Below are 141,544 nucleotides of genomic sequence, written 5' to 3'. Positions count from 1 at the left end.
TGTTCTCGAGTCCGAAAACCTCTACCACGAATGGTTTAGTCCATCTTCAAAGTAACATAACACCTGAACACCTGTTAGTCCATTTACAAGCCATAATCTCGTGATATAAAGGAGGTAAATCGGGGTTTCCTCAAACTCTCGCGTGTGCACCCCTGCTGGTCCTAAAAGCCATGTACTAGTAATAATATTTTTTTGTTATTATTGCAATTTATTCGCACACAAAGTTGAATTTGTCCATGTATTGTTTTCAGTAGTTTATTACTCAGTTTCAATCAATAGGTACAGTAGCCCAACTCATCCACACTGTGTACTCCTCAGGACCACAGGTGTGTTTGTAACCTTTTAAAGATCAATTTGTATACAGATACAAGATACAAGTACAGATACAAGTTTAAAGTCTATCAATTTACCTATAGACAGTCAACAAAAGTCACATATCTTGAAAAACATGGTGTAAACGGAGAAGAAATGTTCAAATCGCAATTGTTATGGTTTTCACAAATCACTCAAATGTTTTGCATAGATGTAAACAAAGATTGAACTGCATAATTACACATTTGTTCAGGTTTGTCAGGCACATTTTGATGTAGACCATGTATTAGGCTTAGTGGGCCAGACAGACATAGTGCAGTAAAGATATATTTGTTACTGAAATCTTTTAAAACATTAATTAAGAACAGATCACGTGGTCCTAGTATCCCTGAATGGAGGCCGTTATCATCTTTGTCCTGTAATAAGCCATCCTGTAAGTTGGCTCTGCTCTCTGCCTCTGTGAGTCCATGCTTTTGCTGTGTGTGTGTGTTATACACCGTTAGTGTGAAGTGTTCCTGTATGTAATTAGCTGCTTGCTCGGAGACCAGGTCTTGCCGCAGTAGGCTACTAGCTCTGGCTTTGGCCGGAGCAGAGTCCCACACAAAGAGGCTCTGTGTGATTCAGGCACCGGCCTCCTGGGAGGAGTCCCTGCCTGTGAATAGGCTATACACACTGCCACGACGGCAAGAAACACACCTTTTGAATAGATATCTAGGTTTCACACTAAAGGTGTGTAAAACTCACCAGTGACAATAGCCGGCTGGTGTTTTTTCTAGTCTTTGTTAAGGGTGTTCTCGTTTTAGAATGGTTGCTGATAGGCTGGCGCCGCACTCCTTAATGCAGTTGCTTCTGTATTGGTTTGACGGCACTTTTGAAACTCAACACCTGTAGCGCGACTAATGATAGAGTTTGACATTTAATTCTGTTTGAAGAATGATACATAATCAACCCTGACGGCCGTTAGCTGTGTCACTCACATGAGCAACTGTAGTCGACTAAAATGGATGAAAGACTTCTGCCAGCGCCATTGAATCTAAAATCTAAAGTATGTGAGAATTTTGACGAAATTTAGACGTATTACGCACTCAATATGCAAACTCTGCTAAACCAAAGTGAAGTCGTAGAGAAACACAACAAACCTGGAGATCGTTTCTGTGTTGCACTTGGGGGGTAAATGGCCTGATGTCTCCCACCTCGTCTCTCCCTGCAGGGTTTGGTCCGGACTGGTGCTGCTTCTCTTCCCTTCCGCGGTGGCGACAGCAGATGAACCGGCGCTCCTGGACGGTTGGCGCGACTTCTGGCCCTTTCGCTTTCTTGTCAATATACTGGGCTACTCCTCCATCATCATCCCGGGCTATCTCCTCATTAGCTACTTTAAACGCATCAACTACCTAGACAGAGGTTTGGTTCTTATGATACTTTATAATCTGTTTTGAATATGAAAACAAGGATGGTTCTGCTGGTTAAAGAAATTGGGACAATGTAACTTAATACCTTTTGTCTTTAGCTGTCGTAAACATCTTTTTTTCTGGTGGTTCCTTACTTGTTGTTTTTGTTTTAGGTCAGGGGATTTGCTTCCCCGTCATCAAGGCTTGTGTGTTTGGCAGCGAGGCAAAGACAGGGCTGCTGGATGACGTGTCGGTCGCACCCAGGAACGATGGCGATTCAGGCTCATCGCTCCGACAAGCCATCAAGTTAGTGTTATGTGCTGCCGGACTTCAGGTGAGAATCCTGCCAGGAGACACACACACACACACACACATAATCCCACATATTGTGTCGAAAGGCTGCTTTATGTTTGCTTTATTTACTATACCTATCTAAGGCTGCCCTCTGTTTGTGAAATGATGTTTGTATAAAAGGAGAGGCCGGTTAAACAGATGAGGATGGGCATTGTGTAAAACGTTTTTTCAATATTTTGGAATGTTCTGGTTCGTTCTCATCAACTGCTAAGCAACAACATGCTACTTTCCACAGCAACAGCTTAACAGCACACTCAGTTCACTTCTTATCCATCAGCTGCATGCATCAAAGTTTTCATTAAAGCAGGCAACAAGAAAAATCGCACTATCACTGTTCCGAAAATGCAGAGGCAGCAAAACTCGCGCGCGCGCGCGCACACACACACACACACACACACACACACACACACACACACACACACACACACACACACACACACACACACACACACACACACACAACCCTTCACTGTGAAAATGCAACTTTTCGGCAGTGTGAACCATCGAAGATCTACCAAAGTCCTTTCTTTCCTTTCTTCCCAGGTGTCCTACCTGACATGGGGGGTCCTCCAGGAACGGGTGATGACGCGTTCCTACGGAGCCACGTCTAACGAAGACGGGGGCGAGAGGTTCGCGGACTCGCAGTTCTTAGTCTTCATGAACCGCATCCTCGCTCTGACGGTGTCGGGCCTGTGGTGCACCCTGTTCAAGCAGCCTCGGCACGGGGCGCCCATGTACAAGTACTCCTTCGCCTCGCTCTCCAACATCATGAGCAGCTGGTGCCAGTACGAAGCCCTCAAGTACATCAGCTTCCCCACTCAAGTCCTCGCCAAGGCCTCCAAGGTCATTCCCGTCATGCTCATGGGCAAGCTCGTCTCCCATAAGAGCTACGAATACTGGGAGTACTTAACCGCCGTGCTGATCTCCATGGGCGTCAGCATGTTCCTGCTGTCCAGCACGACCAGCAAGCATCCGTCCACAGTCACCACGTTCAGCGGCGTCCTCATCCTCGTCGGCTACATCGCGTTCGACAGCTTCACGTCCAACTGGCAGGACAACTTGTTCAAGTACAAGATGTCGTCGGTGCAGATGATGTTCGGGGTCAACCTGTTCTCCTGCCTCTTCACCGTGGGCTCCTTGCTGGAGCAGGGAGCCTTTTTCGACTCGCTAGCGTTTATGATGCGATACTCCGAGTTCGCCTTCCACGCCGTGTTATTGTCCGTCTGCTCAGCATGCGGCCAGCTCTTCATCTTCTACACCATCAACCAGTTCGGCGCGGCCGTCTTCACCATAATTATGACCCTGCGGCAGGCCATCGCCATCCTGCTGTCTTGTTTCCTTTACGGTCACGCCGTCACCATCGTGGGCGGATTTGGAATGGCTGTGGTTTTCCTCGCTCTCTTCCTACGAGTGTACGCGCGCAGCCGCATGAAGTCGGGCAGACGGTCAGCGCAGCCTCCGGTCCAGAAGGTGTAGGACTCAGTAGTGGCACTAAATCTGGAACTGGAGACCACGTTTTTGGTTGTGCTTTGTGTCTATTTGGGTGTTTTTTTTACCGTTCTTTTCCATTGGTTTTTATTTTTCTTAGCTAAGGTACTGAAAGGGATCAGACTCTTCTACCGGATGAGATTTTGTGTGCCTGTAGGAGGGTTTCATACTTGGGTGTTTTAGGAGGTAGTGGAACTCTCTAGGTTCCTACAGAGTTCCTTGCTCGCATTTGCAACAGTGATGGGAATCTACGCTGCTAAAGCCGTTTCTGTCACAAAACAAACCCAAACTTCCGTCCTCGTGACAACGCTTTGTTACTGAAGGCTGCCTGGTCGAAAAGTGGAGGAAAACCCACTTTCCGACCAGGCGGTTCAACTCTCCTGCTCTGAGCTTAGTTTAATCTGTGTAGCGTTCGTTCGCTTTGAAACGAAAACAAACCAAACAAACCATTAAGTCAGTTTTTCTTTTGTCAAGCTGAAATCAAAGTGACAATAAGCTGGAAAATGGTCCGGATTCTTCTGGTTTGGTGAGATGGAGAGTTGCTGGTATGTGGCGGTGATTGTGACAAACTTCTTCGTCTTTGTCGTTTTGCTGCCTCTTCTTGGTACTTCACTTCCAATTCATACCAAAACGAAATAACGAGAAAACCAAAGAGCGAATCCAGAATGGTTCCAATCCGTTTTTCGGTTTATTATCATTTTGATTTCAGCTTGACAAGAGAAAAAGAAAGGATAACTGCTCGTCTACAGATTTTCTCGTTTTCGTTTCAAAACGAAAAATCCAAACGCTACACAGATCAAATTTCTCTCTCACACTCTTTCCTTTTCTCTTTCCATCCCTGGGTCTGTGCTTTGCAGAGAAAAGTCAAACTGAACGTGTGTCCGGTTTTGCAGTTTTCCCTGTTGATAACGAAAAGCTTTGGGTTTACAAAGACACACACACACACACACACACACTCTGTATGACAAAGGATTTTATTCCGCCAGGTTCCAGTGTGGGGAAAACTCAGAAAAGGTATAAACGCTGTTACCGTCCCACCGAGTCTCTGAAGGAGTTGGACAGCTGTGCCGGCTCAAGCGCACTGCGTTTCACTCGCTCCTCCATCTGAGACACTTTGATCCATGCAATCATATTTTTAAATTTTATTTTTCTTCTCCCCCTTTGGCGCTGCCTCTTGTTACATATTTCACAGTGCTGATATAACCACCGTGCCCCGTATGTGGACGCTTAGGTCTGACCAATCAGTGATGTTTTGGTCTTGTTGGCTCCATGCGGGGGCACGCTGATGTTCCCAATAGGAACTAATATTATTATATATTATTCTTTTGGCCTGAAGTAGTTCCTGGTTGGTACAGTGCAAAAGTGCCTCAAGACACCCACACTAACTAAACTGACTGGAAACTAACTGCCCTTCAGCTCTTTACCCAATGATGGTACAGTACTTTTCTTGAACTACCATAAGTGGCTTACGCAGCCAATTGAAGGTGATCGTCACTCCAAAAAAAGTGATCTTTCAGGCAAATTGTTGTGATATTGGACTAAACATGACCGCGTTCAAACATTTCTGACCTTTAGCCTCTAAATGTTTGAACAATCACCATCTTACAGTCACGGTTAATCACGATCAGCCAGATGTTTATCTCACAGTCCTCCATGACGGAGGAACAAATTCCTTTATGTCTGTTAATGTGGGATTAAAATCTTGTAAAATGCTTATCTGTGACTTGTTCCCATGATGAAATGATTACTGTTTTAGTCTTTGTTAAAGGTATATTAACATTATTGAGACCACAAAAGTGCAATGATAGCTTACGATAGCTAAACTACCGACGAAAACAAACTCCATTTACCAGTTCTATCATTTGGCCATGAAATCAGTCAACCAGATGCTGCATTCGGTACCTTTGACTTCATGTTACGTTGTGGTCGTTTTTCTTATATTTTTAAAATCCGGCTAAACGTGTAAATATGTCACGGTTGATTAAACTTCAAGTGTCTGTTATGAGAAGTGCTCCAGCTGTTTGACTGTTTTGGTGTGAATGTTGAGGAGAATACAGCATGGATGATGTTTACGCTTTAGCCGTATCAAGGGTGTGTGAAAATGGAGAACAGACAGCATGTAGTAAATGCTACCTTGTTTTGTTTTTTTTTTAAATTGTTCTTGTACTTTCGCTGCCAACTGGATTAATAATAAAATACACTAAATTAATTTAAACTATAAAAAGAAGTGAAGTGGTTTTGAGTTATTTATGTATTTTCTACACGTGTCTTATCGGTGCTGTTTACTTTGGAGCTATAAAGATAGTGGTCCCAAATCAATGGATTCTAATGTTAGTATCCATTCTCATCACTTGGGGCCTGCCCGTCAGGAAGTCCAGGATCCAGTTACAAAGGGAGTTGTTGAGGCCCAGGATCCTGAGCTAGAGTATCTGGTATCTCCTCAAGGCCTCCAAGTCCCCTGAGTTGTAGGCAGACAACCATGCCAAGAGCTTAGCAAGTACTTTGCCATTCACCCAGGGTTTCTGGTTGGGGAAACACCTGACAGTGACCTTCGGAACGACATCATCGATGCACTTGGAGATCTAGGCAGAGAGAGAGAGAGAGTCTGTGTATTTGTCTATGTCTCCATCGGCTGCATCACAGAACATCTGCCAGTCTGTAGTTTCGAAGCAGTCCTGGAGGATTGGTTCTTCTTGTTTTGCGTTTGCGTTGTCTATAAGTAGGGAGGAGGAGAATGGAGATATGGTCCACTTTACCAAAGGCAGGGCGGGGGAGGGGTTTGTAGCTTTCCCGCAATTGGGAGTAGCAATGGTCCAGAGTCTGATCACCACGAGTAGGAAAGTTGATGTGCTGATAGTATTTGGGCAAAACTTTTCTCATCAGTTAATGATTTCTAAACTTCCTTAAGAAATACAGGTATTTGGAAATATATTTGGATACTTTGAAAACGAAGCTATTCCATCAAATAAAGCATTCATGAGCCTGCCTGATTTTATTGTGTATTTCTAACTAGGAACACTTGAATGCTTGGCCGGGAAATTTACGAGGAACACCTGAAAGCCGCACGGTTGCCTACGGTGGCCGGGGAGGACCAGTCTATCCCACGTGGTTTATAGTCTTAACTATACCTCAGTCGACTGCATTCGTTACAAATGAACACGTATAAATGATTTAATATTTATTTTTTTTACTACATACACACAACTTTTACACAACATGAACCACGACGCAAACGGAGTAGATGAAGACGGTCAGTTCCTTGACGATTTACTGGACAAACTGTATGACTTCGGTAAGTGCATCTTAGCTTAGCAGGCTAACAGCTGGAAACATCCACTCAGGAACAACCGGGCGAGAGCAAATCTGTCAACGTTTCTATGTCAGAAAGGGCAACTAATGTCAAGTAATTGAGCGAACATTAGTAGAAAATAAGCGAATTAGCGGTTAACTGAAGAGTATTTTGGCAACTTAATATCTATCTCGTTGTCGCTTGGCACCGTAAACGCAACACGTCGCCACAAAACAGTGAAAATACATCGAGAACAGGTAGAAAAGTAAATGGTTACACATTGTTTTTTAAATTAAATAGAATATAAAAAAGTGGGCTGGCGACAATGCAAGCCATTTGTACCATCTATGTTCTATTTTTATTTATTTTACCATTATTAAACAGAGAAAGCCTCTTTTAGGTTTAGCAACATGGTAAAGAGAGCGTAACAGTTTGACACCTTAGTAAAGAACACAAACAAGAAACGTCACCAACATTCATGCAAACAAACAAACAATGTCTATACATTGTAACTGGCTTAAGGGGTTGTCTGTTGATTGGTGTCGCAGGTGGTGGAGCTGCATCACAAAAGAAGAACAAGTCACAGAAGAAGCAAAAACGTAAACGATGTGAGGAAGAGGAGGAAGCAGAGGAAGGAGAGGACGCGAGGGACAACAATGTGATCAACCACACTGAAGTCGGCAGGACGAAGCATGTAGCTGCACTGAAGCAGCTGCAGACGGAGACACACACAGGTACAGCTGCACAACACAACAGGAGACACACAATCCAACAGAACAACATTTTTGAGATATTTTAGGGTTTTGTTTCCATTACACATTTTACAATTTGCACCTTTAAATGTCCATTTCCAATCTACTTCTTCAATCACTATGAGACAGTGCTGTGCACACTAAGTGACAACATAAACATTTGAGGTATTGTCACTTTAAAGCCCTGATTAGCTGGCTGTGTGGTGGGCGTGTCTCATCGGGGCTTATGGGGTTTGGCAACTTCATCCTCAAGTTTGTTTACATTCTCCTCCATTTATATCTGCTTCTTCTTCGTCTTTCTCTCGTCTGATTCAGCTCCTGGCTCTCAGACCAATCAGGTGCCAGTTGTTTCCTTCCAGGACCCCAGAAAGAAACTAAAGATCAAGCAGCCAACAACAGCCCCTGAGAGAACGAGTGTATGCACACACACACACACACACACACACACACACACACACATTGATTTGTGTACACCACAACATCTTAAAGTGACAGTGCACCATTTACTGCTCTGTCTTAAATGGCAAATACAATGGTGATATAAATACGTAAGCTGTCAACATTTACAGAATTATGATGTTAAAGATCGTCTTTGTCTCTTTCTGTCTCCTCACCACTCTTTTCCTTTTGTCTGTCCTCCAATCAGACGAAGGAGAAAACGCAAGAGGAGCAGCCGGAAGAACTCAGCTTGGAAAAGGTGAAGAAGAGTTTGTGTGTTGTTCTCACAAATCACTGCTTTATGTAAACCACAGCTTGTAGGCTTCACAATGTGTGTGTGCGTGCGCAGGCTCGCCTCGAGGTCCATCGCTTTGGGATCACCGGCTACAAGAAGGAGCAGCAGCGCGTGTTCGAGCAGGACCGAGCCGTCATGCTGGGCGCCAGAGTAGGATGAACTCTTACTCTCTCGGTTTCCCCCGTTTTTTTGAAAAGCGTTTCTCTAAAGACGTAACGGTTCTCTTTCCCCCCTGTCAAGCCTCCCAAGAAGAGTTACGTCAACTACAAGACGCTGCAGCAGCAAATCAAAGAGAAGAAGCAGAAAGCCAAGGAGGCGCCGCAGCCGGTGAGTCCTTCCAGCTTCTTACTGGTCACGGAGAACAAAGTGACTCTTCATTTGGATCGCATCATGCCGGTGCTTTTCTAGGCGTCTGCTGTGGTTCGATCACTTTCCCATGATATTCAACTTGTATCTTTACTGCAGGAACTGAAGAAGAAGAAAGGAAAGAAGCAGCAGCAGAGCAATCTAAGGTGGGCGACACAAACCTGCACACTGATGTACTAATGATGGAGGATGGAGTGATGAAATGCATTCACGCTGCGTCTTTGTTTTGCCTTTCCATCAGGGACAAGCAGAGGAAGAAGACCAAGGTGTCCTCCGGGTCCAGCTCGGGCCTCTCGGGACAAGTGGGACATTTCAAGAACGGGATGCTGATCCTGAGCTCTAAGGAGATCCAGAAAATCAAAGGCACAAGGAGAAGGAAATAGGTGTGTGTGTGTGTGTGTGTGTGAGAGGTTATGTTAGTGAAAGAGTGTGTGAGAGCGTGAACCTGACCTGTGATCAGGCTAAAGGGGTTTGATGGCGGAGCTGAAGGAAGAATCTGAACTCATTTGAAGATTTCTTTCATCAGAAATACAAATTATGGAGAAAAAATGGATCCAACATGGAACAGCCAACACTGTAAATGTGAAAACAGTCAGTCAGTCAGTCAGTGGACCACAGTCGGCTCAAGTAGAAAGAAAAATTGTCTTCACGTTCCTTAAAGCTCATTCTGATGTTTTAGTCAGATTGGATGTTTTTGTGTTGTCCACCTTTTTTGGTGTGTGTGTGTGTGTGTGTGTGTGTGTGTGTGTGTGTGTGTGTGTGTGTGTGTGTGTGTGTGTGTGTGTGTGTGTGTGTGTGTGTGTGTGTGTGTGTGTGTGTGTGTGTGTGTGTGTGTGTGTGTGTGTGTGTGTGTGTGTGTGTGTGTGTTGCAACTGTATTATCCACAATGAAACATCGATGCAGAACAAATCGAATAGGCCAGCGTACAACAGAACATCGATATTTATTGAAACATATTTACACTCTGCAGAATAAATAAACGTCTCCGTATTTTCTCCATGGAAACGGCACACAGCAGTGACGGGCTTCTCTGAGCACCAGGATTTTTTTCTCTTTACTTATTGAGCTGGTATTCATGAGTGGATGAATTAGAAGTGTGTGAAGCATCGTGCCATAGAAGCACTCCATCCATCAGCGTGTTCAAACGCCCATTAAATTGTCCAATATACTCTGATTAAAGGCAACCGGATTGAAATCGGCTTGAATCCACATACGTTTGCTCCCGGTAACAGCTGGATAATGTGATAGTGAGTGAATTTACTCCAGCTTGTAAACTGAATAATGAGAGTAAAACGCCTCTGCATGCATTTCCTTCATACTCCAATAAAGCAGAATCCCATTCAAAGTTCACGTCTACCCCTTTCTTGCGTTTTGTCCAGAATAACAGTCCAGACAGAAGTCGGGGTCTGATGTGTGCATGTAATCATAACGGATGATTCCAGCGTGAGGATACATGATATGATCTATAATGGTGTTCTATAATTAGTGTTCAGCCAGGTAAGCACACAGTCTTGACCAGTTGAACACACCTGATTGAGCTGAGTGTGTGTGTGTGGATGTAAGATTTGCAGTGTAGTTTGTCCCCAGGCAGCAGGATGGAGTACTTAAGTAAATGTAAATGTACAAATATGACCACATAAGACAAAGTTGATTCTAAATTATTCACAAAATGTAAACATATTCTGTATTATTACACAATAGTATACAGTTACTTTGAAATGAACAAATGCCACAGTATTTCTGTCAGTAAGATCCTCGAGGGAAACCAGGTGCAGGTAGAAATGTTGAAGTGCTGCCTGTGATGTTTTGTCTTGGTATAAGAACCTTAGTGGTAAAAGAGTTTCAATATCATGACATAGTGGATAGAACGCTTTGATTCTCTGATGGTAAAAAGTCAGTGAGTTCAGGTTTGAAATGCAGCTGAACTCTATTAAACCCTCAAGGAGCTGAAGTCATTGTTGCTTTTTATTTTATTTTAATCCGGCTTTTGTTTGCCACCTAAAAAGCTACATGATTAAGAAATGGCCTTGTTAGACAAAACATTTTGGCTTGTCAAAATCTGGACATTTTGGCTGAGTAACAGTTCACTGCTTGTCCATGAAGAGTTTTTGATTCTAGCTTAAATAACCAAAAAAAAGGTATTGTTTCTAGAAACGTCTTGGTTCCTTTGTAATTATGGAACTTTTTTTTCAAATCAAAAAAATATTTCAATTAATGTAAGTGTTGAATTAAAAAAATGCAAAATGTAGAATATGTAAATAATTTTCCCACTGATTTTTTTTCAGAAGAAAATGCGAAGAAATTGAAAGTCTACAAAAATGTGAAGAATATTCTGCATTCTAGAGTAAAAATGGAACCTCCTTATGTTTTTTTTCTTCTACACAATTTAAGTCCAAATGATTCCAAAAATGTGTTGTAAGTTTGATTGCGGTCTGTTTCTGATTGAGTCTCATAGGTTTCAATTTTGTACATCAGAATCAATCATCAATTCTTTTCTAGAATCTACAGACTAGGCAGAAAACCCTGATTATTTTGGTATTCAAGATTTACACATTTGTAGAATTTCTTTCCTCACAGATATTTTCCAATAAATCACCGATAAACCTGGCACCTTTGGCAGAAATGTCCAGTTTTCCACAGGCTAAAATTTACTTGCTGTATTTATTTTTACAACTCAACTTTTTTTGGCTATCTAATTAAATCCAAATTTAAATCCCAAAGAACAGATAATAAAATAGTAAAAATGGATTTGAAAAACCACAGATGCACTACTCCAGTTGTGCAGCAGAGGGCAGGCTTTCACAGCAGCAGCAGCAGTCACTCATTAGGACAATAATACAGCACACAATTTACAATACAGCTTCAGATATTTTGTAAACTTGTTCAAAGCTCAATCCATGCTTCATATCACACATCATAATCATAACTCACATATCAGTATGTACAAGTTGTGGATAATCATCACCATGCACATGTGACCTTATATGGCAGGTCCTTCTATACTTCTAAGAACTCCTCTCTCACACTCACAAGAATATAAATATTTAAAAACTGTGATAAAATCCAAGGTGTTGAATTAAATTAAATTAAATACATTTGCATGAAATCAAAACAAACATCTGCATTATTTTCTATATTCAGTTAACTTGATAAAATATACATGGGCATATGAAAACAATATTATATTCTTAGTCACAGTGGTTTGGTTGACATTTGAAGTTAATGATATATTGCCTTAATCAACTCCAGCTCAAAGGTTCTGACTCACGATGCAGCCGATCAGATTGACATGACGGTTAAATGCTTCCTGATGCTCTGATGGAGAAATGAGGATGTGATAAAACTACATTTAAACTACAGATGTTGATCTCTAATCCCGTTTTTTTTTAAGGGGGCCATGCTTGATGTTTGTATTTACACAGTTGAGCCCTAAAACAACCTGCATGTGCAAACAAGCATTTAGTTTCACACACACAGAGTCAAATAACAACAAATTGACACAAAGGAAGGAAGGAATAATTATACAAGCTTTTGCTTTTCTGAGGTATCTTTGAAGGTCTGCAATGAACGCATGAGAGTGCACACCTCAGCCAAGCCGAGTAGTCCTCTGTCATTGATGAAGTTTCACAGGTTATTGTCTAGAACATGATCACCCACTTCTGCAAACCCACACACCTTTGATCATACTATGTCCGGTTCCAAAGTTATTAATAAAAGTAAAACTGTAACTGTTGTTGTTACAGCGCCACCATTGGGTTGATTGGTGTCATTTTTTACACAAGTAATGAGCGCAGATGTCCGCCACATTTGCTGACAGCAGACTAATTCTTTCATGAGGTACAGCACATTTTGAAGAATGAGCAACGGCTACTTAGGCAGCAATTGTATCAAAACAGTTATAAGTATCAAAAAACAAAGGAAAAATGTGTCTGGTTTGGTCCAGACATTCTACATGTAAAATTTCAAAACAATTGAGCAAAACTCAAGGATTAACAGGATTAAAGACAAAACCTCCCTGCTACATCATTCATATGCAGACAATGCAGAAGAGTGTGTGTGTGTGTATATGTGTGTGTGTGTGTTTGTGTATGTTTGCATACTTAAGCTGGGCTACAAGTGAGAGGAAACAATTGGTGTTGGGTCTTGAGATTCTAATTCAATTGGGATCAATGTTATTGATCTCTCTCAACCCCGCCGACTGGATACTGAAAAATTATTTATTCTACACATAAATAAATACTTGATTTGGGAATTTCCAGCTCCAGTCTGAAAAATAACGAGACATTTTTTTCATTTTTTGGGGCGAAATTTCTTGGGGAATTTCTTAGTGTTTTTGCCTGAAAGAAAAAACCCCAAAGGTGGCGAATAAAAACCCAAATTTAAATAAAAAGGGAAATGTTCAAACCAATGTACAAGCATTAAAAACACAACCTGGTGAGCGTGATGCTAGGATGCTGGAGGTCACGGGGTCGAAGTGTCCCGGGTCCACATGGGAGTGACGGTGAGGCTGCAGGTTTGTATCAGAGGGAGATGATCTACTGTTTGCTGCTCTTTGGCAACTCCAGGCCCGTTAGTAAGGTGACCTGTAGAGGACAGAGCACCAGGGAGACCAGGGTTTAGACACAGAGACATATGAACTGTGTGTAAGGGAACATGATGCTAATTGGATTAAAGGGCCAGCGCACCCAATTATTAAAAAACATATATGAAAAAAGAGCATTTGATTTCTTCAGGACTGTTTTCTGTTATGTATTCTGTTACTCTGCTAGAATCCAATGCCTTAGTTTGGAATCTGAACCCAATTACAGCCCCACGGATTTCACTCTGGGTCTGATCTGGCCCTTGTTTAGGATCTGAACCCGACCCGGGGATCTGAAACACACACACGCACACACACACTGACCTGTACGTTTCTATTGAGGCTGACAGCCGGCACAAAGACCCCATCCAGGTTTTCAAAAGCAGTCGGTCCATGCTGCTCCTTGTTGATGTAGAAGGTCAGTGTGTGCTTGGTCAAATCCAGAAGGACCCCCACAGTGGAGCCCTTACTGATGCCCCCCTCTGCCCTGCACAGACACACACACACACACACACAAAGAGACATGATAGTCTATTTGTGGTATATTACACTAAACTTGAGTTGTTAGGTTCACCATTGTACTTTTACAACCGCAGCCCTGAAGCCGATTGTTTACCTGTTGGTGTGAGAGTTGTTGTGCATGAACCAGGAGCGATTGTTGTCCACATACATGGCCCAGGCCTTGTCGTCCTTCCCCAGCATCATGTCTTTCATGGTATTGATCCTCGCCACACCAAACGCCGGGTCTGGGTGGTTGTCATAGCGATCGACGATGATCTCCCAGTAGTGGATGCCCTTATGTTTAATGAAGAGTAAAATACAACTTTAATCAACTCTGGTGATGATCTATGTGAACAACTTAGACAGAACACGAAAAACACACACACTCACTCACCTTAGAGAAAGCAGCAGTCCCCAGCACCACTCGGTCATCGTAGCTGTTACAGCTGACTGTCAGGTTTTCATTGCATAGAGCAATGTCCCTGTGTGCTGAGGAGGGGTCAAAGGTGAACCAAGCCACTGTAGGAAGGAAACATGAGCACATATTCAGATTACTCAATAAAGACTAAATAAAGACCTTCAATTTCAAAACAGAGTCAGATTTGCTTTCTAGGACAACATAAAGAAGGTAAATAAGGGAAAAAGATGATTTAAACACCTCTATGCCAAGGGATCATAAATATACATAACAATTTAAGTCTCACAATAAAGGTTGCTTAAGGCCGAGCTAAGTAAGCTTGGATGTCTCACAGCATCAGTTTGATCTGCTGTGGAGGATCAATAATGTATGCAGTGGTAACCACATGTAAATCCCTGCAGTGAAAAATCAATCAGTAGATCAATAGTTGACCATGTGGTTGGTTGGGCACTTGTGTGGATCATGTTCACACCACAAATGAATTGTTTACATCCGCACAGACTTCGGCTGTTCTGATCCGCGCCAGAGTCAATGAGGGGGGAATTAACCCCTGTGTGACTGAATCAGACCAGATCACACAGATGTGAAAATGCCTGAGGAGAAGAGTGAGGAAGGGAAAAGAGGGCAGAGGACGCACACACAGTTCTTACCATCAGAGGTTTTGAGCACCACCGTCTTGCTGTACGGCCCCACACCGATGGAGTTGTAGGCTTTCACTCTGGCATTGTAAGAGCTGTTAAAATGGAGGCCGTCCACCGTGCACACAGTCTCCATCCCCACATATACCTCCTGGAGACACACACACACTTGATCACACACTTTAGGCACATTGTAACAAATATATATAGACACCTAAGGAGATATCCAAGAGCTGAGTTCCTACACTCACAGAGAACAAACAAGGCAGCCTTGTGTTTAGAAAGACTATAGCATGTAGGATTTACATTCAAATGGAGCATGATGTCATTTATACATGATGCCACTGACCCTGTACTGCCCTCCATTGCCATCATCCAGTTCCAGGATGTAACCCTCGACGAGGCTTCCTTGGGGCGCAGTTACCCTCCAAGCCAGGGTGGCGCTGTTGTTTCTGGTGCAGCACTTCTCCAGCTGCAGGAGAGGCGGCGCTGGCACCGACGGTCCGGATTCCACTGGGTGCGAAATGGATGTGTAAGAAATCAAATTGTAATTGTTGGAAGGGAAGGGAAGGGAACGGAGGAGATCAATTGAAAGAGGAAGACGTGTCAGGCAGTGAAATAAAGGGGGGATTTAAAGGAGGAGGTTGATAGTGGAGAAGAGTGGTGGCAGAGGATGGAATCAAGGAAACAAACACAAGGGAAAGAGATTATTTGGCTGGAGCTCTGTAAGCAAACTGGAGGGAGAAAGATGCAGTGTGTTGTGTTTTTGAGGGCCTGCTAGGACATTAAGGGGGCAACATCTTGAAATCGGAGCAAAAACAGGTGTGCTTCAGGTTTCAGTTGGAGTTTATCGTTCAATAACACGGATTCATTGCAGAAGAGCTTGTAAAGGAGTGCAAAGGAAAGAGAGCAGGTAAGATAACACCAGTGAGTCTCCAACAATAGTGGCTGTGAGGGCTGACAGGACCAAGGGAACAGGAAGGAGTGACAAAATAAAAGCACGGGCAGGAAATAAAAGAGGTTTACTGTGGAAATAGTGTCACCGAAATACCTCCTGGGCTCTCTGACTCCATCTCAGCCTCACCACCTGCTGTCTGTCTTTGTTTGAATAATGGAGCCTCCTGCACATCTGGAAATATGATTTAGATTGGGGTATTTCATTGGATAGGCACATGGAGAGAAAACGGCATATTAAAGCACTTGGTGGAGACCTGAGAAGAAATTTAGGCTGTTTTCAAAGCAAAGGTTGTGGTTCTTGTTGACATCAATGAAACTGTTCAAAATGAGGAACCAGAATGGGACCAGTTCCATGTTAGTGTGAATGAGGCAAAGTGAGGTTTGGGGGCCCTCTGGCTGTTATTTTTTTTTTTCTCTTGTCAACCTGAAATCGGAATTACAATAAACTGGAAAGCAGACTGGATCCATCTGGTGTCGTTATTTGGTTTTCTAGTGGTTTTGTTTTGGAACCTCTTTGAGACACAAGATGGACCATTTTAAGCTGCGATGGCCGAGTGGTTAAGGCGTTGGACTCGAAATCCAATGGGGTCTCCCCGCGCAGGTTCGAACCCTGCTCGCAGCGAAAAACATATTTCGGCAATTATTGTGAAGTTTCCCGGAATGGGACGAAGAAAGCATGGTCCTTTCTTATAGACTAAAGGTGTAGAAATGTCCAAATGGGTTTGATGTCCCAGCAGAAGTCATAAGATGTACATCTGCATTTACACAACTATGCATGCTGTTGACGACCATATTCCCATCTATATACATCTATGTAATATCAAGCAAGTGGAGTGGAATGAATATAAATACAAAGGAGGTTTTGTTTACTCATGCATTCCTGCTGGCTGCTGGGTAGTTTGGACGGATGAATAGATCATCAGTGGTGCATTTGGGTGGACATCTGAAAATCAATAGCTTGTGTGGGTACCTGTGTGTGTGTGTGTGTGTGTGTGTGTGTGTGTGTGTGTGTGTGTGTGTGTGTGTGTGTTCTCTACCTTTGCCCTGGCACAGGTCCAGCTGTAGGATGGTCTGGAGCAGGGTGTCGCTGTTGAGGGTGAGATCATACTCAGGGCCCACCTTTGGCTCCAGGGCCCCTTTCACCCACTGGTCCTGAGATGATGTCACCCGCTTGATTAGGGCATCTGAGATCTAAACACACACAACGCATACAGGGAAATGTTCTCAGTACTATCCTTGCATATGGAACAGCTTGTGCTTTCAATTTTTATATCTGACCTTTTACCTTTTGACCTGAACAGGCACAGATTGGTAACTATTGATCATCTATTGATCACTGGAGGCCGATAATTGAACATATCAGCTCAATTATATATTGATCAACAGCGGTTTTGGTCAAATGAATCACTTGTGTGCAGTGTTATTAGAAGCAGCAATGTGTGTATGTTTGTATCTTATTCTTCACACTTAACGGTAAATACTTCTTCCACTAAATGAGTTGTGGTGTTCCCTACTTCCTGTTCAGATCAGTAACTGAAGAGACATGTTGCATTTACACTGTAGAACCTTCAAGTCGTTCTGCAGATGCCATGAAGAAACACACACACACATGCTCATACACATACAGATGGTTACATACCTGCAGAAATCCACTGGGGTCGTTCTCTTTGAGGACCTCCAGACAGTATTCCATCATACCGGTGGTCTGACGGAGCTTCATGGTGCAGTGGGTGATTTGGTCACGAACCACCTGAGAAGACACAGAAACAATATGTATTTGTTGTTGTACATGGACAAAGTTACAAGGTTTAAAAGACAGAAGAGTTAACCAATGCTCTTCTAAATGAATCAGAGAGTTAATCAGATGGAGTTAGAATTAGATGGTGTAATTGGCTCTGTCATGGTGTTGATGGTTAATAAGATCACAATTAATTATTCGCCTGTCAACTGCTGTCTAATTGGAAAACTGAAGTCTGAATAATTGGCCAAACTTCACAAAATAACTGTCAAAGCAATCATTTGATAATTCTCCGCACTTCATTTCTCATTCCTTTATTTATTCAGAATGCAGGGCTGACTGCTGTTAAACTAAATCTAATATTCCTTTGTAATGTTGCTTCTTGAGTGTAAAATACATATTTTTGTGGATATAATATGCTGACCAAAAGTGGACCTCAAAGCACCTACAAGTAATAAATATTATGTAAATGACTCTGGATTCTGTTATCATCATTACTTTCAATATTATTATCATTATTTCAATATATCTATTGAAAATGTGTCATGAGTGAAGGATGATCTTTTATCTGGTACATTGTCAGCATCAGTTCTCAGGCATCAGACCAAAAGGCCTCAGGAACACTTATCAAACCTGTAGTGTGAGGCAATAAATAAGATGGCTTTTCACCTCCTCCACACATTTAAGACTGAAATCAAAAGAAAGTAAATCTGAAGTTACAGTTAGATGTGATGACAACTTCAGGTGTATTCAAAACCATGTGGTTACTAAGGGAATCTGGGTGAGCACTCACTAGCAGACCAGAGGATTAGAGAAAAGCTGTTAGTTGAGGGCTAGACTTAAAAGGTTCAAACAGGCATGGCAATGATTCCGTTCAGGCTCAGATAATCTGAGTCTGAATGAGTCAAAGATCCAAGAACATGTGACAATACACAAGACAAACTGGCAGGGAACAATGGGAAGATGGTTGGGGAACAATCTGAATTGATTAATAGAGTCTCTCACATCCAAAAAACTCTGAGCTATAGTAGTTTAGTTATCTTTGTGTGGCATAGGAAACCTGCCACATTACCAGAGCTGCAACATTCAGTGTTACCCTCTCAGTGTCTCACTCACTCCCCTCCGGCTGTCCACTCAGAAGTACAAAAAAAAATCACTCATCAACCACTGAAAAATCTTCCATCTAGGCTACATCACATCGATACTAACTGCATTCTGGACCAGCTGAAGAGTCTTTAATGAAGTTAATGTCTTTTTATGCATGTGTTGCTGATGTCTCTGCTGCAACAGGGGGAAACAAAGTTCAGGCCAACAGCCTCACAGAAGGACATAAAGATGCAGGAACCTCACCTTCAGTTTGTATTCCTTCTCCTTGGTGACTTTGGTAAGCAGTTTGGCTTTCTGTCTGGTCAGTGACTCGATCAGAGAGTCACACTGGGCCACAAGACAAGCTTCAAACTCTACACCATTCTCCTGCAGGACACAGACACATTTTATGGTCATACAATCATTGCCAAGACATTTCTTTACAGTCGTCCACTCTCTTTCAGATAAGATAAAGCCTTGGTTATCCCAAGTATAATGATAACACCGCTGCGAGCAGGGTTCGAACCTGCGCGGGGAGACCCCATTGGATTTCGAGTCCAACGCCTTAACCACTCGGCCATCACAGCTTGTTTCCACACTTCTGGAAATGGTAAGCAACGAAATAAATCCTCTGAGGAGTGAATGTTACCCCATTAACACATTACGTTTGTCCTTTCACTGACATGTAAATGAGGAAATACCGTAGCAACGCCTCTTTGAGGGCAAATGAAAAGGCTTTAAATCAAGCTTTCAATCTGGAGCTGTCCTTCATTTGCTTCCCTCTGTACCTGGCAGACCAAAAGGAGATGAATCTTAGATAGCAGTAATTTCCAATCAAGCTTTCTCCTCTGAGAGACACAGTTTAAATCTGTAAGAAGATAGACGTTACAGCTCCACTTTCACTTCATCTATCCCTCACTCTGCTCTCTAGGCTCTCAGAGGGATTTGCATGTGTGTTTGCTGTGTGACTGACAGGCAGATTCAAGTGGAGATCAGCTGTACAGTAATGCTATAATGCTGAACACAAACACCCACACTCATTCACTTTAGCTGATATGAACTCAGTTTAAGTGCCTCGCATGCTGCCTCTTGGACGTGACCCAAAACAGCAAAGAAGAAAACCAAACTCCAGCCAAACTCCATGTGCATAGAGACGACAGAAGAAGAAGCAAGTAAGTCAGAAGCAAATGGCAGAAAAAGCTGTGGCCTGTGCCGATTGTAGTCTATCTGTTGATCGAACGCGTTGATATAGTTTGTTTAGATAGGAGCCTTCCAATTTGCAAGTCATAAGCTATTACGTGTTTAATCCAATTATTTTCCATTATAGCGCCCCCTCATGCTTGTCAAGTCTGATTCTTCTCACTAGATCTTATGCTCCATCGCCCTCCACTCTCTCAGATTTCACATTTGCACATTGCACCGTGGCTGCACAATCTGTTTTAGGTCATGGTCACCAATTACACCCTCACCTCAAAAAATTAAATGACACACTTGATCTATTTGTAAAGAAAACCTTAAAAATAGCCCACACATGCCCTAATAGAGAGAGAATAACACATAATACCTTACAAGCGGCTGTGTTTATGTTTCGTTGCATTTCAAATGATCTACAAAAAACTATTTTGATCAATTATGTTTACAAATGTCAAATTCAGTTAATTCCTGCAAGCCAAATAAACCAATTCGTCCCTTATGTGGTGCGATGGCACAGTATATTGAACTACTTCTGTGCTTTCTCATGTAACCTGGCATTTGTCACCAGTAGTCACCTGTAGTTACCTGTATCTGCTGCAGCATGTTCCTTAGTTGAACCAGGAACTCTTTGGCATCTTTAGCTCGGTCGGAGACGCCGTTCAGGGCCTGGGAGAGTTGGCACTGCAGGGACAAACAGGAAATATATACTGTACATATGAGGACAAATGTTTGTATGTGTGGTTCAGATGCTTTTCAATGCCAACAGAAACAGATGTATTATACGGTAAAAAGCTGCAATCTAAAGCTTTTTATACAGGGTGACACATTGTGGCTTGTGGAAAATGTATCGAATGTTTAGGATTTTTATTTACAGAATTTATAGAATTTATAGAATTTCATTCCCCACATATATGCTGGAAATTCTTAAACAATGTTGGAAATAAATAAACACATTCTAAAAATTAAATCATTCGTTACAAAAATAACTCAAACTCAAAAAATAAACTTGGAAATAATCTCTCTGGCAATGAATATGTACTGGATGTATGTGTGTGTGTGTGTGTGTGTGTGTGTGTGTGTGTGTCTGTGTGTGTGTGTGTGTGTGTGTGTGTGTGTGTCTGTGTGTCTGTGTGTGTGTGTGTGTGTGTGTGTGTATGTGTGTGTCTGTGTGTGTGTGTGTGTGTGTGTGTGTGTGTGTGTGTGTGTGTGTGTGTTAGATAAGAAGACAGGACAAAGAAAATACACATATGTCGCACACATACCAAGCTGTGACGAATTTGCTCTGCTGCTGCCACTCCCACATTTCCACCTGCTCCCCTTCCTCTTCTTAAACACAAGCGCACCCACCCACACCCACACCCACCCATCAACACACGCACACACACACACATGCAGCGCCAGAAGGCAGGAAGAAATGGAGCTCCCTTTTTATTCCATAGTAAGAATAAACAGCTAAACATTCTAACAGTCAAAGTTGCGTGATCATAAAATCTAGATATTAATTTTTTTTTACAAAAAAGTTACACAAACGTGGGAAATCACTGTTACATCACAATACTGTGATTAAGGAAATCACCCAGCACATACAGTCAAACCGCTGTAAGCATAATCCTTTCTTACCACTCCACCCCCACATCACACACACACACACACACACACACAAGGAGTGACCAAATCTCTAAACCATCTCTCGTTCATGCATGTGTTGTCCAGAGTCCGGAGGAGGGATAGATGTGTGTGTTTGTCTGTGTTTATGCGCGTGTGTGTGCGTGTGTGTGTGTGTGTGTGTGTGTGCGTGTGTCAGAGTTCACAAATCAAGTCAGCCTTCTGTGGTAGTTCCCACTGCGCCACACCATGATGCCATCTGGCCCAGTAAGCTCTCTGGCCTGGCCTGTGTGTGTGTGTGTGTGTGTGTGTGTGTGTGTGTGTGTGTGTGTGTGTGTGTGTGTGTGTGTTTATTCCTAACAAGAGGATGATGAATGTGCCACCAGTTGTGACCTTGCATATCCCCTCCTCACTCCCTCATTTGATCTGTTCTTGTTTCTGGGGTTTTTTTGTGCTGCATACGAAAGCTTATGTCAATAGAGTGATGTCATGTGATATGCCAGCTGTTACAAAGTGAAAATATAGCAACGGATATACAAACTATGTACTATTTTAGGAAATAAACCACAATCTAACCCACATCACATTCTGATCCAACATAAACTCTTTGGTGTCTTTTCTTGTTTTATTACTGCTCCAAATGAGGGTGTCATCGTTCTTTTTTCCCTCTGTCAGCACACTTCAACCACTCCTCTCAAAGGCAAGTGCAATCATCTCATTATCATAATCATCTCACAGGAGGCCCATTTACTCAGTGACATTCAGAGAGAACGGTGACATTCATGCAGGCCCAGCTGTGTTGGTTCAGTGATGTTCCCCCTCAACAAATAGCAGAGTGCAGGAGGATGACGCTGCAACAAATTCGAAGTGGAGTTCATTCACATTTTGAATTTTGAATTTTGAATTTCCATACTTTCCCATGCTCAAATATCTTCTTCTCTCAATATTTAGGACAGTATTCCACATGATGCTTCCACATAATGCAGGCAACTCAGGGAAATGCCTGGAAGCTTAACACGATGACGTTACCGACTTTAAAGAAGTTTGCATTTTGCTCTCACATTGGAATCGTTTGCTAACCAGATGGAATATCTGGGACTCCTTCCAAGGCGGTCAGTGAGCTGGTAGATAGCGGAAATTCAATCTTCAATTCACAGGGGGTCCTGATTCTGGATTCACATGAGTAACACCTCTGAGTAACAGATCGGCAACAGCCACATTAGGCCCATGCCATATACTGAAAGTTTGTGTTAAAATAGGCATAAAAATAACTGTGCTCCTCTTTTAAAATGTATTTGTACATGTTTTAGCCCAAGGTGGCTTTGTTACAGTAATGGTGAGCACTTGCAGAAAGAAGTCAAGTTTACCCTGAGCTACAGTGGAACAATGAAAAGCTCTTATGTGTTTGGCTGTCAGTCTGGGAATATACATCTATATATTATTCTGTAGTATTCCTTACTCAGTAACCAGGCTCCTCTCTTGTGGAATCTTTTCAGATTTGGTCCAGTGGGCATACACCCTCTCTACGTTTAAGAGTAGGCTTAAAACTTTCCCTTTTGATAAAGCTCTTTGTTAGGGCCGGCCAGGATTGCCTTGGACCAGCCCCTAGTTATAGGCCTAGACTGCAGGGGGCCTTTAAATGATGCACTGAACTCTTACTATCTTGTCAGTTGGTCAGTGGTAATGTGAGTATGATCAGAGGATGGAACATAACAGCTGTGTCTCGTTTCCTTATCCTATTCTATTCTATTCTATTATCTGGTGTACACGCTCAGTCCTGTGCTTCTACTAATCTTCCCCCTGCACCCTGAGTGTGGTTTTCCTTTGTTTTCTAGTTCTCCTGGCTGCTGTGCTGTCTCCATGCTAGAAGTCTCCCCATGCCAGCAGGTTGTTAAATGGAATGGGTCCATCCGCCATCCTCCCACACTGCAACCCCTCCCCCAACCCCTACCCAAACACATGCATGTGCCCTAACCAGCTGCCTGGACTTCTTTCCTGGATTGGATGAATGCATTTAGGTCTACTCCCCTAGAGAAACATCCAATTGGTGCATAGAAGGTGAATCCTTTTTTTTTTTATTGCCAAATAAACAAGAATGAGCAACATAAAACCCAGTCTGTGTTTTGAGTATGTTGCAGACTGAGCAGACACAGGTCCTGCTCCGAAGAGAGAGGGAGCCAGACAATCATTGATCTTCCTCAAACCAAAGACACAATATTAACTAATTGGCAGCTATCCATTATTCATACACTGCTCATTACTTAACAGCTCAATCTCATTCCTGTACTCTGATGGGATTTTCACAGCCCATTTATGACACAGGATTATAAACTCCTCGCAATCAGGGGACAAGACAGGAAGGGTTGGGGGTGGGGGGAGAAAGAGAGGGAGGACAGAGTGTATATGAGGGAAAGCGATGAAGAGGAGCAAGGGATAAAGACACAGAGAAGGTGAATGATGATGGGGAAAGCCTGTAAAGAGGACGAAGAAGCAATGCCTGTTAAATGATAAATGGGATGAATACACACTTCCAGTTACAGATAAAGGAAGAGAGATTTGTCCCACTGACCCATTTAGACAGAAACAGATGAAAATAACTTAGTGATGATGGTGAAATGCTGTATTATTAATGACAGGGTATAATATGCTAAACCTGACTTGACATTGGTGCCTTGTTACGAAAATGATGGAGTATTCAACAAATATCAAAAAGGATTTTATTTATTTATCCTTTTTGGCAAATTGGGTTATTTTTCAGTGCAGAATCAGTAGAAACCATAAACCTGAGTCGCAACCATCCTGGGAAAAGGGTCCCACAAATTGGGGGGCCAACATTTAACAATGATGCAATCTACTTTGATTTGTTGCAATTTCAATCATATTAAGGCGCATACATGTCTGGGCCTGATATCCAATAACAATGACAGAGCTTACAGGGCGGAGGTCCAAACATTCTCTATGTGGTGCAGGTCGTCAACCAACGACCTGCACCTCAAAAGAAAGAAAACCAAAGCAATGATCAACTTTAGAAAAGCAAGGAACATCAGAAGGGACTCAACATCAATGGGGAGAAGGTGGAAGGTGTCACCAGCATATCAGAGGACCGGAGCTGGAGCACAAATACAATACTATACTAGTACTTATACTACTTGATAATCTTATCAAGAAAGCATTTCCTCTTCTTCACAAGGACCCTGAAATACAACAAACTGCCCCATGACCTGATAAAGTTTTACCGCTGCAATGGAGAGTAAACTGACGTACAGTTGTACAATCCAGTACTCTGTCCAGAATGACAGAAAACAAGAAACTGGAGAGAAGAACGAGGGGAACACGGGAGCGGACAAAGGTAACCAAATGAACAGCAAAACAAACTGAGAGCAACAAGACAGGGACAAGATCAGAACTAAATAGAATAACCTATGAACATGAAAAGAACAGTCAAGAACAGGACAAAACCAGGACAAAACCAGGACAGGAAACAGAGAAGAAGCAGAGTGAACCCACAAGAGGTGAACTCCCAGCCAAAGTTCACCAAAACACCCTGTAGTTCTCTTTAAAGATGTGGTATCAATTTAGGAAACACTTTAAATTAGCAAATGAATCCCCTAGGTCCACTCCACAACAACCACCTCTTCCCTCTCAATATGGTAGCACAAAGGCATACGATGTTTCCTTGGTTTGTATTTGGACAGTTGTAACAGCTTTTCTAGGCCGTCAACACAACACAGATTGCCTGCAAACCAATGATTTAAGTGCCTCCAAATCAGACACTTTTCTCCCTGTTTCTCCTAGAGAACAGTTAATCAGGGGTGATGTTGTTTCACCCATATTCCCCAGCAAAAACTGTTACTGTTCAGTTTATTAGAATAGATTAGATTAGATTAAATTACTTATCCAATTCTCAAAATTCTTTACCCTACTCGTCAGGACACAAAATATACATACTATCACCATTTGTACTTTCTACATTTTGTAATCGTGCTCAAAATATACAAACAATATTCACACGTATTTGTACTTTTGCAAGGTTATAGACCGTGTAACCATGGTATTTATGTATTTATAGATATCTGCAGAAAGGCCACAAGATGACATCAGTCAACATTATGGGTCTCAGTACTGTGAGCTCTGACAAGTTCACATCACACACAGATGTGCTATGCATGAAATGCCAAGTAAAAGGCATATGACCTATTCACATAAAGATTCAGAACACACACACACAGACGCACAAGGTTTGCATACTTGCAGTGATTACTCTATTTCTTTCTCTCTCTGAATTTACTTGCAACATTATTAGCGAAACACACATACAAATCCACACTGCATTCAGGCAAGGTGATGATGATAGACTCAACTTGCTCTATTAGATAGAGTTTAAAAACACACCGACTAGATGAATCACTAATATCTACATCTACATCATCATCATCATCATCACATAGAAAAGCAAAGGCGTGACTGATACAGATTATGGAATGGATAGTGTGTTTGTGTATGTGTCACCTTGTGTTGTTTCCACATCAGTGGCAGCGGTTTCACGTCGTGCTTGGCGTGCTTCCCTTCCTCCAGACACTTCATGCACACCGGAGCCTTGCAGCTGCAGCAGTGCATGCTGAAGTTTTCCGCTTCGTGGTCCACGCATGTCGCAGGTTTCCGCGCGGTAGCGGGTGGGTGCTGCCCGCCTCCTCCTCCGGTACTGCTCCCGCCGGTTGCCGCTCCTCTTGCCGTTTGGCTTGGCGGCGGCACCAGGCGGTGTTTTGCGAGCGGGCCGCGGGACGGATGGCAACGCTGCTGGCAGGCGTTGCAGTAGTAGACGTCGCACTGCTCACACATCACCGTCGCGTCTACCGGGTTGCGGTCGCAGAGCTGACACTTCACCGCACCGGAGGCGGAGGATGATGCGCCGCGGCTGTGTTGGTACCGCGCCACGATGGCCTCCAACAGCCGGTTCCGCGGAAAACCCCGGAGCCCCCGCTCGTCCAGGGAGACGCTCCGGTGGCACAGCGGGCAGGTGAGGGAGCAGTGTCGATGGGAGAGGGCCGACGGAAACACCCGCACACCGTTTGGAGACTTGAGCTGGCATGGCGTGTAGGAGCCGTAGCCGCTATCCGTCTCGCTGTACAGACTCATCTTGTCCATGTCCAGGTAGTCATAGTCAGAGCTGGCCGACGCTCGGCTCTGCACCGGAGTCTCTCCATCTGGGGTTTGGACGGTGATGTTTCGAGCACATGGCAAGCACACGTTGTGGGAGCACGGTAACCGGATAGGGTCCTTGAAGAGAGAACCGCAGACCGGGCATTTTAACTCTTCCTCCATCTCTCCCGTCAGATCTCGTCCACCGGACGTGAAGTAGCTTCAGTGAAAACACTCTCCAGCACCGTCTGACGCGGACAGCTCCCTGCTCGCTCTGCGCACGCGCCACTTTTCTGTAGGAATTGTGGGGCTTGTTGTTCGAGCTGAGCGGTTGCGTTCAAGATCACGGTCAAAAGTGTGTGTAAATGTATACATTTTTGCATAAATGTACAATTCGTGACAGTTAATGTATTAAATGTGTTGATGACTGTATGTATTTGTGCATAACAGTAAACATTTGTGTGTATTTACATTAGATTTATGGAATTCCTCTTATTTGAATTCTTCCTCACAAACACGGATTTCAAGTTTTTAAGAGTTGAAAACTGTGAAAAGGCAAAAATACATCTATAGCTGAGAGGCAGAGAGAACAATTGTCAAATCAACATTCGATTCATTGAATGAAGTATGTATTCATTCATACATACTTTTGTCAGTGATATTACTTCACTCCCCCCCCCCCCCCACACACACACACTTGCTGCTACTACGTACATGTAAGCCTTGTATATATGAATAAATCATCAAACATAGCGTGAGGTTTAATTCTTAATGAGCTGCCTACAGAGTCAGCTGCCTAAGAAGTCAGCATCATGCTTTCTACTTAGGCAGCTTATGGGACACCCTTCTACATATGAAGACATTTGTAAATCAGATTTTTTTGACATCTTAACACAGATTTGTCATTTTAATGAGCACACGGTTCTGGGACATTTCAGAGGTTGTGTTTTATACAGAAAGAGGCCGAAAAAAGAGAGAGAGGAAGAGAGAAGAAAGAGATGTTGACTGGGACCTAAGTTTTTTTTTTTATCCCCACATCTATTACTATAAATGATTTATGATATGCCATTTATAATTTCCCTTACAAGTCCCTTTTCCCTTACTTATTGAGATATCTTGTACAGATTTCCCTTTTGGATGCGTCATCCTATATTTGGCATCTTTGACAACACAGGGCATTTCATTTTAATCTAAAATAAAACCTGATAAAGCAGAAACCACTGATGTTCACCTCAGTTTAAGGAAGTTCCATTAATAATAATGACTTTATTTGTATAGCAGCTTCAAAAACATACCAAAGTGCGTTGAGATACAAGCCAAACAGGAACGGGGCAATTAGTAGTATTACCTATTATTATTATTACCTTAGTAAGTTATTGTCCATCCTCCTCCTTTCTCTCCTGAGTGTATCTGAGATGCTTCACCAGTCGCCCTGAACGTACCTTGACAGTTTGCATAGAAATAAATAGGTAGACGTTATTTAGAATATTTTCGAGACTGTCTGCAACTATCTAGTAGCGTCCACATTACCATCTGTTCCCTACTGTATACCATTCAACATCGCCTCTTACATACACAACTAATACCTGACACCAGCACCTCCTCTAAGCACGAGCTGAGAACGTGAGAAACAAAGAAACGCTAATTGGTTGGAATTTGCTCGAAAGCTTAGAATGCGTTCTATTGGATGAAAAACATACCAACACACAGCAGAGAGCAGGTTAAGACTCGGCCCATCCAAGGTCCCTGCAGGTCACTACGTCATGATAAAAAATTCTGTATTATACAGAGAAATGTACTCCACTTTTACAAAAACATTCAGATGGAAAGATTGAAAAGAACATCCTATGCTGTTCAGTTCAATTTACAACTTCCTGCCTATAAAGAAACAAAGACATAACCTGTTGATCATAGTCATATTTAATTGTGTGTTGTGTTAAACACTCATATATATACATATATACACATTTCAGTCATCCCTTTATATATCAGTCATTCTTTTTCTAAATTTTCTTTCTTACTTGAATCACTTTCCTTGTCCACAACGAAAATATTAGATTACTTTCAAATTGTGCCAATCCATAAATGACATCAGCCCCTCTGTCATTCATAATATAGCTCATCAATGTATCACACACAACTCTCTCTGTATGCTTGATCATAACACGCCACCTCAGACTGCAGCTGGATTATTGGAGACGTGTTCTACAGATTTACGTGTTGTTATTTTCCAAACATCAGAATTAAACAGAATTAGACGGATTTTAATAATCCAGAGTCCACTTCAAATATTGTGACAATTCATGGTGACTCTACTGCATTCAGTCTCACACAGCAGCTGAAACGTTTAGTCCTTAAAGTCCTAAAAGAAGGGATTTACAAAGCCATGCATTTCTTTTTTCCGCCTTTTTCTGTCTTTTGCATCATAGCACTTTGTTCCGGTCAGTCTTAGACCATAGAAGTGGTGCTCTCTGGGTTGACCCGAACAGGTCTGGTGCTTTTCCTCAGATCCTGCAGCTGTTTGGCCGGCTTGCCCACACCCTCCTCGAACCTCTTCTCCACCACTGGCAGCACGGTGTCATGGAGGAAAGTGGCGTTCTGCATGATGAAGATCTTCTTCTCCGGCTCCTGCTCACAGCGGAGGCTGTAGTCTACGTGTTGGACGGCCACTAGGATGATCTCGCGCAAGCTCTCCAGCAGAACCATGTGCAGCTCAGGGAAATAGAGCTTCAGGCCTTCCTCCAAGAAGTTCATCATCTGCTTGGTGAACGCCACGATGGTGTAGCTCAGGTTGACCCAGCAGTCATCACCAGTGTACTGCTCAAAGGTCCCCATGCCACAGCTGCGCATCTCCTCCTTCAGAAGAAAATACACAACTGTTATAGAGCATTCCTATCCTTATTTGCAGATTGCAGATTGATTTCAAGAACTTTTCGATCCCTTCCATTTTCTGCAGTGTAATAACAATAATGATACTGCACACCAAACTTCATACAAAAGCGTCGGTGACTCCTGCAGCTGTCAAGTCGTTTCCTAATAACGACCCATCAAACTTGACAACAGCCCAGAGTGTTTGCTGCTGCTGCTTTGTATCATTTGTTAGCGTTCTTAGAAACGGACATGTTTTCAATTGAAAAGCGTCCAGACGTCAACATCGACGTCAACATCAACTTCCCGAAAGACTTGAGCTTGTAATAAACTCATTTAAAATTAATATGCTGTGTGAAATGACCTATTTCTTTGTTGAGGAGTGTTATAATAAGTGTGTGACATGAAATAAATCTTATTAGTGCAAGACAAGAAAAGTGTCACCTTGAGTTTGTCCAGAGCCTCGGGCGTCATTAGATTCATCCTCCTCCACATCTCCTCAGAGTTGCGGTGCTTCGTGGCCTCGATGATGATCTCCTTGTAGCTCTGCAGTCCTGCTTTGATGTCTTTCACCAGCAGGGACTGCAGGGTGAAAGTCAAGTCCAGGCCGATCTCAGTCAGCTGCTGACAGTGTTCCTTGGCCACTTTAACACACTCTGCTGCTGTGGACAGACTCTCCTTGCTGTCAAACACCTGACAAACAACAACAACAATCACAAATGTCACATCTTACTTCTTATATCTCTCCTTACTGACACCTTCTATCTGTCTCCCTCCTTTCACCTGTTTGCTGAAGGCATCCACAAACATCCTCATGGCCGACCTGGACCATACCACGAAGGCAGAGTAGCACCCTGTGTTCCCCGCAAAGTCCATCTCAAACTCCTTGGCCGTCTCCAGTAGGCTGGTGAAGAAGATGTTACAGAGTTTGTGGATGTAGAGCAGCGTCGCTCCTTCGATGCGAAGCTGCCGTATGGCCGTCTGCACGGCCGCAGCACGATTCTTCAGGAACAACTCGCAGGCTTTGGTGGACTGACCTGAAACGCAGTCAAACAATTTACTCATATTCTCTGTAATCCAGCTATCTTTTTACTTTAAACATTATTAGTATTCATAGTTTTCATTCCTTTTCATGCATTCTAACTTTATAAGCTCCACCACTGAAGCTGTGTTGTGATCAAAACCCATTTCTTTGTTAAATGTCATTATTTAATACTACAATTGCAGCGTTTCATCTCAGTTATTATTATGATTACAATCTATGCTCTTCTTTCTGTGAATATTGTTTTATTGGTTTAAAATGTCTATAATTGGCTTCATATAGAGATGTAGAAATGTAAAAAAAAATACACTGCACTGTTTTGTAAAATGAGAACATACACTGACTTTGTTATAAAAATCCAGTTTTTGGGAACTTGAGGGGACATGAATGTTTGTATTTCATAAGATACTGAAATATAAAATAAGCTAAAGTGCAGCACTGCAGTTTTGAGAACAAAGTATCTAATTATTCAACATTGTAAACAAAATGTGCAACTCTGATTTATCTAATAACTACTTTCTGAAGTCTTACTGCTTTTACTGGTTGAAAGATGGCGTACCGAGTCTGATCAGCTGGGACACAGCTCGCCGGGTGGCTTTGGGACCCCCGCGAAGTGACCGGTCGGGGGACAGCTCAAACATCAGGACCTCCGTCAGCTGCCGTATGCGCTCGGCCACCTTCACCCTCAGCTCTTTGATCTTCGGGGTGCCCGGCTGGTCTTTCAGGTACTCGTTCAGTTTGTCCAGGAGGTCCACGGCACCTTCAAAGTCTCTCTGCGCGATGCAGACGTCCAGATCCTCCGGCAACTCCTGGATCCACTCCAGGCTCAGATCTACATTATCTTCAGCTTCAAGCGGCTCTTCGTCATCTACATCAAAGGGGTTGGTGGACACCTCGGGCCTCACGGGAGAGTTAGGGATCTCTTCCTCTTTCTTGTACTTGTCCTTGGTGACTTTGTTCTTTTTGGTTTCATCCAGGATCTCCAGCCATTCCTTCTTGATTTTGCTGTTCTCCGCCTGGAAGATGCGACTGTCCGGGAACATGAGGATCTTGAACATGTCCTTCATTGGAGGGTTGTCCTTTACGTTAACTACAGCAAAGCTCTCCAGATCATACAAGGCGTTGTATTTGTACTTCACCGCTCCCCGGCGGTTGGGCAGCCAGGTGGCTATCAACAGGCAGTCATTCATCAGGAAAGCATGGACCTTCTGGATGGGGGACATGTTGTCCACATCGTATTCAGCTAAGTCCCCATTGTAGACCAAGTGTCTCCCTGGGGTGTCCATGATGTTTTTGCCCCCTTCCACCTTCTCCAGCAGTGACGTCAGTGTCCTCTGTTTCAGCTCCTCGGTTTCTTTGGGGAAAGCCCCCTGCATCTCTTTGGACGTCTCATCTTTGTCCGTGGAGAGCAAAGCTTGAGTGATGCTCTCCATGATGCTCTTCTGCTCCGTCAGGATGTGACTCAGCTGGTACATTTCGCTCTCCAAGTAGGAAATCTCTTTGGCCGTTTCGATGAACTGCCTGTAGTTCTTGTAGACATTTTTCTTCAGGTTTTGCGCAGTTTCGTCGGCTAAATTCTGGATTTTTTGACGATGCTCCTGCAAATCTCGGTCGCCGTCAGACTGCTGCGACAGCTGCTTGACGTAATTTTGTGGATCGAAATTGGGCGATTCCAACAATTTCCGAAGTCGATTCCCCGTTTCTGACATATTCTACCTTATGGGTTTTTACCTACTTAGAAAAAATCTGAACAAACTATAAGGATATGCCGTTAAAGAAATTAATAACTGAGAGAGTTCATGGCCGCTAGAAACCCAAACAGGAAGTCAGATACTGGTTGACACCCTGAACGTCACGGGGTTACACAAAAATGGTTGGCCAACAAATTGCTAATCAAATAAGGAAACATAACGCACTTTCGTTCATTTGTAAAGATACATGTTACTCACAATTAGACATTGGAATAATATGTTATACGCGCATACTACGAAATGCTAACGTATAAGACATTTTAAATGCTTAAATCGCCTGCTATGAAAACTCCGGTAATATTTTCACTGCCCAGTACTTGGAGTGAGGCGGCTACATATCCCAGAATTCCTTCTTCTGATGTCTACAAAAGTAATAGTTTTGAAATGCTGGAGAGAAATACTCAAACCTACAACGAAATATAGACAATGTTATTTATCGATAAGTGCCGTGTTTGTTAGAATTGGGGTTTATTTTGAAATGATTGGAGGAAGTAATATTTACAGTCTCAAAAAATAAAAAGTACGATATGATTTCAAAGATATTTTACTTTTAAGAAAGCCCAAGAGGTACGAATTAATTAAACTCACATTTTTCAAATTTTCTTGGATCAACTAAATTGATTGAGAGGCTATAAGGGATTTGTATGTTTTTGTTATTAATTGCATATTCCAATCCACACTCCATACCAGTTGGTGGCAGTAATGCACTAATACGTTGTTTACCAACTGCCAACACACAAGAGGAAAAGGAAGAAGAGGAAACAGGCGCTTTCTTCTGTAATCGTTGTCATGGACGATGATTTTCTTCTCGCTATTCAGCTGCAGGAACAGTTTAACAATGAATACCAAACGCCCAGCACGTCAGAAGATAACAACCTCGTACAAAGCAGTAAGAAAAGGAAAGTTGAGGTAGCTGGGAATGACATCGTCGCCGTCCCTTCATGGAAGACCGTCAACCGGCCTGAGAAACCGCTGTCTATCGTTGACGCGTCCTGGGAGACCCTGGACCCCAGTCCCGATGTGAGGGCCATGTTCCTGGAGTTCAACGACACGTTCTTCTGGGGGAAACTCAGCGGAGTCGAAGTGAAATGGAGCCCCAGAATGACACTGTACGTATTATGCGTTATTCTTCACTCTCATGTGCTCTTTCAAGTGTAATTAGAAGTGTCTATACTGAAAGTCAAAGCCTCCTTAATTGTTAGATGTTTTTATGTGGTTGTGTAGAAATAGAAAAAGATGTCAACCAGTCTCAGGGGTGTTGTCATGATCTGGATTGTCATAGTTGATGGCAGGTAAGCAGGCAGGGGTAGATCATGATGATGGAGGCACCGAAATCCACCAAACTATAGTAAACTGGGCAGTTTGTGTGTGCAAATAACATCAGAAACCGACTTGGAATATCCAGCGTCTTCCCTGATGGCAGCTTTGTGTCCTGATTCCAATGTTGTTCCTCTGTAGGTGTGCTGGTGTGTGTTCTTACGAGGGCCGTGGTGGACTGTGTTCAATCAGACTCAGTGAGCCTCTGCTGAAGCTGAGACCAAGAAAAGACCTGGTGGAGGTGAGAGACTCTGTTTGTTGGTGTGACAAAACACTTTCTCCTCTGATCCGATGTCCCTGCTGAGAGAAGTCCATGTCTTGTGCCTTACTCATAAATATAGAAGTCATAAATTGTTATTATGACTCCTTTTTTAAAATCTTACTATTTATTATTTATCAATAATGCAAACTGCACAAAAGTCTTCTCTTTCTACAGGTCTGACTCCCACCTGTGAATGTGTGTTTCGGAAATGAAAAAACAATAAAGAAACTCAATTAAATGTTCCTATTCCTTTGTTCTTTTCACCATCAGACCCTCCTGCATGAAATGATTCACGCGCTGCTGTTTGTGACTCAAAACAACCGAGACCGAGATGGCCATGGACCTGAGTTCTGTAAACATATGAACCGGATCAACACGGCCACTGGAACCAAGATAAGTGTAAGTATATCACACTCTGTCTCTTCAAACAATAGAAACAGCTTAAATTGTGGTTTTATGAAAGTTACAAACAACTGCAGAACGCCTGAATACACATTATTTCCTATAGAACGAGCATGTGAGGGTAGAGAACACATCTCAATTTCTCAAAGTATCTTCTGAACCATCTGTCTTCCGTCTGTCCTCCTATCAGATCTACCACACTTTCCATGATGAGGTTGATGCGTATCGGCAGCACTGGTGGCGATGCAACGGGCCCTGCCAGAATCGCAAGCCCTACTTTGGTTACGTGAAGAGGGCCATGAACCGGGCGCCCTCATCTCTCGACCCATGGTGGGCGGACCACCAGAGGACATGCGGGGGCACCTACACCAAGGTGAAGGAACCTGAAGGATACGGAAAGAAAGGCAAGACGGGTGGTAACAAAGGCAAGGCGGTCTCCGAGAAGAAGCCATCGGCTAATGGAAAACCAGCCAGTGCGACTGCAGGTGATGAGCCATCTTCTGTTTATTCAGCTGTGTAAGTCATATATGTCAACATGGTAGTTGACATACAAAAAGCTTAAACAATAGGACACAGTTATTCCATTTCTGCACAGTTCCAGGCAGAGGAGTTCCTAAGTTAGTTTAGATATTTTGATGTGTAAGATCTGTGAAGAGAGAACATTTCTGCCTAGTGTTAACCTCCATTTCTCCCTTTCTCAGGTTCTGGATTACAGGACATAAGAAACATTATCCCATTCAGCGGGAAAGGCTTCCTACTTGGAGGGAAAGCTCAGTCTTCCACATCTTCCCCTACGAACACGTCCTTGTCAACTTCTGCTTCTTCTCCTGTTAAACTTCTCTCCCCTTTTTCTGCGACCAAGAGCCTCGCCTCTTCTCCTCCCTCAGGTCTGGATCACCCAACCAAAGGAATCTCTAGCACCTTACCTTCCATCAGCGCAGGGTTCTCAGGACAGAAAACCCCAAAAAAGCGATCCGTGGGTAACACAAGGTTTTTTGTCAATATCAACGGCTCTCCAGTAAAAATCCCAAAACCTCATAGCAGCAGTGGGACAAAGGGGAACACCAATCAGAAGGGATTACAAAAATCCATTGAAGACCTCTTCAGCAGGACTAACAAGACTAAGGATAACAGAGAGGCGACATCACCACCCAGTAGTGCTTCCACTTCCCTCTTTTCTAAACATCCTACTTCCCTTCCCAGGACATCTGAGCCAAGTCCAAGCAAAGACAACCATTCCACGGACACGTCTGTAGTTCTGACAGGAACCAAAACTAAACCCATACAGTCCAAATACTTTAATGGTTCTGTTACTAATGGTAACAGTACGTCAGGGGCTGTTGGTGTGAATCCAGCATCGAGGAAGAGGCCGTTGAACGATATGGGAAACCCAATAATCTTAGACTACTTCCAGAAGACATTGGGCAGCCAATCAGCAGCAACCAGGGACTCAATGAAGTCAAAATCACCCGCAATGCAGCACAAAACTGCCACCACCTCCTCACCCTCTTCCTCCTCCATGCAGTCCTCTGCTGGACTGCACAGCGTACCTTCACCTTCCCCTTCTTCCTCCTCCTCTGTGCTGGTCAGCTGTCCTGTCTGCCAGACGAAGGTGCAGGACTCAAAAATCAATGAGCATCTTGATTCCTGCCTCTCTTGATTTTGAGTAGAATATGTAACTATTAGCGTTTTCTGGCCTTTTATCAGGAACAACTTTTACCTCAGATGTACTGCTGATATTAAATCACTGTGCAACAAATGGATAGATGGAGGCTAAGAAGGATAATCGGGCTTTTACTTGCAACAACTCTATTTGAGTTGGCCTGTCAGCGTAGTTTGTGGGTCTCCTGTCTTAAACTTTTTAGGGCTTTTTCAGCCCCATAACATTTTTTGGAGACTTAATTGTTCGAATGTTACATTTACCACTGTGTTCGGTCTGGTTTTACATTTGAAAAGGGCAATCGTCTTAAAAACACCATTTCTGCTGGTAGTTGTCAGTACAAACAGCAAACAAACTTTACCACATAGTTTTGAAAAATTACAGTTCTTGACCATATAGATTTTATGCATTTTTATCAATTACTGTTAAATTTGCAGTTGAAATGTTTTATTCAAATTGATTTGTATGATGTAAGCTGTGTTTGGAAAATGGCTGATTCAGGTTTTATTTCAAAAGCTGCTGTGTCGTGTGCACCTGCAGTTTATTTCTGGCTCATCTGAGGCGGATCGAGTGACTCTGTTGACATCCTTTCACTTTGCACTTTGTCCTCTGTGGGTCAGTGGGAATCAGATTGAACTTTTCCCAGCTATTCATTGCTGCATTGCAGAGGAATCTGAGAGGCCTTATGCAAAGTCATTCTCTAGTTTCATCAGTCAGATGTAAAATGAAGGAATATTTAAGATGATTTACATGTTTTTTAAATTATTTTATTGACTTCTGGATTTTAATCATGTATGTTCTGCTGTTCTCAAGCAATATTTTAATCTGTTTGGATCTTGTCAATAAATAAAGCATTGTTACATTCTTTCTATTTAACTGGATGCTTGTATGTTTTGCTCTCAGTTTAATTCCACCGTTTCTTCAAATCCTGCACAATTGGTGCGTTTTGAAAATGTGTTTTCCAGCCCTGGCCAATAATTAGATAAACTGAATGCTTTGTAAAAGTCGTGGCAATGTATTTCATTTTGTCTTGACAAATCAACATATTTGATTTGAGTGAGTAGAAAGCGAGGGAGGAGAGTAAAGTGCAAAGGTCAGATGGTCAGCTGGGATTTGGGACTAAGCCCCACTCTGCCTGCAGGACAAACTATGACTATGAGTTGAAACATGTCAGCACATACACCAGTCACTCTGCTGCTGAGGCATTCGGCTGTCAGAAATCTTTGACCATTGCATGAGAGGTAGACATGTGGGGAACAGGCCCTAGTCAATCCCTTCAAACATCAAACCCAAGACCACATCAGACTATAACTGAACCAACATAACATTTTTATTTTTTATTTTTTACAGATGTAAACAAAATGTTCTAGTTTTGTCAATATGGATGTTAATTTAATATACAATATAACTCAAAGGCATGTATTGTCTTTATTGTGGAACCAATCGTATGTTTTACTTAAAAGTCCTGGAACAGCTGAGCAGCCAATTGTTCACTTACTTTTGAGCTTCTAAAATTGGGTTGCTCAGTCTAATAATGGATGTGATTCCTGCCCTGGTCAGTAGGTCTCAGTCCCTGCAGCTTCAGTTCATTTCAGGCAGGCACACAGCAGCAGCAGCTCCCACCCCCACAGTCCTGTCTGTGGCTCCAAAGGCCTCAACAGCAGCTATATCAGTTCCTGCCTTCAGCAGCAGCAGAAGAACCGAAGAAGACAACCTTTCAGGAGGAAGCTGCCTCATCCTCATGTTCTCTGGAGGCCCTGAGCAGAGAAAAACCAGTGACAAAGCCGGGGAGAGCAGCTGCTCTTACCGGCCTCTGCCTCTCTTGACCTGCTGTCCTACGATGCACTCGGAAACTGACCCTCACAAAACACATTACCACACCCGCCCCTCCCTCTTCAGACCTTTTGTCTCTCTCTGACAGTGATACATCCCAGACAAGCTCCAAGTTCAAAGCAATATCATTTTGTATGCCTGTCGCAACGGTTACATCACACCATTTCTACCAGGGTGTCACTTTTTCAAACTTTGAGATGACGTAAACTCCTTAAAGTATCGTGACTTGATTTGATTCAGCTCAGTTTGGTTTAGTTCCATTCAATTCAATGGGACCGGTGGAGTGGGTTTGGATTAAACTGTAGACTCAACTGGATGGGAAGGCTTTGTATTGAATTGAATATGTTATTAAACGGTGTGGACCTTTTTCACTGTTTTGAGTGGGTGATGGTGGATCATGGCTGTATCACTGCTCACTCTGGTATTAAGGGCAATGTCACCTTTTCCAACAGCCACAAAGCCACTGAAGCACTCTTTAAAACAAATACTCTTTTAAACTGGCAGGTGTGGACTGTCAGACAATAGATAATAGAGTGGGATTAAACCTGTATGGTGAGTATGTGATGCATTTCAAGGGTGACTCATGACATATATGTCATATAATACTTTGCTTATGTAGATGCATGTCATTGTTGTAACACAGTGGTAGTACAAAAGCAGGAGTCAAAGGAATAAAAAGCCTGCAGAACCTTTATGTCTCTTTTCAACAAAACACCAATTTAACAATAATAATTTATGATATGAATTAAGATATAATAATCTGTCACAAGGATATGACACACTTATAGCTTTACCATTATTGATGAATGAGGCAGGCTTACTTCATTCATTAGATCGCTTAGGGATACAGTTTTCATTATGTGACATCTGCCTGATATGTGTACTTGTGTGTGTGGGGTACACCACATGTCCCTCTCTTGCTGAGGAGCATGTGTGATGCCTTTGTGTGCGGGTTTCATGGCTATTGTTGTGATATTGTTGTGACGGCACTGGAAGCTGGGGGTGGGACGTAAAACCCACCATCTGTCCCTTAAACTAACACTATTGTCCATCACACACATTGTTGCCAGGACCTGACACACACTCCTGTGTCGTGTGGGCAAATTGTTTGTCATTTAGGAGCTTAAAGACACATTTTAGTCGAATACTATTGGGTCGCTATTGACTGACATAATACGAATGAGCAATACCTTATTTATTTGCAGTCTTATCAAGGACAAAACATTATTGGCTATCACAAAACATGTTACATTCCTACGACAATAAAATGTTTCTCTTTTGATATTAATGTGTAAAAGTACTAATGACTTGATAACAATAACTTGATAACCAAAATTCACTATATTTAAATTTGCATTGATTGAATGACTTTTCCTGTTTGTCAGAGCCGGCAGGGAGACGCCCAGCAGTCTCGATTCCAAAGAACAGGAAGCGGACTTTACCACGCCAGTATTTTACAGTGTAAAAGTCCCGACGATTAATAACAACAATACCGAATACAGTTAAGATTAAAAATGAAATCTGACTATTTGAAAATTCTTAATGGCCAAAGTGTCTGCTTTTAAAATATACTAGATATTTATGGTTAAACTATAATCCAGAAACCACAAATATAATTTCTCTTTTGTTGTTATAAGTAATTGTTGGGATGTCATTGTTATCATTAGTTGTAGAAGGTGTAGTAGTAGTAGTGGTAATCACTTATTCATGTTACTATGAATCAGCAACAATCATTACTTTAATATGCAATAAAATGTCCAGATACGATACATAGAACATCCAAAATCTGTTAAAAAAAAAGAAAAACAAAGAAAAAACAACAGCACCCAATTATTATTATTTTATTTAGAATGTTGTTTGTATATTTAGTAAACTATATTTTACATACGCGAATTATTCTTTTACTTTGGTTATTATCTTACCGGAAAATGAGTCATTCAATTCCGGCAGCTTGACCTGAGGTCCACTCCTGAGTTCCTCAAAGCTAAGCGGGTGTTGCCTGTTGTAGCTTGGCGTGTCTGCCCTGCGTGTTCGGTCTTCGTGCTACTCGAATGATTAAACTTCACCTTAAATATTAACATTTCCACGCACAACAACAGTTTCAGACGATGAACGGTAAGTCAGCGAACGGCACGGCGGGAGGAATGGCCTGTATCGAAGGTCTACCGCCGCTACCTAAGAGCCTAAGCGGCTTGCTGAACTCGAGCGGCGGCTCCTGGAGAGAAATGGAGAGGATGTACGTGAAGAAGACTATGATCCAGGACGACCTGAGCCGAGGAAGGAACAACACCGACAACCTTCTGGCAAACAAGCCGGCCAACCTCGACGCGGCTCTGGCTCTTCTCCGGAAAGAAATGGTAATTAGTTTGACTAAACCCCCTCCCAAAACATTGCGATTTTTCTTGCACCTATGTGACGAAGAACAACTTAATCCCGTGTTGTTGACGTTTAAAGAGCCAAATCCCCTTTAAAACCCTCCATTAACTCACTCTTGTCTGGTTTAAAGGCACCTTCAAACCTCTTAACGCCCAATTTAATACAATTACAAAAAATATACAATTTTTTGCTGAATTAATCAAAAGATCCCATTTATCGTAATGATGTCTGAAATTAGGTAAGCGTCTATCTTTAATGTAAAAGATCAGCTGTTTTCATTACAACCAACAACAAAATTCCAGAATTAGGATATCTATGGTTATGTAAATACAGGGAACCCCCAAAACAATCATCTAAACGTATTTAAGTAAAGAGGATCCATTTATTTGTTTTTCCTTGAAAGCCACATTCTTATCATCTTGGGAAAGCAAGCTGGCGATGGTTGCTATGAGATGATGTCTTGTCGTGATTCTGTATTCTGGCCTGATTACTAATTTTGTTACTTTGGCTCGACTACTGTAGAATAATTTGGCAGTTACCGTTCCAAGTCCTTGTCACAATGTCAGGCGAATGTAGTATTATTAGTACTTTATATTATAAATAATTGCCCTAGAATCACGGCCATGTAGTCTCACAGGGCAGCTGATTCCCTTCAAAACCAGTTGTGTTGTGGCTTATGCGTTTGATTTTGTTTCTTCACCTAAGAGGTTTGTGATTCATGTGACCTCTGCGTTGCTCCACTGGCTTTGTGTGTGGACATGTGCTCATATGTGTCCGGAATCACGTCCGTTTGCTCAATTGACCACAATTGAAAGAAATACCGGGAGGAGTCCAGACTTCCTGTTTTGGGCGTGAAGCTAATCTAACACGCATGCACACTTGTTTTGACTCACGCAAACACCTGGGAAGCCTGGACAAATTGAGATGTAATCCCCGCATTCAAATTCATCCAGCTGCACTTGGTCGTAATATGGTGGAAAAGCTTTTTGTTGTTATTAACTTGCTGAAAGCGACTTGTCATGTACGAATACTCATCTTAAATCTGTCTGTCCAGGTGGGTCTCCGTCAGCAGGACATGTCCCTGCTGTGCCAGCTGTGGTCTCTCCACGAGTCCATACAGGAGTACAAGGGGAGCTGCCACGACCTGAGCGCCGCCTCCAGCCTCAGCATGATGGAGAACGGCTACTTCGACGAGGATGACGAGTATTATCCCGATCCCGGTGCCACGCCCACCGGGGAGCAGCCGGACGGAGAGGTCGGAGACGGGATGGCATCCGCATCTAAGAACGGGAGCGGCAAGGGCGACACCTGGGACTCCTTCCATATTTGAGGCCGCGTTTCCAGGGGTTTTCCTGCGGATGACTTTGGGGATAAATGTTCGAGGAAACGGGAAGCGGCTCTGGAACTGATTTTGAAACCTTTGGTCTTCAAGAGAGTGCTCGATCATTACAGGACACCGTCTCTTGCGGTATCTCAGTATCTTAGTTGACTACAGAAGTGTGACGCACCAAACCCTCCTCAGGTGAAACAGTGTGAGGAAGGCGCTTCGTTCATCAGAGCCCAGCATGGATGTGACACACTCAGGAGTGGAGGTGGATTGTTATTCTTATACTGGACACCATATACTTAAATACAAGACAATACATTGTTTTTCTTTTAATCAACAGCAACAACTCATTTTAATAGCCAGCCAATCTTCTTTATTTTCTTGTTTTCCCCAGAACTTTTTTTCTTTACACATAACTATATGAACAAACATTTATTTATTATATAATATAAATAACATTATTTTTCATTTTCCCGTTACGCTCCAAAGTGAAAGTTTTGCGAGCTGCGTAGCATATTACTGCATTTAAAGGTTGGAAACCCCAGAAATTGAGACTTTCTAATTGAAGACAGAGGAGGAGCTTTCTCTACTCTGCAGTCCAACTTTGTCCAAATACATCATTGACTTTTTTGGGTGGTTGGGTGGTTGGTTGGGCGTGTTTAACCTTTCCTTCAAGAGGCAGAGTCCTACATTCATACGGCTCGTGACGATCCGCACAGAATGTGTCTGATCCTCATTATAGAGAAAGAAGTCCTCATGCACACTTTAGGCTGCAAAGTGTTCTACCCTAAAGCTTCGGCTCAATACTAAGTGCTTATTCACACTGTGGACGACTCTGACAGGGCAATCTATAGGGTTATATCGAGGAGTTAATGGAGGCATGTATGGTGCAAAGACTAACTAGGTAGCATCAGTTAAAAATGAACATATCATTTATACTTGGTGATCAAATCTTGCTGACAGGTTGAATTGAACTTCACACGTTAAATTCAAACAGCCCTGCACTTTCAGTTGACCTACTCTATTATTACACTGCCTCGCCAGTTCCACAGTTAACCCTTAACTGATAACTGATGTTAAATGATGGTAGAATGTTGGGAGGAGCAGCAGCCATTGCTTCTCCGCAAATTTCCCCCTTTCCTTGCAAACTTTCCAACCCATACTGGTTGGAAACTGGTTTATGCTTCCTCAAGGGGCTTCGATAAACTTCACCACCACCAGATGTCTGTAAAACTATATCGGGGTCAAGGCCAGAGATTTGTTTCGAAATTAACACACCCCAGCCTTTTCGTACTACAGCCAATGGACAGGTTTGTCACTAAAAAAGATTGTTCTAGAATGCAGGTTTGTTCATTTTCCCAGTATCAGTGTCAGGAGATGCACCCGCCGAGACAAACCCGTAGGTGCCAAACTGGCCGTAAAGCTTCATTTCTGATAGGTCCTTTAATTCTGTATCATGTTTAGATCAACATGTAACTGTTTGGATGAGAGGACAATCCAAAGGTGTGTTAAAGGATAGTGAGTACATGTTTGACCAGCATCTATATCTGTATCCTGTATCCATTAGCTATCCAATGTTTTGGACCGGCTTTGAATCCCAGAAGCTGGTTTTGAGTTTTTTTGATCGTCTCTTGAACAATCAGAACTGGGCACGTGTTTGAGGTGTAATAACTTCAAATGACGCGTGTTTGCTCAGTGTGCACACTGGTGCGGTTGTCTAGGGAGAGTTGAAGTGAATCGATTGGTTTCTTTGCAAGTTAAATCATTGCAAAGGTCTCAGAGTGAATGGAAATAAGAACAAATCTGCATACAACCCTTTTCCTTAAGGAGAACTTGTCTTTATTTGAATGTTTTGGAGAAAGACGGGAACTACTCTATTGTGTTTTTCCATTTGTAACCTACACAGAGCGTTAGGTTCTAGGTACGTTACCTCCATTGTCCAGTTACTCCGCATCATGTATAACCTGCAGCTAACTAAGACGTTTGGATGTGCAAATATTCCTACTTTACTCCGTATAAAGATGGTCTGTGTGGTCTTCCTTCATATCTAAACACTACTGCTGACCCTGTAGCATGTAACACTGCAGCCCAATGCAAACCTGTTCTATCTCCTCAACTACAGAAGAATTGTAATCTGCCATTGGCTTATGGAAATACCAACCATCACCATGACATTGTATTGAAAGTGGATTTTTTATAAGTTGTGTCATTGCCCTGTATGGATCCTGATTCGTTTGTTTCGTAGAGGGATCCATTGTTTGTGTGTTTGTAGAATACAAACCAAAGAAAGTACGCCAGTCAAAATTAAATGTATTTGGTATAACATCCTAAACAAGTCTGTCTTCTGCTCCAACAAATTTGTATTACATATATAAAGATTCCTGAAATGATACATTTTTAAGAATGTCTTTATACACATTTATCAGGAACTTTATCCTTTTGTGATGCGACCATTCTTTGTATCGCACTGCTGGAGTCATGATTATGCCTTTATGACCACTCAAGGAACCTTAAGTTTAGATGCAGTGACTCATTTCTAATCAAACAGGGAAAATGATGTCGTAATTGCCTCGGCTGCAGCGCTTGACTGGTATCAATATTAACGTTACAGAAAAAGAAAAGTCTGATAATGGTTTCACCTGATATTTGATTTTTAATAAAGACATAATCGTGTTTACTGTTTAGTTGGGTTTTTTTTCACATTTAAACACTTGATTACTCTATATTCTCTTGACAGTAATCAAATTCACTGGAGTATTAAATGAGAAATATACATAAAACAATACAATTAAATTAATCATATGCAGCCTATTTACAAATCTAGTATAAATGTAGAGACCTATCTGTGGTTAAAATTAATCAAACTCATTTGTATAAAAAAAAAAAAAAAAAGTTCCAATTACATCAAAAACTATATTGGCACTCACTAGAGCTTATATGTATATTTTGATTTAAACTGCCACCTCAGGTTCATGACATCAATCCATCGCCCCTTGATTCTTTCCCACAACAAACAATACAGAAATGTGGAAAATTGGTCATTGCTGTTACAATTGATCTTTCTATATCAATCTATATGGTTTTAATTTCAAAACAGTACAACCACAGAGCTGACTTTAAGGCAGAATGTGTATTCCCTACAATGTTACACTATCAAAAAGAAGGAAAATAATAAAAGCAAAATTCCCCTTTCAAAGATGAGACAACATAAAAAAGCCATACAACAACTGTGACCTTTTCAACCATTGTGAGCAAAATAAGAGCATTGTTAAAATGTCCCCACACTTCATACGTTAGAAATGTCCAGTTGGGATCAGAGGTTGGCTTTACCGTCCTCATTCACTTGTCCATCCCTGAGATATTTAACATTCTGTGTGTGTGTGTCATTCCAACGCTACAATATCCTGGATTCTCCATGGAAGTCTCTGGAAGGCCTGGGCCACGCAGGTCTCTGTGAAAAGGCCAACGCACACAGCCGTCAGCGACAGACGTCTACTGCTGTTCAGGATAACTGGAGAGGAGAGAAAAACAACTTCAGTCAGCCTCTCTACAATTTGTTAATTTGTTCATCTTCATAGTGTGCGAGTTCCTGTGTGTTTCCGAAGTGAAAATGGCATTGGAATGCTTCAAAAGCTCCAAATTTAACAAACCCCTCCTGCTAATTGTCACTGAACTGATGTGTGCTACTACCTCTGATGGCCTGCGAGTTGGAGGTGAGGACAAACAGCTTGATGAGGCCTAAACAAAGTGGGGAGTAGTCATGTTCCCAGATGACAGCAGGGATGAAGAGGATTTTTCCATAGCAGGACAGCAGCAGGGCTCTGAGAAGCAGCCTGAGCTCCAGGATTCCACCTTGACATTGACTCACTACCACCCAAAGGAACCATAGAACTCCACCACAGAAGGCTGACAGCTCTGAGGGAACAACAGTTCAATGACTCACTAACAACAGTAGTAGTGAGGACTACAGCTGGGATTCACAACATTATCAAACAGATGAAGAAGTTAAGAAGTGGTCTTATGTTCTTACCAAGGGCAGCCAAACTAAACATGCCGTAGAACTCCCATTCTTTGGTGTATCTAATGATGTCAGCAGGGTCACTACTCTGTTCGGAGCCATGGAGCAAAGACCACCTGAGGTAGGACTCACACAGCAGGCAGAACACACACAGCTTCCAATGGATCTGGAGGGGTGAAAGCAAAAAAAAACATTCTCACCTTCTACACAATAGCATGTGTAGGAACAAGAGTATAGATGACATCGCACACAAAGGCAAAGAAGGTAAGGTATCAATACTGATTATAGGATATGAATTTACCAATGGTAGCAACAACATGGATATCAATTATTTATGTTACTCACGTTCAGTGTTTCGTTGAACAAAATGTGTCTGAAAGCCTGGGTCTTGCACAAAATGGCATCGATCAGGATGATAACTGGGTCATATTCAATATACTTGTCTACAGGTTTCTGGCAGGACTCCTGGAAAAAACAAGACAGGGTCAACATTAAATAACCTCAGGAGTTTTTCCTTGTCTTCCTAGAGAGCTTTGAGCTATTGGATGTGATATTGGGCTCTATAAACAAATACATATAATTGATTATATAGTTATCATAAAATGTAATTTCTAAAAGGAGGACTTCAATTGTTGGGAGCTTTTGAACTGTATTCTATCGCTGTTTTGTTGCAAATGAAGTATTTATTAAAAACATATTTTGAATCTAGCCGCACGGTTAGCTCTATTTTAACATCATTTCGAATTTTGAATAGGAGTACCTGGGCTAGCTTGCGAAACTCGTTCCCTACGTACGACTTTCAGGTGTGACGTACTAACAACATACCGTGTGTGCTGTATAGGAATAAATGCCCAATCATTTCACAATGCTTTTATAGTTTTTCATCAATGAAGTACTTTCACGCAGTCCCGTTCATTCCGTTTTCAGAAGACTAAAGTCACCAGTTAACGTGGTCACTCGTTAATACAAAACACCGGCAGTTAGCTGCATCTTTTATCCTCAGGACTCGGGATTGACACTAAACCAAACAAGCCCAAACTAGAATGTCATCTATCTAATACCTTACGTACACATATGGTTATCTTCAGGATCCCATTTCTGTAATCCCTGTGCAGCTCCGTTGCTTTTGTGTTACATTCAATACACCTAAAGTCATCTTTCTCCATTCTCTTCACGACTGAGTGACAACGATCGAGTTAGCTTGCGTGCAGGAAACTAACACGGATGTCGTGTTTAACCTTCAAAATAAAAGCCGAGACGGAAGTATGAGAGGCAAAACATATTCACAATTGTACATCGGAGTGTTGAGTATGTGTCTGTGTATGTATGGTGTGACACCCTCTCAAATTTATTTCTGATGACCAATGTCCCGAAAAAAGAGATAAAGACATAAAAAATAAATAGATAAATGCAAAATGATGATAAAAAGTATATTAATTGATGTGCAAATCAAAGCCTCTAATATAAAACCATAATCATGGGTCTGCCCGTACATTAGACAATAAAGGCCCTCCACCTGTGTCATTAAAGGCCCCTGTGTGTAAACACATAAAATAAATAGTAAATTAATAAATAGGTCATTTTGAATTGAAGGTATCATCATTCCCCATGTGCCTGTGGGCAACAACATTTGAATGGTTTCACTTGACTATCCATAATAATACTTTAGACTGACTCATTGTATTAATATATGTTTGTTCAGAGATACGTCACATTAGACTTCATACATTCAAACATTCAACTTCCGGTCTGTGACGTCACACATGTAGAGCAATATGGCCCCTGTTAGCCGGGATGTTGTTGTTGTGGCTCTCTCTCTCATCTACCTCTGCCGGGCAGTCTTTTCAACCGAGTATTTCTCCACCCTAACTTTCTTCAACAATGAGCTCCGCAAACAAGGATGCAGCTCGCTGTCCGAGTGGGAAGAATACGCTGCCGACTGCGGTAAAGTATCTTATTCGGTGTTACTTTGCCACGTCCTCCCGATACAAACTGTCAGTTACCCGGCTAGCTTAACCTGTTCGTAAGCTACGAGGCTGCGCTTTGACAGTACGGAAGATACCAAGATAAGAACCGCAGAGGTTAGTTAGAACTTATAAGACACACCTAGGTAACATATTTATAGGTGAACGTGATAAAGTATGGCATGCACAACATTTGAAGTAGACTCAATGAGGAAAGTCACTCTTTAATTCAATGTTTTAGCTCGTAAATGTCAACGCCCAACACAACTCTATAAACACACCTACTTTTGGTGCTTACCTGCCAGCGAAGTACTGAACTAACTAAACTAAAATAAACATGCTTTGTTTTTGTTTGTGCGGGTTTCTACTGGCACAGATGTGAATGAGTTGTTAGTGTCAGGTGCATAGATGATGAAACTATTTGGACATTGTTACATTTTGTAGGCCATTTATGAAGAATTGCATGCATCTGATGTTTGAAAATGATACAGATAGTGACACAGACCTGAAACTTTCCTGGTGTGGACATGTCGTATTTATTAAAGCTTTATTATTGTGTAGTGTAGTGTGTAGACTGGCAGAGTGAATGCGTGGTAGAAGGTCTTCGGTGTGAATCTGGCTGAGTGAGTGAGTGAGTGTGCGTGTTCACCCCTTTGTCTCCAATGGTTACCCCTCACAACACCTGTACATTTCTCACCATAATAGGTGATCAGTATGTTGTTACTGGTGCAGATTCATCAAACAAATATATGCAAATGCCTCTTTCAGAATCATCCATCTTACAGTTGGACTTTCCTGGTGTGGATATTTATTAAAGCTTTATTATTGTGTAGTGTAGTGTGTAGACTGGCAGGGTGAATGCGTGGTAGAAGGTCTTCGGTGTGAATCTGGCTGAGTGAGTGAGTGAGTGAGTGAGTGAGTGAGTGTGCGTGTTCGCCCCTTTGTTTCCAATGGTTACCCCTCACAACACCTGTACATTTCTCACCATAATAGGTGATCAGCATGTTGTTACTGGTGCAGATTCATCAAACAAATATATGCAAATGCATCTTTCAGAATCATCCATCTTACAGTTGGAAGAACCAGACTGTGAAGAGGGAAGCAGTCCGCCTTGTGAGTCAGTCATCTCACTTAATGCAGAGAGAATCCTGGTGAGATCACACACACACACACACACATACACACACATTTCCATATACAGGTTATTTATTATTATTTAAGGGAAGAGAGGCAGAGAGTTTGAGAGAAAGGAGAGCTGGAACCCTGAAGAGAACCAGGCAATGTAACGTTCAAGTGAATTAAGACAGTAGGGTGACACGGCCGCCGAATGTTGTGGAGAAATGTCACCGTAGTTAGACTTCTGGATGACATCAGTGTTGTTGATTCGGTGACCTCGTAGGTACAGCTTTTTACAGGATGACGTCATACAGCAGTGCAGGGCAGCTACAGATGGCATCATAGGTCTTTATTGTCATGGTAACTGTACAACCAAATTGACAGAGCCGTCACTGTGCAAATGATTCAGTAAAACAGCCTCTAAAATAAAAATCATAAAAATACACTAAGACTGTAATGTTGTTTTTCCTCTGTAATACTTGGCTCCTCCCACCTTGCATATGTTACGCTGTTAAGTTGTTAACATTTTACCAGCAAATTCTCACAGCATTATCTTTGTCTGTTTAGTTCATATTTCACACAGGAAGCTTTTTTTTCTTCCTGTATTCGCGTCTTTGTCGTCTCTTTCTGTAAATGTGTGTTTTCTAATTTGTGTTTCCTGTCTCTGTCCCTCACAGAACCAGGCCAAGTTGTTTTCAAAACAGAAAAAAATTCCTTTCCTTGTAGATGACCACAACACAAATGAAGAACTTGGTAAGTTGATGTGTTATCTTAATTCAAACCCTTACCTTAAGAGGACATAACTTATTTTAACTACCATTTATTTTCCCATGTCATCATTTTGCTCTGTGTCATTGCAGCTATAGGCTACGTTCTGGTAGGCAACGGTCTTTACGATGAAGCTATCAAACACTTCTCGCTCTTATTACAGGTCTGTTTGCATCTGGTTGTATCTTAAACTGCCGTCGACAGGAGATGCACTTTCAGTAAATCAACATACTCTTACATTCCATGAGATGTTGTTGTTTTATACTACAGGGTGACCCGGAGCTGATCAGCGCAATCTATGGGAGAGGGATAGCTTATGGAAAGAAAAGTCTACAGGTGAGTAGAAGTCACTCTAGTAGGACTCTAGGCCGTCTGCCTTGTTGTGACTGTGCACACTGCAGAGACGTTTGACAGCAGGTTTCATGTTTTGCATGTTTGTACCTACGTCCCTTCTTATGTGTGCAGTAGGTCACCACTAACATTATGTAAGGTACTTAACTGCCTTTTGTTCTCGTGTCTGCATCCCAGGACATAAAGAACGCAGACCTGGCGTTGTATGAGCTGAACAGAGTCATCACCCTGGAGCCAAACTGGCCAGAAGTCTACGAACAGAGAGCAGAGGTGAGGCCGAACACTGTCGACAGTGTGTGTCAATTGTTTAGAACCATCCACAGATTCTGAAATAGTATTTTTTGCGCGTGCCTGTGTGTGTAGATCCTCTCTCCTCTTGGTCGTATCAGTGAGGCTCTCAGCGACCTGACCAAAGCCATCCAGCTGCAGCCATCGGCTCGCCTGTACAGACACAGGGGAACTCTCCTCTTCATATCAGAGGTTTGTCTCTGAAAAGTTGTTAGTTAGTTAGTTTGTTTCCATATGTTGATGCCATCCTATTCCTTCCCACCAGGATTATGTTGCAGCAATGGAGGACTTCCAGCAGTCCTTGGACCTGAAGAAGAACCAGCCTATCGCAATGCTGTATAAAGGTCTCACCTTCTTCCACCGAGGCATGCTCAAGGTACAGATCTGATATTGTCTTACGATGTATCTGGCACACGATTCAAGGGCAGAACCATCGGCTGAGACAGCATTTGGACAGCACTTTGCTGCTGACTGTGCTGTCCATCCCTGTGGGTAATGGTTTTGTTTTCCCTCCTCAGGAAGCCATTGAAACATTCAAAGAAGCACTAAAGTTGAAATCTGACTTCATAGATGCCTATAAAAGCCTCGGGCAGGCCTACAGGTACAGCAACACTGCAGTATATCTGATTTTCTTATTACCTTTGTATAGGAATACAGCCAGTCATTTTTGTGTTTTTCTTCTTTCTGCCTTTGTTGATTGTTTGATCCCGATGTCTTCTTCCTCTCACCAGAGAGCTGGGTGATTTTGAATCGGCAATGGAGAGCTTCCAGAAAGCTCTCATGTTAAACCAGAACCACATTCAGTCCCTCCAGCTTCGGGGCATGATGCTCTATCACCATGGCTCGCTGCAAGAGGCCATTGGCAACTTCAAGGTAGAGCATTGAGTCACTTCTGTTTCCTCTGTAAGTACGAGTATAACATGGAATCCTGTCTTCATTGATCCTAACTCTGCATTGAGCAGTATAACAGTCCATCCTCACTATGTCGTGTTTCATTCCCATTTCTCCCATGTTCTCATTTCCTCTTGTTGCCGTGTGTCCCACAGCATTGTCTTCAGTTGGAACCCTACAATGAGGTGTGTCAGTATATGAAAGGGTTAAGTCACGTGGCCATGGGACAGTTCTACGAAGGCATCAAGGCTCAGACTAAGGTCATGTTGAACGACCCCCTGCTGGGCCAGAAGGCCAGCTCTGAATACCTCAAAGTGAAATACCTCAGAGGTGTGTATGACCACACACACACACGCACACACACACGCACACGCAAGTGCAGAGAAGGCAGCATCTTTGATTTATTCCGTTGCTTGTTTTCCTCTCCCCATGCTTCTCTCTCAGAATACTCTCGTTACTTGCACTCCCTCTTGGACGTGGCTGTAGCAGAGTACAATGTGGATCAGGACTTACCTGGGAACTTCAAGAATCACTGGGCAAAGAACCTGCCTTTCCTGATAGAGGACTATGATGAACAGCCAGGACTGCAGCCACACATCAAGTGAGTTTATCAGCCACCTGACCTGGCCAATATGTGGAGGATCTGCAACAAAGAGTCATGCACACTGGCCACTTTCCCCTCCTGTAAACTGTTTGCCTCCTAGTGGACTAAGTTGCTTTTCTGAATCTTCCTCTCCGTGTGCTTCGCAGGGATGTGCTGCCGCAGAACTTTGACAGCTACAGCAACGAAGTTCAGAAACTGATCTGTACTGCCGACTATCTGGGCTCACTGATGCAATATGACACACCGGGTTTCCTACCAAACAGGAGAATACACAGAGGTGCCATTAATACAAAGTGTAATTCAATAAATAAGACAATAAATAGTTAAATAAGTCACATAACAGTTTCCTGTCCTTTCCAGCGATGGGATTGGCCGCCCTAGAGGTGATGCAGGCCATGCATAAAACATGGAGCAACTCTAAAGTACGAGTCAATGGCAAAACCAGGCAAATGCAGTGGAGAGACATGTTTGACATCGCCGTCAAATGGAGGAGGTGAGGGTATTTCCTGTTTGATAAACAAAACAAATCAATACTGCTGCTACCTATAGTACATCCCAACATGGACCTGTGCTTGTAGGATTGCAGATCCAGATCAGCCAGTTCTGTGGTTGGACCAAATGCCTGCTAGGAGTCTCAGTCGAGGCTTCAACAATCACATCAACCTCATCAGGTAATAAGCTGACACCCTACATGTCACAACTTAGGGGTTTATTACTCTGAAATGCCATCAAATTAAATTCCAGCCAGTAATTCTTCTTTTTTCTGTGTAGAGAATTATGTACAGTTTGTTCACTTCAAACCATTTCTCTTCATTCAGGGGTCAGATAGTCAACATAAGATACCTGGCTTACTTTGACAACATCCTGGACTTCATCAAAGACAGAATACTGGTGTACCACGGGTAAACCAACATTCCATGTCACATTATGCTATTATACTATTCCTCCCTGTTCTGGAATATCACTCATACTCAGAATTCACAGCAGAGCAGACTTGATGTTGCATTCCCCTTTGATCTGTCTCATCTAATTTTGTTGTTGTATCACTGCTTCTTCTCTGACCTGTTGTCTCTCAGGGCCTACAACCCCAGAGGCCTACAAGAGGTCAGCCAGGCCCTCGAAAATGTGAATAAAGTGGAAGATCTACTACCTATAATGAAGGTAAGTAGGAAGACAGGGAAAAAGAAGTTATGGTTCATAATGAGATGGAAATCAGGCGCTTCATGCTTCGCAGTGTGAAAACCCAGGATGGTGTGTGTGTGTGTGTGTGTGTGTCTTTCTGTGTCTGTCTGTGTGTGCGCGTGCGTGTGTGTATGTATTTATTTCATGAAGCAGTTCAACAGTAAAACCAGGGATGGATTTACAGTCAACTCCAAGGTGCCAAGTATGAAGGAACCTGGGAAAGAGTATGACGGCTTCACGATCACCATCACTGGAGACAGGTGAGCTCTTATGTTCCCACACAGATATTATTGGTAATATAAAACACTGATTACGGATGTTTGTGGCAGATTTTAACATGTAGTAAATATGAGAGACGTTGTGTAAAATGTACAACAACACAGTACTTGAAGTTTAATGTTTGTAATTCCACACCAACATGGATGTTTGGGTCCTTACAGTAAATTTACTTGCTGTCTTTCAGGGTGGGGAACATGTTGTTCTCAGTAGAAACTCAGACCACAGAGGAGCGGACACAACAGTACCAGTCTGAGATCGAGTCCCTTTACAAGGATCTCACTGCCAAAGGAAAGACGTTGACACTCTCAACAGAACTAGGGGTGCGTCCGTCTTTTCCTCATTTCAATTCCTTGGAAGCCTTTTAATAATCAACTAATGATAATGGCCTGGACAAAATTATTGGTACCGCTTAGAAGTGCTAATATATAATTGGATTGTAGTGATGTTTCAAACAGACGAGAGGAGGAGTTCTTTCAAATGATAAGGAAGCAAATACTTACCAATCATGGTGAAGGAAAAGGCTACAAATGTGGGTGTTTGTGATTCCTCCACTTGTCCTTGTGCTGAGTTAAGTCTACAATGGCACAATGGTGTAGAAACTCTATTTAGAAGATTGTAGCAGAATGTTTCACACTCTCATTCATCACAGTGTTTTTGCTTTAACTGTAGGAACCAGACTCTTCTTCTTTTCTTCTTCTTTTCTCTCATCTCTTCTTTCCCTTTGTCCAGATATAATAGCAAATCCAGACCATAGACAATGAAAAAAACAAAGCTAATCCGTCTGAAGCTTCTGGCTGAATTTGTGGTGATCTCTCTCTTTCAGGATGCAGATGCTGTGTGTAATCTAATCCTCTCATTGGTTTACTACTTCTGCAACCTCATGCCTCTTTCCAGAGGATCCAGGTAATTTCACCTGAAACAGCCTGCAGGTGTAATGATGAACTCCCCGATAACTGCTTTCAATGCAGGGTTAAGCTGTTTGCCAAGACACAGGAATTAGAAAGATAGATAAAACAAAAACAAATTGAAACAAATGGAAGACCAAATATCTAATGTGGATGGTACAGCGGGTGAAACAAGTATTAAATACGTCACCATTTTTAATCCATACATGCAATGAAACCAAAACAAATAAGTTCAGAAATTGAGTTATAAGTAATAATGTGAAATGACATAGGGAACAGGAATAAGTTAATCTTGTAGAGTGTTCAATTTTGAGTTAGACATTCCATCACAGTGACCATTTTATCACATTTATTTGCTTATTTATTGTTGAAATGAAACCATAGTGTGATTATGCTGCTGTAAGGAGGGACATTTCAAGTTCACAGTTATCAGTGGGAAGCGTTGATGCCCTCATATGTTTCTCCCCTTCTTGTCTTTCTTGCAGTGTGGTGGCATATTCTGTCATGATGGGGGCCCTGATGGCCAGTGGGAAAGAAGTTGTCGGTAGGATCCCAAAAGGAAAGGTAAAGTCACTGTCAATGCCCCTGAGCTCAGTGCTTTAAATGAGGAAGTCTCTCCGTGTTTGGAGCGGAGAGGCTCAGGCTTTATGAAGCCACTACAATGCCAGAGATTGACTCAAAATATGTTATTTAAATAAAGTGATTAATCAATTCCAGGGCTTAGATGTTTTTTATTCAGCACTAACATAAGGAAGCCAAATCTTTCAGGCAAACGCTAAGAAAACTGGCATTTATGAGTGAGGCAACATGGTTAAGTGACCTAATTTGAGATTAAGGACACGTTGAATCTGGGACTGTACTTAATGAATTAACCCCAGAACCCTGACCTGATTTGACTATTGACTATAATTTGGACCCACCATGCCTTAGACGACTTAAGTATACTAGGATCCTTTATTTTCTAGCTGCTTTTAGATTAGGAGCAGTGGATTTATCTAATTTGAGTTTGTTGTGTTGTGTTGAATTCATTTAGCTGGTGGATTTTGAAGCCATGACCACACCGAGTTCAGAAAGCTTCAGTAAAACAGCCAAGAATTGGATGAATCTCAAGAGGTGAGGAAATTAAAATATTCTTTGTGAGTAACCTCGGGACAGCTTTTGCGATATCAGTTTTTCTGTTGATTGTTGTTTGATCTGTTTTTTCTTCTTCCCCAGTTTGCCAAATTGGTACCAGAGTCTTCCGTCAGTAGCAGAGACCTTCCCATCTACCAGAACAATGATAGAGGTTCTCAATACAGACTCTTCTTCACATTGTCCAAAAAAGTCCTAATACAACTTTTATGCAGTGGAACAGTCTATTGAATAGTCTTAATAGAGCTTCGACACCAGGCAGAACCAAAGGACCATTTTCCTCTGCAAACCAACCTGGATTGTGTTTCCAAACACATCTTGACAGATTACATCTTTGAACATCATCAGCATCATAATTCTCCAACATCCTTCCTCACACATGACCCAAAGATCGGAGGGCTTTACACCCTGTTGTTCCCAAAACCCCATTGATTACATTGATAGTAACAAGAAAGTTAATTTCTGAAAAAACATTTTTTTTAATGCTGCTTCAGCACAAACGAAGGCACTTTTATTCAAAGTATGTTTACATACATATTAAAACAAATTCGAATCTAATTGAGGCAATCGGGGGACGTATGGGGGGGGCGCGAAAATGTTCTAATCTGTAGAAGAATACAGAAAAAGTTTGGGAACCACTACTTTAATCAATATTCTCTATTCAATGTCCTCAAACAATTTTGCAATTTATTATATTGTTTTGTTTGTTGGGGATGCAGAAGTTTTTAGGTAAAACTTTTTTCCCCCTAGAGCTCAGAACAACAGGAATCTCATTTGTTTGACGCCATCAATTTAAACATTTTTTTAAACTATATTTTGTAACATAAAACTGTAACTGACACTCTAGACTTTCTTTTTCTTTGAACCCTGCTGCCATGCATCCTTTCTGTTAGCAGAGAAATTAATTTACAAGATATAACATAAAACCTGGCCCGTTCACTTGGGATACTTGGAACATATTTAAGAAAAGGCTCTTTTATTTGATGGGGAACATGAATGAAAGAGTAAACAAACATTGGTCACAGTTGCACTGTATAAGATTCTACCTGAGCCATTTTGATGTTCTGAAATGGATTGTACTCATCACTTTCCAGTTTGTTTGCTTTTCGGTTTCCCTGATCTCTCTTAGCTCTGACTGATGGATCTCAGAGACGGTTCCTTACAGGATGACAAAGGTCCATCATTATTCTGTCATTACCATTCCTTTAACTTGCTTTGGATGCCAACTGTGAATTCATCTTTAACAATCTACGTTCACATTCCAGGTCTCGATACTCTAGTCCATTTTTAGTGTTCTGATTGGATCTGATCTTGTTGATTTGACGGTTCTGAACATAGCTCACTCCAAAAGGCCATGTAGTGTGTGCCCATTGAACAAAAAACACGATGAACTCGGTGATCCCCCATAATTCATCTGGAAACCTCAGGCCTTTAATGAAAAACTGCTGCAGTAGTAATTAAGCCATGATCACACATTGAAAGCAGACTTCTCCAAAGGCATATGTCATTCATTAACTATTTCACACTGCAATTCTTCATTTGTATCCCTTTACTTTCCCCACTCACCATATCAACATGTGTGTTGACTGGTAGTCATCATTTTCTGTTTTGCACTGGTTGATCGAAGCACTGATCCAAGTACTGAGGAGTGAACAGTCTGCGTTGAAGCTTAAAACTTGAAAGAGGACATTTTAATTGTGTCAATAAAACTGGTTGACCATTTTAAAAGGATTCTGGTGTCCGTTTCTTTACAGGGAATGTGGAAACAATTACATCATGTTCCATGTCTTCTGTCGCTGCTATTTTGCATAATCTTTTGTCCTCTTAAATACTTTTGACTAAGTTTTGAATTCCTATTCCTTGACTACACGCCATCAGACAAATTCCTTTCACTAGATGTCTTTCTGATAGTGCTGTAGCTAAATTGTAACCTAAACCACATGTTTTTGTCTCTGCCCCAGGCTGCACAATCACTGGTCCAGTTGCTTCAACACATTGTCTAGCATATTCAGGTCCTTCCTGATGGATATGGAAATCAAAGACACTATGAGGGGACACACTGATAAGTTCTATCAGAAATGGCAACCATTTCTTACCTACTTCACAGATCTACAGGCTATGCCAGAGCAATGACTGAACACCTGAACAGTTTCTTTATCGCAGGAAGGCCAGGACCGGGTTGTATGAATGTTGGGGTGGGATGTCTTCTCTTTTTGTTTCTCTCCTCTCTCTGACTCTGTCCACACTACTGTTTCATGTTTACACGACTTGGGGGGCCGTGGCTTTCTGCTGTTGCCCTGTCTGTCACCCTACTGTTTCAATTTACTTGAACTTTACATTGCCTATTTTGCCTCAGGTCACAGGGGTCGCCAACATGTAGCTCGCAAGCTATCAGTCGCTCGCTGAAAGGTTCAATGAATACGTACATTTTACAACACATCGTCACTTGGTAAAGCTGTTTCAATTTCTATCCAATCAAATTCACAAACATCCCGCCTCCTTCGTCACAAAACGATTATAAGCCAATCAGCTGTCAGTCCAACAAATGACGCTGCTGTCACGTGACACCGTAACATCCGGCCAGCAAGCGCACGCCGGACTTGACCATGACCGCCCCGATACAGCTCCGACCGACAAAAGGCAACACATTACGAATATGAATGGCAAGTGTGTGCTTATCTCATTTGCGGTGCGGACGCGTCTGTGGAGCGCCACTTCACCAAAGTCCAGTTTCACAGGACTTCCGGCTGCCAGCACGGCGTCATGTGTCGTTAGCGAACGCACCGGCTCGAAGGATTCCCTGTAGTTCCCATATCATCTCTTTTAGCTCTTTTAGGTGAACGATGGGAGCCGGCTCCCGTCCGAGAGCCGTTTTCATTTATTACAACTTAATACAAGATGAGTGACAGCAGGGGGAAAAAGCAGCATTTGGATGCATTTTAACAATTGTGACAACATAAAGGCAGAATGCAGAATAAAGCTGTCATGTCGAGCAGGGTTCTCAAAAAACCTTCACAGACATGAGAACTGTGCATCCAACAGTCCAGCTGGAGGAAAAAAGAAGCTCAGGCTCTCAGGCTCTCAATCCAGTGTATGTTCTTCCAGACAGGACAACACTGACAGAGAACGTGCTTCACTGCAAGAACATTCCAAAAATATTATAATTCCTCATGAAAATAGTACCACACTCTCTGTCATCTCATTAACTGTCAGAACAGACTGAATGCATGTGAAGTACAGATGATATGGGAACTACAGGGAATTCCCTAAATTACAGGGAATGTGAAGGGAAATTGTGACAGTGATATGTGGACTGACCGAAAATGAGAAATATGAAAGGTATAGAATTAGTTAAATAGTAAAATAAGTAATAACATTGTTTTGTTTTCTATGATATTAGTATGATGTGAATTTATTGGTGTGAGCTTGACACTGAAAATGTATACAGAAAAAAACAAGCTCATGTTGTTGAATTGAAGGGCATTTTGAGTGTTGGATATCAACATTTTGTAAATGTTTACACAAAATACGCTTATTCAGCTGGTTTGGGTGGAGAATCAGCCAAGTGGATAAATGTTACGAATAATGTAAAACATGAGTAGCTCTCGGACACTTTTGTCAAAGTAGCACGAGGCAAAAAGGTTGGAGACCTCTGCCTCAGGATCTCAGTTCTCCTCTCTCTCTCTTTCAATTACATCATCTTTTAATTCATTTATTGATGTACAACATCTCTCTGGCTCTCTGCCACAGAAAGCCAGAGAGATGTGTTCACCACTGGGTGTGACAGAAAAATTTTGTGCAATAAACCTCTTCCACTCGCATGTTCACACACTGTCTGTCACTTCTCCCTTCGGGTGACAGGGAATCTGGTGAGCATGGCTGAGGATGTGAGTGTATCTGAGGAGGCCGTTACAAACAGTCTGACCCTGCTGATCCATTCAGGCCAAGTTCTTCTGCAGGCTGCGAAACGGGAAGCTGAGGGTAACAAAATGCTTCTTTCTTTATTACAGGGGTTGGGAACATTTTTCCTATCGCGAGCCATTTTGAGTTGACAGGGGGGGGTCAAAATTGTCTCGCGGGCCAGAGGTTCCCCATCCCTGCTTTATTACCTCACTTTGTTTAAATCAGGGGTGGGGAACCTTTTCCCTATGCAGAAAAACATAACATACATCTTGAGGTGAAGTTTTCATTCATTGTTTTTATATGAAACATTGTTTTATATTACTTCCTGCTTCCTTACTGTACAGACGCTTTGCTGCTTGCTCTCCCCCTCTTTTTGCATTTTTCTGCCGATATTCTTGCTTTCCTTTCATGAGAAACTAGAAGCAGCGACTCGTGGATACTTATAAATCACCGGGGAAATCTTTTGTGGATATTGTAGGACATTGTGATATCGCAACTTTTTATGACCACCTCAGGAGTTCCTGAGTGTGGCCTACCAACAGCACAAGCCTTTAGCCTGCTACTGTGCTTAGCTAAAGCTAACTAGCATCAAGATGCCTCCCTTCTCCACAGATGACTACCACAAACTTCTACAGAAGATTGCAGTGCTGGAAACAAAAATTCACGGGGTAGAAGTGAACATGGAAGTAAATGGGCTGTGTGGGAACGAGACCACTTTACCAATGTCTCAAAGCAGTGGACAGGAGCATGCTAACACACAGCTAACTAGCAACAACTTGACCAATAAGAAACAGGAGGGCTGTGTGGGTAATAAATCTTCAGGTGGTAGTCCTCCCTGGAATGCTCTTGGTGCAAAGGCTAAGAGTAAATCATAATTTAACAGGCAGAGACCAACGCCCTGACATTTGTGATGCAACCGGCTGGCCTGCATCCAGGCAGAGCGCCTCTTCAACCCCTGTGTTTGGTAGGGCAAAGCCGTGGACAGCTACGAAACAAACCTCCCCAACGACCAAGCCTGCGTGTGTGCAGTAAAAAACACGACAAACAAACAATACTTCTCCGATATGGTCTCTGACTTGGAAGACATAACCCTGCATACTGTGGCTGAACACCAAACCGTGAAGAACATCATACTGCACATTGGGTCTTATGATGTTGTAACGCAACAGTCTGAAGTTCTGAAACGGGACTTTACTGATCTGTTGAACACTGTCAGCTCTCTGAATGCTAAGGTGTTTATCAGTGCATCAGCTGACTTCCTCCTCTCGAGCCGTGTTCCTAAATATTTACAGGCCACCGAAATACTGTGCAACCTTTTCTGACAACTTCACTGAACTGCTGTCTATAACCTGTGTTGACTTTGACTGTGTAGTTATTGTTGGTGATTTTAACATCCATGTGGACAACCCCCAGGACAGATGGACCGAAGAACTGTGCTGTGTCCTTGATAACTATGGACTGATTCAGCATGTGACAGAGCCCAAACACAATAAGGGACACATCCTGGGTCTCCAAGGGTCTGAACATTTCTAAGGTTGTGGTGACCGATGTTGCTCTTTCTGATCATTCCTGTGTTTTCTTTGAGGGAATTATCTCCATGCACACAAATATTCAAACAGAGGTAATCACAAAACGGTACATCACTGATAACACCAGTGAAATATTTATAATACGCCAAAAACAATAATAATGCACATGCACTCTTTGCTACTGTGGACAGACTAACAAATCCTCCTGTCTCAGTAGCCACTGAACTTCTATCCAGGGCCTGCAATGAATTTGCCTCCTTCTTCACTGACAAAACCCAGAAAATTAGACAAGCAATCAACTCCATACCATGACACAATTTTATCCAGTAAACCATAAAAACCTAGAGGACATCATACAACGTCTGAAATCCTCCTGCTGCCTGGATATTCTAGCAACAGACTTTTTCAAAAATGTCTCAAACTGCATGGCCCCAGACCTTCTACTACTTTGTATCGTTAGGCAACTACACATCTGAACAGACAAATATAACGTGCGGAGTTCCCCAAGGTTCCATTCTGGGGCCTCTACTGTTTAACATCTACATGCTTCCACAGGCTCTGATTATGGAAAACAACAAAATAAGTTACCATAATTGTCACCAGGAGACTATGGTCCAATACAAGCAATAGGTAAATGCATTGAACAGATCAGTGACTGCATGTGCCAGAATTGTCTTCAATTAAACAAAGACAAAATTGAGGTGGTTGTTTTTGGAGCCAAGGAGGAGCAATTAAAAGTCAGCTTCAATCATTAATGTTAACAACCGCAGACCAAGCCAGCAACCTTGGTGTAGTCATGGACTCAGACCTGAATTTCAACAGCCACATTAAGACAGTTACAGAGTCAGCCTACTATCACTTTAAGAATATATCAAGGATTAAAGGATTTATGTCTCAGCAGGATTTAGAAAAACTCATCCATGCAGTTATCTTCAGTAGACTCGACTACTGTAATGGGGTCTTTACAGGTCTAAAGTCCATCAGACAGCTGCAGCTGTTCCAGAACGCTGCTGCTCGAGTCCTCACTAAGACCAAGAAAGTGGATCAATCACTCCAGTTCTGAGGTCCTTACACTGGCTTCTTATTCAAAACAGAGATAAAAAGGGAATCCTTTGAAAGAAAAGGTCACCCATCTTATTCAAATAGAAATAAAATAGAAATCCTTTGAAAGAGAAGGTCACCTGTTTTATTCAAAATAAGCAAGCAACTGGGACTTAAAGGTGTATAACAAAACAACTTACGAGTCATAAATCAAAGTTAAACAACTACGGGGGAAGCTAGTTTTTATTTTCTTTACATTTTTCTGTTTTTAATTGTATTTGAGTGTCCCTTTTAGTTTTAATTTTCTTTCCATTTTCTAATCGTATTTAAGTGTCCTTTTCTTCTCCTCATGCTTTTATTTTATTTTATTGTAAAGCACTTTGAATTGCCTTGCTGCTGAAATGTGCTATATAAATAAAATTGCCTTGCCTTGCCTTAAAACTGTTGTTGACAGGGGGGGAAATTTGCGCTGCCATTGAACACAGAACTTTTATTGATGAGGCTGCCCGCTTCCAAATTTGCGCTGAGATCTGCGGGATCTCGGGCTGGATCTCGGGCCGGATCACGGAACGGCTCGCAGGCCGGATCAGCTATGGATTAAATGGCAGAGGTATTACCCTCTCACACTTGCTCAAAATAACTGTGTCCTTTTGTTCTCTGACAGCCTCCTTGGAAAGTTTTGTCCCCATACCTTTATTGGGCCTGATGACTGCGGGGGCAAATTTCTATAAAAGGTGAATTATCCCAATTTAACAGATTTATTTCCACTTTAATCTGATATTCTATGATGTATCTTTATATTTTTTCTCGTCATTTATGTTCATGTTCATGTTGTCGATCAGCCTTGGAGTGAAAAAGAAGAGTGAAGCAGAGACCATCTGGCAAAAGCTCTACCAGTAAGTCAAATCAACCGAGGTCGACACCATTTATAATACATTTCAAACATTATCTCTGCTGTCTACAGAATTGTAAATAGAAAAAATTTCACCTGTGACATTGCAAGTCACAGGTGATGACAAGTGATAATAAAAATAGATAAGAAAGAAACATTATAACACATAAGATATTTCCGTGTTCTAGAATTGCATTTTGTTTGTTATTACAGTTATTACAACTATTTATAGCAGCATATTTTCCCCCCTACGTCTTACACAGATGTGATTTTTTTTTTGCTGTCATATTAGTAATGGACATTGGAGGTTCAGTGTTGATTCCCTCGCTTCTTTTTTGCAGCCATGCAGCAGTGAGAGAGCAGGTGGATGAGCTCCTGCAGCTGGAGGTCTGTACATAGAGGCACTGCATTTCAGATATGGATGTAAACAGCAGAAAAAAATAAACATCAATACTATACTAGTATAAAAATAAACATCATACTAGAATCGTGTGTTTGTGTGTGTGTGTACAGACTGAGTGGGACTCCTTTCTGGAGTATGTGGATAGAGAGCTGCAAACTCCGGATGGACAGCTGCCAGGAGGACAGACAGCAGACCGGCTGAGTCCTGATACTCTCCTCACTGATGGAAGGAGTGGACAGTGAGTTTGGGTTAAATGATGAAGAGTAAGAAGTCTGGACAGAGTACGAGTGGCCTCATGTACCATCTCAACCAGAATAAGAAAAATTAGCAAAAATAAAATCTAGAATATTTAAATATCTCCATAATCATAAAGATGACAATTTGTTAACAATTATTTTAGTTTGTGTTGAGTGAATGTGTGAAACATTGAGGCTGTGTTGTGTTGTAGGAGTGTGACTCTGGGTCAGTACCTGGGTCAGGGCCAGAAGCTCCTGCTGGTTCTCATTAGACATCACGGATGACTGCCGTGACGAGACCACGTGGCCGACCTGGAGGCCAATCAAGTCAGTCTATCTTCAGTCTCACAATCTTTTATTTTGATCTTTTAATTTGCACATTTGGCATATACATATTCTATAGTGTAATATATATTGTATAAATGTAGTGTATGCCTGACTCAGCTGGCCAATCGGCACTGAAAGGGCTTTTTGGGAGGGGCCTTAAAAAGACAACATCTTAAATAGTTTCACTCAAGAGTTAAAACAAAATAGAAGAGGTCTTACCATCAATGTTCATTATTAATTTTCTGTCATTTTGTTTGGATGCAGCCGGCCCTCCAGGCTCGGTCAGCGCGGGTCTTGGTGGTTTCCTTTGGTTGCTATGAGGGGGCTCAGCTGTGGCTGGAACAGACTGGATGTACCTTTGATTTGCTGCTGGATCCACAGAGAAAGGTCTCCTAAATTAATGATGCATGAAAAATAATAAGGCGAAAAAGGCCTGAAAGGTCAACTAGCAGGTGTGGTTTGAAAGGAACAAAGGCACTGGAAGACCGGCACCGGAAACTAAAGTGTACAGGCAAGGGCAGAACCCTGGGCGGGAGAAACATTTCTGAAACAATATCTCTTAGTGGTGACTTGAAAGTAAGTAAAGCATCCCATAATTGTTGAAGAGGTGGAGAGGGAAAGTTGGAAAAACATTTAGAAACAAATCATCCGACTTGCAAGTACTTAAAAATAGTTCGCAGACAATCCAATACAGTGAAGACAAATGAGTAAAACTGTTTAGAAACCTCTCTGCTCTGTCGGACCGGGCCAGACTTGGACATGACTTCATCAGACTTTGATGGTTCATATTTAAGACATTATGGTTTGGTATTTGGGCGAGTCAGACTCAGACAGCACTCTTGGGTTACATATTTGGTTTGGGTTCAAAACCTCAGGCGTAATTCTCTCAGCTCTAGAAGCCAGTAGGGGAACACGGAGCTTTGGAGAGTCCAAATTAGAACAAAGGGTTATCATAAAAAAAGTTAAGAATATGCGTGTTGGGTGACCTAAAAGACACCTCAAATTAAGACCTTATGTCAGTCTTGTGTTCTGTTTGACTCGCATGTTCACGCATTCATCAGTTCATCACTTCTGTAGGGACGAGGCCTCTTCCTTAAGCATTAACCTCTGTGCTCTGCCTGCACAGGAGAAGCTCGGGGTAAATCATCTTATGGTCAACTAAAATGTCTCTAAAGTCTCTTCAATGTCACTGTTATCAACATAAGAATCATCTTCATATCCACGTTTATTCAATGTCATTTCCACCAAGGTTGTGGATGTGACTTTCATTGATAGTTGACCAAAATTACAACTGTCTTGGATGTGGTTTGTAACAGATGTGTGTTTTTGTGTCTAAAGCTCTACAGAGAGTTTGGCCTTGTTTCATCGTACTCCAAGGTGATGAAGTTTGATTGTCTGTTGCAATATTCCGAGTTCATCGCATCCAACAGAGGCTTCCCTGACATCCCACCTAGCCTGCTGGAAGATCTCTATCAGGTACAACCCACAATGGAAGTATGGATATTTTGTCATCCTACACTCAGTTTCTCTGGGGTTTGCAATGTTTTGCTCAAATGCAAAAACGCATGCTCACATTCCTCTTTTCAGCAAGTGTAAAGTAGTAGGAAATTCATTCGGCTCCACTTCATTCGTCACAGATTCACAGTTCTCATCTGAAAACATTAAAAATAATGGTAATTAGTCATTGTGTCTCTTTTTAACTTAATCGTTAAAATTCCAACCACTTAGTAAAAATTTGGGTCAGAAATTATTCTACAAGCTATTTTCTTTGAGTATCTTTAAAAAATAATATATTTTTACAATGGAGGATAAGGATAAGAGTATTTGTTGCAGTTTGGTCATGCTGCTTCGGTTCACAGGGAGGCCTGGAACCTGGACTTGTTTTGCATAGATTGTTTAGAATTATACTGTAAGGACAAAGAGAAGAGTCCTATTTTTTTTATGTTTTTCCCTTCAGTAAATGGTGTTGATTTGTGGTTTGCTTTATGTTTTCAGATGGGAGGGGACTTTTTGCTAGACGAGGGAGGGAAGGTCCTCCTCTCTCACAAACCCCAAACCCCCCTGCAAAGGCTGACCGTGAAACAACTAATGGACTTCTTGGACAGTGAAAATAACTCTTCTAACCACATCAATCCCTCAAAGCTCTGAGAGTAAATACATGGTTTAGGAATAAGGATCTTGAATGCTAGAAATGTACGACTGTAGACCTCCATACAAGAAACACGACATAAAGGAGTGATCAGAAAGTGATATTAGTCTGAACACTGACACTAAACAGGAACAGCATTTGTTTGGCTAACAACAATGATGTCACATCTTACACTCATGATGTCATGAAGAGGTGTGACTGATACAAAACTGTTAGGCAAATACAACTGATCTTCTTTGGTGTGCCACTGTTGTCATGGTAGTATTTCTAAACGAGCATATAAGGAACAAAATAAAACTTAATAATCAATACATATATCTGACCTATTTGTGTTTTTGAACTGATATTGTTTTTGAACTACATTTTGGGATATAGGGCTTTAAAGTTGATTTAACTACTAAACCCATAGATTTGAAAAGGACAAAAATAACCGCAGAAGAACATAAAGCATCCTCCAATTATGAAGTTTATGTCTCATTTTCAAAACAACCGAGGTGAGGTCATGATTTGTCATCCTATGGATACTTAATCAGGCCTTTCTGGTCAATACTGCATGTTAGAGAAAGCAGGATTAAAGGTACACTTGTTGTTAGTGTAAGAGCACACACAGATCCAAGTCGGCTACTTTTTTTTATATAAATAGCAGGTATTGAGGGTAGAGTTAGGGCACTGGGCTGACGGGGAAATGCCTCATACAAGTGGTGAGGCTTCAAATAGCGATTTAGCTCTCTTGCGACCAAATGCCTATGATAAAATTCCGAAATTTAGGACCAAATTCACCCAGCGTGACACAGGTGGCTGCATCGCTAGAATCAGGAAATTGAACATTAAGTCCAAACAAAATTGGGGACAAGGCCCAAAGCAAAGCCAGACTTGGGTGAGGCCAGTATAGAGCTATCAAATCTCTTACAGACAGATCTGTCACTCCGCATTCATAGACGACTGAGGAAGTTGAAACGCAAAACTTGGTTAGAAAGAATCTTTTGGCTGATTAAGCTCAGGAGGACATTTCTCACCAGCTCGCCGACTCAATCCTTTCTTTAAAAATAGTTCATTTTAAAGTGCAACCCTATCATCAAACTCGCAGAGATAGTTCATGGTCCGATCGCAGTAGTGGTCCCACCAGTCCCCATCATCTGAAGACATGGCCACACAGTTCTCCCGCCGCCCTCCGTCCGGCTGGCTGGACAAGAAGTGCCTGCGCCACTGGAAATATGAGACTCTTGTCCCGTCGTCAAAGAGGTACATGCCCTCGGATCTCAGGTCATTGACGCCGAGCCAGACGGGCCAGTTCCCCGGATGAAAGAAGGTCCTGACGTAGTCGGCCAGGGCCTCCTGCTCCCTGCGGTCCCGGGGCATCGCCATGCGTCCGCCTCGCTCCAGGCACTTCCTGGATGCTCCTGCGTAGTCTTCGTTGCTGTTGTATGCAAGATAACATTTGTACCCCAACCTGCGGCCCTTCATGCAACCTGAGAGAAACACAACAGATGAGTCATGGGTGGCCCAGCACAAACTGTCACATGTGTTTGAATTGTCACAAAAGATAGTAATTATAACTTTGGAACTTGTCAGGGTAGATTTAAAGTGGAAAGGGTGGAGTGGGGTCTACTCCATAACCTGTTACATTTTATCATGAGAGACTGTTTATACAGACATTCCACATTGATGTCTGCGATAGTTCACTGTCACGGTCCTGGTTTCCAAGGAAAGTACAGCTGAGGCAACTGGACATCTTGGTAATGGCTTGAAGATGTTTCACCTCTCACCCGAAAGGCTGTTTCAGTTCTCGAAATGAAGAAGTCTTTCGGATGGATACTTTCCTTGGGATTCCACATTGCATTTGACTTTTACATCAACCAGTGAGAGGCATGGAAACAGTACAGGGCTTCAGACAGTCACATTGCAAAGAAGCTGCACTGTGTGAAAGCAGAAACTTGGAGCGCATGCACAAACGAGAGAGTAGAGACAAGGAGTTAAGAAATGAATTATCTATTGACTAAATGATTGTTACCTTCCAGTCTTCCGATATCCTTCCGGTTGTCCTTGCTGTGCTGATAGCTCTCCCGGATGTTGTCTTCCAACTCTCCCACTCTTCCTGTCATGTCAGTGATGATGAACACACAAGCATTAGTCATGGGAACTTACTTCAAAATCTATTGTCACATGAAATTCGTTCCATTTCAACTTTTTAATGTCATTGCATCACAACAGGTTATCACTTTTGAAATCAAGCCATCCATGATTCAACACACAAGATCAACATCTCATCTGAAGAAAACTGCCCTCCACGGTTCCTTTGTCCATCTGCACCAATATCCTAGGTTCAATATATAGAGATTCAAATGGAATGAGGCAGAACAGGAGGTGTGATCCATCATTCAAGCCCTGCTGCTACAATTACAGATCAAAAGAAGTACCGTACCATCCATCCTGGACAGACGATCTACCAGCTGGCTGAGTTTCACATCCAGGGTGTAGTGACCAGTATTCAGCTTGTGGATGGCCTGGTCCATAGTAGCTAGTCTGGACACTGGAGAAGAAGAAGAAAACATTCTGGTTTAGTTGATTACTTTTATGAAAACAGATTTAATTCTTACTTCTCACACAAAATAAATCCTAAAATCAGGATTTGTGTCGGGTCTGGGTAGAAGAAGTGTTTCCTTTCCTCAGTTTTGGCTTCCAGGTATTGGGAACAATGAAGAATAGATGTGTGTCTTGCATTTAGGAGACAGAAGTAACTATGATCAGTACCTCAGCACACTGTTGATGACATTAAGAGGCATTCCACTCTAACCCTGACTTGTGTATGAATATGAATACATACAGACGTAGTTGTATGAATTTTCAAAGTCTGACACAGCGTTTGTTGGTTCTGGTTCTGGATCGGGAAGACTCTGAGGAACATCCCCTCTTTCCATCTTCTCCTTCAGATGCGATGCCTGACACACATCGACAACATGACATGACAATACATTGCATAAACATTCTTTTGTCTGTCCTGCAGATGTGTGTGTAACAACACAAATGCAGTCATCATGGTTAAGAACATAAGAATCTGAATAGTAAACAGCAGAACTTTACACCCACAGGTAGCAGAGAGGAAGCACAGCTGTGGACTTAACGGTCCGTTTGTAATGTAAGCATGTCTTACACGTGATACTTCAACGGTAAACATGAACAAGAACATATCACACAGCTCTCACCTGTGTTGGGTGAGCGTTGGTCATCGCTGCAGGAACACAAAGACTCAAAGAACACAAACACACACACAGGCTAGCCAGTGAGGTGGCAGCTGCTCCCATTTTCTGCTTCATAACTCTGCTTCTCCCTCAGCAGCAGCTCTCTCTCTCTCTCTCTCTCTCTCTCTGCCGGCCTCTCACTTCAAGCTCCTATTCCTCTCACAAACTCAGAGACCGACTGGAACAGAGCTGCAGCGCGAATCTCTTATTAGAAATGTCAATGGGAACTGGTGAGGTCACTAGTAAATGCCATGACACACACTTTCTGCTCGCTGGCTGCTCACTGGTCCACCTTCTTGCCAAACAGGAAAGCTCTTTGTTTTTGCACCCAACTCCCATTTCCACTCTTTGTGTGGACACTGCAGTTTTACACAGGGGGGCCAGGCACACTTGTATGTACTCCGTATTGTAGTTAAAAGTTGGCTAAATCCTGACCTCCATTTGATGAAGATCAGAAGGCATGTACAAAAATGTTCAGCATCTGTAGCTGAAAGGGTAAAATCCCAAACATTATACTTCAAATGGTACAATTCTGCTCTTGGGAATGTAGGTGGGCTACCGACCACTGGATCCATGTCCACAAGAGCATACTGTGCTCAGACACACACACGTTTTGGCTAAATATCAAGTTTGTGTGTGTATGCGGCCTGTTGGAGGCAATATGCCCGCTAAAATGCCACAGCTGAGTTTCCATGGGAAGCGCCTGAGGTACGTCTCTGGTCCCTGGAGACTGGGAGGAGACTGGAGTCCTGCTTTTCAGTCTGCAGCTGTCAGACAGTTACAGTAACAACCTTCAGAACAAGCCCAACACCAGATCAAAGCCTGTGAACACCAATAAAACATGGAGATAGACAGAATTGCTTTGAAATCATATTTTCAACACGATAGCATAGATTCATGTTGATTAAATGAATGTAGGCCCCATAACTTACTGTTCCTCCAACTCAATCAATAATTTACATTTCCCATCGTTTCCATCTATGAGGCCAGATCCAGAACAGGTGACAAAGGGAGCGCGTTGCTTTATTTAATGGTTGAAGTGAAGTTGCAGAGTTGTAAAGCCAGGACTTCTGCTTCTGTGTAGTGTAACTTTAATACTGTGAAATCATTTTCACCCACTCAAACATCTGTTAAAGAAATAGCTGAATAAAGACACAAAGCAGCCATTGAGTGTGAAGGACTGATGGCAGCAGGGACACGGCTGGACGGGACAGGGGCGTCTCAGTCTAGCAAGGGATGTAAACATGCTAATAGGAAGATATTTGAATGTGTGTAAACAAATTACCAATAATGAATTGATGTTAAAAATCTTAAAATCTGACTGTAAAGATCAAAACATTTTAAGATGAGCTGAGTGGATCTTAAAGTGGATACACCCAGATCTGAACGTCCTCATCTTCATTTGCAACATTTGCAATAATTGAATGTGTAACTAGAAGACACTCAAAGAATACATACCTCTGTCAAGACTGAGTAGTCCTCCGATGATGAAATCAACAGGTTATTAAATGTTTATTGACCTGACAGCTTTTGATTCTACCTTGATGTGCTCACAACATAAGTATTGTTGATTACATTACATTGATAAGTGAATGAGATGATAGAAAGACACAACAACTAGGCAACTACACTGCTGATGTTCCATTTTTGATTCTTTTGTGGTTTTGTATAAGCAAAAAAGGAAACTTTGTCCGGTTCAACGTCTCGGAATGCAGAATGAGGCACTCCCGCTCACCCTAGACAGCCAATTATCGCTAAATGTTTCATTTCTGTCCAGCAAAATGTAAAATTTGAAACAATGGACTCAAAATCAAAGGAGAAAACATACAAAAAAGTGGATTTCCCTTTAAACCTTACAGTTGTGTCAAAGTTGCATAATTTTGATGTTTAAGATGAGAAAACACATAGATTACATTCCTTCGTCCTTTTAACTTGATTACTTACCAAAATTCGAATTCTGTCAATGTTTTTTTGTACGGCTACTACAAACGTTTGTACACCGGAGCTGTTTTGGGTCAAATTCCTCCCCAAATACAAAGTAACGCCTCCATTACTGCACCTGGACAGTGGATGGAGGACACATGATCCTGAAGTGAGCAAACAGACGGCACAAAGTTTCCTCTGAGCTCTCCAAGCAGACGACTTCCTTTCCTCCTGCTTTCCTAAATTGCGTGTTGGATCTGGTAGAGATTCTAACTGGAGGAATTTGATGTCACAGAGCTTTGAGGGATGTGAAAATACAAACAAGGACGGTAGCAATCCAACTATTCAACATATGCATCAGTAATGTCAAAAAATAACTTCAAATGATCTATTATAACCTTTAACCAAACCTGGATTAAAGTGCAGCTCCTCTTCCTCCCTGGAGATATTATGATATGATAAACAATGTGTTCAAGCAGCCTTCAATAGATTTGTCTGGGGAGAAATTCACAGCTGTGATCAAGAACAAAAAAGGCTAAAGCCGGTAATCAAATCACCATGGAATGAAATCGGTGAAAATTGAGAGCAAGGAGAAGCACAAGTTTTGAAATTGTTTTTTAATTTACTTACTTCCAGTCTGTGAGCTCAAAATGCATAAGTGTCATATATAGAATAAGATACAATCAATGGATATATGTTTACATACAAAATGTGGTAAACGTCATGTAAACTGGATTTTCTATCTGTAACACAAGCGGTACAAAGGACTACATGTCTTACTGTCATTATAAATGGAGCGCTAGTGTGAGGTCAAAGGTTACAGGAGGTGTGAGGATGACGAGTGTTAGTGAGGAGCTAAAGGTCCGGAGAAGACAGAAGAAAAGAGAACCCAAGGCCCGGTACCGTCCTGAAGAAGAGTCTATACTTCAGATTCCCCCCTCGCCTGCTCTAATCACCTGTGAGGGACCAGGGGGCGAAGCTCAACCAGCAATCTGATGTCTGGACCAATAAGAACCAGGTCCAGGTATCAGAAGATAAAAAAGTCTTTTGCACTGAAGTTCTACTTCTCATGAAGTATACTGGACCTTGAATCCAGTCCAGAAGTATTTCCTATGTGTTTGAGAACTTCTATGGCCTATCAGCTGTTCTCTGCTCTGATTGGTTTTTCCAAAGGGGGCAGCAGGACTGGAAACCACCAGTTGATCCAATGAATGTATAAAAGTTGGAAAATACTGATATATTAAGAGACACTGACACTGATAAAAGTGATGTCCACCCTCTGAGCTTCATGTCCAGAGACCTTTCTGCTCATATTAAATGGCACTGTGTGCCAGCACAGCACTGAGCGCTACTTTAACTCTAAATATAGCAAGTTAACATGTCTGTAGTGTAAAGTTAAGAATAAATAAGCCACAGCGAACAACATATTTATAACATATCTAAGCAGTAGCTCAGTGGCCTCATAGCAAGAAGGTCCTGGGTTCGATTCTGTACTGTAAAGTTAGGGGCGAACAGGTGAAGGTCTGTCTGTGTGTGTTTGGCCTGGATAGACCGACCCTGCCTCTGGCCCAATGGCAGGGCCCGGGGCTGGGATAGAGGCCCCGGGCCATGAGAGGATAAGCAGCTAGAGAGTGTGAATGAAGGAAATTCAAACTGTGGGAGCTTCGTAATCTAGTACGCAAATATTCATGCTCATAGAAACACGTGTGCATTCACGCTGAAGTCTTTACAAAAAGACCAACGAGTGGACTAACTCACTAAAAACACACACAGCTGGGGTGAATGCAACCTTAAACTTCCATGCAACCGTGTCCCTCTAATAAGACACAAGGAAGAAATCTAATGTAGGATTCTGATTCATCATTTACAATTTACAACAAAAACTAAGATATTTAACAATCATGTTTTTATCTTGGGGTATTTAACGAGGGCACTGTAGCTACTTTTAAAGACTTTTAAAGCAAGTGACTCTATAATGAACTAACTGAGAAGTTCCAAATGGGTTCATGGTACAAATTGATCTGTTCAAGTCAAGGGAACTTTTTATTTCTCTAAACTGTATGAAGGAATTAACTAATCCAACTAAACCTTAAATATCATTTCCACCTTATGTCCTCTGTGCTGCTCTGTGCCCTAAAGGCCTCAGTGGGAAGCTGCTCACCACGCCCATATAAGGCACAAAGTCCCATCAGAGGACACAAACTGTCTTTGGAATCGCATTGTGATCAATCAAATAATTTAATAATAATAATAATAATAATAATAATAATAATAATAATTTGAGAAGTCAAAACAACCAAACGTGTGTGTGTGTGTGTGTTGTAAGCTCTGGGTTCATTTCTAAGTACGATAAGAAAAAAGCAAAAGCAAGGAAAACAAAAACTTAGTGCACAATATCTATGGACTTCTATCCCAGGTGAAGTGTGTCGGGAAGCGGACGTTTGGCAAAACATTCTAAGAATTCCGACGTGGGTTCCACACCACAGGTGATGAAGTAAACCTTAACAAGCCACGTGACATAAAGATGAAGACATACTGTGGTCGTGTCAGCAGTGGTTGCTTAAATGTAATGATGGAATGCTACGGTCATGTGATGCCGTTCTTCATGGGAGTGCAGAGCTGCTGCCGGTTACCAGTTATCAAGGAAGTCAAATCCAGTCTTCAAGATGTTGTTGCTTGTATTGAACTAAGGAGGGAACGGTAGAAAGAGAGAGAGGTGAAACACTGGAATGACATCATAGTAGAATCGCATATAACAAACAATTTTAAGACTTAAGATATATCTGGTGTTATAGGTCAAATGTAAGATGTCATTTCCTCCAGACAGATTTCTCCATGAGTGATTGATGATTACACGGCTGATGCACTGCTGCACTGCTACACTGCCCCCTGTGGGTTGAAGCCTTCATGCATGTTAAATTGCTGTCCATTTCCTTCCCACTCTCCAAAATATGGAGGCATTTTAGTCAAAAACAAATATCTTAACATCTCAACCATCAGAGAAACTCCTGCTCACCTTGGCGAAGGCGTCCATATCAGAGGTGGGGGGCGCCTCTGCCACTCTCTGCCTCTCCTGGCCGGCGGGCGGGTTGGAGGGCTTGGGGACGTCCAACACCACAGAGGGGAACATTTCCTCCATTGTGTTGCTGACTGACGGTAAGGTGCTCTGAGATCTCTCCCAGCCCGCTACTGTGGACGACACGCTGATGGGTGGGGTCGGACTCGAGCTGGAGATGGACGCCGGCGTGGCGGCCACGGTGACGGTGACGGGAGTGGGAGGTTGTGGGGCCGGAGGTCTGGGCGTTCGCTGTTTGTTGAACTTGACGGGAGCCGGAAGAGGGGGGCAGTCCACTGCCTCGGGCTCTTTGGAGGGGGCATTGATCACAGAGCTCTCCTGGTGGTAAACATGCAGATTAGTGCCTTGCTCAGTAAGGAGTCACACCTCAGTGCGTGTCTCAAATGGAGGATTGTGTCAATATTCCCGCTGCTGTACTACTATTACCTGTCGGAGGTAGGAGGGGAGGGATTTCTCTCCTTTCTCCAGGGATTTGATCTGGCTGGGGGTCAGGGATTGGGCCTGCTCTCCCTCCAGCCTGGACCTCTCAGCGCTGATCTTCCAGAAGGAAGACTCTTCCTCCGTCCTTCGGCCTTCGCTGATGGTCACCTGCTACGCAACAACCACAGGACTCGGTTTAGAGCACATCAGGGCTCATATGCATTCAAACATGACACCTTCAAAGAATGGCCCCCCTTTGCAAACTCTGGATCACAATGTAAAGTAAACCTACTGAACAGAGGAACTGAACATCTCACACCAACATTCCAGTCGTCTCATGCTTCTAATTTGCAGTTTGGCTCTTAAATATCTAACAGCTCACCAATAACACCACTTTGATTGGTGTTTACCTGAGACGGCAAAATCAATGGGTCACCAGTGAGCTTTAGGTCTTAGTATTGGAATTCAGAATGAATCAAACCTTGTTTGCTGGTGCAGTCTTGGCAAGCTGGCTGGGATTAGGAACCTTCAGAGCCTTGGACTCTGTCTGGGCCGGTAAACTCTGGTCTACAGAGCTCACTGTCAAGGTGAACTCTATCTGACTCTGGAAGACGAGAGACGTTAATGGATTATAAAACTCAAAAGTAAATAAAAATGGAATGTTATAACAATTGTAAGAGAGCTTCTGTAACCCTGATGAGGCTCAAACTGTGTGTCTGACTCTTTACCTTGGTTTCCCAGGAGAAGGGGGCAGAATGCTCGTCCTGCCAGGTAATGTCCTATACACACACACACACACACACACACACACACACACACACATTACTGTCAAGTCACACAACAAAAAGTATTTACGGTTGAATCTACTATACCCGCTCTATCTACTGTATGCCCTTCTTTCCGGGTTGCTTGTTCTGTCATTCATTCCTTCCTTCCTACCTGATCCCTTCATTCACTTCCTTTTCTCCGTCACACCTTCTCTCTTTCATCTCTGCTCATTCCTTGTTTACACCCACTTTCATTCTAACTTGGTTGCTTACTTTAGTTCATTCTGCGTTATTCTCAGTTTTTCCTCCTTCCTTTTATGTCTAAACTGAGTAAGTGAAAATTAAACACAACTAAAAAAAGACTGCGTTCCAGATTTGAGTCTCTTGTGTGACGTCACCACCGCTAAACGGCGACATTACCGCGACAGAGCGAATTAGTTTCTCTTCTAAACAGTTCTGGTACCTCTTCGCCGAAGTGTACAATCTTCTGTCCCGTCTGTAGGAGCAGTTTGGGGTAACACACCATTTCTTCCCGGTCCACTCTGTGCATAGCGTATCGAGCTCGGATATGGGGCTCCATCATGCCGTTGTCGATGGCGCTATCTTGCTCCTGCGCCGACATTTTCTCCCAGGCCGGGCCGTGTTTGACCTTGATGGTTTCCCTCTCCTGCATTATTTTCCTTGCCATGGAGTTGATGGAGGAGAAATACTCGAACTTCTTCTCTTCCATCCTGTGAGGCTCGAGCCCCACCACAGTCGCGGCGGCCATGTTTACCTTCCCCCAACTGTTGTTGTTGTGAGGAACAGGAAGCTGGCGGAGGGAGGAACGCTGTGCTGAAACAGCGTGTCTGGCGTGGTACCGCCATCTATCGGTAGTGGAAGGTACTAGCATTATTCCGGAGCCCACATTATTACTTATTTTATACAATAAAAAAAATCAGTTTGGCTTCTATTTCATTGATTTGTGACCTGGCGAAGAAAATTGAGCTGGGCAGTGTAACTCAGTTGTACACACTTCAGTAAGCGTCTCCAAATACTGTAAATCTGAATTCAGTCAGAAAAAAAAAAAAAAAGTTAAACCAAAACACTGTGTTAAATGTTTTTTTTTTTTAAATCAGTGAATAGGTGTGTATGAAATGGTTAATGTGAGGTATTGTAAATATGGCTAAAGTTCATTTACCATCTAATTCTGTAATGGAACATAGAATTAGATTAATGATACATATAACGTATAGAGAAATGCTGTAATGTACTTTCACGTCACAGATTGATAGATATTAGCAAACTCCAGCGAACATCAATCTACATTTAATTAAAACCCCTAAAATGACAAACATATGAATAAAATTTCAGACACTGATTAAACAAAAAACCGAACCACTTATTAAAAGATTTATTTTATTCACAATAGAAGTGTAACAAATATAGTTTATTAAAAAGTTTGCTGCTCATTAATATCATTTTAATCCATAAACTCAGATTTGTATATAAATGTAGAGCGGCTTCTCTGCCAGAATGGAATATTTACATTTTCCAATAATAATATTCACACAAAAACTAAATTTCCCCACAAAATTAAAGTATTGCATATAAACGCAAAGTAAACTATGTGCAATGGAATGATTATCAGCAATATTTTGAACAGAAACATTTCTGAGGTTGGTTTCACAAACACTTATACTTTTAAAAGGGAAATGCCAACAATTTCTAAGAATTTACAAAATTCCCCCTCCCAGGATGTCGGAGTTTATGGAGTATTGATCACTGTCGAGGTCACTGAGATGTGATTTAAAGAGGAAATGTTGTCAGAAATGTCCTGAGATGCAAAAAACAAACAAGTAAATTTCCGAAAGTGGGTGGCATTCCCCTTAAAATGGACTAATAGAAAGGCATTGGAACGCAAATAGATCTTCAACACAATATTTAGATAGTCACCAAAGACAACGCAACATTTTTCTGGAAAGTAAAACTCATTTGAAAACGGGCAAAATCAACAAAAGAGACTGGGTTCTGTCATAATGGCGTCAGGGGTCTAACACTGGATTTTGGATGAAAAACCGAATACATTCTGGATTCCCTCGTGTTCGGGGAGTAAAGAGACCAGATCGACATGAAAACAAGAGGAAAAACCAGAAACACAATGGCACCTACACACATCGTCCCCACCAGATTCCCAGAAGCTTGGAAATTCAGATTACTTGGGAAATGTAGTAAAGTAGCCTTATAGGACTGAATTACAATGAAAATAACCTGAGGGACACAACCAAGATATACTTTAGCTACATTCACGTTTCAGATCTTATGCTCAATTAGGATTTTAGTGAGATTCAATCTATTAAAAAATGATTAAAAATAAAGGATCTCAGTGTGCTCATGAACAAAACAAAATGTAATTTGTGTGGCAACTTGCTGGGTTGTGTTGTTCCCTCCAGCTGGGCTCAGATGGAAACTATGACACATTTATAATCCCGTCTCTCCACCGACAACCATTATTGTTGAGATGCTCAGTGATGTTGATAACAATGATGATGATGATGATATGAAGACTGACAGATGAGTGAGCTGAGCGATCCCACAGCGGCTGCACATCCAGAGAGCAGATTTGAATCAGATTTCTCTTTTGTTTTGTTCACACTAATCAGAAAAAAAGCAATTAAATGTCATTTCTAATGGCCAAATTCTGAAGAGTCTCCTTATGCACTTCAATCAAAGGCTTTTGGAATGTATAAATGTGTTGTCGATAGGCTTTTTATGTTTGTATTTACTGTATACAGATGTCTGTGGTGCTATCAAGCCAAGAGTTTTAGCAGTGGAACTTTTTCTTAGACTACAAAGAGGTTAAATGTCAGTCTGGGTTCCAATAAAGGCCACAAACCAACACACCCAACTACTGTGGAATCAATCTCTGTACTGTGAGTAAACCATATGTATATTTGCAATCCGGAACACAGTCAGAATGCTCACGTTTCTCATCTACATGCCTTCGCTTTAAAGAACAGCTTCAGTTTCTCAACACAAACACGGATCACAATGAAGAATCATGTTTGAAAGTAATAATATGCTACCAAACATTTCCTCAAACCAAAAATAATCAATGTTTACGCAGCGTTCACTGTGTTGCTTGTGTGTGAAGAAACAAAAAGGCTCCTCACTTCTGCTAAAGACATTTTCGTCTGCTTCGAAATGTTGTGCTTTCCGAGAAAAGGATGAACTAATTAAAACACATTATGAACACAAACATATGAACAAAGACAAAGGCATATCAAAAAAATCTTCACATTGATGGTACATTCATACAGTTCCTATCCTCCAAAAAAGGTTTGACCCCCACGTGCTTTCTTTGGTCTGTTTTTCAACCACTGACACACATATTTTCTGCTATATGTTACTTTCCCTCATTGTTTATTATGGGATGTATCAGAAGGTTTGTGTTGAACATTGTCAAGTTTAACACCTATAAAAATGCACCCAGTAAGACAAACTCATTGGCCCTGAGCTGCCCTGAAAGCTTCAATTGATCCTTTGGTCCTATTTTTACACACCTGTTAGCAGGTGTGTATGTGTGTGTGTGTGTGTAATACAGTATATGGCCCACTCTGTACTTATGCTACCTGGGGGTCAACTCCTGAATCCTCAACGCTATAATTGTACTACTACAGAATAAATTAACACATCACCAAAATCAACCATTGTAACATATTATCACATTATCACATGGATAATAAATGTCACTAAACCATCTCAAACTAAAGCAAACAGATAAACACACAGACGTGATTATGCGTACAGTGATACATAGAAACTCACAGAAAGGATTAAAGCCTGAATCTGCATCTTTTTTTTCAGCTGAAATCGAGTCACCATAATTCCTTAATCATTACATCCAGATTCAATAGACTCTTGAGACTAAACAGCACAATCATCACAGCCGTGAGTGTTAGCTCATCCACATCGTGAATGTGTTTCTACAGTATATTTATTCATCATTAATCAGATGTACGATACTGGAGGGAGAGTGTGATATTTTGGAAAAAGCAATCATTATCAGTATCATTTTCACCTCCATCATCCATAAAGGGAAGCCCAGGATGTGTTTAGACCATAAACCTGCAGCATATGAAAGCTGCTAGTGAAGCTGAGAGTCTCAATCCCCAATACGCAGCTAGTAAGGCCTGAACTATGGAAATGCATGATGGCTGCCATGTGTAATGTAGCCGACAGAAATTGAGAAGGCAACAGTGACAACCAAAACAAATGATTTGTCACACAAGGAAACATGTCATCGTCGTCTAAATTGGAGTGAAATGTTTTAGCGTGAAGATAAAAATAATGACTGCAAATTTTTAAGATGTTCCGGAGCAAAACAGGATTGAGGTTTTGGCTCTCACTTTGCCCTCTAGTGGTAAGGTAGTGGTAAACATTAAGTGTGTGTTTTTGTGTATATTGTCAAAATGGAATATAATCATGGCCTTAATCTTAGTCTCTCTCTTTTGCATCTACTGTATTTGTCAACAAATTTGCTTTGAGACAGGTGGAGGATGTTCTTGTCCACTCTTGAGCAAGTTACTGCCGGCTAGCTTGTTCCCCACTGCTTCCAGTCTGTGTGCTAACTCAGGCAAAACACATCTGGGACCAATATCTGTGTCAAACTCTCAGCAAAGAAAGTGAAAGTGTGTCTCCTTACACCTGCCATACCAAAGCATACCGGTCTGCTACACAAACTGTTGGATTGTCCCTTTAAAGATGATGCTTTTAAGTTGCAACTAAATGAACGAATCCTAACATTGGTGCCATGTTTCAAGCCCAGTCATTGTAAACAGGATTGTTAGGTGATCTGGTCCGCAGACGTCTTACTGTGTTATACAGTTTCATTTCCATTCAAGTAATCTATCAACATCACCGTCACATGAATCAAGAGCTGAGCTATAACACCAAAAACTGATTGAGAATGATTGCAGCTCACTTTGAACAACCATCTTCGATGTGTGTAAAAAAGGATAAACCTTGTTATTCGTCTTTAAGTGATTTTAATTTTGAAACACATATTAAAAATCAAATATCCATATATTAAAATTAGACATATATTTATAAGGAGATTCTTGGTCTTAGTCAGAAATACCCAACCTATGAAAGGATAGAATTTGTAAGCGTTAAACTAAAAACCAAGGCTTCTGTACCATTGGACATTGGTTCTCACCAAATGTCTGATATGGAAGTAAGTAGAAACTGTCACCACTAGATGTCAATGTGGTATAACTGGTCTCAGCTCAATGTGACGGCAACATGATGATGCTCAAACTGGGACAGAACAGCAACAACTAATACCAGTAACAACGAGTAGGTTCTACCTTTGAAAAATATTCATAGACAATGTTAAGTTTGGTGTTGAAGGGTTTGAAACATCAGCCGGCCCATCGGCCTGTGGCGTCGATGATCTGGTCCCTTGGTAATTAACAACAGGAGTTGATTTTCACCAACTCTTCAAATCACAAGAAATAAGGAACTGTCTTTAAATCATGTCTAGTTTTGGTGTATTCCTCATCTTTAGTTAAAGCTTTAAGACTACGACTCTACTCTTTTGTTTGTGTGAGCTGCTTCTCCCTTGGATTCGTGTTTGTCAACAGTGAAGGCACTAGATAGAAGACTAAAGTTGATTTCCACCGGATACACTACTGTGTGGCATCAGACAGATTAACTGTAAAATCCATGTGGAGTTGATTACTCCTATTGAGATAGACCCCAACAACACAAACAGGAATGCCAAGTACCTTTACTCATACAACCACACACACTTACAACCCTATGTGTAGTGGATAGAAAGAACTCTGAACAACACAATGGTAAAGCTGTATTGAAATCACTATGGCTTCTTGTGTGTGTGTGTGTGTATGTGTGTGTACGCAGGTGTGTGAAGGTGAAATATTACAGCTGAAGCTGAGCGTCCACATCTCCTCACGGAGGAGAAGATCCTACAGCCCTACGCGGGAACTGAAGGACAGACGGACATGGCAAGCCAGAGACAGAACAGAAAGACTGAAGAAGCAACAACATAAAGAGTTAGACCAATGAAAGACTTTGCTGACATACACAACTTAAATAGATCCTACATTTTGCATGAGCAGAATAAATAAATATCCTCCTAAGGTTGGATTTTGGTTAAAAATCAAGGCTCTAATAAACAGTTTTAGTTGCAGGATTCCCTTAATTTACTTAAAGCAGGCCAAGAACAAACTCTGAAGATAATTACTGCAAAATTAAATCTAGTGGAAAACTATCGGTCAAAACCAATAAATATCTGTGCCCATGTGAGTAAGAGGATAGAAGGTAGGAAAAGGCTTGACAAACAAACAAATGAATCAAGGAACAAGGATCGGGAGGAGGAGGTGGAGGAACAGCCAGGATTGAAGGTAATGAGGAGGGAATGAAGGTATTAGCAGGTAAAGAGTTTTGTGGCTCATAATCCTGTGTCACTCCTAACCTGATGGAAGGAAAAGAGGAAGTGAGGTGAAAGCAGCGGCTGGATCAAGGGTTTATAAAAAAAGAAGCCTGTGTTGTGCCGTATCTTTCCTTCCCCACTACAGCATTTGTCTGAAGACGGTTTTGAAGTCTGGTAGCGGTGGCACCAGTTCTTAGTCACATCGAAGAGGTACAACAGAGAGTAGAAGCAACATGGGTGAAGTGAACGAAGCGTCGTGTAGATCAGACTTATTATCCCCAGATGAGAGTTCCTGGGTATGTCACCCGTGGCTGTGGGTCAAAATCGCCACATTACGGTGTTGCAGCATTTCTCATCACAAAAAAAACAACTGACAACAGACAAGCAACTGACAACGAAATAACTGATGAATAATGTGATAACTGATTGAAATGACCCTCTGAATGAGCTGAAAATGTAACAAAACCTGACATATAATGAAGGAACATCTTCAGGACATATTCCCCTATTTAAAATCCGGGGCGTACAAAAAAAGAAAAAAAGAAAAAAAAAAAAAAACCCATACCAGTCTGAAGATAGTACCACATTATGATGTCATTTATCTCACCAAAGTTTGTGTTTTTGTGTTGTTACATTATTCGGCAGTAATCTTATCTGTAGTTGCGAAAGGTGTTCAGGCCAGCGTCAAGACAAATGGAGCCGAACTCTTTTCACTTCCTGGACTAAATTCAACAAGTGCAATTCAGAGGAGACAAGCCTGAATTCAGTTTTGACCTCATGGGAAATGAAAATCAATATGAATGAAATCGAGAGGCATCAGAAACCACTGGGAGCTCCAAATGCTCAACTCTTTAGACAGGTCGAGGCTCAGGTGTACAGGATCAGAGGAGGTTGTACTTGTCAAGGGGAGCAGTTGCAGAAAGGTCCACTACTCCACTTCATTGGGCCTGTCTGTTTTGTCCTTCTTAATAACAGGCAGAGGATGAGCCTCAGTGTTGAAGACCCAATGATCAAGCGGTAGGTGGTCGTCGTCAGAGAAGAGGAGATACAAATACCTAGGAGAACACACAAGAGAGGAAGGATTCATTTAGTTATTCAAAAACTCCACAGGAAAGCTTCCAAACAGATTAAGGGGGACGAAAGTACAGCCCTGGACTGATGACTGAGGCCAAAAGTCCACTTCTCACACCAATGATGTTCGGTCTGGTTCAATGAAGGTTTCGTCCCCTGGTACAAGTCATTTGGACAAGTCTGATCACAGGAATCAAAACAACTGCACCAAGGCAGGTTTGAGGAGGTGGGGGAACATAATCTGTGTGATCTATTGCTCTACAGACTGATCTAGAACCAGAGACGGTTGTGTGTTGATACTAAATGTTCTTCACACATGACAAGCCACTTTTCTACACATCTCCTGCTGACTGAGTTCTAGGCTTCTTTTATACCTGCAGTCCACCTTTTGTCAGATTGTACCTCATTTTATTTGGTTTGGTTGGTTTCACATGGCATTGAAGGAAGTGCACCAAACTGTTAGGAGTTCAAAGTGTGTGTTATCTGTCTGGTTGGGGCTACAAGTGCTCTTTCATTTAAACAAGCTGATGACAATGGAACAACTATAATATGAACCTCTGTACTGTGTCATCATATTAATCCTGAGATCCCTCAACAGTAGACACCTTCGCATCCCCAACTAACTCCCCACAATCCACATTGTCAAGCTGGATTTGGTTGTAAAAGCTTGAAGACGTTTCTCCTCTCATCTGAAGGGCCTCTGCACTTGTGACTGACTGACAGGGATTGTCAGGATTTAATCTCTATGGAGTTGTTATCACGGTCATTGATACTCCTTCTGACTCATTATCAGTACTCCTGATCAGTGCTCCTGGCTGCTGTAACAATCGTCCCTTGAGTCGTTGGAGTCCCCTGTGGGCAGGTGTGGACAGTTGGGGTTATCCTTTCTGTTGTAAGGTTGTTTGTTAGAGGGTAAATGGTTGTTTAGTGTTCTGGAGAGGGATGAAACAACAGCATTGCATGTGGGCGATAAGTGTTGTCATAGACTTCATCCTCTGTTCAATGATGGTCTCTCTATCTACCTTATGTTTCATGAATTACCCCCAGGGTGTACAATAACCTCCAAAACATAGTCATCCACCTGCTTTCTGCCAAGAAAGTACTAGACCCAATGAGGGCCTGAGGGCAGACAAAGATGTGAAGTACAGCAGTGTCCTTGGCAGCATGAGGATGATGCATACTGAAACTGCTTTGCATAATGCCAAGAAATAAGTGAGTAACATTAGGAAGATTAGGCAAATATATCAGGTTTGCTGGTAAATGAGGCTGACGATGCCCGTGTCCAGTCAGCTCAACTTCTGATATGATGGCTAATTTATTGTGTTACCCTCCACAGTGATGCTCAGTTACACTGACTGTCTGTGAGCAGCCGTCAACCTGAAAAGTTGATGTTAATGAGACATTTTTCTTAACCCCTCTGGTCTCGGCATGGGGAACCTGTAACAGTTTGTTGTGTGTGTGTGTGGATTAACCAGGGGCAGAGGTGATGCTTGTTAAATTTTACAGCCAATAAAAATGCTGGACTGGACAGCACTACACTCCCATCAGGCTCTGGTGAGCTTGACTTCCTGTCAAAAGCTGCCGGGTGCCCGGACAGAACGATGTAAGAAGAGAAGACAATATGGTGGTGGAGGTCATATCATTTCGGATGGGAGCAAAAGAAAAATAGGTCACAATAAATTTGCAGATAAAGTGGGACAAAGAAGATTGCTGAAAAATTTAGAACAGACATCACAAAATCTGTCCACCATTACAGACACAGATACAGATTCAAGTCAGCAGTGAGTCCAGCTTGACTTGGTACAGAAATAAATAAAAATGGGACAATCAAGAGGACTTAATGAACCCTGGTGAATTCATTATACTGCATGTCACTGACTGCAAGAATGAGTTCATACGTATAAATAGTCTGTGTATATGTGTATAAATCAAATGGATATGGGTAGCTGCTAATTTGCCTGATTTGTCTGGTCAGATGTAAGAAGTGGAAGTTTCCTTACTTCTCTTATGGACAGCAAAGATACGTACAGTATGTCTAAGCCAAGCAAATGTATTTCTGGCTTTAGTTTTCTCACTAGAAAACATGGTGTGTGAGGAATGTACAACATTTGGGGTAATTTTACATGTGCATGCGTGTGTGTGTGTGTGTGTGTGCATGCGTCTTACTTGAGTGTCTCCGCCAAGAAGAAGCTCTGTTGCACGTCGTCATGGTTAGGAGATAAAGCATAGACGTCTCTGATGCCGCTGTAGCCTGCGCCTACCTTACAATGCTTCTCCAAGGCCTGAGATAGAGATAGAGAGAGAGAGAGAGAGAGAGAGAGAGAGAAAGAGAGAAAGAGAGAGAGAGAGAGAGAGAGAGAGAGAAAGAGAGAAAGAGAGAGAGAGGCGGAAAGAGAGAGAGACTTGTACTTTAAATATTTCAACTGAACTGAGGATTAGGAAATGAAAATCTCAAACTTGCTATAATTATTTAGAAAGGTTAAAGTTAAATAAAGCTTAGAGCTTACCATTACCAATATGATTTATTAATAGTCTTTCAAAGAACTATAGATACTTTACATTAGGTAAGATTGTTTTTTGCTTTCAAATTCACCATTAGTTTAAAGTGAGTTCTGCATGATGAGACCATTTCTGCTTTTATCATAGGCAGTGTATCGGCAGCTTTCATCTAGGTTAAAAAGTAACTTACCTGTACAGCTTCCCAGCCCCACTCTCTGTATTTGGGGTCGTGGGTGAACCTCCACAAGTACATGTAGGTCTCGATGACCTCTGGACGGAGGATGAAGTACTTCTCATTCTGACGTGTGGCGATGGCCTCCACCCCGCCATCAAATCGAAAGGCCTCTGGACCCAGCTTCAAAGCTGTGGACAACACAGCATGGGAACATGTGTAAAGCAAGCTAATGTTGAAACCAGTAAGACGAAATGCAAACTTTATTTCAAGAGATTCACCTGCTTTCACACGAATTTCAGGATATTTTATTTATGGTCATGATTGACTTGAGTGCAGTGTCGCAGTCAATCACACTGAACATGTTCATGAGGTAAAACATATTCAACAGCATGTTTGAAAGGCAGAGAGGAAGTAGTGGGGAATAATAACACACTGTTTGATGGAAATGCAGCAACAGTAAAACAAAGGAAAATTTGGGTAACAATTGCAGAACATGTCAATGAGGTTCTATGAACTGTGACATTTCTAATTAGTGAAATGTGCAGAGAGGGGCAGAAGAGCCACAGTTCACACAAAATGGAAAAACAGCCAAAAAAAGGCAGACAAACATTTTTGAATGAGAGAGAGCATTAGTGTGATGGTATTCCTCTATAATGTGATGTTAAAGTTGACGGCAGCCCTACAGGCCTGTACTACAATGCACTATTAAAGGGGTCCGCTATGTTGAAGCTCAAGTCTAATTTTACGAAGCTGACTCACTTCAGATTGCAGTCTGTCGCCATGGCAACTTAAGCTCCATGGCCATTGCGGTCCAGAACAGCATTTGTTGGGTGAAATATAAAGCACCACCTCTTCCAATCACCTCGCTTGAAAAATAGCTTCACCGTTCCTGAAGGATCCCCATGACGTATGTTTATGGAGTCTCCCCATATAAGGCAGAGCCAGGATATTTAGATGCAGGCAAAATCCAGTTATTAATCCAAAAATCAAGTTCAGCTCAAACTTATAATTTTCCCAATTAAAATTGGAATGGCCAATAAGGAACGGATTAAACAGTGTGAGTGTGTGCTTGCACATGTTTATTACCAGTTCTGCTGTAGGACTCGTGACATGTTCGGGTGATCTCTGCTGCTTGCTCCATCTGGTGGCCAGTCTTGTCATTGGGTGCCCCGTCGGCTCCCAGAGCAATCATACCACCTGCAAAACAGGTCAAGTGACCCATCTTGTGCTCCAGCAGTCCACCCTTCCACTCTGCTATGTAGGTCAGTCCACTGCTGGACTTCCTCATCAGGTTGGTTTCGATTGCCTGAAACACACAAAGAGACAGAGAACATTTTTAAAGTTTGAGTTGAGCTTGAATTATTCTTTAGAACAGAAACAATAATGTGGTTTTCCCTCAAATCAAAAGATTGGCCTTCAAATTGGAATAAACTGGAAGTAATCACAAATGAAGGAAAGTGACTCAATGCACTTACATCAGCGTACTGTAATTACACTTAGAAATGTGTGAGATATTCTAATTGATTGAAAAATGGTCAGGGTTACTATCATTATTCTACATATTATTATTAATAGAAGCAGCGGCAGTTGCAGAAGCAGTTATAGCATTTGGAGTCCTTGCACCATATATTGTTTTTTTGCTTGGGATATTATTATTAGGGGTTCAAGTACAGGCAGTGCTGACACCAAACATCAGAACCTGTTCTAAATCTGGTGCCAAAACGCAATAATGGCTCCATCGGCTAAAGCTGTCACAGATCATGAAGTGAAATTTACAGTGAAATGCAGATCTAGCCATACACAAATATTATATGTCAACCATAAGGGGGCGCCATCATAAAGGCAAATGCATTTTGGTTTTTAACTTCATGGTATTTGTATTTTTATGTTCCTTGAATTATGATGCAGTGGTATTTGACATGTCCGTAAAAGTAACTTCTCCATGTATATCAAAAATGTTTAAATCTCCAATGCTGACATGAACTTCTCTCTGGATTTTTGACTTGATTGATTTTGATTTTTAATACTGAATGAGTGCCAAACGGTTATTTAGATTCTCATTATGGATCATTTCCAATACATGTTGGAAATTCACTTTGTATGCTGGAAACTTGAGAGCAGTTATCGTGGTCTTGGTAAATCTGTTAACTGAGAGACAGAGGGTAAGACATACTAGTTTTGTGGCCTTTTACAGGCAGTAACATGACAAACACTGTCTGTCCATGTTTACTAACATGGCACAGCGAGGCCTCATCCATAAGATATGCATGTTTGGGGTAATGCATAAACATTGTGTTGTGAAGCAGCAAAAATGGGAGGAGAATGGAAATGTATGCATATGGATTTGGTGGGGCTGATTTATCACGGGTGGTCACCGTTGCGGAAAAGGGAATTGCAGCAATTAGGAGGAGAGAGTGTTTCTCAATAGAAAATCAATCAATCTTCTTATATGCAATCTTTTGCTTGACTATCATTATTAGCATTTCTGTTTTTTTGGTTTACATTTTACAAGAAGTCTTCAGAACAGTGTTGGGGAAGAAGGAATGGCACTTAAAGTCCAAGTTTCTTTGGCGTCAGTCAAAACGGCAACACCCGTGCAATCAAATAAACCAAAAAGAACAAACTTGAAATGAGGATTTTACTTAAATATTTATATATGATCCAATAGGTTATGTCCAAAACACATAATTACAGATGGTATTGTGAAGTGGACCGATGTAAAATGAAAATGAGAGAGAGATTCTAGTGAAATTGAATTCACATCTATCATTTGCCGTGACCTGAATACATTCATGAAGAGAAGCGACGCCAGCCTTTAATAGTGACAGTGTATTCAAATGAACTCTCTGCGTCTGTGCTTATTTACATAATCACTCTTAGTAAATAAGCTGCTAAATTGAAAACATCTGGTGCCACATAAGTTTTCATCCTGGATGGTAATTTGCATCATGTTAAGAAAATTTGTCCCGAGAGTCATAATTGGAGGACTGTTGGGACTTGGTGGAGGTATGCATGCTAATGATGGTGCTTAATGTATCCATCCCTTCACCACCGAGATTCCACAATGATACAATGCATTTCAAACAGAAATCAGTGGAAATAAGTTGAGGTGTTAAACAATTCTGTATAGTAAACACCAGAGAGCTCCCCGGTCTAAAGCAAATAAAAGGTTAAATGTTCCTGCAGTTGATTCTTAGTTGCCACAGAAAATATTTTCTACCCAGTGGAATTCATGGAGACAAACAGCAAACATTGCTTGTCACCATGACTTAACTAGGCTATTTGTTTAACAGAGTTGGCTGTCTGCATGGGTGTGTGTGTACTGCATATCTTATGTAGTACACTGCTGTTACTGTTGATAGTGTTCAAATTCATCTGTCTCCTTTGCCTTGCCTTCATATGAATGAATGAATGAACCATCAAATTTAAAAGGGCCATAAATTACAGATTGATCCTTTACAAACCAGGAAAAGACAACATTTAAGCTATATTGTGTTACAATAACCAACCATTGAAGTGACTTGAGATAATGTTTGTTGTGATTTGGCGATTTGGCAATATAAATCAAGTTGAATTTCAATTGATTTCCATCCTAAAGACTGAGCTGATTGGCTGATTCTTCCAGCACTGCTATTTGGTCTGTGAAGGTATGTTTGTGTGTGTGTGTGTGTTACCTGCAAGGCATCATAGTACATCTTCTTGCCTTCCTCATCAGTCTTGTCAGACATCAGCCAGGCCTTGAGCAGGTACTCATAGAAACTGTCGCCTAAACCACCCACAGATACGTGATCTAGAAGATGGAGATTAAACACAGAGGCATCACACACACATATACATATTCCTGGTTTAGACATGACACAATGTGCATGAAACTTCCCAAATCTACAGGTAAATGTTGCTACCGCCTATATTGTTTTTGCTAATGACAAACTAAATACATAGGTACAAAATGAGTTAAATGTGTGCAGCGCTAGAATCTACACTGAGTGACAATGATGAATGTGTTTGGGGGATTGGTATCCTAGGTAGGGTTCCAGCTGGCTTAGCAATAGCTGTGCATTTGCCCGACTGATCCATCACCGAAGGCTCATCCATATGCATGTGTCATTAGTTAAGTCCAGCCTTGTTTGTGGGGCGCAGAGATTAAATATCCATTGTGATCATTTTCAAGTGAGGATGACCACTGGCATGTGAAGGTGGTCTGGTTTTGGACTGATAACTAAAAGTCATGCAATGTGTTATTATAATAGCTTGAGGGGGATTTTGTGGCAAGAGATAATTTGCAAAACTGTAATGAAAACAGACTCTGTGACTAAGTGCTTACGAAGGACACGATGTCTAATTGGGGGTGTAACATATTTACAGAAGCATGTCACATTTTGAATGGACTGCCATTATCTTAAATTTAATCAGAGAAAAATAAGTTATTGCTGTTCAAGATGGAAAGCCACAGCACAAAACCGCAATTTATTGAAAGGTGGAAAAGGATATGCGTGACACACTGTGGTTAGATTTATTTTCCCAAATAGATTGTTCTCAAACAAAGCTAACGTGGCAAATGGACGGAATATTGTGGCAAGGGACCATAGCTACCCCAATCACCTTATCATCTGGGTTGATATGATTATATTTTGGCTAAACATGATATCACCTTGAACCTGCTGATAGCCATTTCTCTCATTATAGCCGAAGCATTTGGTCAGCATGAAACGTGACAACTACAGATCTTGGCAAGCCTGTTCCATGTTTGGTTGTGGCAGGATGAAAACATTAAAAACATTGCCAAAGTCACAATAAAAATATTGAAGTGCCTTTTCAAAAACTGTCAATAGAAACACGGCTAATGACAGCTAACGAAACTAAGGTTTTGCTTGATCGGGATTTGCTTGATTGTTTATCAGCAGGATATCTAACAGATTTTAGTATGTAGGTGGTGCTTGTGCCAAGGAGGAGTTGATACAGGATTATATAACATTGCAAGATAGGGCATTTGTTGACATTTTCGTAAATTTCTGTAAATCTCCAATCTTCATGAGAAAAAAAGAAACCTATAATGAACAATCAACAGGTACAATATAGACCAAACCTAGTTATCGATCCAAAAAAACACATTAGAGTTTGTAACTTTATTTGCCAATTAAGTTCCAAAACCTTTGGTGTAATAGAATTAGTAAAGCAGACCTTACAACTGCTACGGCATTGTGAACCAAGTTTTCTCATTAGAATTTCCATTTCCGACATGTATTGATTTCCATTATTCTTTATTGTTCGTAGGGAGATGAGATGAGATTTCCTGGAAAGGAACTCTCTCAATATCCCATAACTTTTCCAAAACCTTTGGGATATTCCATCTATTTCCAAAACATTTCAATTTTCCAGGATGATGAGCTGTCAGTGCTGTGACTAAAACACCACCATCACAATCAAGTCCTGAACAGACACAGCAATGTAGGAGACAAGAGAATGAAAGAAAGAAAATAATAACATGAAAAAACTGTAAGGATGGGTTCGATGACTTACGTTGCCCCCACTGGCCACTGTTGGGGTTTAGGTAGTTAGGATAAAGCCCTTGGGGTTTGTCTAGACGATTTAGGACTTTCCGTATATTCATCACCTAATGACAAAACAAATACAACACACACACTATAAATGACACAACCCTTCAATCATCTAACATTTTGTCGAAACAAACTAAAAGCTTCCGGTTGATACATTTTTCAACTTTTAAGAATTACAATGCTGAGGTTGCAAACACATATAATACAAGTTGTGTTATGATAAAAAGATTCTCCTTATATGTTGCTGGCCATGCAGTGAGTCAACACTATTACCTTCTGAGCAAACTCTGGGTTTCCGGAGAGTTCGCTGAGGTGCATGAATTCCAGATGCAGGGTGCCGTACTCTGCCAGGATGCTGCTGCCGCCTGATGCCCAAGGCCAGTTTCTGCCAATACCACTGCACCAAGACAGAAAGGTAGGGAGACATTAAAGTCCAATCACCTAAGTATATGCTGAACTACTGCTGGCATTTTATTGAATAGAAAAACGTTCACTCAGATCCAACAGTTGTGGAGTAAATTTAGCTGACATTTATATTTTCCAAGAAAGCCTGAAAGTGATCATCATTTGTAACTTCATTAACCAACATAATTACAATCATTACACAAAGGTTATTAATATATGAATCTGATCTGTAAGAGTCTTAAAGATCTGAGTAGAACGGACTTCTTAATGATTCACCTTTACCAACCCTTGCATTCCTAACCAGCACAGAAAAGTGTGTGTGATTACGGACAGATCACCTCCACAGACCTGCTATAAGCAGAGGGAAGTCTAAGGAAACTATGAAGCGCCGTTTAGCGCACTAGTGAAACCAAACACGTGCACCTAGAAAACACACACATGACAAACCTCCCACATATACACTTGTGAAAAAGCACACACATACTGGTAAAAGCGCACAATCACACAGGGGTGAAGTGTAGAGACCACACACACACACACACACACACACACACACACACACACACACACACACACACACACACACACACACACACACACACACACACACACACACACACACACACACACACACACACACACACACACACACACACACACACACCCCTTTGATGCAGAAGAGCATACAAGAAGGTCAACGACATCCGATCCTCCTTCCATCATCCGCCAGCAGTCCTGTCTCTACCACCCTCTCCATCATCTCCCTCTCTGTCCCAATTCTCTCCCCTCTCTGCCCAGGAGGTCCTCCAGCTCATCACATCTAGCCGCCCCACCACCTGCTCTCTTGACCCTGTCCCCTCCTCTCTCCTTCAGTCTGCTGCACCGGATCTTCTTCCCTACCTGACCCACGTCATCAACACGTCTCTGGCCTCTGGCTCTTTCCCCTCTGCTTTCAAGACTGCTAGAGTCACTCCGCTTCTAAAGAAACCAACTCTTGACCCTTCAGACATCAAGAACTACAGACCGGTATCCCTTCTACCCTTCCTATCTAAAACTCTTGAACGTGCTGTCTTCAATCAACTGTCCCTGTACCTCCACCAGAACAACCTTTTGGACCCCCACCAGTCCGGCTTCAAGGTGGGCCACTCGACTGAGACGGCCCTCCTGGCAGTGACCGAGTCACTCCAAACTGCCAGAGCGAACTCTCTCTCCTCTGTCCTGATTCTCCTGGACCTGTCTGCAGCATTCGACACGGTGAACCACCAGATCCTTCTCTCTACCCTTGAGGGAATGGGTGTCTCTGGCTCTGCGCTCTCCATGTTCGCGTCCTACCTGACAGGTCGCTCCTACCAGGTAACACTGAGAGGTTCTGTTTCGAAGCCACGTAGGCTCACCACTGGGGTTCCGCAAGGTTCGGTCTTGGGCCCTCTTCTTTTCTCCCTCTACACAACATCTCTTGGTTCGGTTATCCACTCCCATAACTTCTCCTACCACTGCTATGCTGATGACACCCAGCTGATTCTGTCGTTTCCTCCTTCTGACGCCCAAGTGGAGACGCGCATCGCTGCTTGCCTGGCAGACATCTCGGGGTGGATGTCGAAGCACCACCTGAAGCTCAACCTGGACAAGACTGAGATGGTGTTTCTCCCAGGGAAGGGCTGCCCGCACCGAGACCTGGCCATCACCATAGATGACTCCGTGGTGACGTCTACTCGGACCGCGAGGAATCTGGGTGTGACCCTGGACGACCAACTGTCGTTCGCGGCAAACATCGCTTCGGTGACGCGTTCCTGCAGATTCCTCCTCTACAACATCCGGAGGATCCGTCCCTTCCTCACCGACAAGGCAGCGCAGGTGCTGATCCAGGCTCTTGTCATCTCCCGCCTGGACTACTGCAACTCCCTCCTTGCTGGCGCCCCGGCTTCCGCCATCAGACCTCTGGAGCTCGTCCAGAAAGCTGCTGCTCGTCTGGTGTTCAACCTTCCCAAGTTCTCCCACACAACTTGCCTTCTCCGTTCTCTACACTGGCTCCCCGTAGCTGCTCGCATCCAGTTTAAAACTCTGGTGCTAGCCTACAGGGCAGTGAAAGGAACAGCTCCTTCATACCTCCAGGCTATGGTCAAGCCCTACACCCCCGGCCGACCACTTCGCTCTGCTGCCTCCAGGCGACTGGCTGCCCCGGCGCTCAGCGGCCCCTGCTTGCGATCGATGCGGTCACGGCTTTTCTCTGTTCTGGCACCTCAGTGGTGGAATGCTCTCCCGACTGATGTCAGGACAGCGGAGTCGCTACCCATCTTTCGCCGCAGGCTGAAGACCCATCTCTTCAAGAAACACTACCCGGATCCTCCCTCTTAGGACATCACCTACTCTGTCCTAGCTCTTCTGATGCTCTTGTTTTCTAATCTTTCATTTCTAATCTGTCCTTTTGTTTTTTGTTTTTTCTCATTCATCATAGTACCTAACTTATTGCACTTCTACTCTAGCTCTAGTTATGCTCTTAGCTGTTGGTTTAGGAAGGAAATGCGCTTACGATTTCTTGTGACCTGAAGTTCTTTTATCTACCTTTGTTGAACACACTTATTGTAAGTCGCTTTGGATAAAAGCGTCTGCTAAATGACCGTAATGTAATGTAATACTAATTACTCCCCTTCAAGCCATCATGCAGCACCAGCTACAATTTCTTTCCCATTACAACATAGATTTAATCAAGCGAACCAAACAGTATGGATCACCAGCACATCATTCAGGGAGCGGACACAGATCAGGGTCAGGAACATAATTAGTGATGGCTCTCAAGGCCTGGACTCCTTCCTTAGAACAAGATAAATCCCACAGCTATAAACGTTGATTAGATTTGGAGCTGTGCATGTTCAACCTGGTATGACAGCGGTTCAACTGTCAGACGCACAAGAATCTTGCAAGTTCCTCCACAACCTCATTTGTGAAGGCAAATCCGTACTCTGAGTGGGTTGTGAACAAACACACCTGAATCCCAAATGCTCTGCTTTGAGAAAAAAAATAAATCTCTGTAAAACACAGTTGGTACAAGATGTTGTGTAAACAAAGCAGGCCCGGACCAGTGGCATAGAGCAGCGGGAGAGGAAAATGGAGCTCATCATGAGTAAAGATATATGTATTATATAAGCTTGATATGTTGCAACCTTTTGACAGTATCCATTTGATCCCCAATGAGCAGAACATTCTAACACTGCTGATGATCACAACATTAGTTAAGTGATGGGTAGTCACGTAGGCCAGATTATTACTAAACCAGAATTAGGTTTGTTCTGTTTTTGAATCCTTTTCACTTTGTTTTGTCCTAGAGGTTAAAATTATTGCAAAACTGACATCGACACATTCGGAGCATAACGATGATTTCATTTGCTTTCTTATCTTTTTCTGCTAACACTCCCTGAATATGCCAAGAATACAAAACACTGAAAACCACAGGGATGGAGATGGAGTGTGATCCAAATGGACACAAACAACCAAACGTGTCTAGATTCTGAGCAATCAGGGTGTATTTGTTGTAATATCCCTTCAGCAGTTCAGTCCCTGGCTGCTTGTCTAACATCCAACAAGGAGTTAACCGTGATTGGAATAATGCATCAATGCTGGTAAAGTGAACAAAACAACCACTTCAGAGACATGCTCCAATTCCATTTTCGACTAAATGAGCTGTTTCAACAGTAGCTTCCATCACTCAGGCCATTCATGCTGAAATTATTGTTGTTCTGGCACTGAGATTTGAGACTGAGATCTGACCATTAGCATACAGAACAATACATAATGTATAAGAACATTTGATGGCTCCACCGGTTTTGTTTTGAGAATGGATGCAAATGTCCTGGTGACACATTTGTCAGAGCATGTTTGACATAGCTCTTCTTAAGTTCTCCATGAAAAAAAGGGATATGTTATGTACTACGAGTCTTAATGGATTTATGTTGTAAATCGTTTCTCAGGGGTATGACAAGAGATTACATTTTCAAAGCTGGCACACACAGACACAGAGATTTGTCTATGTAGAGATTTGTGGCATTCCCCTATCAGGTCTGTAGGACTTTGGATGGACCCTTTAAGATCCACAATGACATTTCTTCTAAAGTGCAAAAAGCGTATCCATGCCGTAATAAAAGATAACCGTATCTTGCGGATTACTTAACTTCAACTTTCAAGTCTGTTTATTTATACAGCGCCAAATTACAACAAACGTTATCTCGAGGCACGTCACATTCTGAGCATTTAAGGAAGCCCAGCGTTCCCCCATGAGCAAGCACTTGGCAACAGCGGCAAGGAAAAACTCCTTTACCAGGAAGAAGCCTAAGGCAGAACCAGGCTCCAGGTGGGCGGCCATCTGCCTTGACTGGTTGTGTGTGAGTGAGTGAGTGAGAGAGAGAGAGACATGGACAGAGATGAAGCAGGTGTTGTTTGATGCTCCCACAAGAGAAGGAGCTGTAACATTCCTAATACATAAAGTAACATTCCTCAGTTGTCTCATATGACCCTGAAACAGAAAATCTGCTAGGCCTGACGGTGATCATGGATGGACTGATCAGAATGTATGTTAAAAGCTATTCTCCATTGCGAGTAACCAGCATGGAGATGTATAGATCTATATTATCAAGTAAGTTGAATCTTGGTGATCTCCATTAGGATTGGTTCCTACCGCGTAAGTATTCAAAGACTTGTTTTTCATGCTGGTTCATTATATTCCTAATTTCTTGTCGATACAGTAGTTTGATCTGCAACTGCAAGAAGTACTGTATGTAGAAGTGACACATCCACATTGTCCAATCAGTGTGTGGTTGGCGGAAGTGACATGGAAGCAGAAAGAATACACTCCGCCCCCATTTCCTCCCGTCTTCAGTCACTCCCATTTCAGTGATTATAAAACACTTTTCTGTCACTCATTTTAGATTGTTATATTTCATGACATAAGTTAAGGAAAATTAGTAAACACTTGATCCTTAAAATGGGACTAGCACTTTTCTCATCGCTGAGCTTTCAAGGCATTTCAGTAACTGCATTTGTTTCGTGAGGTGTTTTCAAAATCCGACATAAAATCTAATTTTCTCTACATGCTGCACTTAAAGTGTGAAGCCACAGAACCAAAACCTGAGGGCTGAAGAGGGACATGCAACAAATATGGATCCAAAGCACTGACCTAAAAAAGAAAAAATAGGCCATTACAGAGGGATGAGGGAATATGTGGGCTTTTTGAGGACAAATTACCGTCTTCTTGGTGTCTTGTCTATATTATTTGTCCTTTTGAAGTGGCCCAATTTCCTTTTTATTCAAGCTTCAAACTATTGGTATTAGAATTATTATTATTTCTATGACATGCTTGTTATTGTTAACATTATTCGTCACTGGTGAAATGACAAATCATAGCCTCTACTCCATGAACATGAGGGATTTTAAATTCTGTGGAGTCAATCAGTAGTTCGGAAAAACACAATAGGCATCTCTATAAATTAGCATGTCACAACAGGATGTTCCCTCTCAAGCTCTAGTGTTTTGTTGAGTTTTCAGGACGCCCTTCTCTCCAAATCATTTGTGATGTGTCACTCCATGAAGCCTAGATATTGGCCTACTTTCTTGTTTCCTATTCCTACTCCTTGTCCCTCATGCGGTGCCTGAGTGTGTACCTTTTAAAAAAAACCTTGTGTTTCTGCCCAGTGTGTGTGTGTGTGTGTGTGCCTGTGTGTGTGTAAACATGTGCTTTTCTGGAATTAAAGTTGTCCCTCCCACTGTCCACCCCATGAGAAACAGCATGTCTTCCATTCCACCAAACACCCAACATGTTGAGTTTAGAGTGACAAATTCTCAACTTAGACCACTTCAATGAAGACAACACTACAGATGGAAGTAACTGCTAAAACGAAGAACATATCTACTCTATATATGAACATATATAATCTAATAGTGGGGAGAAGAGGACTCAGGCTCAGCTCAGTCATAGGATCCTATCTAAATGAAAAGAGCCAACTCACTGTAAATGCTTGTGCAGAAATCTCTCTTGACTGTAGTAAGAGAGATGTTCTCCTTTCATTAATCAAACACAAGGACCCAACAGTTCAGGATCGATTGCTTTAGCCTAAGGAGTTACCTTAAACTTAAGAAAGCATTTTAGAAACAGTTCAGCAAGGCAACAGATACTATCGCCTCAAGTCTGTGTATTTAATAATGTATGGGAAGGGAGAGAGAACTAACGCTAGTAAAATCTCAATTACACTTGATAAAAATGTCTGCCGTAATACAAAGCAGATTGAAGTCCACCAATTACATTTTTTCATTATTTCTTCATATTATTCAATCCCATCAAACATCTTGTCTTGATATGGTGTCTGAAAGTTTCATCAAAACACATTTAAGTAGATTAAAGACCTTGGAAGGAAAAATTAGAGGCAAGATAAGCTCATAATCACCATACAGTTAAACAACTGGATAAGTGAGCACAGATCCAGAAACTCATACATATGAGGCTGCTTCTCCATCATTTCCTGGATAACTTATCCAGATACTGAGATCAGATCACAAGCATGTATACCGCCATAAATATGCATCTGGTCACTGTCTGCTGGTCCAATGAAGCACATCGAGACCTGAAGTGTTGGACTGAATGAATGGAAAGAATTTAAATAACAATGCTTTCTCTGAGGAATTGTGACCAATTTTCAAGGTGAAAAGCATCCAAGTTGCTGGAATTTCAAAGAGTTTACGGAAGCAGCCTGAAAATCTGACAATACTTTTTTTTCTGGTGGATTAATTTAGTTTTCCATGGAAATGCACAGTTTAAGTATAATGGACAACACATTCTTCATTTAATACAAACTCTTCTCACTGTCAAGAAATGTGAGATGCCTATGAATCTGAAAACTGCAGTGATAGGACTCAACGACCAGCCTGATGTAATCACTAAACACAGTTATATAAGAAATGACATGCTGAAATAATAATGATTAAATGTTATAATGATCTGAAGAAGAAATGTAACCTAATCAAAATAAGAATACTTTAATCAAGTGAAATGTCATGATAATTAAATTTTGAGAGGAAAAAATATACCGTATGTAAGCTGAGCTATGAATGTAATACTGCGGACAGGTTTGGACTTGTTTGGGCATGTTGCAATACTGCACAGCCCTAGGAGGGAGGGGGCAGAGAGAGGATGTGTAAGTATTAAGTAAAACACTACAAGTGTGTGTGTGCACACCTTTTCCCTCCCAGGAGAGGCAGAGAGACAGCAGAGTCCATTCACCCATACAGAGAAAGAAAATTAATTTGTTACAGAATGTTTATCGCCATGACAACCTGCCTTTTAATGAACCGCTAACGAACAGGAGAGGGTTACATCTCTCTCTAGGGCGAAGGGACAAAGCACCCTTCACCCTGTTTGATTGACAGGCTTTGGACTACAACAGAGAGGCACACTACTGATTTTGCGATTGTTTGTCTTTGAAAGGCAGATGCTCCAAATTACCGTTCTGTATAACTGCGGGGCTCCCACAGGACCCATTGCAATAGAGTGCAACATCAGAGACTGTGTGAGAACATGAGACATTCAGTAGTATTTTATACTCAGAAGTATTGTGGAATTTTGCCCTGTACTAAAAATGAAGCAGGATTTGCTTTCCCTCTTTCAAAACAAAGCTGTTTCTCTTCTATGTCTCTTCTTGTCAAATAACAAGTAGCACACTTAGCATGTTAGAAGAAAAGCCTGTAGACAGCATGGATGAGTTCTTTATCAGATATCCACATGTGTGTAAAGCAGCCAAAGCCAGTAGCAGCCCATGACAGATGTGAAACCATGTATTCATTAAGACTGTGGCCTACGTCTTTGATTTTTAGTTTGTGTTATGAGCTCAGTTCAGTTTCAGAGCCAGCTGCCGATGTGTCATTCTGTCCTAGATTTGATGAGATGCCAAGCAATTTTTGCCCTGTCAAACATAAAGACTACAACATTTCCCATTCTATGTAACAAATAGAAATCGAGAGCAGTTCTGTTCCTCATGCTGACACAACATCTCAAATCATAAAGCTCTTTAAGTATCAAACCACCAAAAAACAAGGCTGAGCTAGGGAGACGGAGTGTGTGTTTGAGTGTGTGACTAACCTCTTGAGGTTAAGCAGAGCCCAGGGGATGCCGGTGGGCGTTTTGAAGGCTGGCAGCAGCTTTTCACCCAGCTCCACCGCCTTCCTGCGAAATACCTGTCAACACACAGATCAACATCTCAGTACAAAAGGTTTCTCCTTACAGTGATGTGGTTTCTTATTTTTTCAGTTAAATTCTATTCAACTTTGTGTATATACTGCCAAATCACAAAAAAACATTATCTTAAGGCCCCTTTCACATAAAGCATTTGAAGAGGCCTTACATTTCCTCATGAGCAGGCACTTATCAACAGCGGCAAGGAAAACCACACCTTTAACAGGAAGAAACCTCAAGCAGAACCGGGCTGTAGGTGGGCGGCCAAAAGCTTTATTAAAAAGGAAAGCTTTAAAGCTACTCTTAGGTAGAGGTAGAGAGGGTGTCTGTCCCCTCGGACTGAATCGGATAACCTGATAACTGAAGGCCTGCTATCCATTCTACTTTTGGAAATACAAGGAACCACAAGTAAGCTTGCATTCTGGGAGCGCAGCGCTCTAGTAGCCTATGAGCTCTTTAAGATATGATGGAGCCAGACCATTAAGAGCTTTGAAAGTGAGGAGAAGGATTTAACAGGAAGCCAGTACAGTGAAACTAAAATGGCATCAATATCATATCTTTTTCTAGTTTTCGTCAATACACAAGCAGCTGCATTCTGGACCAGCTGGAGATAAATAGATATGGGTTTTGTGTTTGGGGATCCTGGATGTACTGTATGTAGTACTTTGTAAGGACAAACGTAAGAATGGAAAAGCTTCATCATGGACACTCAAATGCCAGCAACCAGCATCTGATCTTTCCATACTGCAACTGACTCCAACACATGCTGCAACATATCCATTATCTCTTGACATTAACTTATTTAATATTACATTTTCGTGCTGAAAGGCAATTAGCTTTGTGTTGCTGAATTTGCTTTTTTGCTTCCATAAGCATTTTTGACTGAACAGCATTGTAGCATTGTTAGCCTGGGGGTGATGGGGTCTGATGATATCTTTCTTTGTGGGCTGTAAAAATGAAGAAAATCCATATTTGTCTCCAGGCATCGGTTCAGTCGAGCAGTTTAGACAGAGTGGGCTTTAGTTAAAGCCCAAGTTTAGCTGCAGCCATTTCTGCAGCTAAACTCAAACTGCTGCTTTGTACCGACTCTGTGAGCCCTGGCTGCAAAATCTTCCACCACTGTGAATGTCTTGTATTGATTTGCCAGAAATAACGAAATAGATTTGACATTGTAGGAGCTAGTCAACATCGCTGGATAGATCTTAAAAGACAGCAATAGTCTATTGTAAAACCATTTTCTCCCAGAAATATGCTTGGGAAATCTTCTTTCAGGTCTCCAGCAAAACATAACATCCTTGGCAACAGCAATTTACAATGGCATCTGTTATTCAGAGTAAGATTACATACATTTATGCTTCAACTTGCATGCAAACATACTGATCGAGTTTCTCGCCACTGTATGTACCGTACACACACACAATATGATGCTAGCAGCTCTTTCCCCCAGGGGCAAACAGTCAACAGTGTGCTAGAGATGGGGGAGGGGTGGAGGGAAAAACAGTGAAGAGGGAAAGCTCTAGGGGCAGCTTGTCAAAACAATAATAAAACAGCCTCTCAGCTATTTTTTGGCCTTATGTGTGAGGCTGAAAAATAGCTTTGGTCAGACATGTAAGTCAGTCCCCCAAGGATTTCACATTTATTAAAATTGTTTCTGAATTTAGCATTTTTCCCCAAACATCAGAACTTTTACACTTTTTGTAGGAGCCATGTGTATAATTTATTATGTTTGTTTATAGATGATGTGGGCTGAACCCTCAATAACCATTGTGTATTCTTTCACCTGTTCACCTGCATGGCAGATGACAAATAGATGGTGTGAGCCTTGGGTTCCCACATTTTGTGTTGGCCACATATTCTACAGTAAACTTCACGCATTCATTTTGAGTACTGGATTTTCGTTCAAATCTTTTCTTTCAAATGGAAAATAAATCTTTAAATCGCATTTCTGGAGTGGAACTGGATCATTGAAACGGCACATCATACAAATGTTGCTTTCCCCTGTCTCAGCCTCTCAGCGGCTCATGGTAGGTAGAAGAAGTCCTTACACTTTTTATTTGTATTCACAAAATTGCACCCGTTGCTGAGCGTGCACACTTTTGCTCTCCACTTCACTCTCCCGGTATGTAATAAGAAAAGAAAGAAAGAAAGAAAGAAAGAAAGAAAGAAAGAAAGAATTGTGATGATTTACTTGAGAACAGCCGCAATGCAGGAAACACAAATAATGTTCTGCTAATAACAACAGAATGGCTATAGTGACCGTCCCGCTGAGCAAAATATGTTCCCTTCCAAAATAAAGACACCCCAGACACCAACATTCAGCTGGACGGCCTAACCCTTCAAAGACCAGAAAGAGTAGCATCACTAACTAATAAGACTGCCAGGGTGGCATTTGTGTTCACATCCACAAAGCATGCTGTAAAGATATTGTGTTAGTCTCCAAACACTGCTGATCTCTAGTGGAGTTTATGGTCATGAAGTGCCGGCCATAATAATATATTATGTTCAAGCCAAGACAGTTGGTGGCACTGCTGAAACTGTAACGACTCCAATGTGTGTGTATCTGTGTGTGTGTTTTGTCCGGCTGCACCTTGGGAGCAGGGTTGTGTTGTAACAAGGCTTCATGTTGCTATGATTAATGCCTTTAATAACACCAGGAACACACAGAGGGGAAGGATAACACTTTCATGTATGCAGAGAAGAATACATTAAAAACACCCTCTGTCCAAAGCCATCAAGCAAAGTAATAAGTAGAGAAACATTAAGGTGTAAACAAAGGTTGAGGATGATGATATTCTTACACTGGGTCACATTTCACACCTGGGTGGTAAAATAACAGGAAAGTGTGTCTGTGTGCGGATCATTGATGATTTTCTTGACAAACTGATTTCCACTTTTAATAACAATGCATGCAAGTTAAGCTAAAAGTTTTTTAGACATCTCTGCCATTATTTTGAAGTAAGATATAGCCAAACAAATCCACCAGGGGGCCCTGTGGTGCAAGTGGACAGGTACACGTTTGCGCTCAGCAGGCAGCTGCAGAAGTACTTCCGCGTGACTTTGTGGGGAATTATTCACTCAATGTTTGTTCAAAAACTGTAAGGCCAGCCCAAAACCAAGACAAAGTTTGACATTTCTAATGACTAAATCTATTTTTTACAAGGATAACTAATGCATGTTTTTACGTTGATCATTCCTTTATGTAAGCATTAAAACGTTGAGTGAAAAAGTGGATGTCAGTGATTTGCATATTATGACCAATTCACCGATGAAGTCTTCAGTTGAGACCAATCTGGACTGGCTAGGTCAGCTGAAGCATATTTATCATAATTACACGTGACATAATGTCTCAATTATTGTGTCTTTGTAATCTTGTCATTTGCTGTTTTAAAAAGATATTTTCTAAGAACTATTTTACATTATTTAATGAAGTTCTGATAAATGTAGCAATTTCATTTTGTGTGGATCGCGCAAGGTTTCCGATCTCATCACGGTAATGCGACAATTCAGGTCAGTGAATATAGACAGGAAGACAGGACAGGACTGATTTGAATTCTTGACATGACAAATAAAAATGGAAAGGAGGAGAAAGAAAAAAAAAAGAGGAGGGAGGAAGGAGAAGGTGTCACAGTTTATATCCTCTGGAGCTTCAACCATTATGTTTGCCCTTCACAAAGTCCTTTAAACAACACGGTAAAGTCGGGAGATGAGGAGAGAGAGAGAACAATAATGGGAGCGAGAGAGAAGGCAATGGAGTCTATTTCAGGGCTCAACAGTGTGAACATTTTACGCATTCGCAACTTAAAGTAGACGTGTGCGAACTGTAGAATGTATTTAGCAAATAAAAAGTATAATAATTCAAGTCGGGCAGCTTTTTTTTTATAAATCAAAAATGTTGATAACGCAAGGCCTGTTTGTCTCTGAAAGTTTGGTTTCAGAAATTGCTCCAAAATGTTTTGAAAAACTTTTAAAAAGTTTGCGAGTCATCCAGCCAACGACAGCCTGGACCACTTTTAGCCAGACAAAGCTTGGAATGGTTAAGATCTTAGTCAGACCAAGAAATGATTATGTAAATGTATGCAGTTGTCTGACTAATGGTTTTGGCTGACTGATAAGAGGCAATCGCTGTGCATGTAAATGTGGCTAATTATACGGGTAGAAATCCATCTTAGAAAGTCTAATTTCTGCAACAGAAGCTTTATACTGGGCACAATTGTCACATTTATACAATGATGACTTGTTCTCTAGCTTTGACTGCACTCTGACACTACATCTTAAACAACTCAAGTTTACTGCTAAGTTCACAAATCAAAACTGATTTTTTAAATTTACATTTGGGCCACTTGTATGTGTGGTGGTAGGGATGATCTAATCTCCTGCTATGTGTGCTGTGGGATTGCTCAGATGGGAATTGTAAGACTGTAAGAGTGTAGAAGAGGAGGATTTTAAATGTCCCACTTTGAAATGTCATGGTCATTCAGTCTAGGTGCCTCACAGACCAGTAAATATGAACATTGATGACAGATACAACAGTGATAGGAATCAGTGATGAGGAAAGAATGAAAGAAAGAAAGAAAGAAAGAAAGAAAGAAAAGACATTTTGTTGGATCTTTATGGAGAAGCTTCCAACCAAACAAAGCTGGAGGAATATATCACAACTGAGCAGTATTCTATGAAATTGGCTACAATATCAATATTACCTTTACTGTATCGATAAATATTAACGGTTAAATTAATTACATAAATAAAATCAATTATTGTTACATTTGTTTTCTATTTGCATTTTCAAAATACAAATAGCCTCGAGTGTCATTACTGTATGTATCATCTGTGATAAATACCTTATACTAAGCATCTTCCAATCATTGTTTTAGTTGCTATCCCGGCAGTGTGAAAAGCATAACAAAGCAAGTAAGAAGCACATAAATTACCATGGCAACACCCCAAAACTAAAAGCGAGGCAGGGTCCTGACGTAAAAAACTCAAACTTAAGGCTAAACTTATCTAGCAAACCCCCTAATCTGGCTTTGTAGGACAACCCTTTGGCTCTAGGTCGCATGAACCAACCACAAACGCACACAAAGCTCTGATCTGTGTTTGTGTGTATCATTTGTGTTGCAGTCTGACTAGAGTGGCCTGGACAGCTTTCTAAATAAGATGAATCACACAGCTGAATCACACTCGGGATGACCAGCAGGCCTGGTGGGATGCATGGCCCAGATGCAGCGTCTGTGGGGAGTAAGTTGGCTTTGCATGCCGACACATCCCCAATACACTGCCATCTCATCCCCTCTGTCCTTCATCAACCCCTCTCTTCAGTTATCACCTAACATACCCCACACATTCACTTAGGAAGCCCTTCCTTTAACTCCATTTATTACCTTTCCTTTCCTCTTTTCTGACTACCAGTCTACCATCAGCAAAACACTTCTTCTCCTGTGAAACACTTGAGGAAGGCAGGTAAAAATGTGGCAGAAAGTTAACAATAATGTCCAATGTTAGATTATGCTTTTAGACACCTGTTGGTTTGCCACTTGCCAATTGCTGTAGTTTCAACATAGGAGGAGCCTGGATGGACTGTTCCACTTCACAGTCCACAGCATGGACTATCTAGATTGGCCACCTTTTCCCATCGTCTAGCTCCATCTGATTCCCTCCATAAACCTCAATATCTATTATCTGTTCACTAGATTTCCTCCCTGTTCATGCAAGCTGTGAAGCGATGCTTCTGGGTAATGCGTGCTTGATACTCCCTCTACCAAGTGCCACCAGCTTTCATGTCAAAGGAACAGTACTTCCTCTTGGTTAGCACAGTAACTACCCACCTTCCTATATCCCTTCACATTGCCCAGGGCTACAACACCCCTCAGTGGACAGTATGGGTTATGGGCGTTACTTCAGAGAACCTGGAAGCCCCCTGAATGATCGGGGTTTTTTGTGTTTATTTTTTCATTGAGTTTGTTCATATATTTTTTTGGATGCGTCTAAATCTTGTAGGACAGTTTGACAAAGGAAGAGTTAGACAAATGCTTTGGCTTTGTCCTTCATCACCAAATATTCCCCCTTTCTGGCATTCACACACACACACACACACAATCCCACATCCACAGAAAAACTCCTCATATTTCCTCTCCTCTCTTGTGACATCGTGGGTGTTGACTCAGCATACATTTGACAGTCAGCTCTTTTGACGGAGCTATGGAAATGAAGAAGATGAGGCAGTGAATTTACATAGAAAATTGCAGCCTCGGTAAGAAAGTAAGGGCGGAGGAGTGAGCATTTGGATGCGTTTAGGGGGGAAAAAACTGCAAGGTGAGCAACAGGAAAGATAGAGCAGTTACATTTAATGCTTGCAACAAGATGTGTGTTTGTCAGAATACAAATTACCGCATCTATGAGCATCAACTGAAAGCACAAGTACAACTTTACACAATCTTTTCTCTTACTATTCTATTTTTGATGTTTTCTACACCAGTCACACTGCTGGCAGAAGCACAATGCACCACAGTTAATATGCAGCAGCTGTTAACAATTTTCTCCCCAGTGATTATGACACATAACGTGGATCTACCATGGATCTATCTGGGTATTAGACCTCAGACTGATTTGCAACAGCAAAGGCCCCTACTGAATCTGATTAGACTGAAGAGAAGTTGGACCAAGCCATATTTGGGTTCAGGGTCGGGTCTTTCAAGTAACTGACTGGACCTGTGGAGACCTCGTCGAAGTTCATGGCTCCCCAGCAGCAAACACAGCATAGAGATATTACCACTACTGGGGATCACATCCTGGCTATCCCATGACTGCAGTGCACAATGGATAAAAGTACAGGTAAAACTATAATGGCTAAAAACTAAATCATCCAGTACCAAATATCTAAAAGCAAAGAACTAAAAGAAGACAGAAAGACACACAAAGAGAATAAAAACCAGACAGTGGAAAGCAAAACAGAGAGCGAATGATCACGAAGATGAAGAGAGAGAGCAAGCAATGTGCCATTGAAGTGTCCCAGTGGAGAGTTAGTGTTGTCAGAGGAGCAGCCTGAACTGCGAAGTGAAAGGCTCTGATCCGACAGAAAATGTCAGATATTCAGAAAAAGAGTTCAAAAGGCCAATGACTGTAAGAGCCTGATCCGACTCCCACTGGCCCCCGGCAACACTTAAAAGGCCAAACCCATGTTAACCACCCACAGCACTGATTCACCATATGCTGAAAAAAGCTTTTGACATTTGTCTGAAAAGTAACCTCACAATGTCTGAGTGAGCCGACTAAAAATATTATCAACACACTTAAGGGTTAATCTTTAAGTGTTTGCATTAGGCCTTACTATAGTGTTTCCATGCTAAGAACGACTTTTACATTCACACCTACGGGCAATTTGGAGTCAAAGAAATGAACCCAGAGAGAACACACGCAAGATGTGTTACGTGTCTGGAATTCCATCCTGACAAATACCAACTGGTGACAAAAGTTGAAGTTCTTGGTTGGAAAAGAATGGTGTGTGTCCTTTAGGAGGTGTAGTTACAGCATGCAGCTCTGGGGCATATTAAACAGTTTTCAGGTTGTAGCCACATGGTTTTCTCACTTGGCTTAGCCTTTAGAGTCACTCTTGTAAGAGAATCTTTTGGAAAGAAATAAGCTATAAATTGAAATTAAGCACTAAGGACTGAAGTCTGAATGTATCCTTAGTGTTAGTTAACAATGCAGTCTCCAAACAACTCACAGCTCTACCTTTGGTAAGAACAACTGAGGTTTTATACATTTAGGCTTAGGCTAGAACATCCACAAAGTTTCATTAACTGGCAAAAAAGGGGGGAACGGGAAAAATGACCTGATTATGAAGAAAAATGTATGCCGTCCATGACATGATGATCCGAGTTTGATCAAGTGGTAATTTACACACCCTGAATGACATTCTCAAAAATTAACCCGACCCAACAGGTGGTCTAGCCCATCTTTGTAGTGCATGTGATAAAATTCGTTCAGCGGGCCCCAAAACAGTCTCTCTAAACTAGGGGATTCTCTGAGATGTGTGTTTAGAGTCGTTCCTGTTTTCCTCACACAGGCCACTCAAAGCAACTGGAACAAACAGCAATCTGGAACAAATAGGCAGCAGTAACATTGGCAAGGCATCCTGTTGTTAAAGGAATTTGAGTGCCATATTTGGTTACTAGAGAGTCAGATGAGAGCCAAAGTGCCACATGATTACTGGTAGGAGAGAGGAAAACCACTGTAGGAAACATTTCTGGGAATATTTACGTAATGTGCTGATGAATATGACGTAGTTTGAAGGCATAAAAGCCTGTGTAAAGCTGATCATGTTGATTGTATACATCCTGGTTTATCCTGTACAATAAACCACTGAAAGAATCCCTGCTCATCCTTTCTCTGCATCAGTCTGAATGTATTACTCCAAAATTATGGAGAGAGATGAACTGACGATGTGGAAGGAGTGATGGTAAAGTCAGTTCTCATTTAAATCATGTATTGGGGTAACATCAAGAGTTTGAGTTGATGAAAAGTACTTTGCATCTAATGCAGAACTATAAGAGACTAAAATTTCCCCGTTTGTTATTTAATGTCATTCTTTCTCATCTTTTGTCTCATACTTACTAGAACGAGTCTTATAATCTTCACCTCTTTCAAGCACATACAGCACCTTTATTATGCGGCCTGTTTTTTTTGCTTGTCCGTATCATATTTACTTTTTTCTTTTTTCTCTATCCCTGTCTTCAATGGGCAGATGTCAGGTTATCAGTATTCAGGCAGGGGCGTTAAAAGCCTGCTGGTGCGGTGCATGCATCCAGTAGCAGCTCTACTTTTACTGATCAAATTTTCATCAAAGGCTCCGGTCTCTTTGAGTCATACCCAGACTAGGACTGTGCACACACACATATATATACAGATCGAGAGAGTGAGTGAAAGGGAGAAGACAAAGCGTTAAACTCTCTCCCCTACCTTCCTTACCGCCTTTCCATTTTTGGGGTATTTTGTGTCGGCACGCTTCACACATTTTATGTAATAACTGATTAAGTAAAGAAAGAAAGAAATTTGAGAGGTGAGGTGTTACCCAGTTTCTCTTTGGGTTTGGAGGTTGAACATCCTCTCAGCATGTCAGGTGTGGTCTCTTCTAACAGATTCATATAGTGCCAGACCTATATTGAAATGATTCTATTGTGTAAGAATATTAGTCACCTCTGGCCCTCTCTGTAGTAACTCACCTGTAACTGTCTTAATGATCAAAAATATAAAATTATGATCAAATACATTTTACATCACTGATCACATTTGCTAAATATTCCATCCCTGATCTCTACCCACAGATTTATAGGTGTTTTGTCGGGTGAACATGCAGGAGAAGGTTTTGAAAGAAATGAGGAATTACACTGAAGAAGGCTATAGCGCTTTTGCTGGTGGGAATATAAAACGATCCATGACTATTTTCAGAGAAGGACAAACAAGACATCTCTCGGAATCCAAGAAATTGATTGTGATTGTTGTTAACCGTATCTTTCATTTGCAAGTATTTCCAGTGCTATCTTTTGTGTTTAATCAGGTGCTGCTGGAAACTCAATCATTTTGCATAATCAAAGCTTCATGGGACTTGAAGAATGTCCTGCTTTCCGTGGAACCTATTTGACAATAGTCGTCCAGCTCCATACCAATATTTGTCTCACAAATCCACCCATATTTAGTAACATCGTCTATCGGCAGCTTTCCATCCTCCAAGGTTAACCCCATTATCCCTTCATCTACCTCATTCGTCATTCTAGGGACCCTGACCTGGAGGGGGAGGATGTCTCTGATGAAATATTAAAGAGACAAGAATGGACCGACTCTCATAAAGAGGTGAAACAATCAAGGAAACTGACAAATGATGATGACTCACATGTTTTACACTTGTTGAATTGATTACAATATACCGATTAACTATTCACTATATGAATGTGATGGTCATCATTTCTAATCACTGCTAGTTCTATGTGATGGCTACTAGTATTTTTCCAGAACTCCCCATGTTACAAAATAACAAACCTTTAGATTGTGTGTGTGTGTGTGTGCAGTGAAATACTCACTGAGCTCGGAAATTGGTATTGCTCACAGAGAACTCTGTCTGATGACAGCCTACACTATCTCTCCCTAGTAATAAAGAAGCACTTACACCTGCAACTCCAGTTCACTCATCTCTTGACTGACAATGTAGCTTGTCTGTGTGCGTGTGCGTGTGCGTGTGTGTATTATGGAAGAGGTTACAGCTGAAGAGTCAACAGCAGTAAAAGTCACTCACTCAGTAAACTCTCACTCCCACTTGTGATGTCAGTCCAGAATGCAAATTAACTATCTTTATGTGTTAAAGATGCAGGCAGCAGGTTTTAGCATTTTTAAAGCTTTCCCGTCTGTGCTTGAAGATTGATTAGGAGTTTCAAGCGTGTAATTAAAGGAGAGAAAGGGAAAGAATGTGGTGGAAAGGTGAATTTAATATGCTGTATATCCTAGTGTTGCCAAGCAGAACCAGGTTTGAGAGTAGAATCCCTGCTGATGAGAAATTTCAAATATTCTCACACCCGCCCGCCTTCTGTGTATACAAAACAAATCTCCAAAATGTCTCATAACTGCATGCTCATTGTCATGTCAGATGCTTTCTTCAAAAAAGAAATATTGGACAAACAATAGATGCTCCCTGAAAGTACAAGGGTGACATAAATACAGCTCCAAGAGCTAAAGAGGTATCTATGATGCATGGCCAAAACTGACAAGGAAATAAGAATTCCACAGTTTGAGGAAACCACTTTGAATTATATAAAGGGTAGGTGATAAATAACTTGCCATAAATTGGATCTCATCTGTACCAGTTAATTATGGGTATGTTAATAAGGTTTCTAGGCATATTAAGGTTGCCATTTATCACAAAGTCTAAAGTCAGTAAGATTCTAAGAGTCAGTCGAGTCTCTTCCCATGCTTGAGAAAGAATGTTTCAGTGCATCCCTTACCTCTTTCCCAGACAGGTAGTAGGCAGACAGCAGACCTCCAACGAATCGGATGTTCACTTCAAACACAGACACCTCCCCGTTCTGTGGTCAGGGAGAAAAACAAACACAGGAAGTTAAAAATAAAATAATATTTATATAAATTAAATATTTTTTCAATTGATCAAACACCTCTGGGATGAAATTTGACCGTATTTGTCAATCTGGTCTGGATCATACTATTTTAATAGATGAAATGACAGGCTCATCACACTACAGATGTCACTTGATCTAATTTTAATAATCTTCACTGCCCTTGAAACATATTGGAAAAGCAGCAAGGAATTCAGGAACTTCGGAGGCATCATTGAACACCTTGCAAATGTAGTTGTTCCACTCAACATGTACATGTACAGTGTATGTGGAAAAACTGATGTTAAACATTGGAAACAATGCAAAATATTTACACTGTCTGCTATGTCTTCATCATGCAACCCGAGTCAGATGAAGACTTTGTCTTGACTGGCAGATCTCATAACTCATCCTCACTGTCCACAGGAAATAGGACATCTTACTGTGTCCTGCAGAAAAACTAATTACTGTATGTCAGCCCAAATGTATCTTGTCATTTATCACCCAGTCCGAGTGCCTAATTGAGTAGCAAAGCCACCCAAATTAAAATGGATTTCTTTCCTCCTAGACTCACAGGCGGCTGAAATGTAAAAGGGCAGGACTATTTATCCCCACTGTCTACTGTGCATTAGAAGTAGAGAAATAATAAGATAAAAGATTCTAAATACCGAATGATAAAAAGGTGAAAGAGAAGCCTTTTGACACACATAAACTAGAAGCCACTCAGGAAATGCATCCATCAAAGCCAAGTAATCCTCCAATAATGACTCAGTCTCTTGATGAAATTTATTTAACAGGTTATTGACCCCACCATGGCCCTGCCACCACTCTTATCACTGCCAAACCAACAACCTTTAAAGAGGGGAGTCAAAAGTGGAGACATAGGCGGATTTGTGCTATTTGTAATAAAACTTATCGCTGTGTCCCCTCATAGTATACTTGACTTTCTCAAGTGTAAGAAAAAACATTGTGTCCTTCAGCCATTGTGAGAAAGAGGGAGGGTTGAGGGATTGCCACTGCAAAAGCAGGCGCCGTCTGGCAAGCGAGACGAGCACAGGGCGAGACAGTGTGTTGTTTGTCTTCCTCCCACCAGTCCAATTCTAGTTGGAGACCAAGCTGAGCCTCCCAAGCAGCCCTTAATTGAGGGATAGATTGGTCCCCTAGGTCCAGTGATAAATCTCAGGAACAGTCCCTCTTAATGGTGTCCTGAACGTATAGCAAGTTTTCCTACATTAGTTGAGGAGGAGAGGAAGTTTGGAAACTTGTTAGAGGCAAAGTGTCTGATTTGGAGGCACTTAAATAGTTGGTTTGCAGGAAATCTTTGTTGTGTTGACAGCCTAGGAAAGCTGTTACAACTACCATCAAGGAAAAGCTCTATGCCTTTGTGAAGCCATACTGAAAAGAATGAGGGCGGAAACAGGTGGTTGTTGCGGACTGGACCTAGGGGAGATGCGTTTGCAAATTTAAAGTGTTCCCTTCCCATTACCAAATCTTAAAAGATTCGGGAACCACAGGTTTTTGGTGAACTTTGACATCTTGGTTGGGAGAGAGAAGTATATTGAGGCAGCTACAGAAGAGGAAGTGCAGCAGGATTTTAACTATAGAAATGTTGACTCTACTTTATCTCACCTATCTCACATGATTCCAGAACTTTTCATTACCGACATAGAATCTCCCCCTGGAGCACCACAAACCCTGCACTCCTGCCTTACACCGTCAATAAAATCTGAAATTCTGGCAGGCTGTTTGAGTAGAAATAAATGACTGTGACCTGTGGGTTCTGCTATGGGACTCTCAAAACAGAGTAAAGGACTACTGAAGCTATCCAAAACTACACGCACGATAAATACCCTGTCTTGACAATTCTAGTGACCAAATGCCCCTGATAACAATGACACATTACATACATTAATCTATGACCACCAGACAAAATTGGCTCTAAATTCAGGCCATGTCCATTTTGCGATCAATGTCGCCATCTAAACACAGTCTTAAATATGCATTACATCATAAACATGTTCCCTGTTACTGTCTGCCAGCTGCAGCCCAAGATAACACAATGCTAATGGGATTCTGGTGCGCTAATCACAGCGACTCTCTGAGTGATCTGAAATTACAGTAACTGATTTACAGTTGACTTTTATTCATATGGCTCCTTTGTGTCATTGAGTCAACTTCAGCAGCGAAAAACAGAACCTTTGCAATGACGCACAGAGCATCATACATGCATCAGCACATGCAAACTCCAGGCCCGTAAGAGACACATACATTCTTTTTTAGAGCAGAATTCGCCCCCTCAAAACTGCCACCCCAAACCAGCGCAAGTACATGTGGCCCTGAGTTCCTTACCACACTGAAGTCAAGGTTCTTCTCTACCCATTCAGTGGCAGTGTCGAAGTCTTCATACATCTCCATGATATAGAGGGTATCCAGAGCATCCACTATCGTTGCTCCCTTTATACTGCCTGCAAAAAAAAAAAACATACAGAGATAAATTACAGATTCTCAGAGCGTGTGCCTGTTATTTCAATGCTACATTTTGAAAAAGCAAGAGAGGGGGAAGAAGGTGGGTGGATAAAGACCCTTAACTTCACTCTCCAGCTGGGGGAAAACTCCCATGTAGTACATTCAAGTGTTTCAAAAAAGGCTCGTTAGTGGGTGTACTGCTGCTTTTAGAGGTATGAATGACACCAGGTGTTGGCAGCATAGAAAACGTTATGTTATTTCGGGAGAAGGTGAGCGAAGCAGCAATTATCAGTGCTGATGAAATGTTGGTTGTTTTTGTAATCTCTAGTGATCATCATCATACATCATAGCAGGAGGGAAGACACATAAACACAAACAAACGTCCACCACCGTGAGTGAGCTCAATAAATCATTAAGCATGCATAAAAGGGTTTGCCATGAAGCTTTTAGTACTAACACTTGTTTTAAAGACAAAACGTTTTCTCTCTGAGATTTTTGATCACTAAAAGCTGTTTTTCAATACTGTCTTTGAGTTTTTAACTCCCGAAAACAAAGCTTTAGTAAGACGCTCCCCAAAATGTATAAGACTCCGGCTCATTATTTCAAGTTGGTGCTTTCCCCCGATTGCCTCCAAACTTGCCCCAAAAAATATTAAAAGAGTTCCTGCATTTGCATACGGTGCTTTTCATTTCATTTACATAAATACTCGCTTGTTAAGTATTATTATACGATATAAAAGAGTTTTCAGATTTGCTGCAATAACAATAATAATAATGACAGACGAACAGTCTAAGTCGGAGAAGCGAAAAGGGCTTACAATGTAGCTGCAAGGTAAAGCCAAGTAAAAAAGCCAGAGCAGTGTTTGGGAATGTTCTGGTTTATATACCTCTATAAGTAATAGAAGGATTCTAACATGCTTCCTCGCTCTGCCATTCCATTTGAACCTAGCTTAAGCGTTTCGCATGTGCGGTGCCTTGTTGAAATGCCGCAAAAAATTGATTGTGTAGCGTCTGTGCGACACAGTTGTTGTAGAGATGCTTGTAACTCTGACACTTCCAATCTGATTAACACAAGTAAGCAGGACTCACCCTGGCCCCCTGTGAGAGTGACTGGCCTGAATTTGTCCCTACTAGATAATGGGCTGAGCCAAAGGCATAGCCTGGATATGCTGAGCCTCTGCAAAACATGGCTTATAGATGATGACCTTGTACCATTAAATGAGGCTTCTCCTCCCAATTTCACTTACGCTCATACTGGGACACACCTCCGAAGACCGTGGTGCTATAGGCTTTAGATTTAACCAGTCTCTCAACCTTGCCATCAAAAGATGCGCTGGCACAGATTTCTCATCATTGGAGCTTTTAATTCTTAACCCAGCACCCTCAAAGGCAGGCAACCAATGTTCCTTCTGTACTTAAACCCACTGTATGTATGCATGCAGGTGTCCTATACATGTTGTACTCCTTACAGCTGACCCCTGATCCCCCCCCCCCCTGGCCATAACTAGTCACACAAATCACACAATTGGTTATGTCACTGGTGAGGGGCCAGTGGGCAGAGTTCAAACAGGCATGTGATATTTGGACCGATTACAACCAGGGGCAGGCAAAAGGAGTAGAAAGGTCAAGGTTATTTTGAGGGGCCAGAACAAAATTACAAATGTCTTGGGTCTTGCAAGACATATCTGAAAAATCTAAAATTTCTACTTCTAATGCAGTAAAGAGGCGCCTTAAATTCAACAGTGTTAGATAAAGCTAAAAAAAAAAAAAAAAAAACTTCCCAATAATGAGAAATTGGTCCAATATGCCCCATATCCTAGGGTCAACGCAAGCTGCAGGTCCAATCCTTATTATTACAATTTGATCAAGATCTCACGATTGTCTCCTGAGGTGATCCCATTTAGCCCCAAGTGCTGCTTCACCATTTGGTCTGCACTGCATTTTCAGAGAGGTCACCCTTGGATAGTGAGAAAAGTGTTGGCCAAGGCATCAGCTAATCATGTTAGAGTAGAAAGAGAACACACACACACACACACACACACACACACACACACACACACACACACACACACACACACACACACACACACACACACACACACACACACACACAGAGTATTAACCTCTTGGCTTCTCTTGGCAGATTCTCCAGCATCAACAGTTTTGTCAAGGGTATATTGAAAGGCGTGAGCTCTTGTGTGTGTATGGGCTGAATATCTGACAGTGAGCAGTGAACACAAAACTGCAATAAAACCATGAAGATAAAATGCAAAGTTGCAAGTGAGCAGATATTAGTTTTAGATTCTTCATTTGGTTTCCTGTTTGTTTGGCATTCATTGATGACTGTCAGTGAGCGTGCATTGACTGCGCTAGTCAGTGTGTACTGTGTGTGCATGTGCGCGTGTATGCCCGCGTGTGTTCATTGATCAGCAAGATAGGCTGCAAGCTGCTTGCTGAGCAGTGTTGTTTTGCCTTGGAGGAGTTCAAAACAGAGTGAGCAGGCTGATTGTTTAGAATGTATGTGTGTACGTATGTGTGTGGGTGACAAATGAATATGGAGGCAGACTCAATGTTTTATAACAAAGGCTGGAGGGCATGTGTGAGTGAGTGAGTGTGTACGTTCATGTGATGAATTAGGCCTGCAAAATGTGCTAGGTCCACAATAGGTCCTCTGGTTTCCTGTGTGAATGGTCGGCCATTTCACACTGAAGCAGACCTGCTACGTGTCTGCTACTGTTGGGGCGTCTGAGATCGTAACGCAAGTGCAGCGAGCGCGCTTGCATAAACAGAGACATCTCGTCTATTGTTATACTATCATGTAAATCATGGGGCTTGTTAATGTTGTTTTTCATTCAATATATTCCCAGGTATACAATAAGTAGACTTGGTAAATACAGCAAGCAGTGGATAAAAGAAATATGAAACTTTATTTAAAGGAATATAAGATGTGTTACAGTAGCATCTGGTCCTTTTACCTAGCTTAGCTATATCAGCCAAGCTAACAATGTCACGTGATTGGTTGTGCGCATATTCTAACTTCCAGTATTTGACCCATTGCCTTTTGTGAGGAACTTTTAAGTTATGTTATCTCTGACTCCTGGTGTCAAAGTCTGTAAAGTCCTTTACCATTGCCACAGAATGAAACCTTTGGCACGTCTTTTCCACCAAAAGAATGTCCAAGGTTACCACCAGCAAAGCTACCAATCGCATGAAAACATCAGATCTACCATAAAGGTAGATCTGATGTTTTTATGGGTGTTTTATGTGCATGTGTTAATGTGTTTTTTACCAGCACAGCTTCCAACCGCATAAAAACCTACCTTTATGGTAGATCTGATGTTTTTATGCGGTTGGAAGCTGTACTAGTTGCACAGAATCTGGTGACACACACTCAGATTATAGTGGAAATTGAACAACATATAAATCGGCTTGGAGTTACTTTCAAAAAGACAGGAGAACAAAATCTCAAACTTTTATAGGAAAGCTTTAGAACAGGGAAGTCCAAAACAACGAAATCAACCCAAGTGATTATCAGCACACAGATTGATTTAGAGATGGCCAGTTCCAATATCATTCCATGACAAAAGCCACAGAGACGGCCGGCTAGCAAGAAGGTCAGAGGAAGCAGAAAGAACACAAAGAAGAAGCTGCATGTAACCCTGGCAGTATCAGAGACAAAGTGTGCCATTCATGCAGAAGCCTTTTAAAGCACTGAAGCATGAATTTCCAGGTTTAACGTGATAATTTGGGGCATGTGATGTAATTCAAAACTGAAAAAGAGCTTCATGCGTGGCACACGTCCCATGGGAGTGTGCGGAAATTGCTTTGTATAACTGCAGCATGAAACACCGCCTGAAACGAGGGCTTATTTCACAGTGTTTACCATATCTCCCATCTCAGCATCGAGTTGGATATATTGGTTACTTTTCATGATTTTCCCCTCCTAATACAATATCAAAATTATATTGAGTTGTCAATATTCATTTCGAGGTTCCAGGAACGGTGGTGCTGGAATTTATTGGATAGGAATAGACGTTGTTATTAGAGATAATAAGGGGTATTAAGCACAAAGTGCTAGAACGACCTTGTTTTTGCTCTGTGTTTGGACCCCTAACCATAATAAATATCAAAGTGCTGGAACCTGATTGCTTTTGGTTTTGTTTTTATCATTCAAGGGTCCAAGCACCAGTGGTGATAGAACCCTGTTTTTGTTCATTTTATCATCTTATTTGATCTTTTTTTAATTGGTATTACTAGAGTAAAACACCCAAAGGGGCCCAAAGCTCAGCCCTAGCCATTACTGCTAACCCTCCCCTGACTCTCCTGCCCCACCCCTTAAAAGACCCCTTAGGGTGTTTCTACCTCTTCTAGCTGACCCTCCCCTAACATCCGCCCCATGATATTAACCCCTTCACCAATTTAATTGAGGGCATACAAGCTGGAACACATGTACTTCATGTTGATTTAGGCAAAGACTCGGACTCCACCGTCCTCACTGATAGAGGACGCAGCAGAGGCTGGAGATGCACTCAAGCATGCACGCACACACACACTTGCACATCCACATACGCATCATTTGAAGCTTTTAGAATCTAATATTATACTGTACATAAAATTTCACTGGGAATCTAACTAGGTCAAGGGAGAGAGCTCTAATGAACAATTAACAACTGCCATCAATGAAATCAGTCAAAACAACTTAAAATATTCATTAGGCAATAATGTACCAGACCATCATTTCTTGTGGATCTGGATTAATATAAAACAACTCAGGACCCATACCACTGCAATTTCTGCAAGTCACGGTCTTACATTTGTCAAGAAAATCAAGAACAGTGCATTAAAAAGCAATGAAAACAAAATAGTGAAACCCCCAATGCTTAAACTGAGTGTTGCAGGTTTTTGCATTGCTCTCTCAACCATAATTTAGAGCAAAGCATATACATCACCAGTAAAAACAGCATCCCGCTATTCAGCTTTAGTGATCCTGTACAACACAGGACATGGGATATTGCAGGTCTATGGGATAGTGCGCTTTTTGCTCTAGGTTTACTCCAATTAGCCAAGTTAAATAGCTCAAATTAAACACCAGAAGACGGTATGACTGTTTGTCATGTAGCAGCACCTTTAGTCTTTCAAAAGAAACACTGGCAGAAAGACAGCAATAAGTCAGAAAGAGAGAAAGAGAGAGTAGGATGTCCCATATCACCACCTCATTAACAACACGGACAGCAAAAACAGCTTATAAATATATGATAAAGCTGACATTTGAAGCCATCCACAGATGATGGCTCTAACCCACATCCAATTGGGTTGCTAATCTAAAGGTCAAGGCTGCTGGCTGCAGGAATAAGAGATCAATCATGTGTGTGTGAGTGTGTGTTTGTGGTGTCTCACTCACCAAATAGATTACTGGAGTGGCCTTGCTTGGAGACAGGCCTGAGCTCATTGGAACCCCAAGCATGGCGCTTGTAGTTGTCCCATGCATGCTTCATCATCTGACAAGGGAGAGGAAGAAGGGGAGGAGGGAGAAGTAGATGACAAATGAGGAGAGTTGTGCAGCAGGACAATCAACTCGGCGCTATAAGAGGGTGACTCAAGTTGTTTTCAAATCGGTGGATTCCCTGTGGATTCCCCCTTTTGCTTGGATTCAACCATGACTGACCAAAGCCATTACTACGTGAGTATTATACTTAATTTTCATTAATTTCATTGGGCTGAAGATCGACATGGACAAGTTGCATCAGCTCTGACCATCATTTTTAGTTAATTGTTTGGCTCAATCAATGGCATGCTTACTGACCAGGCTCTGTTAATCTATGTTATTGTCTTTTCTCTTTCCCTCCATGTCAAAGGAATCATCCGTATTCTTCATTTGTTTTCCATTAGGCTTATAAACTAGCAAGTCCAGATCAGTTAATATGTAAACATTCACATTTCCTATCAAATATTACAATGCAGGAAACGAAAATTACAATATCCATCAGCTATTTCTGATCAGTGGCTAACTGCCTGACACAAAACCCCCTCGAAGTTTTGCAGAAAAAAAGGAAAACATCTCAATTACCTACAGGAATTATTTAAAATTCAATTTGATTCAATACATTGTTGACTCGTGAATTGTCAAACACTCACTTTAATCCATTGCAAATTAAATCTACAACAAAATGTGCAAAAATGGAAGGGGGTTTTATTTTCCTGACAGTAGAATTTGAATATAAAGAAGTGGATAGGGTGATGAACCGTGTGACTCCAGTAGCTTTGGGCAGGAAGGCCCTGGATTACACACAACTGGTCCTCCGTTATTTCAATTTCACACACTTGCAATAGGATATGGGTGTGTGTGTGTTGTACAGTAATGTGATTCCCTGGGAGAAATTTTGTAGGCTGTGCTTAAGCTCACAATCTAGTGGTTGTTTGGTCTTGGTACCACATGCTACAGTACAAAGCTGACATTGTTGTGGATGTGGCACAGAGTGGTTCCATATATACAATATACTTTATAGCACAGCAACTGACAAAAACATTGAAGTGTGTGTAGGTTGCAAGTTGTGCACAGACATGGGTTTTAGTGTGTATAATATAACATTCGACGTTCTCAAAACACAGGGAAGACTGCTGCGCTTCTAACTTTGACTTTATTGTCATATTCCTTTCAGACAGGAAATCCTGTCATGTTGGTAAATTAAAGCTGTATGCTTCTCCCTATGCATTCCATCCAACTCCCAGTCAAAATGAATTCAGAATACCAATATCAGAAAGCAGGAGAATAACCCTGTTATTGCATGTTTGGCTAGTCTGGGCGCGATAGTGTGTCCTTTGACAATTGAAAACTATTTGTATCCGTTCTACTGGAAATATTGTTTTGACAAAGAATTAGTTTGAAGGTCGCAAAGCTCATCTTCACAGCCGAGGTGTTCCACGTCCTTGAGGGTGGAAATGTATAGGTCCATCACCCACGCTTCCTTTGATAAATACTCATCGATGTCAGCAAAGCGGCTCTTAATCTCCTCACGGAGCAGGTTCATGTGCCGGGTAAACTCTGTGTGTAGAGACGCATGCACAGGATCATCAGACTGCTTTAGCAGCAGTGGGAAATACTGCAACTCCCCTTTTGACATATTTGCAACTCTGTGCTTCAGTTTGTGCACAAAACCCCCCAGTCCACGGACCGCCTTTGCACTGCATGACGTTTGAATAAGTTCCCTGCGTCCGTCCATTGTAGAGTGTGAATATGTCGGCCAGGTACGCCGCTTTGATCCAAAATGCATCAGTCAGCTGTGTGTGAGGTCTTCCGAAAGTTTTCTACTGGCCAATGCTTGGCGATATAGCAGGCAGTCGAAAATTGCACACCCTGGGGCATTTTTCCTTCAGGTTACTATTAAATCGCTTGTTTTTGCCCATCATTGCTGCAGCCCCACCGGTGCAAGGGCATAGGGCAGACAGTTGGATGAGAGGTATGAGTCTACAGCCATAAATCTATCCTGACCTGTGGTTGTTGTTGTTGCTAGATTTGTAGACATATGAATTTCCACTATTTCAAGACATCACCATGGATATACTGCACATAAACGATGAGCACCTACTCGTCTGATACTGTTGTCATTTCATCTGAATCTCACTCAACACAAATACATACATATGTTTCCCAAGTAAGGTAGAGAAGGGGAGGAAAGGGAAGCTCATAACCCTCATGTCTCATTTTAGGTATTATTTTAAAAAATACCCGTGTTTTTGGAGGGGTGCTCAAAAGCCATGGAGACTACAAAACAAGGGACTTAAGGACAGAAAGGGAACTGGAACAAAGTCGAAATTACAGGATGCTCATTCAATCAACTATCCTCCCTACTTAGGTTTAAAGGAATAATAAATTTGGCTTACTATCTCTGATTTTGTGTAGTTGAAAATCTGGTGAGATGAACTTTAGACAGGTGATAAAACACTGGAATGGTGTCTGTGTTCTGAATTATAAAATATGAGAGAAGCACTAAAGTCTGTTATGCTTCATCCCACACACTGCTCTGAGACCCGTAAAGGATCATGAAATCCCCTTTCCACTAGCCAGTTCAGCATGAGTCTGCAAATGTATGACGATCACACTCCTGCCACCTGCCAGGCACGCCTGCTTCACACAAGTGGCTGTGTAAGTGTGGAGGTTAGGTTGGGCAACATGCATCTCGCAAGCTCAACAATTTCTTTCCAACACCCCGGGTGCTCTACTCTGTGGAGATACTAAAATTGAAAGTGTGCACCAACATGCCACTCCAGCATCATGTAGAGGTCACAAAAACACACAGACGACCCGAAGCTCCTTCCTCTGTGCCGTTTCTTGTGTGTTGCGACTGTATTTTAATTCATTGGATGTATTTTAATGTTTTTCTCTGCATTTTGAATTGCCTTGTGTTTCAAATGTGCTATACAAATAAAGCTGCCTTGCCTCTGATACAATGAGCACGGCTCGACAAACAGGTTTATTGAGGTCCATTTAAACGTCTCCAAATGAAAATCTGGCATCAAGCCATTGTAGGTACTTCACTGCTGATTGCACACATACACGCACATACGAGTGATGATCGCAAATCATCCACTACTGTATAAAGAATTTATGATTAATGACCCTGTTTGCTTTAGAGTATCTTCTTCGGAGTATCTTCTGTACCTGACAGAGTGTGTGTAAACAGTAGCGTCTGATTACATACAGTAAAGATTATCATGCGGTTACACAACAATTTTTTATACTAAGAGAGGGAAAGACAATACTGATGGGTGAAGAAGTAATCAAAATAAATTGCCAGTAATGATATCAATGTGATCCTGTGATATACAGGAAATACAATCCCATGGCGGTGTCCAGAGATATTGATGTATAGAGGCTTTGCAAAGCAGAATGGTGGTTTGCTGTACTTTGTACAGCGTAATCTCTTTAAGCTTAATAAACTATTTGTTGAGCATATCCATAAAGCCTGAATTAGTCAGATTGTTTACATTGTCTGTCACATGACGGTTCTTTGGTTTTAGCCAGAAGACTATTTATTTACCCAAGTATTATACAAACTATGGTGAGCGGGAGGAGTGAACCGCAAAATATGAGAATGAGGAGCAGTATGAAGTATTTAAAATGTTTTTTTTATTTTGCTCCTTACAATGGATAGAATAGTATTAATTAAGCATATACATTATTGAAAACTTTCTTAATTAAAAATATATCCGTAAGCTCAATAAGATCAATTTCACTGTACCAGAATGTGAACAACAGGAAGTGTGCACATTTTTGAGGAAACTGCTGCCTGACACAATAAGGGAGATTCTTGTGAGGAAATTTGGTACCTGACAAGACAAGAAGATGTTAAACCAGGTCCACACGCACACACATGTATACAATGTGTCAGTCTAATGCAGTAACTCTTTTCTGCAGATAAAGAAACTCTTTGTTACACTTAGTAATAAAGAGTTGAAATGTCTGGGAAAACATTCCGAAGAAACCAAAAGTGTACTATAGAATTGGCGTTGTCGGCAGGATTGGAGAAGAGACCATGGTGCCATGCTCTCTATCCAGCGGCGTAAGGATGGGTTCGTTTACCGTTTAGCCGCGGCCACAACAGGTAAAGTATTTACGTTTCTGTGAGGGAATTGCTTGAGGACTGCCGCTCCGTTTGTAAATTCAGTATCACTAAAGTCTTACCAAAATGGTCCTGAATTAGAAGCAGGAAGAAAATGTGAGTCATTGAAGTGCTATCCTTGACCAAACCAAAAAGAATTGTTAAGAGTGGGAAATATAAAAATATCTTCAACCGGAGTGAAACATTTGAAAAAACGCCCAGATCTACAAACATTGTTGCAAGTCTTCAGTAAAGATTTGTCCCAACTATGTTTGCATTATTAACTACAGTGGGATATGCAAATAAGCCCCGACACAGACACAGACAAATTCAGACGCAAATGAGATGCAAAAACAAATGCAAAAAAACTATAGGGGCAAAATGATGAGCACAGCAACCAGGTGTATCAACCTCCCCAATGAGCATCACTGTAGGCCTGGAACTTTAAACAGTTTTGGTATCTTTCTGTTTCTACATCAAAATCTTTTGAAGTATTTGCGTTTTGGTTTCATCAGACTCCTAGTGACCCAGTGTGATCTGCAAAGCATTGCCTTCCAAACCGAAGTGCACAGGTTTTCACAACTGTATCAGGACACATGCACATTTATCGACATGACCTTTCTGGTGCTTGTAGGGGGGCAGCAGAATTGGACTTGACCCAGCCACTTCACAAAAGGCAAACTAATGAAGACTTTGTGAGGGGTAGATTGATTTTCCGTCCCTGCCTCCATTATTTCCACCGCCTGCTTCAATACAGCAAGCGGCAGAGCTCAAGCCATTTATTACTAATGGGCGGCTAATGCCAGGAAATACAGTGTTTACCCTATGCTCCATTAAAACGATCCTAAAATGGTCCTGGCTATACGCACTGAAACTGGATGTCATGTCATCTCTCCACCAATGCCCTAGGTGTGTGTAGGATGTTGGAACTTGCCCACGGCCATCACTGAACAATACAGCGATGACAGTGGGGATGAAAAGTTACAGGATGCACATGGAAGGCTTGCATTGACTATTTGATTGTGTATAAACGCAAAACTACCTCATCAGTCAGTTTCAAGTCTATAATCCTTTCTAGGGAGACCCCTGAGGCCAACAACTGGATAAATCTATCTGTAGTGACTCCCTAAGAGGCTTCCTATAACAATCAATACTAATATATGGATTTAAAACACATAAAGACTTGTAGGCTATCCACTGGGTTATATATTTACAGGGACTTTATTATTACACTATTACAGTGCTCATTACTTGAATCCTGAACTCAGTGTACGGGCCTTGGGGTAGAGGCAAAGCATGATTTATCTTCTCAGACAAACAGTAGACGGTGTGAGAGGCTTACAATCTCACTGTGTAACGTCAACCACGGGCATAGTGCGGTTAAAAGTTCACCGTGACAGATATGATTGATCATTTTTAGCTTTTAAACCATCTATGTTGAAGTTATGTCTATGTATGCTGACTTACACTTCCATACTCCCATTATTCAATCATTTCTAAGGCTGTATTTTCCCTACCAGTGCCGTGTTTGCTCACATGTGGTGTATATCTGATATGGTATGAAAATATTCTAAAATTCTAAACACAGCCTTCCCCTGACCGTAGAGATCTTTGTCAAAGTTCACACTTCTATAATTGAAACGCGTGCCCACAGCTGAAGCCAAAGCCGAAGCAGGTTTAAATGTTGCTGTGCTCGTTTGATCACACAAGAAGGGAGGAAGGCTGACGCTGATCGTTTTTATTAGCAGTGACAGCACCAGTTTTGGAGGCCCTGCATTAAAATACTCCCCCCACACAACTCAATTCGAGAGGCGAAAACTAAACTACAGACTAGGTTTTCAAAAGATGCATGACTACTGTTTGTAGAGGAATGTTTGTCTGCAAACTCTACAGCCCCCTTGCTCCCGAAATGGCAGAACAACATCTGGGCCCTTGCTTCACCATAAAGGCAAATTAATTTTTTTGTCTTCATTTTAAAAAGAAGACAATAAATTATTTTTTTTCCTCTGCAAATTGATTTAACCTCGTGTTATGTTATGTTATCCTATGTTATGTGTGACACTCGCAAAAGTGGGCCCTTCAAATCAGCACCCTTTGTATGGATTCAACCACTGCTCCACCGATTTGACTATTTAGTTCCTCAAATTATCTTATTCTCTAGAGATTATTAGTGGAATAAAAGGCGTGTAAATGCAGCTGCTGATGACTTTATATCTTATACTGCTTGAATTAGCACTCATATGAACAGGGCCTCTATTGTCAGATAACTGAATGGAAACATCTCCGTCTGCATCAGCACATGCAACAACATAAATGCACATACACCCCTATGTGCAAGAAGCCATGATTCTGGTTGGGAGCCATAGCTATAACAACCATTACACAGCTAAACAGTGCACCTGGAGGGCTCAGCTGTAACTCTATCTCACACACACACACGCACGCTTGCACGCATGACTTTCACTCTTAGGAGAAGTCAGACAAAAGAAGCAGGGGCAGGGGACTAGAGGCAATTAGTTCAAATGGTCAATACAGAAATAGGACTTGCAAGCTGCCAGGTTAGGCTGAGAGAGAAAGAGAGAGAGACGGAGACAAATGGAGAGAATTGTATTTCAGGGTGCACGGTTTCCAAAGGATGGCAAGGCGAAATGGCTTTCCTGAATTCCATGCACATTCACAAAGATGCACCCGCGGATGCATTAACAAAGAAAATAACTGTGTTGAAGTGGGCAAAAATAGAGAAATGGAATTCAAAAAACGCAAAAGCAGAAAGAGAATGAAAAATTTAGATAACAGCTTCAGGTAATAATGGGGAATGAGGAAGAGGAAAGAACCAAGGAAAGAGGAAGGAAAAAAGCAAGTAGAGATGCAGAGATAACAAGAGATGTCTGATCTTTCTCTGACATTTGGTTTTTGGATGGCAAGGAGAGACCTTCGCAAAACCGAAACGTCCACACTGCAAACACACAGTCTTTATGGCTCTTGTTCATCTTATCTGCATAAACATGAAGAAGCACCACCGTACACGTGAGTGCTAACGTGCACACACACCCACACACGCACAAGGTTGATGATTCAGATAAGACCGCAGCAGTTCCTCTGGGCTGGATTATAGTTCAGAGCGGACACGCGTACAGCGCAGACGGCTGCGGACACGCAAGTAGTTCTGATTGTGCATCTTTCTGGAGTTGGCTTGGAGAACGTGTTCCATACTTGCAGTTGATGGCCGTTCGACAAATTTACAGATAGGTGTGAGGTTCGATTAAATGTTATAACTATGAGAAGATGTATTACACACTCCAATAGCGACGTTTACGTTATGTGTACCCTGGGGCACCGCCGCGCCGACCTTGCAGACGTGGAAAGTATCGCACTGGCTTCAGAGAAAAAACGTGAGTGTGTGTATTAACCAGTCATTTAAAAAAAAGATTCTCCCTCGATTGTCAATCATGTCTCATGTTCTCAGGTCAATCTCAGGTGGCAGGTGGTGTGGAGGCAGAGCTAGATTGCAGCAGGTAAGAGGGGAGTATTTCAAATTTCCCCATCCAAATTCCATCCACAACACAATCTAACGCAATAGAAAGTTAGAGAGGAGACATCTGTGCTTTGGCAGATGTGTTACTGGGTGAGCACTTAAAGCATTTCAGTGTAGGTGTCAAATCCTTCATCTGACAATATGTGTGTGTGTGTGCGTGTGTGTGCGTGTGTGTGCGTGTGTGTGCGTGTGCGCGCTGAGATGAGAGGTTGTGTCCTGTGGAATCAAGAGCGGAGTGTCATCTTCAGTGTTTGACAAATTGTTGGGGCAACAATCCACTATCAGCATTTTTTTCTTACTCCTCATTAAAAAGTTAATTTTTTCCAAATGGTAATTTATCGGAATGAATCTAAAGGCAAATGCAACCTGAAAACTGTTTGATCTCTGCTTCCCTTGCTAGATTGTTCAGTTCAGTTAGAATGTCAATCAAATGAGCCTAATTTTTAACACTGAAACGATCCTTAGGAAGGTAACAAAAGGTTATAGAAACTTTTTTTAATTCGGCTTTTTCCTGCATGTAACATTGCTACCGATATATGCATGAATAGGAACACTCAAGTCATGTCCTTGCCAATCAATCTCGTCGATACACAGCACCCAAACAGCAGATGCTGTGCCACTCTGGCCCTATAGGAGAATCTGAATATGCCATCTGGCACAAGGAGAGAGGAAAAGTTTACTGCTATGGGACAAGACTTAACTACACCACAACGCGTCAAAATGTTCAGCAACTCTGGCTGTGGAGTTCACCTCGAAAGACCAAAGCCTGATCTGTTGTAAAAATTACATATCAAGGGAATTCTATGCAAGGAGGAAATCCTGAAATATAAACCAGTTGGATCAAATGTTGAAAAAAGCAATCGTTAAAAGAAACGTTAACAAAGAACTATAAATACAGCTTGCGTGAAAAGTGACTACGCCTCAATTTTGGTTATGAATCTACCAGTTTTGGTGAAGAACAAGCACTCAAATCCTTAAAAGGGTACTTGGGACAGCCCTACATCTATGCCATCTTTACTTCACTGCTATTCCTCTTCTGTTTATCAGTCAAGGTTTCTTTTATTACACAACACCAGCAGCCATCAAAGCTCCTTGAAAGGCAGCAAAAGCGTAGGTTCTTAGACCATGAGGAAGTGGGTGGGGGAGGGGGACTCCTGAGAGCCTTTGATTTCAAACACACACATATTTAGCTGATGGTGCAGGTCAATCACAACAAGCCATTTATCATTTACATGGTGCCCCCTGCCCGTCGCAAGTACAAGAGTCTCTCACTCAGACAACAAAACTGGAGGATAGATCCTTAAATAACTGCGTCAGTGGGTGGACAGGTTGTATAAGATGGCAACACAACACAGCCTTGAAATAGCTTAATAAAAAAGCCTCTGATAGAAAATCCGAGACCATAAGATCAAGGGATCATGTAAGAGACTGTTTGTGTCTGTGTTTGGTCTAGAGAGTTGATTGATACGTTGAACAAAAAATACAGAAAATGTAATAGCCGTAAACCTGGCTCCTCTTCGGCCAAGGACCCAAGATCCCATTTACCCCCCACACTAAAATAAGGACCACATCCAGGTACATTAACCAGATAAGGGAATTGCATTGATTAGATTCGGATCTGCAATTGAGATTTCTTCAGCGAGTTTAAAATTCATACTACAGTATCTAATGAATGTCTAGATTCTAGACATTCATTAAGATGGGGTTTTCCTGGAAGACATTGCATTTGTTTTCTTGACAAGAATATTTCACTCTACTCAATATTTACTTTGAGTAAACAGAGAATAATTACAGGTGGAAATTCTTGATTTCCCTGCCTGGGGCAAACAGTTGACAATTTAAACAGCTGGCACAGCAGGGAAGGTGACCGTATGATAGACAATGTAATACTACCCACTCGTGTACCAGCCTATGGCACCTAATAATGTTAAGTATTTCATTAGCTCACGAAGAACTGCGCAAGAGCAGGACCCAAAGCTCCTTCCATTTCAGAACAACACAACCCTGATGCATTAAAAATGACAACACACAGGTGTAACTGACGCACTGGACACCGATGGCATAAACACAATAAACCGATGGCTACTATTTCTAGCTCACAACACCATATCCTGAATAATAATTTTAACAAATCCATATCAAATAAGCCTAGTTAAGATGATTTCTGACAAATATTATCAGGTAGGGACTGGAACTTTGCCATTTCAAATTCCCCTTCTCGTCTCTCTTACAGTAACAAACATACTCTGATGGACACACGCTTCAAACTAACAGAGTGACTGCCTACTAGATGGCTGTGCTGATTGGCTAAATTATATCACATGAACTGATTTCCGTGAAATATGATCAGTCATGGTAATATTATCTCCCACCAGGATCTTAGGATCCTGCTCTTCTGTACATAGACACACAGCAGACAAAAAACCTCCAAGTGCTCCGTTAGACCTTTCTCATTGCAGATTCTTTGACATATCAAACACAGGAGTGACTCATAACATTGATGATTGCATTCTATATACGCCTATCAAGGGACCTAAGCAAGGTGACTCTCTGGAATTGATAAATGGAAAAGAGAAGTCATTACTCTAACTTACACCTGTTCTTTTGCAAAAGCCTATGGCAATGAAACACACAAACAATTCATCTTTAAGAGAAAATACTAATTTACTGCTTTTCCTCTCAGCTTCAGCTCAGCAATACACATTTCCAAGGAAGGATCTAAGACGTGTTGCCTCAATCCTGTTTTGATGATCAAACACAAAATTGATTATAAAAGCTGTTCAGATCCATAGTCTCATTTTGATGGTGTGCACAAGATCCTCAAGTGAAAAGTACTGTTTAATTGTGTTTTTATTAGTCTAATAGAGAAAGACCTCAGTCACCCAGATCGTAGATGAAAAGGCTCTTGATCAGTTAATATGTGGTGGCAGGCATCAAACTAATTTGCACGCCATCTGGCCTCTTGCTCTGCTAGTACTGTTAAGGCGATATGGAGACAGGCTTTCTGTTGTAATGTTATGTTAAGGGCAAAAACATCCCAAAAATATATGCAAGTGGGTGAGGGAATTTTTAGAGATGACAAATAATGAATTATATATGTGTGTGTGTGTGTATGTGTGCCGGGAATCATAAGGAGTAAGACGTGTGCTAAGAGTCTTTCACAGAATCCCAGCAAAGTTGTTAATTATCGGCATCTACGACCCAACTGAAAAATACCCCGTCGGCGGTGATGACCGCTACCGTGCCTTACCGGCCCCCAGAACCATCCAGCTAAGGCCAAGAGCCGATGAGCGTCCTCATGCCATCATTGCCAGGTTTCTCTACTACAATGACTATGTAAACAATCTTACAACAGCCCAGGGGGGCCGTGACGCACACTTCAGACACTGTTGACTGTTCTACTGAGTTCTTATCTACCTAATGTTGGGTACTTTATTAGTAGTTAGTATTTCAGATTATGCAGGACTACATTTCATCTTGTTTTCCTATTTTTCAGGTTTAGCCTAGTTTTATTCTTCCAGTTAATGCCACGCCCATGTGCCAGTACCTGGTTTTTCCGGTTTTACACTGCTGTGTCCTTTATGGAGCATCTTAGTATGCCTGTATGCTTGAGGGTATGCATGTCTCTCTCTCTCTCTCTCGTGTCTCCCCATTCCTCTTTTTTTTAATTCAATTTTCTTATTCACTGCTGTTTGACATCATCCTGTAAAAACTGTACCTATTAAATCATCGCATCAACATCACTGATGTCATCCTAGACTCTGCGCCCACACTACTGTGCCATGTTGTCACAACCAACCGTGGCTTTCTGCTGTTTTTGTTTCAATTTACTTCAACATTATATTGCTTATTTTGCCACAGGGTCTAAGTTCTCCTTTCTCTCTCTCCGTCTGGCTCTGTGCCTCTCGTCGAAAAAAGTCAAACAACAATAATCATAATAAATACAACCCCCTTTCTTTTCTCTGTCTCTGTCTCTCTTTTCCCCCTCTTTCTGTATGAAAAACGATCTCCCATGTGTCCTATAACTGTTTGTGCACTGTCATGTCAAATGCTTGCCTTGGAATGTGCAATCCTATTAAAAGATATGTATTTATACACTGTGTATGTATATACATATAATTATAATGTACTTTCTGCAAGCAACTCTACTTGAACTCAAGGTGATCATTGGCTTTGACCTTCTGGGTTCAGCCAGGTCTAAGTAAGTTAAAGTTAGTACGATGAATTCTAAATATGGGGGGGGGGGGGGGGAATTCAACAACCTACCTACTGATGTTATTTCTTATTAAAATGGTACACACTTTATAGTTGGAGGCACTCTGAGTGTTACTAGTAAATGTCTAGCATGTAGAATTCTCCAATAGATTACTTGGTAATATACCAGTTAAACAAATGGCAATCATTCATATCATACTTTGATATAGATGGAGTGTGTGATTGACGGGGTGGGTTGTTTTACTCTTTTCTTTTTTCCCCCCACATTCTTCATTGTCACGCTCTTATACTCCCTTCAAAAACACTCTCCTTGGCGAGTATAACTTTTCTTGTAATCAGAACTGATAGTGAGCCTGCCCGGATCTACTTAACCCCAGGGGTGAAAGTAGGCCAGTGTGGTCCAGTACAGCTAAATGTGTCAGCTCCAACCTGCAGCTATATCACGAGACAGACAGCAGAGAGGAACAGAGGAGAGACACAGAGACAGAGATGTAACCTTGCTGTATGCTACAATATACTATATCCCGTTTTTATTTCTTTCTAAAAACAAAAATATTAACCAACTATTCATGCTCTTCTGATTACCATTATAATCTTAATAGTTTCCCAACACACACATCGCACGGAAGGGTGCGTTTGATTTATTGTTCCGTAATTTTTCCAAGTCCAAACTACGCAGTGTAGAATAATCAATGATTCCACTAAAATTCCTAACATTTTTGTGGTTGGCTGACATTACCTGCATATTTGTGATTGGGTGTACATGCCTAGTTTCAGAAGAAAGGGGCGTAAACGTCTTAAAGCAACTCATTTCTGTTATAGGAAGGCCAAATGAGAAAAGAGGGAGATGCGGAATCTAATGCCTACATCATACAGGCATGGTGGTGGTGGGGGTGTGTGTGAGTGTGTGTGACCCCTGCTTCACCCATACTGTACTATAAACCATATTGACACATAGTCCCAAGACCCAAAGCAATGTCAAGTTCAGAGGAAGTGATTACTTCTGTGAAGATTGAATGGGCAGTTCTTCAGTACAGAAACCAGACCACATTTACAAACCAACATCTTGACCCGGATAATGTACATCATTGATATGTTTTATCTATACAAAATTTTATGGACCGAGACTGAACAGCAAGGACAATTTTGTTTGTCATAAAACTGTGATATAGCTGTATAAGCAACTGCTGCCTTTTCCAATCATAAAGGGTGGATCACAGTTAGCTGAATAGTATTTTCTTAACTGTTACAGATAACAGAGGTTGCTGGGTAAAAATATGACCACGTTATTATTGATTCTGGGGTACTTGGTAAGCTAAGATAAGGTCGGGTAAGGTTAAGTTTGTTTCGATTAAAAAATTACAAAGCATGTTTCAATAAAAGTCATGTAAGTCCAAGCTGCTGCTTAGATAAAAAGCTAAAGTGGCCGTTTATCAGCCACATATCCTCAACGAAGGCCACCACCAAAGCACTATCTGCTCTCACATATGTTCCACCAGAAACACATGAATGAATCTAAGAAAATAAAATGTGTCCAGTGAACAGATCTTTGAAAACTGTACTACAAAAACGATTAACAGGGCCTTGAAATATATGAACACACACATTGCTGCAGTTTGATGAAGCACTTATAGTGACAATGTTATTATAGTGTAGAGAGACATGACTGAGATCGTGACTCTATGGCTGCATAAAAGCAAAAGCTTGTCCGAAAACACCTCAGAGGCTTTACCACTGACACCCCCACTTGGTTTCTGCCTACAAGAAGACAGCAGTCATGTTACCTGTTGTTATTTTCCACCATGCCCCTGGCTACGGGATTTGCATTAACTGGGGCAGGATGAGAAGATGTCAGTGCACACAGGACACTTTTTTTTTTAAGCATGTAGGAGGAAATATAACCTCAACCACCACTGTGACAAAAATAAACCTGAAAACACGAATTATGACGATTATCCATCAGGTTTACCACAAAAATGAATCTAGCTTGTATTGAATGTTTGACAGGCTGAAAGAGGAGGGTTGTGCTTCTGATTCCCAAAATGCAACTGAGCAGATGGTTTTACAGCAGCACTGGCAGGAGGAAATCTGACTGACAGGTAGCTCAACCCGGATCCAGTGGTGGATCCTGCACTCCTCCCCTCCTTCTCCCAGGAACTGAGATCCAATAACCGCCCCCTCGTTTAAACCTCTACGAAGTCCGAGTTCTCTGCAGATTAGGGAACCAGTGCATTACATCACATGCCTTGAGACTCTAAGAAAGGTTACTGGGATTCAACTCGTCCACTACAGTCAACTTTGCTGAAATAAACTTTCTACCTTTGCTCTTTTACTGCCTGATTTGGCTCAACGTCATGTATTTGGCTGGAAAGCGACTACAGGTGATCCATGTGTTTAATTGTAGTATTAGATGTATTAGATATCCACCGAAGTAAAGAGGAAATGTAAACGATTGCCCTGAAACGATGAGTCACGATCAATCACGTTTGGTAGATGACGTAAAACAAGCAGCGTGTTATTGTCTGGGGTTTTGTAAAAGAGTTTGAAGCAACAACATGTCAACAGATCCTTACCTCCTTTACCGTAGCCCGTCTGTCCCTGGTTTCAGGGTCCACAGGTTCGTGTCCAGTCGCTCCGGGCGGGCGGTGGTATTCAATGAAAGGTAAATTATTGACATCCTTCCCACCTTGACCCGCATTATCCTTTGCAACTATCTCCTTGTCATTTTTGATATCTTGTTGTATCTCATCGGGTCGCTTCTGTAGCGTGTCCTTCGCCTCTAACAGAGCTTTTTCGTGATCTTTCCGAATTTTAGTCAGAACTCTCTCGTCGTTCCCAGACGAACCGGAATCGCTACTGTCTGGACCGGTGCGGGTGTTGGTCTCCACCGCGGAGGAGTGGAAGAAAACTCCGCTGAGCAGCTTAGACGAATCCGGTAGGAAGAAAATGGCACCGAAACACAACGTGATAAAAGCGCTAAACACCAATAGCAAAATAAATTTCTCCGTCAACCTGAAAGACGTCGGGCTGGCAGACTTCCTATTCGGGGTCGCGGTAAAAGGCAGAAGTGTTGCAACTGGCATTTTCCTTCTTCCGACAACTGAATCAACAAAAATGTGTTTTTAAACGACGGAATTTGTCCCGCGTAAGTGTCTCAGCTTTGGTCTTATCCTGACCCGAAAACCGTGTCCAAATGGTGTAAACCGCGAAGTAAAATAAGAGTAATAAAAGCTCCGGTAAAAAGTTGCAAGGTGAGGTGGCTGTCCATACCGAAGACTCTCTGCAGACAGGCAGACTCCAACAGCTTACCAGGAAGTAACAGGGTATAGGGGTGACTGGCGGCCGCGACCAGCCAATCAGCTTTCACCATGTGGGCTTGTGGAACCATAGTGGGCGTGTCTTCCCCAGAAGACACCGTATAAAGCCGCTGACAGCCCTTAAAAGAGGATTACGTGCGACTAACAGTAAGAAGAAAACGAGCGGCAGAGCAGAACCACAGGTTAATGAATCACTTTGAACATAACCTGCCACGCTACAGTCAATAGCACAGGGTCCAGGTCAGCTAAGGTAGCACTGCAAGCGCCCCCCTACAAAGTTATACCCTGGCGAGGTTCTATAATTATTAAAAAAAATATTGGAACATATGGATAAGTAAGATAGTTCGCATGTATCATTCAATTTTGTGTAATGGCTGGAATTTTGCCTGCACACTTGCAGCACATTAGGGATAGTCTATTTCTCTCCTTCTCTTTACCACAGCGTCATAGGGTGCGATTTGTACTACCCTACATTGCTGTTTGACATCATCCTGTAAACACTGTATTTACCCTATGAGATCATTGCAGTTTCAATCTACTTCTATTCTACCTCAGGGTCTATGTATAAAGTTTAACAACAACAATAGTATTAATAATACAACCTTCCTTCCTTCTCTCTATCCTGGTTCTCTCTCTCCTCCCCCTCTTTCTGTATAAAAATGATCTCCAAAATATCCTACAATTGTCTGCACATGTCAAAAAATCAATTAGGTTACATTTTTATCCACATATGCAGGATATTGCTACCCAAAGACTGATCTTCATGAAATTTCATGAAATTGTGGTAATGAATACAGTTTCACGATTTAAAGTGTCGGAGTTGGAGTTTTTCTGTTGACATTTTGGTAGATTTTTCAATGAGAGAGAGAGAGAGATGGAAAATATTAAAATATACAAACTCCAAAGTGATCTTCCAGTCGGTATGATCTGGTGCCGATCCGAAGAAGGATTCAGATCTTGGACTGGACTGTTTTCATTTCAGAAATAGGTCATATATATAAATAGAATTAGATTAGGCAAATAGAGAAATACACACTAAGTCGACTAGCACCATCTAGCCAAGATGTAGCAGATTCAATAAAATGCAAACAATGCATCAAAAGATATGGATTTAAACATATTCAATGAATAAAGGAACTTCTGCTAAAATATTAGAGCCCCGGTTCTCATAGATATGTGTCAAGCTCATCATTTATCAGTCGACTGTCATATCCTTGGTAATCTCTTTTCTTTTGTGACAAGACAAGTCAGTTTAACAATGCAAGATCAATGGTCTGTTTTCACACTGACTTGTTCATCATCACCCTGTGGTTTGAATCTGTGAACTTATTAATTGGTTATTGTACATTTACATTTCTTTACTTCCTTGGCCATATTGTTTCTGAGTAAAAGCTCTCATGCCAATTGCCCCCTTTGAATTCAGAGAAAGAAAAATACTCGAGACTGAGAGGTTTGCCAGTTGTATAATGTGCTTCACAAATAATTTAGCTGCTGAATGACAACCATTGAGATGGAGAGTCTAATCTAAGGTTGCCCTATTGAAATTCTAACACAAAGATTACCGCTTGCCTTTATGGTGGCATGCATTAGTATGATTACTCTCTCAATCTCTAAAATTAAATCTTGGTTGAAATGTATGGCATCTCAATATTAAACTAATAGCCTCTTGTTGCAACAGTTTTGAAAACCTTTATTCTTCCCTGTATCATCTCAATCAAACTTTTGACATACGTCTTTTGTAGAGAAATTTGTGTTGGCTGTCCTGGTTAAAATGTCAAATCACTTGAAACACAAGACAGACACAAGACACCAAACAGGCTGGGTGCTGGAAAACGTGGCTCATCAGAAGGATAAGTCACCCAATTTTTTGGGAATCTTAATGTTCGATTATCTCCCAGAAATCAAAATAATGACTTGTGTCTGTGATAAAGTGATAATGTACTTACTTGCTGCTTTTATGATTGTAGCTTAAAATTATTTGGGCACTGGCTCTACTCACTTGATTTGACTTCTCCTGACTTTCACCACTTGAAAGTGAGAAACATGAAACGTGAAAATGCAGGGGGATTTTTAGTCAGCCAAGAAAGGCACATTAATTAAATGGGATAAAATGCATTCATTGGTCAAGTGTGTCTCGTTGGAGGTAGATTATGAATAATAATAATTGCAACACTGGTTAGGTTAATCGTTCTAAACTGGGCTGAGGACTCAATTTGTAGTTCTTGGTTTATGATACTTACCATTATTAAGGTCACAGTTCTGTTTATTCCTCTGTTTATTTACCATCATTACATCATGGCTTAGGTATAGATTGCCATTATCCACTTGGATTAATAGTAATTAATGTGGTAGCGTTAAAATGTTTTTGTGATTTATAATAATTAATATAACTAATGTTGTCATTGGAGTTCAATGTGCCCTGGAAATTCACTGTTAGCATAAAATAGGCCATGCAGGCAGCCTTCATTCAGCAGTTGTATCTCTCTCTCTCTCGCTTTCGCTCTCTCTCTCTCTCTCTCTCTCTCTCTCTCTCTCTCTCTCTCTCTCTCTCTCTCTCTCTCTCTCTCTCTCTCTCTCTCTCTCTCTCTCTCTCTCTCTCTCTCTCTCTCGCCCGCTGTGCAAAGATAACCTCACCTCAGAAAGTTCAACTGGGTAGAAAAAAGAGAAAAATCTGATGAAGAGTGGGTGAAAAAATGAGATGTACTGAGAGAACAAGGTCACTAATTGGGTTACTACTTGAAGCTCCCCTGCAACCCCCTCTTTCCTGGTGGAAATTTAAAAAAATGATTTAGACATTTCTTTATAATGAGCAAGAAAAATGTGTTAATTTCCAGGTATGCAGATTGCAAGATGTTGAAAGAAGAGTGAACAGTGTCTTGCATAATGTGTATTAGTTTGATAGGACAGTGAAGCATTTGCAACTGAAAAATCCAGTCTGCACTATCTTGTTCTGGAGAGTTCCAGAGGATCCCAATTTCCCAGCCAGGGGCAAATTACCTTTTTGCCCTTTACATCTGCTTTAAAGCAGAGAGGAGGATCTAGTTTATGTCAAAAACATGTTCAGAACACTTTCAGGTGCTGACAGTTTTTGGATATAGCCACAAAAGCCTCAGATCAAAGTGCTTGGGGCTTTTAACCCTCATGAACAAAACAAATAAAATCATGGTGTTTCTTTCAGCGCAGTCCATTTAGCTCTAGGCACTTGCCTTCTATAGCTATAGAAGCAAACACTTCAGTGTTGCCCCCTTGGGAAATGCTTTTACACTGTTAGAATGCACAGAAGTGCGCCCATGCGTACCTGCTTACTGTTGTAAGCAGGTACGCAAAATGTTGAGTTGAGTAAAAATGTTGAGTGGATGGAAGCACATGGTAAGATGCACCAAGTACAAACCTAATTCTGTTTGCTTCCATGGCACTGACTCTGATTTGCCTGAGAGATTGCCTCTGCACATCTTTCCTTCTTCTTGCCTATGAATCTCAAGCTTGACATGACAGTGCGTATACAGTTATGGGACATTTTGGAGATAGTTTTATTACAGACAGAAGGGGGAAAAGGAGACAGAGACAAAGAAAAGGAAAGAAGGTTGTATATTATTATTATTATTGTTGTTGAATGGGCCTCAGGAACAGCCACAAACACAACAGTCTGTTCCGTGATGAATGCCTTTCTCCACAGTTTTGACAATCTTTGCAAGTTATGCGGTAAATATATGGTAGACTGGAATATTTTGCAGAATTGCAGAAATGTGAGACATTTTGCGGGACAGGCATTATACCCTGAGGTCCCAGAATCATGAAAAGCTAGAGGGTCTGATCTGACCATAAGCCATTCTGAACTCACTGGCCACTTCATCAGGTACACTTGTTCAACTTCTCGTTAACGTAAATATCTAATCGCATTGCAGCGATTCAATGGATTTAGGTATGTTGACAGGGTCACGGTGACCTGCTGAAGTTCAAACCAAGCATCAGTAGCATAGTTGTTGGTGCCAGACGGGCTGGAGTATTTCAGAAACTGCGTATCTACTGGGACTTTCACGCACAACCATCTCTAGGGTTCACAGAGAATGTTCCGAAAAAGAGAAAATATCCAATGAGCAGCAGTTCTCTGGATGAAATTGCCTTGTTGATGTCTAATGAGGTTAGAGGAGAATGGCCAGACTGTTTCCAGATGATAGAAATGCAACAGGTAACTAAAGTAACCACTCTTTACAACCAAGGTATGCAGAAGACAATCTCTGAACTTACAACACATCGAACATTGAAGCAGATGGGATACAGCAGCAGAAGACCAAGGATAAAATGCCATTGCTCCCATCACTTTCTTTTTGTCTCCCGCCTGTGCTTGAAAATACACTTTTTTCCCCAACTCAAATTCAACAGAATGATATACGTTTCCCATTTCAAATCAATATTTTGCACACTACCCTAAAATGATGTGGACTTTTGTTATTTTGTTCTCGTGTCTTCAGGTACGCAAAAATATAAGAGAAAAATAAGCAAACATTGCAGCAGTAACTAGACCAGTATTCAATTTGTCCAAATGGGAATAGTTTATAGTGTTTCTATTGAAGGTGATGAAGCACCGTGTCCCTCTCTGGCCTTGGTATGTGATTTAGGCTGATAAATTAGGTGTATATTTACAAATAAATCTTTTCCACACTAGCCTTAAGGTATCCCTGCAATTATGGAAATGAAGGAGCTAAAACTGTCCGTGGTCACACTTTCTGTACACAATGTTACACTCTGAAGCTGTTGAAAAAATGTTATGGAATCCATCTCTCTTATTAAAGAGCTATTCTCTTTAGTTTCATCAAGGAAAACTACGTAGGATGACAGCTCTGTACAAGGGGGAAATCAGCCTTGACAATGAAATTAAAATGACGATGAAAGATCAAGGGAAAAGGGCAAGAGTCATTCTAAACTCATTCTTAACAGTGAAACAGTGACCAAACTAGCGCGACTGCCATTTCACAGAGAGTAGATTAGACAAGCTCCCTCCTCCAGCCAGCACAGCTAGCCCAGAGCAGATCTCCTCTGCATGGTGGGCTGGTTTTATATAAGCCCTCTCTCAGGGTTTCCCCATGTGACTGGCTCACTGCTGTGAGGTTATGTGTGTGTATGTGTGTTTATCAGTGACTTTCCCCCTAAGGCTCTGGATGATCCCTCTGTCTTACATTGTGTTTAAATTCTGCATGCATGAGGAAGCCTGCAAAATCGGCATGTCTTTCTTCCTTCTTTCTGTATACGTATGTCTGTATGTGTGAGAAAGAGAGAGAGGGAGAGAGAGAAAGAGAGAGAGATTAGGAAACCACACAGCTCAGCACCTGCAGCATCTGCCACCTACCTGCTGTGCTTACCGCTCGACTGGCTGTAATTCATCTTCACGGCATACGTTCTGCCATCACATTCAATTATAAGCCGATTAGCAGACACACATACACGCCTAACGATCCAGAATCATTTCCTATTACCTTCCCATGCATCATGACTATAAGACATATACAGTAAATGACGAAGCTAAGAGGAGGAATACTACCCTACTTTCAAAGGGTAGTAAGGAAAGAAGCTTCACACAGAATCTTCAAACATCGATCACTCTGTGAATTCTGAATTTAAATGCTGTAAAAGCCCAGAGGGAAAAATAATACTTTTACACTGTCCGCATATTTCTTTTTTCGACTGGCAGTCAGCTTTGCATATCATACATTCAGCCACGGTTACAAGTCTGGACCTTCACAGTGAAAGCAAAACCTGAAAAAAATAACCCCAAAACTCCAAACAAAAACTTAAATAAAAAAAGGTATTTCCATTAAAACTTCAACTCAATAAAGGCACCTCACATTTGTCTTCACTAAATGTTCCCTTCGGGGGTTTTTTGTGCAAATCCACCTTTATTTAAGACGTTGTAGCCGTTAGTAGCAGATGATTACCAGGGCCTTGATACTCCACTAATGGCTTTACAGAGCTACCTGAACGGTGGCTGCAAGGACTTCCTCTAGGTGAGGGCAGTAATTACCCCCCTCGTCTCATCTTCTTTGTAGCATCTATCCATTCATCAATCTATTCATCCTCTGTACCAGCTTGATTTGGACGATTTTTAACACCCTACAATTGCCTTTTATGGAATTTTTGGAGCATTTCCAGCTTTTGTGTTTTCTTTAAAAATGAAATATGTAAAGAAACATTTATAGTTTGACCTATTTTCAAAAATCAACGAAGAGTGTTTGTGGTTGCTGTATTTATAAATGACATTTATTCATTGTGATTTACACACAAAGGAAGTGGAATATCCTACAGAATATCTCAATAGAATACAAAATAAATAAATAAATAATCATTTGTATATACTGTTGAGTCCTGTTACCATAAATAACTTGAGTAAAGGCCACTTTTATTCCAGCAGTCTCTTCTGACCTAATCGCTGTACTTCAACTGTTGTTGCCTGAAGTGGTTCACCTGTTTTTCTGATCTAAAGTGAGAGGGACTTGGGAATATGGGCCGTGCGAGCGGGTCCTAAAAAGGTAAATAAATTATTTATCTCATGTTGTTTACTCTGGGTCCGCACCAGTAATGAGTGGGCACAAGGCAGATCATATTCCCAAACTCTACTGTCTGAGCTTATATCTCTTAACACTGACATTCAACTTGAAACATTGATGTGTTAAATTCCCTTGTGAACTGTTAAACAATTTAATTAAATACCTTTTATTTCTCGATGCACTCTCACTTTGAAAAAAGTACTCCTTTGCAAAACAATAGAGTCGTTTACACTGTGTTTTGTGTCGCTGTTGTCTCTCATGTCCATTGACTGAACCTACACTTTAGTCTATTCATCACTGAGTATGTAATGAGAATATTGACTGTCACAAGCCTAACTACTACAAACAACTGAGCTTGAGCACAATGTAAACTGAATTAATGTTAAGTAAGCTCCACAGACCAGCGACAACAACTCTGGCGTTGATGCTGTAACCAAAACTCTTCATGCTGAAGGTTGTGTGAATCGCTCAGCTATTGAAATAGCTTCTTTCCAAGCTATTCTGTGTCTGTATCTGTGTGCAGTAATAATGAATGAGCTCTGTTGCACAGAGCTTGACTGTTTTCATGTATTCCTTGGTCTTTGAGGTTGAAATGACATTGACCCAAATTAATACTAGGATCACACTGACACTGTATTACAGGATACACTCTGTCTCACATTAACATAACACATACATTATTATTATCATTAATTAACATAAAGTATGTCTGTCAATTATATTACATATGACTGGAATGTTAATTACAGTATGTGCAATGTTACAGCAAAGTCATTATGTAAAATATCGAATATGCATACAAGACAGACATTATTATGGCTCTCATTATCAGAATTTCATTAAGACAGCAGAGAAAATGATTGTCTGTCCACTGCCTTCTCTGGAGGAAATCTGCAGTTTGTGATGTCTGAACAGGGCCAGAAATATCATTAAGGACCGCACACACCGAGGACATGACGTGTTGGCTCTCCTGCCCTCTGGGAGTCACTACAGGAGCCTAAGGAGCAGAACAAACCAACTCCAAAACAGTTTCGCTATATCGGATGAAGCACTTCAAATGTTGTTGTACTGCTCATGCAATGACAATGAAGGCATTCTATTCTTCTATTCTATTCCCTTGGATATTGTGTCTGACAGTGGAGTGGCGCTGGGGGCATCCGCCAGTCTCTCCTCTGCTTTTCAGCCTCAGACCAACGGGCAAACGGAAAGGGCAAATCAAGACCTGGAGACAGCTCATGATAGAGTCCGATCCCCCTTCTATTGTGAGGTCTCTCTGGTTTCGCTGATGAAGAATTAGGCTTTAAAACTTGAACTTAGGCTAAGCCAACTCCTACTTATTATGTAATACTTTATAACTTCTTGTAATATGCCACCCTATCACCGTATGAGCCACAGTAATTTTATCTAATTCTTAAAGCTTCCTTGATGTTGATAAACACATGTGTGTGACCGTAGAAATGTTGTAAGGTGTGGCAGGTTAAAGTATATTAATGAGCTGCTGTATATTATAAAAGCCACTCTTTGTACCACTGTCTCTGGTGACAAATGAAAATGTACACCGAAAAAGCCAAGGAAACTTCTCTGCTATAGCGCTCTGAGCTTTAAGAGAGTTTGGCTGTGTCTCTGTGTCTGTGAGAGAGGC

General features: G+C 41.6%; 12 protein-coding genes and 2 non-coding genes across 16 annotated transcripts in view; 7 read left to right on the top strand and 7 right to left on the bottom strand.

Moving 5' to 3' along the window:
• slc35b2 (solute carrier family 35 member B2) overlaps window positions 1–3,648 on the top strand; it is a 4,204-nt gene extending 556 nt beyond the window's left edge. The window contains exons 2-4 of the mRNA XM_076165345.1: window positions 1,523–1,713; window positions 1,874–2,034; window positions 2,598–3,648. Coding sequence (XP_076021460.1) covers window positions 1,523–1,713; window positions 1,874–2,034; window positions 2,598–3,530 — 1,285 coding nt within the window. The 3' untranslated portion in view covers window positions 3,531–3,648. The remainder of the gene's footprint in view (window positions 1–1,522; window positions 1,714–1,873; window positions 2,035–2,597) is intronic.
• A 2,981-nt stretch (window positions 3,649–6,629) lies between these two features.
• On the top strand, window positions 6,630–10,016 carry fsaf1 (40S small subunit processome assembly factor 1). Its single transcript, XM_076165396.1, has 8 exons — window positions 6,630–6,834; window positions 7,380–7,565; window positions 7,899–7,999; window positions 8,230–8,280; window positions 8,371–8,466; window positions 8,557–8,643; window positions 8,782–8,828; window positions 8,924–10,016. Exons 1-8 carry the CDS (start codon window positions 6,759–6,761, stop codon window positions 9,063–9,065), a joined length of 786 nt encoding a protein of 261 aa, XP_076021511.1. The 5' UTR covers window positions 6,630–6,758; the 3' UTR covers window positions 9,066–10,016.
• Window positions 10,017–13,124: 3,108 nt separating this feature from the next.
• Window positions 13,125–26,720, bottom strand: trim67 (tripartite motif containing 67). The gene is made up of 11 exons (XM_076165343.1): window positions 25,908–26,720; window positions 20,379–20,474; window positions 18,864–18,986; window positions 17,415–17,525; window positions 16,825–16,966; window positions 15,168–15,331; window positions 14,831–14,969; window positions 14,157–14,281; window positions 13,878–14,056; window positions 13,586–13,748; window positions 13,125–13,265 (listed from the first exon to the last, which is right to left on the bottom strand). Exons 1-11 carry the CDS (start codon window positions 26,718–26,720, stop codon window positions 13,218–13,220), a joined length of 2,103 nt encoding a protein of 700 aa, XP_076021458.1. The 3' UTR covers window positions 13,125–13,217.
• Window positions 16,316–16,397, top strand: trnas-cga (transfer RNA serine (anticodon CGA)). The gene has a single exon. It is a non-coding gene; the product is annotated as a tRNA-Ser (tRNA).
• Window positions 19,105–19,186, bottom strand: trnas-cga (transfer RNA serine (anticodon CGA)). The gene has a single exon. It is a non-coding gene; the product is annotated as a tRNA-Ser (tRNA).
• Window positions 26,721–28,439: 1,719 nt separating the features above from the next.
• On the bottom strand, window positions 28,440–32,278 carry exoc8 (exocyst complex component 8). The gene is made up of 4 exons (XM_076165380.1): window positions 31,007–32,278; window positions 30,189–30,442; window positions 29,850–30,098; window positions 28,440–29,393 (listed from the first exon to the last, which is right to left on the bottom strand). Exons 1-4 carry the CDS (start codon window positions 32,154–32,156, stop codon window positions 28,986–28,988), a joined length of 2,061 nt encoding a protein of 686 aa, XP_076021495.1. The 5' UTR covers window positions 32,157–32,278; the 3' UTR covers window positions 28,440–28,985.
• Window positions 32,279–32,942: 664 nt separating this feature from the next.
• sprtn (SprT-like N-terminal domain) lies at window positions 32,943–36,152 on the top strand. Its single transcript, XM_076165398.1, has 5 exons — window positions 32,943–33,307; window positions 33,657–33,756; window positions 34,048–34,176; window positions 34,370–34,664; window positions 34,881–36,152. Exons 1-5 carry the CDS (start codon window positions 32,988–32,990, stop codon window positions 35,837–35,839), a joined length of 1,803 nt encoding a protein of 600 aa, XP_076021513.1. The 5' UTR covers window positions 32,943–32,987; the 3' UTR covers window positions 35,840–36,152.
• A 3,475-nt stretch (window positions 36,153–39,627) lies between these two features.
• Window positions 39,628–44,052, top strand: fam89a (family with sequence similarity 89 member A). Its single transcript, XM_076165323.1, has 2 exons — window positions 39,628–40,029; window positions 41,103–44,052. The coding sequence occupies exons 1-2, from the start codon at window positions 39,781–39,783 to the stop codon at window positions 41,376–41,378; spliced, it is 525 nt and encodes a 174-aa protein (XP_076021438.1). The 5' UTR covers window positions 39,628–39,780; the 3' UTR covers window positions 41,379–44,052.
• A 134-nt stretch (window positions 44,053–44,186) lies between these two features.
• arv1 (ARV1 fatty acid homeostasis modulator) lies at window positions 44,187–46,608 on the bottom strand. The gene is made up of 5 exons (XM_076165322.1): window positions 46,464–46,608; window positions 45,739–45,858; window positions 45,406–45,559; window positions 45,066–45,290; window positions 44,187–44,886 (listed from the first exon to the last, which is right to left on the bottom strand). Exons 1-5 carry the CDS (start codon window positions 46,557–46,559, stop codon window positions 44,759–44,761), a joined length of 723 nt encoding a protein of 240 aa, XP_076021437.1. The 5' UTR covers window positions 46,560–46,608; the 3' UTR covers window positions 44,187–44,758.
• Window positions 46,609–47,144: 536 nt separating this feature from the next.
• ttc13 (tetratricopeptide repeat domain 13) lies at window positions 47,145–56,600 on the top strand. Of its 2 annotated transcripts, none has more exons than XM_076165340.1 (23): window positions 47,145–47,337; window positions 48,414–48,508; window positions 49,151–49,226; window positions 49,334–49,404; window positions 49,512–49,577; window positions 49,770–49,862; window positions 49,956–50,072; window positions 50,146–50,256; window positions 50,399–50,481; window positions 50,612–50,753; window positions 50,927–51,101; window positions 51,216–51,372; window positions 51,522–51,652; window positions 51,736–51,868; window positions 51,954–52,046; window positions 52,194–52,277; window positions 52,452–52,536; window positions 52,711–52,817; window positions 53,021–53,156; window positions 53,660–53,739; window positions 54,227–54,305; window positions 54,775–54,854; window positions 54,957–56,600. In XM_076165340.1, exons 1-23 carry the CDS (start codon window positions 47,169–47,171, stop codon window positions 55,069–55,071), a joined length of 2,478 nt encoding a protein of 825 aa, XP_076021455.1. In that variant the 5' UTR covers window positions 47,145–47,168; the 3' UTR covers window positions 55,072–56,600. The 2 variants fall into 2 exon arrangements, with proteins under 2 accessions (XP_076021455.1, XP_076021454.1); XM_076165339.1 differs by having other exon boundaries at window positions 52,708–52,817.
• Window positions 56,601–58,695: 2,095 nt separating this feature from the next.
• Window positions 58,696–65,653, top strand: selenol (selenoprotein L). Its single transcript, XM_076165393.1, has 9 exons — window positions 58,696–58,853; window positions 62,010–62,079; window positions 62,188–62,241; window positions 62,579–62,624; window positions 62,751–62,878; window positions 63,089–63,203; window positions 63,468–63,590; window positions 64,542–64,679; window positions 65,199–65,653. The coding sequence occupies exons 1-9, from the start codon at window positions 58,748–58,750 to the stop codon at window positions 65,349–65,351; spliced, it is 933 nt and encodes a 310-aa protein (XP_076021508.1). The 5' UTR covers window positions 58,696–58,747; the 3' UTR covers window positions 65,352–65,653.
• clec11a (C-type lectin domain containing 11A) lies at window positions 65,227–69,863 on the bottom strand. Its single transcript, XM_076165394.1, has 5 exons — window positions 68,556–69,863; window positions 68,177–68,291; window positions 67,775–67,882; window positions 67,364–67,447; window positions 65,227–66,821 (listed from the first exon to the last, which is right to left on the bottom strand). Exons 1-5 carry the CDS (start codon window positions 68,664–68,666, stop codon window positions 66,409–66,411), a joined length of 831 nt encoding a protein of 276 aa, XP_076021509.1. The 5' UTR covers window positions 68,667–69,863; the 3' UTR covers window positions 65,227–66,408.
• A 1,251-nt stretch (window positions 69,864–71,114) lies between these two features.
• Window positions 71,115–75,570, bottom strand: cunh1orf198 (chromosome unknown C1orf198 homolog). Of its 2 annotated transcripts, none has more exons than XM_076165361.1 (6): window positions 75,241–75,570; window positions 74,739–74,789; window positions 74,492–74,614; window positions 74,017–74,178; window positions 73,531–73,908; window positions 71,115–73,200 (listed from the first exon to the last, which is right to left on the bottom strand). In XM_076165361.1, exons 1-6 carry the CDS (start codon window positions 75,544–75,546, stop codon window positions 73,144–73,146), a joined length of 1,077 nt encoding a protein of 358 aa, XP_076021476.1. In that variant the 5' UTR covers window positions 75,547–75,570; the 3' UTR covers window positions 71,115–73,143. The 2 variants fall into 2 exon arrangements, with proteins under 2 accessions (XP_076021476.1, XP_076021475.1); XM_076165360.1 differs by having other exon boundaries at window positions 74,017–74,181; window positions 75,241–75,568.
• Window positions 75,571–77,506: 1,936 nt separating this feature from the next.
• man1a1 (mannosidase, alpha, class 1A, member 1) lies at window positions 77,507–133,357 on the bottom strand. The gene is made up of 12 exons (XM_076165431.1): window positions 132,617–133,357; window positions 118,096–118,192; window positions 112,579–112,694; window positions 110,122–110,202; window positions 99,041–99,135; window positions 90,790–90,913; window positions 90,479–90,572; window positions 88,633–88,748; window positions 86,045–86,264; window positions 84,974–85,146; window positions 84,451–84,566; window positions 77,507–82,268 (listed from the first exon to the last, which is right to left on the bottom strand). Exons 1-12 carry the CDS (start codon window positions 133,124–133,126, stop codon window positions 82,142–82,144), a joined length of 1,869 nt encoding a protein of 622 aa, XP_076021546.1. The 5' UTR covers window positions 133,127–133,357; the 3' UTR covers window positions 77,507–82,141.
• Window positions 133,358–141,544: the final 8,187 nt, after the last annotated feature.

This window comes from Genypterus blacodes, unplaced genomic scaffold (genome assembly GCF_046128005.1).
Source record: "Genypterus blacodes isolate CSIRO-AG114 ecotype Tasmania unplaced genomic scaffold, CSIRO-AGI_Gbla_v1 ptg000143l_1, whole genome shotgun sequence".
Classification (NCBI taxonomy): domain Eukaryota; kingdom Metazoa; phylum Chordata; class Actinopteri; order Ophidiiformes; family Ophidiidae; genus Genypterus; species Genypterus blacodes.
The sequence above is the reverse complement of the archived record's forward strand: the minus strand, read 5'-3'. Positions and strand labels throughout refer to the sequence as shown.

Bases quoted from the DNA above. Each gene is read 5' to 3' on its own strand.
- trim67 (XM_076165343.1), bottom strand. From the start codon at position 26,720: ATGGAGGAAGAGTTAAAATGCCCGGTCTGCGGTTCTCTCTTCAAGGAC. The intron at 15,332-16,824 runs GCCAGGGCAAAG...TTTCGCACCCAG, and splicing joins CATCCTACAGCTGGACCTGT to TGGAATCCGGACCGTCGGTG. The intron at 14,970-15,167 runs GTCAGTGGCATC...GTGTGTCTCCAG, and splicing joins GCAATGGAGGGCAGTACAGG to GAGGTATATGTGGGGATGGA.
- exoc8 (XM_076165380.1), bottom strand. From the start codon at position 32,156: ATGTCAGAAACGGGGAATCGACTTCGGAAATTGTTGGAATCGCCCAAT. The intron at 30,099-30,188 runs GTGAAAGGAGGG...GTTGTTTGTCAG, and splicing joins TGGATGCCTTCAGCAAACAG to GTGTTTGACAGCAAGGAGAG. The intron at 29,394-29,849 runs GTGACACTTTTC...TTTCTTCTGAAG, and splicing joins AGGCTCTGGACAAACTCAAG to GAGGAGATGCGCAGCTGTGG.
- fam89a (XM_076165323.1), top strand. From the start codon at position 39,781: ATGAACGGTAAGTCAGCGAACGGCACGGCGGGAGGAATGGCCTGTATC. The intron at 40,030-41,102 runs GTAATTAGTTTG...CTGTCTGTCCAG, and splicing joins CTCTTCTCCGGAAAGAAATG to GTGGGTCTCCGTCAGCAGGA.
- fsaf1 (XM_076165396.1), top strand. From the start codon at position 6,759: ATGAACCACGACGCAAACGGAGTAGATGAAGACGGTCAGTTCCTTGAC. The intron at 7,566-7,898 runs GTACAGCTGCAC...CGTCTGATTCAG, and splicing joins GCAGACGGAGACACACACAG to CTCCTGGCTCTCAGACCAAT. The intron at 8,000-8,229 runs GTATGCACACAC...TCCTCCAATCAG, and splicing joins CAGCCCCTGAGAGAACGAGT to ACGAAGGAGAAAACGCAAGA.
- cunh1orf198 (XM_076165360.1), bottom strand. From the start codon at position 75,546: ATGGCCGCCGCGACTGTGGTGGGGCTCGAGCCTCACAGGATGGAAGAG. The intron at 74,615-74,738 runs GTAAAGAGTCAG...CTCGTCTTCCAG, and splicing joins CCTTCTCCTGGGAAACCAAG to AGTCAGATAGAGTTCACCTT. The intron at 73,909-74,016 runs GTAATAGTAGTA...GTTTACCACCAG, and splicing joins TCCCCTCCTACCTCCGACAG to GAGAGCTCTGTGATCAATGC.
- clec11a (XM_076165394.1), bottom strand. From the start codon at position 68,666: ATGAAGCAGAAAATGGGAGCAGCTGCCACCTCACTGGCTAGCCTGTGT. The intron at 67,883-68,176 runs GTATGTATTCAT...CTTCTTCTCCAG, and splicing joins AAATTCATACAACTACGTCT to TGTCCAGACTAGCTACTATG. The intron at 67,448-67,774 runs GTACGGTACTTC...CTGACATGACAG, and splicing joins TCGTCTGTCCAGGATGGATG to GAAGAGTGGGAGAGTTGGAA.
- arv1 (XM_076165322.1), bottom strand. From the start codon at position 46,559: ATGGAGAAAGATGACTTTAGGTGTATTGAATGTAACACAAAAGCAACG. The intron at 45,859-46,463 runs GTACGTAAGGTA...TGTTTTTTCCAG, and splicing joins TCCTGAAGATAACCATATGT to GAGTCCTGCCAGAAACCTGT. The intron at 44,887-45,065 runs GTAGTAGCACAC...TCTCCTCTCCAG, and splicing joins CAACTCGCAGGCCATCAGAG to TTATCCTGAACAGCAGTAGA.
- man1a1 (XM_076165431.1), bottom strand. From the start codon at position 133,126: ATGCCAGTTGCAACACTTCTGCCTTTTACCGCGACCCCGAATAGGAAG. The intron at 110,203-112,578 runs GTAAGGAACTCA...CCCTGACCACAG, and splicing joins AGAACCTTGACTTCAGTGTG to AACGGGGAGGTGTCTGTGTT. The intron at 88,749-90,478 runs GTAAGTCATCGA...TCCATCTTCTAG, and splicing joins CAGTGGCCAGTGGGGGCAAC to ATCACGTATCTGTGGGTGGT.
- sprtn (XM_076165398.1), top strand. From the start codon at position 32,988: ATGGACGATGATTTTCTTCTCGCTATTCAGCTGCAGGAACAGTTTAAC. The intron at 33,308-33,656 runs GTACGTATTATG...GTTCCTCTGTAG, and splicing joins TGGAGCCCCAGAATGACACT to GTGTGCTGGTGTGTGTTCTT. The intron at 34,665-34,880 runs GTGATGAGCCAT...TCCCTTTCTCAG, and splicing joins ACCAGCCAGTGCGACTGCAG to GTTCTGGATTACAGGACATA.
- ttc13 (XM_076165339.1), top strand. From the start codon at position 47,169: ATGGCCCCTGTTAGCCGGGATGTTGTTGTTGTGGCTCTCTCTCTCATC. The intron at 49,863-49,955 runs GTGAGGCCGAAC...CTGTGTGTGTAG, and splicing joins TCTACGAACAGAGAGCAGAG to ATCCTCTCTCCTCTTGGTCG. The intron at 51,102-51,215 runs GTGTGTATGACC...CTTCTCTCTCAG, and splicing joins CAAAGTGAAATACCTCAGAG to AATACTCTCGTTACTTGCAC.